This window comes from Natator depressus, chromosome 7, assembly GCF_965152275.1.
Source record: "Natator depressus isolate rNatDep1 chromosome 7, rNatDep2.hap1, whole genome shotgun sequence".
NCBI lineage: Eukaryota > Metazoa > Chordata > Testudines > Cheloniidae > Natator > Natator depressus.
The window spans coordinates 22,739,424-22,855,335 of NC_134240.1; the positions used below are offsets into that span (position 1 = coordinate 22,739,424).

The window sequence follows — 115,912 nt, forward strand, 5'->3', positions numbered from 1 at the left end:
TGCTGCACCAATTTAGACTCTGTCTAGACTTCCTTAGGCCTTCTAGACCAGGGGTGGGCAAAATACGGTCCGGGGGCCACATTCGGCCCTTCAGACGTTTTAATCCAGCCCTTGAGCTCCTGCTGGGGAGCAGGTTCTGGGGCTTGCCCCGCTCCATGTGTGCTGTAGCTCCACACAGCTCCCGGAAGCAGAGGCTCCTACGCGTTCCGGCTCCTGTGTGTAGGGGCAACCAGGGGGCTCTGCACATTGCCCCCGCCCCAAGTGCCGCACCTGCAGCTTCTATTGGCCAGGAACCATGGCCAGTGGGAACTGCAGGGGCAGCACATGTGGACAGAGCCACCTGGCCATGCCTCCACATAGGAGCCAGAGGGGGGACATGCCGCTGCTTCCAGGAGCTGCTTGAGGTAAGCACCGCCCGCAGCCTGCACCCCTGACCTCCTCCCATGCCCCAACCCCCAGCCCTGATCCCCCTCCAACCCTCTGAACCCCTCAGTCCCAGCCCAGAGCACCCTCCTGCACCACCAGCCCCTCATCCCCTGCCCCACCCCATAGCCCGCACCCCCAGCTGGAGTCCCTACCCTCCCCACACACCCAACCCGCTACCCCAGCCCGAACCCCCCTCCTGCACCCTGAACTCCTCATTTTTGGCCCCACCCCAGAGCCCGCACCCCCAGCTGGAGCCCTCACCCCCTCCTGCACCCCAACGCCCAATTTCGTGAGCATTCATGTCCCACCATACAATTTCCATACCCAGATGTGGCTCTCGGGCCAAAAAGTTTGCCCACTCCTGTTTGAGACTCATGTTCACTAACATGGAACCTACAGGTAGTCCACCCCAACCCACAGATCTGGAGCTCCAAGGAACTCCTGTGTAGAGTTTTCTGTGGGATTTGTAGAGTGGAGTGGACAGGCTAGGGAGCCATTCACAGTGGTGGAGTGAAGCCTAGGGCCTTATAATTTTAGACTAGAACTTTGTGAACCAGTTTAATGAACCACCTGTGTGAAATTACGAACTTGTCAGCTCAGCACAAGCCAGAACAAAACCACTGAGCAATGACAGGATTGGTAATGAGTGAAGAGAAGGTTAAAATAGCATGTAGGTCTGAATGTTTGAATGGTGGCAGTAAAAGAAAGTGATCAGATGGTCATGACGCTGGATTGGAAAGGAAATTAAACCATGCTGTATTTTCTGAAGCGGGTATAAAAAGTAACCAAAAAACCTCTACAAAAACCAATTAAAAGTCACAGTTGCTTGTGTATCTATCTGTTGCTAACCATGACACAGAGAAAAGCTATATCTATGGAAGACTTGCATATATAGTAAATAAGCTACACACAAAATAGGCTTTTAATCATGGATGAACTGTAACTATATTGTATCCAATCCTGCTCTCTTTACTCAGAAAAATGTACTCCCTGGAAGTCAATGTGTGTTTTTCTTAAAAAAGGAGGGCAGGATCTGGTCCATACAGCTTGGTATTCACTAATGAGCAATGATCAGAAAGAAAATCCTCTGTTCATGCCAGTTACATGGAAGTTAGTATGTACTGCATGGACAGTGTCATGGAAAACTCCACACCAAAACCCCAAACCCAACCGGGGTTTCCATTCCTTTATAATATTTACCTGTACATCTGCCTTTCTATGTATATATCAGTCTTTGTCACAAACAATACACTAACCTCTGCACCTCCCTGTGACGGCCTTTATATTTTAAAAATGTTAAAAGAATCACTTATTTGTCCTATTATCACAAGTGTTTTTTCCTTTTCCTATTACTAATTTGCTGAAGTTAAGTAAAAACGTTAGTCCTCACCCACTCCTCCAGTCAGTCATATTATACTTATAATCACCATGACAACAGATAATGATCTCATAAAGGAAGGATTATGACTCAATTGCATGAAGAAGAGGAAGTCAGGGTTGGTTTACACTGAAGAAGAGCTTTAATTTCAGCAGAAACATCTTGGGCCTGATTCACCACTGTGTTACTCCAGTTTTACACAGGTAAAACATCACTGATTTCAGAGGAGTTACACTGGCATAGAACTAGAGTATTATAGTGATGAGTCAGGCCCCTTGATTAATTTCAATTAATTGCAACAGAAATATTCAGAATTACATTAATGACAAAAATAAATTTGTTTTAAAAGCCTCAGTTAGTGTTTTTATGAAACAAGCTCATTATCCAAATTAGCTCAAGAAATACACCCAGAAGTGAAACATGATTATTATTATGTCAGCAATATTATTTCAAAGAAATACAATTTATTACATAAGCAGTCTGTGTTAACCACCAAGATACTATAAATTGTTCCATTTAATAGGGGAACAAGGCAATTTGGGGGAATATCGTTCACTTTTATCACAGCTGTGGCATTTCATCCCCAGTCTAATGTTCCTTCTTGCTTCTAAAAAAATATGGTGTCAGACTGGATATTTTTATTTCTAAGATAAAGCTGAAGTTTTAACAAGAACAATCTAGTAATTTATACAACCATATATCCATGCAATTTGTTCAACAGAAGAGAGGAGCAGGCATAAAATTTTACCAGCTTAATTTTTTTTTTAGTTCAACTGGAAAATTCTATGGCAATTTTTTGTATATGTATTTTTTTTCAAAAGAATTACATACCTTGGGACAATCATCTTAAAAGCAAACAAAATCAGCGTTAGCAGCTGAGTGCACCTGAGTGTTCTTCCTGGTGCTTTTGAAAAACCTGTGATGATAAACCACTGAATGCAAGTAGCGGAATAAAAAATCTTGATAAGGAAACATATTTCAGTTTCAATTTTCGAAGCTATTACAATTAATCAACAGTGTGTTTAAAAAATAAAAAAGAGAGGAAAAACGATTTTCAGTACCATGAGACCAGCTTTAATAGCCCTTTCAAGTAAAACTGTAGGCATAAAATTAATCCATTGTGTTACCTTAATTCTAAGATATATCTTTTCTGTCCTTCAGCTTCTCCTCTAATTTACACTGTTTTACATTGGTGGAACTATATTGGCTCATATCCTCAGCTCAGTAAATCAGTGTACTGTAGCTTCATTGACCTGGCCTCTTGACATCAGGGGATTTACTCCTGATTCACACCAATGTGAGAGGAGAATCAAACCCTCACATCTTCATATCTAAATCTCTAACCTAAAATGCCCTTCCCTTTTTTTTCTGCTCAGAGCTGAGAGTTAAGGTCTCAAAGTTCAACTTTGTTCAGGAAACCCCCCTAAAACCTTTAGTTTTAAAAATTAATGCTTCCCTTTTAAAAGGCCCCAATGTCCCTTACTGAGCTACCTCAGCTTTAAGTGACCTGGTAAGAGCAGAAGAGAGGGACAATGGCAGGTGGAGGGAGGAAAAGCGCCTCTTGGATGCTGCAAAGCCAGTGTCCCTGATTCTGAGCTGTGTTCAGGCAGAATGCAATGCATCTTAGGGAGTGGTTGTGGACCAAATGATGGTGTTCACCATCTTTGTGGCTCCCCGAATTCTGGGGCAGATGGAAACCAGTTTGATCCCTGGCCTAAGTTAGAGCTACCTAAAGGGCCATTACAGAAGCCAAGAATAACTGGAACAGAGAGATGTTTTAGCCCAATGCCCATGCTAAGCCCTCTATGTCAGGGATTGTGAGTGGGTGATATAGAACTATAATGTGGTCTCTGTGCCTTCCAGGGATTTTCCTGAACTGGGGAATATCCAAGGTAGTTGGAGTGGCACAGAGCAGGAGGAATGGAGTTGTGGGGGCAGAGTCAGTGCCAATAGGCCTGAAGGAGTCCATACCTCTGTAATATAGGAACTGCAAATGGCACCGTGGAAATAAGAGAATATTCTGTACTGATAACACACTAAGGGCCAGGTCCTGCCATCCATACTCAACGGGAGTTGTGCACATATATCTGAAGAAAAAGTTTGGCTCTTAGAATTATGGATGGAACTCTACCCTTTAATCCGTCACTATGATAACTCAAACCCTAGTCTAAATGTGCTTGGCACAATGGCATCCCATACCCTCGGGTTTGGGACAGAATCCTACCCTACCCAGAATCTTACCCAGAGCAAGAGTAGAACCATTTTCTACTGAAGCCCCAGTCCACGTTTCCTTTTATGTGGGAGTGGAGAAAGGCTGATGGATCCATTTAGGACAAATCTATAAACTTAACTTCTGCCAGTGAGAAGGTGCAGTGGCAGCTGTCTGGTCACACAAGGATCCCAATGTTTTCTTAATGGCTATATGTGGCTGATGACAAATCAGTTAGTAGAAGGAAGAGGGGTAGTGAGGAGATGCCAGTGCCAGTCCAAGGACTTTCATTTAGTCCTAATGTACTCTGCATGTGACATTAATACGGCTCCCTCTCACAGCCAGGAATCCAGCCAGGCCTAATAATAGCCCCTGGCTCCCTCTCTGTCCACATGAGGCTCTCAGATAAGCAGCAGCCATATGAGGTATCTCTTTCACTCCCGTTTGCCCCCCCCCCCCCCCATCTCTCTCTCACGCAGTCTCCCAGACATATGCAGATCCAGAGGCGTCGGGGACAATAGGGAGAAAGGTAGATATATCCACTCCCATCTCTCGGCACAAGAGAGAAGGGGATTTGCTGCTGAGGCTCAAAAGCAGTGAGCAAGTGCCACTGTGGATTGTTGGGTGGGTGTTATTGTCATGGGCAGGGTTGGAGAGGCCCTGAAGATCTTAGGGGGCCACTTAGGGATGTCAAAACTGGGGCCCATTGGCAGTTACATGAGGCAGATAAATTGGAGCCCTTTGCACCTGTTGGGCACCCCCTGGAGATGCTGAAACAAAGGCCCTCTCACTTCCATATAGGGCTCTCTGTAGATTTCAAAATGGGGATATGGGACTCATTCCCAGGGATCTCAACATGGGAACCCCTGAGAACATCAGACTGGGGGTCTGGTACTTATATGGATTTGCAGTAGATGTGAAAACAGAGACTCTCTGCGGATGTAGAAATTTGGGGGTCCCAGTGCTGCACACACCAATATAGGGGACCTTTGCACTCTCCACAAATCTGAAAATTACGTGCACTTTCAGCAAGGGCTCTTGGAGAACCAGTTGCTCTGCTGTTTTAGGATTTTCATGTGCCTAGGTCTGGCCTGGACCGTGGAGTTCTGAATTTGTAGTGTAGGTGTGTCATTGTGAATTGTGGGGTTGTTATGAATTGAACCTGTATTGTGGGGTTGTTCTAGATTTACTGCTATGTTGTTGCCAGGGGTTGCAGGGTAGTTGGTGCGGGCGGGGAGGGGGGAAGAGCCTTACAATGATATATTCCTGCTGCTGACTGAAACTGAAACTAAGGGAAGTTATAGGAAAGGATAGATTCACATAAATTGCACAGTAACTAGTGAAATGCTGATGTCAAGGGGTCAGGGTTCTACAACCAGCAAGCTATTTGAATCTCACTGTTGATCGACAGGAGATGTTAACTCTTAGAACACTAGCATTTGCTAACCAGGTGATTTGCTCTGGTAAGTGAAAGTTTCAAATAATTATTGTCAATTATATTTCATAAGTTTTGCCAATTTCAGAAATGAAAGTGGAAATTGGTTTATACAAATTATTAAATTACACGTATTGTAGTTGCAAAATAGTCCAAACAATTTATAAAAGCAAAAACATGAATAATATTTCAAGCTTTCCAGTATTTTCTGGTATATCAAACATGTTCTAGGCAAACAAAAAGAGAAACTTGAGAGCTTTGGAAGATGGATTTAGTTAACAGAGCAAATTTTAGAAAAATGGCCTCGTTTTCTGAACACATAATTTTGGGTGTGTAAAATACTTGTGCATGCACTTTTTGTTCACTATCACTTCTCTGTGCAAATAATATTTTTATATACGCAAAAACCATCTGCAAACTGCAAACTGAACAAAAATGTATAACTTATATCACTTTCATGTGCCACTGATTAGTGCACAAAAACTGCTCATACAGGAATTTGCTTGTGCTAATTTTTATGTGCACAAAGTGCCTGATCTAATGCCCACTACAGTCAATGGGAGTCTCTTCATTGATTTCCCAGGGTTTTGGAGCATTCTCGAATTAAAGTCAGGCTAAGGCATCATAGAAAAGGTAGCCCACTTGGTCATTTTATTCCTAGCTCTTTGATATTTATGAATCTATAAGATTTTAAAGAAAAAAACATTCCTGGTATTTGCTGAGATTGAATCAGTATTAATCTAACTCCACTTCAGGGCTCTGGGCTGGCAATAAATGCAGCTCTCAATGTCAGAACTTTCCAGGATCACACACGACACAACCCCTTTGAAAAGCAACCAAAGCATCTTCAAGTATCCACTGATCAAAGACACAGCCAACAGTTTTTGTAGCATTGTAAAATGCTGAAGACCCCATTGTTAAGTGTTGTGTTGTTTCTCCACACACAAAGAGCAAAACATTATGTTCAGTCCGAATTATTTTTACTTTAGTTTAAGAGAGCAACAAAACCAGGAAGAAGAAGTGTCCATGAGGGAGCAGTGTGTGCGTGTGTGTGTCCTCTGTAACAACCTGACCTGAACGTAACACAAAATGGCTGCCAGTCTCTGCTGACAGCAGTTAGCATTTTAAAAGTACAGTACACACAAACAGGGTCATAACAGTTACATAGCTATATACAATACATCACAGTAGGGAACACAAGGTCATGTATGCTGCTTGTCACTCATGATCCTGGTTTTTTTTTAAATGAAAGTTCTCATGCACACCATTTGCACATTGGAGATCACTGGGGAGCCTATCAAGAGCATGTCTAGCAACAAGCTTTCTAGCAGAAGCCAGCCCATGTGTGGGGTGCATAAAACCTCACATTTCCTAGGACTGCGTGAAAATAAATATATACTAAAGGGTTTTGAAAGAAGAAATGAGCAAAATACACACACACTGTATGTTATATGGACCAATCTCATCCCAAGGACAGAATTCTACTTGCAATGTCTACAACCTCAGAAAAGTGTAAAGACTCATCACCCCCATCCCTTCCAGCTCAAAGCAACTCAGTGCACATCACCTAGAACAATGAAGAGACATTAGTTATAGGTCTGATCCAGCTCCCATTTAAATCAATGGGAGCCATTCCTTTGACTTCACTGGGACTTGGATCAGGCCCGATGGGCAAAATTTTCAAAAATGTCTGTGTGACTTAGGAGCCTGTGTCACAGTGAAAGCCGAAATCACTTTTGAAAATGGGACTTGGGCTTCCAAGTCATTTAGGTGGAGGTTTTATAGAAAGTAAAGCCCATTACTAACAACATCTAAAGGCCGTACAGTAATATAATACTGGGATTCTAAACACACGGTTTATAATGTTATCACCCTGATATTGATTTACCTCTCCAGTGGCTGCTAGCCAAGGCATAAAAGTATATTTAATCAACATATTTTCTTCATAGCTCATCAGAGCATAGAAACATAAAGAATATGTAGTCAGAGGCCCCAGTTTTTGGCTTTGACTGAGCAGTGCTTGGTACAGAACCCAAAGGAAGATGGGACAAAGAAGGCTTTGTACCACCTTTGTATCCTCCAGATTCTAGGACTGGCCTGAAGGCTGCTCTATCTTACATTTGACTGCCATCTTCCACAGGGGCTTATTCTGGTGGCTGGGAATTGTTGGAGCACAAAGGTAATCCAGCCACACCCCTTTCCCTCAGCCAGGCCACCTGTGTAGGGACTAAGAAGGAATGACAGACTCACAGTGCTGACTCTACCCCAACTGAGAAATCTCTCTATACAAGGGAAATCTGTGGTGGTGGTGGTGGGGGGGGGGTAGCTCTACCTGGTTTACAGTCCCTTTGCATTGGAGCAGCACAAAGGGGCTGTAGTGGAACTGAGAATCGAGGACAGAGTACGCTTACAGTATGATAGCTTCATAAAAGCCGAAATTCATGATTCTGAGATAACAACTGTGTTTTTATTTATATTTTTAACTGTTCCTGCAGCACCCTAGAGCCTCGGAGAGGGTAAGCTTTAGTTTCTGCATAACATTATGTATTATTATTATTAATAAGGTTCACTTCACAAAGAAGAATATTAAATTAAACTAACAAAACAGGTAAAATAAAAATAAAGGTAGCAGACCAGAACAGGAGGTAAATCAACAATGTTGCTCTGAAATAAAGTAACATTTGCAATTGAAGATTTGCAGTTGGATCCATTTTTCATAGCCAAAAAATATGAAATCAGCAAACAAGGCTATAAATATATTTTGGGCGCCTGGTGACCTTACAAAGCATTCAAGCATTGTACTGGAGGTTTTATAATGACATCCAAGCCCTTTGCTTGATATAAATACAGTATCTGGCTGCAATTTACATTTGTGTCCCATTTATCCTCTCCTTGATATAAATGTTCCATCTTTTCCCTTTATAAACCAGAGCAGAAAGCAGAGCAGTCCCGTTTTATTATTATCCTTTTAATAACCTTTCTAATAGTGTAAGTGAGAGTAGTAATGTCCTTCCAGTTACCTCACCTAAATGAAATGTTCACTGAAAGTCAGGAAGAGAATGGTGGTTTTGTAGCCGAAGCATAGGAGTGAAATTCTGGACCCACTGAAATCAATGAAAGGATTTTTTCACCCCTGGGTTTTATTCCTGGTTCATCTTCAATCTTCCTCAGTAACCTTTCAGTTCTTTGTGCCAAAGTTTCCTCATCTGTAGAATGGGGAAAAATCCCTACCTCACAAGGGGGGTTGTAAGATTTCATTCAGTAATGTTTGTGGAAGCACTTTGAGATCTTTGATTGGAGGAGGCTAAAGAAATGCACAGTTCTTATGAGGAGAGGTAAATATTATAACTTCAGATCTGAAAAGTGTTAACTCAGCAGTTAAAGTTGAAGTAATTTTCATCCTTCTTCATAACAAAGTATAAAAAAAAGACAACTCCTACTTAAAAAAATCAAGGCCCAATTAATTAAGGCCCAATTAATCCTACAAGCCCTCCATATCCAGAACTCCCAGTGAAGTCAGTTACCAGATCAATAATGTAATGGGTTCTCAAATATTCAGTTTCAATGTAGACAGCAAAAAACAGCTGTACTGTCATCTTTCACCAGCACAGGGCCCAATCCTGAGATCCGTTTTCTTTCTCCCCTAAGTTTTTATTCCAGCAAAACTCTCATTTCCTTTCACTGAGTACAAACGGAGTCATAAGCTCAGAATTTGGCCCTCAGAGAGACTACGAAGTTATGGTTTATTTTCCAGATACATTTTTAAAATGTGGTAATAATCCTGATCCATTGCTCAAATTTGTTGTGTTGACCTCAAGACTTGGAAAACGGAAAGAAGTGACAAAGTCAATTGATGTGTCTGGCTTTTACTATAGGTTCAGTGTAAGAAATCCACAACTTGCTAAAACAGCATGATGACTAGTTATGCAAACATCTTAACAACTGAAAACACAGTCCTGGGGCTGGTACTGTAGCTGCACAGCCCTTCCTCACTTGGGAGATAATTATGATTTCTAAACTTTGACACTACAGAGAGATGTGGACTCTGCCGTGAGGAGCCCCTTAGTGGATTTTTTTGATAATTTCATACACTTATGTTTTTCATAGTGATGTGGTTTTTTTTTAACAAAAATAAGCCTACAACCTAGAGTCTTCTTGTTAAAGCTTCAGGAAGCTGCTCACCACTGCTGCAGTCTGAGATCCTGCTCCTGCTTGTGTATAATGTTTCTTATTTGAATAGTCCTATTTAGTGTTTGCAGGATTTGGAAACAGGTTTATGATAGTATTTATAACAGCTTTCAAACATGGCTATACCATGGCTTTACAGCCTGTCTACAAATCACTTACCCTGTGACATGATTCCTTAACACAGCTCTGTAACAGTACTGTCTCATTATCACCCTACAAACAAAAAGTGTGTTAAAACACCGATTCCTCTAGACATGACAGATACATGTGCATTGGCACAGATTTACAAGGCCTCATTCTCCCCTCACACCGATTTTATATCAGTGCATCTCCAAGTCCATAGCTTGTTAAACTGAATTGGGGAGGTTGTGGGGCACAAAGAAAAAGATTACAAAACCACTGTGTCCTTCACATTTTTTCCCTATGGATAAACATAAAGATACAGTATATAAATAATTAAAATTCAATTAAAATACCATCTGGGGCCACTATAGATGGCATCAAACCTTGTTAAACTATGTCACTGAATTACATAAAGGCCTTTGGAAAGGCTGTAGCACACAGTTTAGAAACATAGGCCGGATTCTCCCCTCAGATACCCTGGTGCAAATCAGTAGTAAACGGAGTTACACTGGTGTAAGACAATGCAGACTCAGGCACATTGTTTAGTCCCAGACCCCTCCCAACAACACTACCAGATCATATTATTTTAAGTTATTATCCATGCTGGGAGGAATGGCCATGTTTTAACAGGGTTCTCCAACATGGTAAATATCATAGTGCAGGCAGACAGGACTGTATTTTTAAACACGCGGGAAGAGTGGAGGCCCTCAGATGTGATGGTGATGGGTAGGTAGGTAGATAGAACCTAACTCTCTCCCTCCATACCTCTTTCTTCTGCTTTCCCTCCACTGGTTCCAATGTTCGTCTTCTCCTCCGCCCCCAGCACGCTGTCCTCAGATCTAAGAACAATCCCCAACCCTATGTATCCCCGTGGGTCTCTCCCCACTTCCTGCAGCCTTTCCCCTGCTCACCTGGGGTCATCCTCCCCTCCCTTGCCATGCGAGCACCAGGTTCAGGGTTGCCTTTCCTCAGTGATATCTTCTCTGCCTGCCCTATTGTTCTCCTCAAACCCACAGAGAAGGCTGCCAGCAGGGGGAGAAGCAGGGTGGTATCTGTTACTGCACCGAGTACGAGGCTGCCTCATGGCTGTCCCTGCTAGTGGGAGGACAGAAGTGCAGGGATTTTCTCTCAATAGCCTTCTGCATGCTGGGAGCTGAGCCGGGAGATGCAGTGGGGACAAATGGGTAGGTGGTGCCACCCAATGTCTGCCCATTGCCCATTACGTCTTTGACTTAAGCAGAATTATAACAGAATGACTCCAGTTTGAGCAGAGAACCAGGTCTGTTGTGTAAACAGTCCCTTTCTATGGTCTCAGTGGGCTTGAATCTCTACTTCCTTGCGTTATATACATTTACTCTGGTGTAAAATGGTAGTGAATCTGAATTCTTCACTGACTTGCATTGGTGGTCATATTTTACGCCTGCTTCACAGAAGTGTAAATGACTATACAAGGTGTGACGTAATGAAGAATCAAGCCCACAATTGTTGTTAACCTTTTGGGCACATTTCCTGCAGTCCTTACCCAGACAAAACTCCTGCTGAAGTCTTTAAGGATCAGTGAGCACTGAAGTGTGCCACTGATGGACTAGATGATTTCAAAATAATCAAGCGGTCTGAGCTAAATGAGGTGAACTATAAGGGGACATTCAGCATCTGCGTGGTGGACTGTTTTTCTTTATGGGTGTGTATGTGTGAACTGAAGCTTGAAGGCCTGATCCATGGACTTTTACAGTCATTGAGAATCTTTCCATTTGCTTTAATAGACTTTGGATCAGGCCTTAAGAGAGGTGACAGCAGGGAGCCACAAAAGAGAACGCTGAAAGGGAGGTTTGGGGTTTCTTTGACAAGAAAACTGAGGGGAGAAAAGGGAAAAATTACTGAACCCCAAAGATCATTTGAGGTGGCCTTTGTCTTTGGAGAACACGGACTCACAAAATGTTATTCCAGTTATTTGCCAATGTAAATGTCCTGAAATCAGGCCCTTTGTATTTAATTTTTATATCTGTGACTTGTCAGGAAAAAGGGAGAAAAACTGAGAGCCAAATGACAGAGATAAAATTATAGTAGTTGAAAGTATATTTTTTCCCTTGGAGTTTTATCACATCTAAAACTAGTCAAGGCAGGCAAAAGACTTTAATTAGGGATCAATCCTGCATTAATTGCACTCCCAGAACTCCCACTGGGTTGCAGAGTTTGCAAGGCAAATACTGGAACATTGTGCTAGCCTATGACAGCCTGAAAGTGATTCTAAATGGACTATAAACAGAAGTAAAAAGAAAAAAGAAAAGGAGTACTTGTGGCACCTTAGAGACTAACCAGTTTATTTGAGCATGAGCTTTCGTGAGCTACAGCTCACTTCATCGGATGCATAGCATATCGTGGAAACTGCAGAAGACATTATATACACACAGAGACCATGAAACAAAACTTCCTCCCACCCCACTGTCCTGCTGTTAGCAGCAGGACAGTGGGGTGGGAGGAAGTTTTGTTTCATGGTCTCTGTGTGTATATAATGTCTTCTGCAGTTTCCACGATATGCTATGCATCCGATGAAGTGAGCTGTAGCTCACGAAAGCTCATGCTCAAATAAACTGGTTAGTCTCTAAGGTGCCACAAGTACTCCTTTTCTTTTTTCTTTTTACGAATACAGACTAACACGGCTGTTACTCTGAAACCTATAAACAGAAGTGAAACTGACCAGTTGATTCTCAGAATCCAGGCTGAGATAAATGTAAAAGGTAATGGTGACAAGTAAATTTTAAATTTCTTTCAATTTTAATAATCTGAGGTGTGAAAGCTATTTGTCACATAGGTAAGCTCAATAAAATATATGACTTTTAACCTGACAGCGTACGTCAAAATAGGCTCAATTGATGAGTATCAATACCAATAACTGATTTTTAGGCTAAGCAGCAACACAGGGCCTGATTTTCAGTTAGCAGGTAGGTGGATGTCTACATATGATATCAGTAAGAGTTTTGATTGACTGAGGCCTGGAGGACTTGTCCTTGCAATTTTAGTTCCAATTGGGACGTAATATTTAATTGCTTGGATCTCTCTAAACAATACCATAAATATTTGGTAGCATGCATTACATCATTAGAACATTACTGTAATACAATATTTTTTTCTATTAAATGCCAGTGACCTGTCAGAATGTTAAAATATGTATCAGTTTTAAATGCAGAATGAAAAGTATATTTCATTTGTTCAGGCATCAAAAATGAGAGGGAAAATAATATAGTCCTCATCTTGGAATCAAGCTCAGTTTGAAAATGAAACTGTTACACATGCTCAGGTATGTATTAATGTTTTATAACCTGTCCTTTAGAAATGCTTACTATCGTTAGGATTTAACAGCAAAATTCAACTGTCAGAGGATTTATTCTTATAAGAAAATTATATGCTTTCCTCCCCCCAGAAATATTTTATGATGAAGGCATATCACTTCGAGAGCAATCAGACATGCAAGTAGCCCTTCTAAAAATCAAGCAAGTTCTTGAAGAGATTTAAAAATAGAAAATTTTGAGTTTTATCATGGATCACAAGACTGAAGGGAAAAGGAAGCAGCGACATAGCTTGACTTTACTGGATCAATTAAACAGTATGAAAGAATTAACACAAATGATTGATGTGGTCCTTGTAGCAGAAGGTGAGAAGTTCCCCTGCCATAAACTGATATTGGCTGCATTCAGTCCCTATTTCAAAGCTATGTTTACCTGTGGCTTGCTTGAGTGCACCCAAAGAGAAGTGGTGCTCTATGACATCTCGTCAGAGAGTGTGTCCATAATACTCAACTACATGTACAGTGCAGATTTGCACCTCACTAATTTCAATGTCCAAAGTGTTGCTGTTGCTGCATTTTTTATGCAGATGGAAGATGTTTTCAATGTGTGTCAGAAATACATGATGGACCATATGGATGCTTCCAACTGTGTGGGGATCTACTATTTTGCAAAGCACATTGGGGCAGAGGAATTGTCCGATCAAACCAGGCAATATTTGTATCAGCACTTTGCTGAGGTGAGCTTGCATGAAGAAATATTAGAGATTGAAGCACAGCAATTGCTGAGTCTCATAAGATCAGATGATCTGAATGTATCCCGGGAAGAGAGCATTTTGGACTTGGTCCTCAGATGGGTGAACCATAGCAGAAAATCACGTGTCGAGTACCTGATTGAACTCCTGAAGCAAGTGAGACTGGAACTTGTAAGTCCTTCTTTCCTAGTGGAAGCTCGGAAAAGGAACACGGTGCTTCTCTCTAACTCAGAATGTCATGATATGATTGATGGAGCGTTAGAAACTATAAAGAAATCCACCCACCCCTCTCTCAGTCTTCGCTATGGCATGGAGACCACCAGTCTTCTACTTTGCATCGGCAATAATTCTCTGGGGATTCGATCAAGACATGGTAGCTATGCAGATGCCAGTTTTTGTTACGCTCCTGCAACACAAAAGACTTACTTCATTTCCTCCCCAAAGTATGGTGAGGGTTTAGGATGTGTGTGTACCGGTGTTGTCACTGAGAACAATGATATTATTGTGGCAGGGGAGGCCAGTGCTGCCAAAATGTCTAGACAAAAAACCAAGAACATTGAAATTTATAGGTGTGTATCCTCAAACGGGAGGAAAAAATTAATCATTGTTTTAAAGTTAAACAATAAATAATGTTCCTGGAGCAGGAAAAGGCCACTAGAGAAAGCATTCTTCTCCCCATATGTTTGTATGCGGATTTCAGGTACCCAAAGCAATTTGTTACAAAGGGCAATCTGTCCCTCTCCATGAAACACTGAGGCATCTCCTTCTATATTAAGGGCCAAATCCTGACCCTTTTACTCATGAGAAGGCCCATTGACTTAGATGGAATCCTTGTATAAGTAAAGTGAACTGGATTTCATCCTAAGTCTCTTTCTGTAGACCTCATATTCCCCTAACCGAAAGGTCATCAGTTTGTTAGTATTTTCTTTCCTGGATCATTCCTCCAGGTCATTTATTTAATAGTGATGCTGATGTCTGAGATGTGGAAATTAATGAATGAGTTTGGTCATTCGTGAATCTACACCCAGCTTTAACTATACCATGCTGATGATGCATGGGAGCTAAAATGTAATAACCATAATCATAATATTAAATAAATAATTATTAATAATTAATAATATTGAAACCTTCACTCTGTTTTTACTCATTCCTCACTCAGATAAACCCACATTAAGGAACATAGGATCTTTGCCAGAATCAAGACTGATTACAAACTGAAGCCAACATCAGCAAATGTGGGGCCTAAATTGAGGCGCATAAATCCACAATTAGACACTTAAATAAATGTGGCCTTTGTTTCAGAGGTGCTACTGCAGGTTTCACTGAGTGCAGTGGGAGTTATGAGTGCTCAGCTCATGCAAAATAAGGACACTTTAATTGTGGTCAATATTTTCAAACTTGGGTGCCTAGAATTAGGTTCCTAAGTCCCTACTAAAGCCCTGATAGTGCAAACACTTATGCATGTGAGTAATTTAATGCACATGACTAATCCCACTAAGTTCAAGGCTAGAAATGTTTCTCTCTGTTGACAAGAGAAAGAACTTCTGTTGTCACTGTAACATCATCTGAAACTGGAGAAGGGAGATTTAAATACAAAATTGATATGATTTTATCAGAACCACAGTTTCTAATTTTGGATTTTCCTACAGGTACCACAATAGAGGAAACCGGTTTTGGCAAAGTTTGTGCACTACTCAGTTTCGTGAACTCTATGCCTTGGGCACTGTTCATAATGACCTGTATGTCATAGGAGGGCAAATGAAACTGAAAAATCAATATCTGGTCACAAACTGTGTTGAGAAGTATTCCATGGAGCAAGATAGCTGGAGAAACGTGGCACCTCTTCCAGTGCAACTGGCCTGCCATGCTGTGGTAACAGTAAATAATAAACTCTATGTGATGGGAGGCTGGACACCACAGGTAAAGAAGTGTACTAATTATTTTATTCTATAAAAGCTAGCTAACCTGGCTTATGTGCTGCCTAACTTTGTGGCTCTTCTTGCATAGTTTAAATACCTCAGTTATAAGCAAAAAATAAATTGCACTCATTCCTCTCACATCTTTAATGGGAAAATCAAGCAGGCCAAGGAGAAATAATGTCCATGTCATATAATCTTCAATTTATATGCTACCTGTAATAAAGGCAGTTGTTTCAAAGGGAGTTTCTCAGTGAGAAAAAAATTAAAAATGCATCCTGTCTAAACACAGTTTCACTCATGTTCCATTTTTAAATAGTCATGGGGTAAATCCTGAAGTCCTTACTCAGTTTTTAATCCAGCGAAACGTTAATTAAAAAGAAATCATGGTGATGATTATACTTGGCTCTTCCCTGGCACTTTCACATCCCACTAGTTAATAATTGTCCTCTATAACTTTTCTATCAGCAGCAAATAGTTGTGTTTAAATAAGAGACAGAACAAATCCTGCATCTTGGCAGGGTGTTAGACTAGATCAATGGTTCTCAAACTTCATTGCACCGCCACCCCCTTCTGACAACAAAAATTACTACATGACCTCAGGAGGCAGTGTCGAAGCCTCAGCCCACCTGATCACCGCCACCCCAGGTGCCGGGGCCAAAGCTCAAGCCTCACCACCCCATGCGGGAAGTGGGGCAAAGCCGAAGCCCAGGGCTTCAGCCCCAGGCAGGCGGCCTGTAACCTGAGCCACACTGCCACCCAGGGGCTTTGGCCCCAAGTGGTGGGGCTCAGACTTCAGCCTCAAGCCCCAGCAAGTCTAACACCAGCCCTGGTGACCCCATTAAAACAGGGTCGTGACCCACTTTGGGTCCTGACCCATAGTTTGAGAACCCCTGGACTAGATGACCCTTGCGGTCCCTTCTAACTCTATATTCTATGATTCTAAGACATGGACCCATACTGGAATCCAAAATCCAACCCCTATAAACTTTGGTAAATTTCAGGTCCAAATCCATATACAAGCTTCACAGCTCAGCTCCATTACTTGGGGAATCTCTTCCGTTTTTAGGTGTTTGGGTTTTTTTTTTTTTTTTATAAAAAGTTAAAACTTTCAGTGGAAAAGCAAAAAGAAAAGGAGTACTTGTGGCACCTTAGAGACTAACCAAGCTTTTCATCAAAAAATTAGTTTGGTCACAAATGCAATTTTCCACCAAAAAAATTTGTTAGACTTTATTTGGGACATTTATAATATATGTTGTTGTCTGTAGGATATTAAAAATGTGATCACGTCTCATTGGTTTGGGACCACTTTTTAGAATCAAATCTTTAAAAATTTAAGACTAAAACATGTTCAGAAAACACAATTTCCATCTGTTAAGATATTCTGAGTTTGGAAATCCCTAAGGAGGAAAGAGAATGTTAAGAGAGTAGGTCTGACACTGAAACTGAGCAAAGATACTTTCTCTTTTTTAAATAATTAAAATACAAGGACGTACTTAACATGGAAATAATATGGCTGTAAAAAGCTCAAGCTGGGTGGTGTGTAATATAACAAAGATAGATGTTAAGGTAGACGCCCAGCTTTTGTCTAGCTTGATAGCTCTCTAAAACGAAGGAGAAAATGCCTGAGAAGCTATTGTCCTGAATATTGAGCCAAGACTGGTAAAAATACACGCACCTGGGAACTGATACCTGCCAACTAGCACTTTCTGTGACAATTCAGGAGGACGTATCTATGCATAGAGTTGTTTGGGATGAGCAGTTTAGCATTAACTGATAAGGAGTTACATAAGAATCTATCTGCACAGGTCAGAATGCATTAGCCACAGTGGTGAAATAAAGATTTTAAGACCAATGACCCAGTGGTAGGTGTGTTGCTTCAGTATTAGTATTCCCCTCTCAGGCACTAAGGGTGTATATTGGGGTGGGAAAACTACGGCCCGTGGGCAACATCCGGCCTGCCAGCCAATTTAATCCAGCCCTTGAGCTCCTGCTGAGGAGCGGAGTCTGGGGCTTGACCTGCTCCCGCACTCCAGCCGGAGCGTGGGGTCGGGGGCCGCTCGGCATGTGCATGCCACCACTCCACAAGACTCCCACAAGCAGCAGCATGTCCCCGCTCCGGCTCCTCCATTTAGGGGCAGCCAGGGGGCTCTACGTGCTGCCCCCGCCCCAAGCGCCACCCCCGCAGCTCCCACTGGCTGGGAATTGTGGCCAATGGGAGCTGCAGGGGTGGCGCCTACAGACGGGGCAGCGCACAGAAGCACCTGGCTGCACCTCTGCTTAGGAGCCGGAGGGGGCACATGCCACTGTTTCTGGGAGCTGCTTGAGGTAAGCGCTGCCCAGAGCTTGCACCCCTGAACCCCTCCCGTGCCCCAACCCCCTGCCCCAGCCCTGATCCCCCTCCCATCCTCTGAACCCCTCGATCCCAGCCTGGAGCACCTTCTTGAACCCCAAACCCCTCATCCCCAGCCCCACCCCAGAGCCTGCACCCCCAGCCCAGAACCCCTCCCGCACCCTGAACTCCTCATTTCTGGCCCCACCCCAGAGCCCATACCCCCAGCCAGAGCCCTCACCCCCCTCCTGCACCCCAACCCCAATTTTGTGAGCATTCATGGCCCACCATACTATTTCCATACCCAGATGTGGCCCTCGGGCCAAAAGGTTTGCCCACCCCTGGTGTATATGTATGATATTGTCAAATGAGCAGTATGAAAGCATATTAAAGTTTCTCAGGTTAGGGGTTATCTTTATATTTGCGCAACCCTGAGCACTCACTCCATCAGCCTTGACAAAGATTAATAATATAACATTGCTATAGTGCCATAAGTGTACATATCAGTTCACAGAACATAGTCAAAGATATGCTCTCCCCCCTGAGACCTTATAATTGAAATAAGACAAGGCAAACTCAAGACAGGACATATAACAACAGCTCAGGAGAGGGAGGGCCTGACTCACCACAGCATTACTCCAGTTCTGCACTGGTGTAACTGCACTGACGTCAATGTAAAATTGGAGTAGTGCAGTGAGTATCAATCAGGCCTATGGAACTGGGAGTTGTTAATAATGAGAAGGAAAGAAGGATTTTATGAAGGGGTTCTGTCAGAGGGTAGCTGGCCCTCTGAGGGGGTCCGGAGCTCAGCCTACCTATGAAGGCTCAACGAGGGGTACATGAGACAGCCCAGGTTCACCTGGGACTAATTACGTCATTGAATAACTGAGAGGCCATTAATTAGGCAGGGAAGCACCTCGGCATCATAAAAGGAAGCTACTCTCCGTGGGGGTGGGCCAGAGAACAGAGGTTCCTGGGGAAGGGAACTGTCCCTACAAGGAGAAAGTTCTCAAGGGGAGCCTGGTGAGGGGACTCACCAGAAAAGGAAACCAATAAAGAATGTTCCTAGGTGGGAGAGGCTCCGAAGGGGAGGAGCTATGAATGCCAAGGCTTAGTGGCCCCTGTGGAAGGACTTCATCAGGTAGCAACAGAAGCCCCTGATCAGAGGAATTCTAGGCTATTCTGAGGATGGGTGGTCATGGTTTGATCTCTGTGAGGATCTTGACCCAGAATGAGAGACCCTTCCCCAGCCAATGACAAAAGGCCCTGGCTCCAGAAGATGATTCTGGGACAAGAGGGCCTTGCTGGTAAGGAACCTGGACATAAGTGGGGTTGATGGACTAAGGTTAATTCAGCCCCCCTCCCTCTTCGGCTAGAGATGCAGAGGGGGAGGCCTGTTTGTATACTGTTCCACCTTTGGGTTACATAAACTAGACCCCTGCAGGGGCCCAGTTCAATACACATGTGTCTTGTTGCCCTTAGTGAAAGCCCACTGTGGAAACTGAGGCAGGGATGTAATTGTGATGCTATACTGAAAGGCTGCTCGAGGAGTGAGGACCGCCATCACAGGTAGGTTTGGGAGGAGGCTGATGAGGGCAGTGAGATGGTTGTGGACTCTGGGAGCAGAATGGAAGAAAAGTGTGAAGTTGAGTGTTCTGTACACAAAAAGCAAAGCGTGCACGTTCAGTGTAAATTACTTTCATTATCTAGCCTTTGATTCCTTGCCCATTGCCATGATGTCACAGTGTCTTTATACTAAGGAAAACAACAAGCAAAAAAGAACAAATATAACAACCCCATCAGTAAGCAGAGTATGCGTGTGTGTGCTCTCTCTCTCATTGAAATACTTCAGAGCCGTCCCCCACAGCAGACTACTTACATTTAAAGGGGCCATCACATAATTATAGCTGAAAAACATAATTATAGCTGCTTATGTAACACCAAAAGAGGGAGAAAATGGGGAGGAAGACTGGAATGAACAGGGGGGGCAGGAGTGGGTATGGGAGGGGTATAATGGGAACAAAGCTGTAGTTGGAAGCCAGGGGGTTATTATTAAAACTATTAAATGGAAAGATTTAGCAATTGTTCAGTTTTAATTATTTGTTGATTAAATAAATAGACATTAATTCAGAACAAATATTGTATATAAAGAGGTTCTTCGAACAGCCTTTAAAGTACCCCATCAAAACTCAGCATCAGTAACCAAGTAAACAGAAATTCAGTCTTCAGGAGAAAGGTTTTGACTTATTCTTAGAGCTTCACAGCGGCCTTGTAAAAGAGCTATGTTCTGTCAGAACTGCATCCATAGATGTTTTGTTATTACCCAAATCCTCCGCTTTTTTGCCATAGAATATAAATGCATTGTTATTCATCTGTCTTCTACAATGTACTTCTAGCCACAAGTCATGGGTGCTGGTAAATCGTAGTGAGTATTAATCACTTCACAGCTATAATTGATGTGTTTATGTTATTTATCTGCTCAGCTGTCTGCTGTGATTAATTGCACGCAGGCATGTCCAGAGGGCTCCAAATGTTGTATTATTATATGACTGTCATATTTCATACAGATGGATCTCCCTGACGATGAGCTGGATCGATTAAGTAACAGAATGTTGCAGTATGACCCAGGCCGAGACAAATGGACAGAGTGCACACCAATGAAGTACTCCAAATACCGTTTCAGCACAGCTGTAGTCAACAGTGAGATTTATGTCTTGGGTAAGAGGAAACAGATTTTTAACAGATAGCACAACCACTTTTTATTTTTTCCAGCAATTTGCCTTCGTGAAATGAAAGACTGCCCCTTTTGTTTTCAACAGTAGGGCAAAGTATATTGGACTCAATGGATTGAGTTTTTCATTTTTTTCATAATTTCTTGCATTCTTAAATTCAGTTAGGTGAAGCTGAAATGAAACTTTATTGCTCTGGCTTAATAGCATTTCTTTAACCCCTTCCATCTGAGGATCTCAATGTTAATGAATCCAGACTCACAACACAGCCCTTTTGGGTAGGGAAGTATCATTACTACCATTTTACAGCTGAAGAAACTGAAGTACAGAAAGGTGAAGTAACTTGCCCAAGAGATCTGGCAGGGAGAGACTAGACCCCAGCTATCCCAATCTCGTGCCTTAACCTCAAGACCAGTCTTTTTTATTTTGGGGTCCAGTGCAACTTCCATTAAAGTCAATGGGAAGATTCCCATCCACTTTGCTACTGTCAAACATCGTGGAGAATAAAGATAAACCAGAACGAAGAGAAGGTGATGGTTTAATGCAGAAAAAGAATGAAGGCGTTTCAGGCATAGGGGGAAAAACAGGAAAAATACATAGCTTGGAAGGAGAGTAGATAACAGGAAGGGGAGTGGGAGGAAATGAGAGCAGAATTATAGGCAAGGGCTTGACTGTGCAAGGCCTTGAAAAGATGAGGGTTAGAAACTTGAATGTGACATGGAATAAAAGAGGCAGTCAGTAGAGGGTTTCCAAGAGGGGAGTGATATGAGGGGAGTATCATTGGGTAGCAGAGGAGGAAGATGACTTCCACCCTGCCCTTATCTTGGTTTAGAGAGACCCTTGTCTTCAGCGGAACCGAGTGTCCCCATAGGCATAGCCAGGAATAAGCATCAAAAAGTGGAAAATGGTTAGTGCCAAAGGTCACTGGCAGGTGAACTTCAGCATGTTGTCAGATAAAGGTAGTGTTGCCTATGTAGGTTCAAAGGTGCTTTGAGATGACCAAATATAGATGAAGTCCAGTCCTCTGTGGTAGGTACAATAAGGAAAGCTTGAAACAGGCCATGTAGTGCGTAAGTAGAGGCAGCAGCAATGGCAAGGAAGAAAGAGGCTCTATTCAAGTATTTCAGGAACAAGTGTCCTGAGATCAAGACCAAGAATTCTGTGATGATACAAAAAAGGCAGGGAGAGAAAAATGAAGCAGTCTTGGGATGCATTTGATTAAATAGATTGGCAGTCTTCTGTACAGTAAATGTGATACTGTAACACAGAGAAGCTTTCTGAAGAGCTGTGGTTAGTAAAGAAAAACTACATTCAGTGTCCTCAGTCTAAAATGTCACATGGCAAGAAACATGTATCGCAATGAATAAAAGAATGAAATATATATAGTTTTGCTGAAAGTGCCATTTTAGTCTGAAAAGTGGCTGCAAGAATGGCAATGTGGAGTTCCATGTTTATGGTCTCTTCCTTAACTCAAGATTTGCTTCGTTCACAAGTGAAAAGCTGTATTCTGCTATTTAAAACTGTCAGTGCCACAAACTGAGCAGGGTTCTGAACGTCAAGTTGTGTTCTCTCTTGCTTGCCAGTCAATACCAATAACAAAGATTCTGTATGTGGAACTTTGCTAACAATTCTGTTGATGATGTGTGAGCCAGACGAGAAGCCTGCTCCCTCTCCCATCACTGTGTCAATTCTTCAGGTCTAACAGGAGCAAAAGGAGGTTAAAACACTGGGGCTGACCTTGCATACCTTTACATGCATAGTCCTTCCATTATAGCAGCTCCACTGAAATCAAGGGGATTATTCATGTGAGTAAGGATTTGCAGGATTGGGCCCTGTCATAGACTTGCTGGTCCTTCAAGAGGATTTGGACTTAGGTTCACCTGTGACAGATCAGCTACCCTCCCCACCCAGCTGATCGTGATCAGCTGGGGATCAGGTGGCTCAATTCACTTATCAGACCCAGATGGTGAGGAGTTGGGTGAGAGAGCTTATTTGTGGAAGAGAGCTACAGGAGGGTGATTGTCTCCTGTGATAGGCCCTGAAGGGAAGAGGTCCTATTGGGACCCGGGAAGTGGGCGGGCAAAGCCCGTCCACTGCTAAAGGATCCCCCTCCAGCCTAAGAGGGGGATCCACAGGACCGGGACACCAAATAAATCCGGGGGACAATTAATGAAATAACAGAGACAGGAGTGTGGTCAAAGGGTCAAATGAAGGGAACCAGACGGGGACACTGAAGGGAAGAGGTGGTAGGGAAGAAGGAGTCTCCTGCGGCAGGCCTAGGAAAAAGCCAACTCCCAAGCAGATGGGCTGGAGATAGGTTGGGATTAAGGATGCAGCCTGGGGAGAATCAGACTGGGGGAAGGAATCCAGGGAACAAGCCTAGAGGGTCAGCAGCTTGGTAGGAGCAGAGCCTCTTCAGGAGAAAGTCTGGAGGCTCAGCATCCTACAAGAGTGGAGAGTAGCCTATGAGGGGCAGAAGGCCCTTTTGTTTTATATTTTCTTTGGACTGGAGACTGCTACTTGACAGAGCCTGTGGCAGGACAGTGGTTGGGACTAGGAGGGGAACAGATAGTGTCACTGCTGCAGTATGTCACAGCGGGTCACAAAGGGGTATCAGGATGCTGTGCTGCCACAGACCTTTAGTTTTGTTACTAAAAATAAGCAAATGGGATTAAAGGCACAGAGGCCAGAATCTGATCTCTCATAAAACAGTGTAAATTGGAAGTAACTCCACTGAAGCGAGTAGAGTTACTTGGAATTTACATTGGCATTAACTGAGATCAAAATCTGCTCCAGGGAGCAGTTCTCTTGAGAAAGACAATGCTATGTTTCCAGTCACACTGCTGACCATATTTGCACTTCTGTTAAAATTGGCATTTTGTAGGCTGGTGCTGGCAGTGACCACCTTGCTTACAAGACAGTTTCTTCTGGTAAAATAATAATAATAAAAAAAAATCCTACAGAAAGAAAACAAAAGACAGATTTCTGGACACATTGTGCCTTTAAATACACTGCAGAAACTCTGTTATGTCACCAGAATTACTGCAGATTTACACCAACGCAACTGAGGGCACAATTGCACTTAAAATTCCTAACAGTAACCATCTGAGAGTCCTGTGTAAAAGATTGCAAACCATTTTTCCTCTCCAAGCTGCAAAAGAATTCTAATATTAAAACAGGTTGGTAACAGCCTGGTAGTCACTGGTATGGGTGTTTCATTCTGCTAGTGTCACAAATGGTCTCATCTCTGGCACTAGGCTTCCACATGCCAACTAGAATTAAAACCTTGCACAAAAAATACACGCCATGGTTTATTCACAGTGACAAGTGTGTGTTACCTTGTGAATTCTCAGATTGTTGGGCTACAAAAATGGATACACTTCTCCTTATAAAGACAATTGTGATGGTGTCCTCGCTAGGCAGACAGACAACTCGTGACAGTAGAAAGAACAAGTTGAAAGCTTTCTTAATCTGGTTGCCGAAGCTCTTGGTCATGCAGATGACATCCATGAGAGAATGAGAGTGGAAACAACCAGGGCTGATGTGGACAGGCCAAAGAATAATAACTGTCATGGGGAATGGTTAAAATCCATGGCCAGCTGCTCAAAGGCATGGATCCTCAGGACATTACATTGTTTCACAGGGAATGTCAAGCACTGTGGGAGGCTAAAAAAAGACTGACAATGCCAATTTGTTCCAAAAGCCAGATTCTGAAGACTTTCTGAGGGACTCCCTGTATACTGTGTCCCCCCGCGATACTATGCATTATGGCTGCCATTCCAGAGAAGCTATGCAGACTTGTTAAATCTGCAGCCAATTTGCAGATTATGGTGTAATTTCAGTAGAGCTGGCAAAGGGAAGTGTAACTTTACCTCCCTGTGTTGCTAAGTTACTGTGACCTGGGGAGAGAGTTACTCTAGTGGAGGTGAGGTAGTGTTCTTCCCTCTACCCTCGGTGAGGATTCCAGATGATGGGTATGGCTTTAATTCCCACCAGGGCTCTATACAAGCTCTGCTTTTGGGAGCATCTGAGGAGGCACTGAACAAACCTACTGTGCAGAGACTCTGAACATGCTTCTCTCCCTCCCAGTGCTACCCTCTTCTCAGGCTGCACTTATGGTATCTGATGTAAATGTAGTTGTGGCCTTTGTGTGGAAGAACATTGTCTCCGTGGGTTCCCTGAGAGCTGCATGCATCTTAGAGGGTCCACTGGTTTGTGGAACAAACCTCACCTCTCCCTCCCCCCCGCTTCCATAAGGGGAAAACCCTGTCTTCTTAATAGAATGATGAGAAGGAAACTCCATGAAAGAAAGCTCATGGAGATCCCTGCTGCCTGTGTGATTTAAATAAATAAATGGGAGAGAATATAGCCTCTCCTTGAATAAATGCTCAGCTCATAAGAATGGTATTGCAGAAAAGCTAGACTTAACTCCTTTCAAACAAAATTTAACACCTGCATCCAAACTAAATAAGATTTTGGGTTTTTTTGAAGCAGGGTCCGTGTTTTCCTGTATGTTTGAACAGCAACCAGCACCATGAGGCCCCAAGCAGGACTAGGGCCTCTGGGTGCTACTGGAATTCAAATAAATAACTAAAGAAATTAGCTAAGACCAATATGAAGCAAAAGGCATGCATGCCATATTTGCTTTGAGTAAATTGCCATAACATAATTTTTTATATTCGGATCCAGATTCTGCTCTCAGTTCCATGGTGTAACTCTGTAGTAACTCTGTTGACTTCAGTGGCGATACTCCAGACTTACACCATTCTAACTGAGATCAGTATCTGGCTTTAAGTCTTTCATGTGTTACTGTAGGCACAGAACATAGAATACACAGGCACTGCCCAAGAATATTCTCAGTCCAAATGAGAACTGAACATGCTGACCCTGGAGACTAACTACTCCAGATCCTTTGGTGTGAGAGAACCTGTGACAGAATATGGACAGTGCTTTATTTAAATTCCAAACTAGAAATACACGTGGATAACTACATAAGGCCTGATTCTGGTCACACACCAACTTTACACCTATGTAATTCTCCTTACTTAAATTAAGTTATTCCTGTGTTACACTGATGTAAGGGATATGAAAAACACTCATACTGTTTGAGTGATTGTATTGTTCACAGAACCTATACTATGTGTTTTTTATCAGCTGTTCTACTTAGAATTGGTTGTTGCAACAGATAATGTTCCTGGAGACTCTTATGCTATTTAAAGGGCATACATAATCCTTCCAAGTAAATGAACAGCCTTTCCTGAGGCTCAGAATCCTTTCTCCTATTCACCACATTCGACTGATCTTAGCTCTTTCTCTCCATATTTTCCCAGGAACATAACTATATTCGTTAGAAAGCTCAAGAAAGAGTGGTATTGTGTTCTTAATGACAGAGCCAATTGAGATACTTCTGGAAGAAAACCAGATGGGAAGGCTCTATTTAAGGTCATGCATTTTAATCTCTTGCTTAAAAATAAAAAAAGAAATCCTTTGCATCTGAGACTGTGAAAACTCATTACGACTGATGAGTAAATTAGAAAAAGACCTGCCAAATGCACCAGCTCATGCTAAAACACTTTCAAAAGAACTGCAGTCTTTGAAATATAGGTCAGTGGTAAGTGATATTGCATCAGCATAAAGGCATTAGTTCTGCATTGTTTTTATGTTATGTAATCCCTGTTTTTATAAATAAGAAAATATAGAAGGAATTAAATGAAAAATCCTGTTAGTAAGGACTTGGGAATCAAAGAATCTTTGTTTATCCTCCTTACTCTGGAATACCACCTCATTAAAACAGAGTTTTCCCTGAGCTCTTGCTGAGAGCTTCTCTTTAAAGTTTTAAGCAGTTAAATGAGGTTCAATTAAATTCTGAATGTCTCCCTCATAAAATACTTATTTGAATGTGGTACTCAGGGGTCTCTCTGGGAAGGAAGGTTTGTGTAGGAGGAAGTAGAAGGAGAAATTTTAACTTTCATGCTTCAGTATTAACTGTGCCTTTGAATAAATTATGGTGCTTCTAAAGTAAACATGTCTATTCATAAATACATTCTGGATTTCCTCTGAGTAGCAGATAATGGGCCCAATTCTGCCCTTGGTTACCCCTGTTCACGTCTGACTGTGGTAAGTGAGCTTGCATGGCAGTTGAACCAAGAGCAGAATTTGGCCTGATTCTGGCTATCAGAAGCTCCCCCATGTCATTGAGAGGCTACCAGCAGGTTGTAGGAGAAGCTGGAACTGAAATTGTGGCTTGTTGGCAACCGTTTGCTTTTCTCATGCCTGCTTCCAGTCAAGCTTTTCCTTCATGTTTTGCTACAAGACACGTTACGTCATCTGTTTTTTCTGCAATAGTAAAGAATGGCAGGTGGTTTTCAATTCCATCTCCGTAAGAGTCTGTCAGAGCTAGCATTATGGCTCCCTTATTTCTCCCTGAAACCAATTATGCAGCACTGGTTTACAGGGAATGAGAGAGCAATGCAAGTCCTAATACTCAGCTTGAGTGCTGTTAAAGAGTAATGATGGGAAATGTTACGTAAGGGTTTAGAGCTATTAAATCCATTGTGGATTCCAGAGATCAATTTAATAGTGAATTATTTTACAGAAAGAGAGGTAGCAAAGGAGCTTAGATTTAACTTGCTTATTGGTGAACCTGCTCTGTTTTTTCATCTTCATTTCTCTTTGATAAAAATTCAAACAAGGACTGAGAATACTTTACACTGCCTGTGTATTGTGATCAAAGGGCGTGAGAAGGTGGGGAAGTATTACAGTCCCCATTTGACAGAGCTTAGATGATCTGTAATTTCACCTGCATACATTTTTTTTGCACAACCAACTTGGGACCCCTCGGTGGCAAATACCCACCACACTCATGGAAGTTTGTGGGCTTTGTGGGTGCTCAGTTCTACCGAAAATCAAGACCCATGTGTCTCAAGTTGAGTATCAGTGAACTAAGGCACCCAAAATTAGTGGCCATTTTCGGAAATTTAGGCTTCAGTAGCATGGCTGAGGTAATATAACCCATGTCTCTTGATGCCGAGGTCGGTATCAGACCCAACCCCCACTCCCGCACAAAAGGGATATATTTATGGGTATTTTAAGGCTCTAATCACCATTCCAATTAAGCCCTAGCACAGGGGAGTACTACTAGTTACTTCCATCCCTCCCCCACCATCTCAACAGAGATACCCACCCAAAATCCTGAATACTGAATTTTACCATGAGTTTAAGTTTACCCATCTTTTCATACCACTGTTCCCTTTACCATTTCCTGTTTAGTTATTGTGATGGATGTGACTCAAATCCCATTTAGTCTCACTGTGTAAGAATAAGGGAGGGGGAGGGGAAGAGAGTTGTCCTAAAGTGAAACAATATTCTTTGCCTTCAGCCAATCAACAACGTGTGGGTATATGTAAGGCACAGCACTGTATCTCATTGAAATTCTGAGGATGTACCGATCACATCACCTACCCTGCATCGTCTTCTTTCATCAAAAGCCTTGTCTTGTAATCCTGATTTCTTAATAAAGACTAGGTATTGTATTTATATATTTATTTTACTAATGGAGCCTCAGGTTAAATTTAAAGTCCATTAGAACTGCTGCTTGCAGAGTGCCCTTGAAAGTGTGTTTGATTGCAGAACCATCCAAGCATGATAGGGAAAGCTCTGAAGCATTAACGGCTTTGGGAACACAAAGGTGGCTTTGCCGACTTATTTTAGTCCCACAGTGGCATCTGAACTGTCTCCTGGGGAAAGAAAATAACATAAAGAGTCTATATGTTGAAATGGTGTGTTTGCAAGGGACAGTGCTCTGGAATTAAATCCTCTTTTGTGACAGATGTGAAAATGACAGGCAGAGAAGTGTTCAAAACTCCCAGAGTGAAATCCACCTCTCCCTGCACAAAGGTCAAGTAATCGGGCTTTGCGCAGAGAACAAAGCTGGGTGGTGGTGGAAAGAGATTGAATTCACCCACTCTGTTAATGGCAAAAGTCCACAGGGAGGTGGGGCAGGGGAAGGGGAAAACAATGCAGACCTTCTAGCTGCCGTTCCAGACTATAGGCTGAAACAACAGTTGCTGCTCCTTCACACACCATATACAGGAGTTTTGGGTCAGTGGAGCCATTTATTTTTCATGGCACCTCTCCACAGCTCTAGGTAGTTTAAGATCTGCACAATTAAAAGGGTAAAAGTCCAGAATAGAGAGGCATGCCCCCATCATCTCCATTGTCCTGCCAGAACATTTGGCAGGACAGCTGCCTCCCCCAATCAGCTACCACATCAATCTCTTCTGTTTTTTCTGGATGCTTCCCGAGGCTTTTCACACTATTCCCATCTTGTGTGGATTAAGCTTCAGACAGTTCTCCCTCATCCACTTCCCAGTCTCAGCCAAACACCAAGTCAGTTACTTAACTGCTGCAGCCAGGTCAAATGAGGTAGAAATGCAGCCTGAAGGTACCACAGCAGTCCACATGTTCTGACTAACCCTCTTGACGACTTCGTAAACTCATTGTACAGGAAGGGCAATAAGGTAGAACCCTCTGGACTGGAGTGTGAGCAGTTGCAATATACAGTAGATTCTGACAAAGAAAAGTTTCTTCATTTCCAACTATCTCCAACCAGGCCTCCACTCAAGGGCCAATTTGAGTTTCCTTCACTGTAAGGAATTTCTGCATTGTGGATAAAAGTTGAAAGGACGGGCTTTAATTGTCAGCCTCTGCGGAACAGAATCTGTGTCTTCTTTCTTGGAGTATAGGCAAGTCATGCCTACTGAGATCCTGGAGACAGTGCAGGAGCTTTGAGTTGCTACCTGCAAGTGTATGGCTAAGCAACTCTAGCAGTATCTGGAGTTTGCAGATTCCTTTGCATTATCTGCTAGCTTATTTCAGTGTTAGCATTATCTTAAAAGAGAAGCATAAAGCCATTCTCCTCTGGGTCTGATTCCTCATTGCTTAGAATACCCTTTTAGAAGCTTGAAAATTATATTTTATTCCCATCTGATTTTTTTTCTCATTTTCTGTTTGCCAAGCATTGATTTTTGTCTGTCTTGAATGAAGCTGAAATTGGATTTCTCTGTAATGGCTTGGTAAGGTACACATAAAAACTTAGACATTTCATATCTAGAGGACTTTTCCCATCTGATTATAACTACTTTTAGACAGGTCAAATTTAAGGCCTAAACTGGTTGATGGCAGTTTATTTAATTTTTTTAATATACTAGTGTTTAGTTTAGGCTTTGAAAGTGACTGGTGATAGACCATTAAAGTTTATTTCTTTAATAATTATACAAGGAAAATGTTTCAGTCTTCTCTCCCAGGGTTGCCACCATGAGTTCCTGTATTTGGTGAAGTTTTGGATTTTCTACTAAAGCAGATCACTGGCATGTTACACACATGGTGCTGATTGAATTCTATTCTGGTTCAGTGTAAATTGTCCTTTTCATTCCTTCCAAAATTGCAGTGCCCATGATTATTGCATTTTTTATTGTAGTTACAGAATTCACAAGATGATTAAAAGAACGGTAATAATGTTCCTTAGAAAGTTCCAGAGGTGGCTCTCCCCGTGAGGCACTTGGGACAATACCATGTTCACAAAAGCTAGGCAACTAATCAGAGTCAAATAAACTTACTGCCATCCCCACCCACTGCTATTCACAGCTTTAATTTAAACAACAAAGATCTTCCATCCTTCAGATGAAGGATCCACGTAGGAGCAGATACTTCTGCACCCTACACTGTTACTCGCATTCCACCAGCGGATACCGTAGAAGCAGTGCTTTTGGGAGGCCACTGGATTAAACAGCCTGGCTGTCATATTAAAGGACCAAGGGGTACTTTAAAGGTACCCTTGAGAAACAAAAACATGGTCAGCTAAGGAAGATACAGTGTCCCACCTTTATAGGTTAAGACCAGCATCTTAAATCCTGCTAGGAACCATTAAAGAGTCAGGGCCGAGTACTGTGCACCAGTTTGGTATGCTCTTGGTATGAAGCACCATTTAATAAGAGTGCAGAATTCAGCTGTCCAAACTTTCATTGCCAAATAGTCTTAAGGCATAGCTCCATTGAAATGGGATTATAACGAAGGCATGGATAACTGTAGAAGGTGTGAATTGAAGGAGCAGGTTGCTTTTTTCTCACCAGGAACAGATAGAAAAGAGCAGTTTTGATCACAGCTGCCACCTGTGCCTCTTGGAATAGCTTAGGATCTAATATGACCTCCAACTGCAAACCTGTGCAAGAGGCAGCATGTGCTCTTCCTTGGTCGATCAATAGGATTGATGGAACCACTGCCATTTTTTCTGGATACTTATCCATCCTGTCCACAGTATCTCCACTGTGTGTAGGTTGAGTTTTGGTCAGCTCACCCTCATCCAACCCGCCACTTGCAGCCGAACACTGAGTAAATTACAGACCCTCCACAGCTGCCGGTCCAGTCTGTTGGCTGAAATAGCAGTTACTGCCCCTCCACACACCCTGTGCCGGAGTTGTGGGCCACTGGAACCACATCACGTATATTTTCTAGCACCTTTACACAGCTCTAGGCAGTTTGATATGCACAATCAAAAGGGTAAAAGACCAGAATAAAGAGATCTTGCCCCATTATATCAATGCTCTCCTGCCAGATTGCTCTGCAGAACAACAGCCTCCCCCAAACAGCTACCACTTCCCATCTCTGCCACTTTTTCTGGATGCCTCACCAACCTATCCACATTATCTCCATCTTGTGTGTGGATCAGCTTCAGACATCTTGCCCTCAATCAACCCCCAGGCCCAGCCAAACTCTGAATCAATTGCACAACTGCCCCAACCAGGTCAGGTAAAGTAGAAATGAGCATCCTCAGCTACCTGAAAGCACCGCAGCTCCCAGATTTGTGGCCAGTTAGAATGAACCCACTGACCCTTGATGATGGGAGGGAGATTTCTCATTGGCTTTACTGGGCTTTGGATCAGGCCCTAGGCTCCCAAACTCCTGTATCAGTTCACTGCTGTGAACTCAAGGTAAAAGTGGGGATGGGTGGTCTCCTCTTTGGTTGCTCTAAAATACTGATCAGGAATAGCGAGATGTGCCTAGGGCATTATAGCCCCCGCCTTTACAGAGCCCCTCACAAATGCCTTTGGAGATGGTACAAAAGGTTAAAAATAGGGCTGGCAAACTATTGAAAAAATTAATCACAATTAACGATGCGATTAATCGCACTGTTAAACACTAATAGAATACCATTTATTTAAATATTTTTGGGTGTTTTCTACATTTTCAAATATATTGATTTCAATTACAACACAAAATACAAAGTGTACAGTGCTCACTTTATATTTATTTTTATTACAAATATTTGCACTGTAAAAAACAAAAAAAATAGTATTTTTCAATTCACCTAATACAAGTACTGTAGTACAATCTCTTTATCATGAAAGTTGAACTTGCAAATGTAGAATTATGTACAAAAAAAATAACTGCATTCAAAAATAAAACAATGTTAAACTTTAGAGCCTACAAGTCCACTCAGTCCTACTTCAGCCAATTGCTCAGACAAACAAGTTTGTTTACATTTGCGGAGATAATGCTGCCTGCTTCTTGTTTACAATGTCACCTGAAAGTGAAAACAGACGTTCGCATGGCACTGTTGTAACCGGCGTCGCAAGATATTTACGTGCCAGATGTGCTAAAGATTCATATGTCCCTTCATGCTTCAGCCACCATTCCAGAGGACATGCGTCCATGCTGATGACGGGTTCTGCTCGATAATGATCCAAAGCGGAGCAGACTGATGCATGTTCATTTTCATCATCTGAGTCAGATGCCACCAGCAGAAGATTAATTTTCTTTTTTGCTGGTTTGGGTTCTGTAGTGTCTGCATCTGAGTGTTGCTCTTTTAAGACTTCTGAAAGCATGCTCCACACCTTGTCCCTCTCAGATTTTGGAAGGCACTTCAGATTCTTAAACCTTGGGTCGAGTGCTGTAGCTATTTTTAGAAATCTCACATTGGTACTTTCTTCGCATTTTGTCAAATCTGCAGTGACAGTGTTTGTAAATCAAACATGTGCTGGTCATCATCCGAGACTGCTATACTATGAAATATACGGCAGAATGCAGGTAAAACAAAGCAGGGGACATACAATTCTCCCCCAAGGAGTTCAGTCACAAATTTAATTAACACACTATTTTTGTAACGAACATCATCAGCATGGAAGCATGTCCTCCGGAATGGTAGCTGAAGCATACGAATGTTAAGCATATCTGGCACGTAAATACCTTGCAATGCCGGCTGCAAAAGTGCCATGTGAACGTCTGTTCTCACTTTCAGGTGACATTGTAAATAAGGGTATGTCTATACTACCCGCCGGATCAGCGGGCAGCGATCGATCCAGCGGGGGTTGATTTATCGCGTCTAGTCTAGACGCGATAAATTGACCCCCGAGTGCTCTCCCGTCAACTCTTATACTTCACTGGCATGAGAGGCGCAGGTGGAGTCGACGGGAGGAGTGGCAGCAGTTGACTCACCGCAGTGAAGACACCGCGGTGAGTAGATCTAAGTATATTGACTTCAGCTATGTTATTCACGTAGCTGAAGTTGCGTAACTTAGATCGATTTCCCCCCACCCCCCCCAGGGTAGACCAGGCCTCAGAAGCAGGCAGCAGTATCTCCCATAAATGTAAACAAACTTGTTTGTCTTAGCGATTGGCTGAACAAGAAGTAGGACTGAATGGACTTGTAGGCTCTAAAGTTTTACATTGTTTTGTTTTTGAGTGCAATTATATAACAAAAAAAAATCTACATTTGTAAATTACACTTTCACAATAAAGAGATTGCACTACAGTACTTGTATGAGGTAAATTGAAAAATACTATTTTTTATAATTTATTATAATATTTATAATAAAAATTAATAATATAAAGTGAGCACTGTACACTTTGTATTCTGTGTTTGTAATAGAAATCAATATATTTGAAAATGTAGAAAAACATCCACAAATATTTAATACATTTCAATTGGTATTCTATTGTTTAACAGTGCAATTAATCGCAGTTAATTTTTTTGAGTTAATGGCATGAGTTAACTGTGATTAATCAACAGCCCGAGTTAAAAACAATCCCAATGAAGAGGCAGATAAAAAAACATTGCCTACTGTAGGCTCCTTTCACTGACTGGCCATTTTAAATGACACCATTTTAGGGGCAAAGTTTCAAAAGGCCCCTCCCAAAAACTGCGCTAGCAATATTTGCAGCCATACCCTTTAAAATGTAAGCGAGTAATTAAGTGCAGAAGCATCCATTTTGGTCTCATAAACTTGTGGGGTCCTGAATGGGCATGTGTATTTGGAGGCCCGTTGGAAATCTGGCCATTAATTTGGAAATTGCATGAATATTGCTGTCATTTTATATTTAAAAGTGGGCACATGCACACATGCACACACAAAAGAGCTGCTTTAGCATGGAGATGCCATCAATGCTCATTATAGGGTATTGTATCGAGTGGCACAGATGCAGAACCTGCTGGAGTACATCAGCATATTAATCCTTGAGATCTAAAGGCTGTGAATTCAAAACCCAGAGCTGCTCACTGGAAAATATTTAGAGACACAGTGCCTGCCGTACAATTTCAGTGTGCAAACATTGCACACTGAAGATGGAGTGAGGATGGGGAGATACTGGTGCTGAATGTTGCAATATGTTCCAAGAAATGAAAACCAGGAGCAGTTTTTTGAAGGCCCAGCTATTCTAAAAACAGAATCCAGACATCCTAATTAAGTCTCAACTAGTAGGGCTTGTTTTAATTCACAAGAAAAACAAGAATTAAAATTCAACTGCTGCTACTGCCCTCACAATGCATTATGTGTTTCCATTTGGAATGTGGTCTGAGAACAGAATTTGAAAGGAATATAAAACCCTACATATTTACCCATTTGAACCATTATGGGACTAGTTTCAGAGTAGTAGCCGTGTTAGTCTGTATCAGCAAAAACAAGGAGGAGTCCTTGTGGCACTTTAGTGACTAACAAATTTATTTGGGCATAAGCTTTCGTGGGCTAGAACCCACTTCATCAGATGCATGGAGTGGAAAATACAGGAGCAGGTATAAATGCATGAAAAGATGTGAGTTGCCTTACCACTGTGAGGTCAGTCTAATGAGACAAATCAATTAACAGCAGGATACCGAGGGAGGAAAAATAACTTTTGAAGTGGTAATGAGAGTGGCCCATTTCAGACAGTTGACAAGAAGGTGTGAGTAACAGTAGGGGGAAATTAGTACTGGGGAAATTAGGTTTAGGTTTTTTAATGACCCAACCACTCCCAGTCTTTATTCAGGCCTAATCTGATGGTGTCCAGTTTGCAAATTAATCCCAGTTCTGCAGTTTCACGTTGGAGTCTGTTTTTGAAGTTTTTTTGTTGAAGAATTGCCACTTTTAGGTCTGTTATTGAGTGACCAGGGAGATTGAAGTGTTCTCCTACTGGTTTTTGAATGTTATGAGATTAGTCTTTCTTGAGTCTCTACACAGACTGAGACTAAAGAAAACTGGGTTCTAATCTTGAATCTGACACTGACTGGTTATATGACCTTGGCCAAATCACTTAATTGATGTCTGTTTCCTCATCTATAAAATTGATTTTGTAACACCTGCCTCTCAGAGGTGTTCTGAAGTTTAATCAGTTAGCATATGTAAATTATTTACAGCAATTTGAGATCCTCTGGTAGAAGGTGCAAATAACAAAATTTATATGAAATATCTCTATTTTTAAGTATCTATCTGAAAACTTGCATTGATGTATCTGATACTTACTATGCATTTCACTGAAATACAGTGGTATCCCGTAAGGATCAGTTTGGTCAGGTTTTGTTTTGACTTACAACTGAATGATCACTATATCCAGAGCCATAAAGCAGTGAATTTTCAAGATCAGATGCATACAGACATTCAAAGTCACTATCTCATATGTATACAGCACGTTTTACCAGGCATCTTAAGACCCGGGTGATAGGTCAGACAGATATTAACTGTCTTTAACTGACATTCCTGCAAACTGGACAGCTATTTTATCTGCAGCCAGTTTGCCCTTACAAAGGGATGATACTCTTTCCTACCTTTTGCAAAATCCAAATGATTCTTGATTAGTGAGAGTGAAGGGCAAACCCACTGACACCAAATTACTTTTGGAAAGCAATTTTTGATCCTTATAACTGAGTGATCATGTGATCTGGCTACTACCAACAAACAACAAGTAACTACAGTCAAATTCTTCTGTGTAATTAAAAAAAAAAAAGGGAGGTCGAGTACCTTGGCATTTTGCAAAAGTGCCTCTTGCCCTTCCTGCCATATCTAGGTGAGAATGGAGCTCCTTTGGGGCAGCCGTGAACTCTGTAGTAAAGGGGCGTGGCTTTTAATTTGAAAGCCTCTTATTACCAAGCTTCTGGAGATGAAGAGAGAAAATCTATGAGGAGAAAAACTGAGAGCATGTAAATAAAAAATAACCCCATAAGGACAAGAAAGCAGCCAGTTTCAGTGGCACTCTGGGACTGCCGTATTTCTGTCTTGGTGTCCTGTGTATTTGATATATATCTTTCTCTGCAGGAGGAATTGGCTGCTTGGGTCGAGACAGGGGACAGGCACGGCAATGTCTTGATGCAGTGGAGATTTATAACCCTGATGGGGATTTTTGGAGAGATGGGCCTCCGATGCCTTCTCCTCTCCTCAGCTTACGAACCAACTCCACTAGTGCAGGCTCGGTGGAAGGGAAGCTATATCTCTGCGGAGGATTTCATGGAGCAGGTATTGAATACATCTGAAAGGAGTTTGATGTTTCTTCCACAATTTAAGCTTTACCATTCCATCACACATACAGTCACTGAAGGGATGACTGAGTAGCCTAATCATCAGGTTTAAAATACCGAAGTTCCCCAGCCCCATAGAGTTGCACCTAGCAGAGTTGATTCAGCCATTTGTATTTCTGATTCCTAATGTCAATATAAATTGAGTACCATGCTGTTTACTTGCTTTCAGACTTTTGGCTGAAACACATAAGGTGTTTCAGATTCCAAGATTCTGATCTCTGCTACACCTGTGAAAATCAAACTCCACTAACTTCAGTAGGGTGATTCCAGATTTACATCAGTGTACCTGAGATCAGAGTCTGCCCCTAAGTTTCTATGTTAGGCACACTAAAAAGTTTTGGATATTTTTCTAAGAGTAAGGCTTTGTCCTGAGTCAAAATTTCTATTCAGCATAGCTACCTGGCCTTCATTACCACAGTATTTGAGCACCTCATTTCCTGCCCCCCTTTCCATCCTATGGCTGGAGAGATATTAATGGGCTACTTCACCTTGAATGGTACTTTGAAATATGTGTTAACTACTTATGCTAAACAATCTGCTCCACCTTGTATTTAGCTGTGACACTCCGGGAGCTTGTCCACACGTACAGCGCTGCAGCTGTGCAGCTGCGCCGCTGTAGCGCTTTGGTGAAGATGCTACTACACTGATTGGGAGAGCTTCTCCCGCGGTGTAGTAATCCACCTCCACGAGAGGCAGTAGTTATGTCGACGGGAGAAGCTCATATGTTTCCCAGACCTGAAGAAGAGCTCTGTGGAGCTCAAAAGCTTGTTTTCTAAGAAGGCCTTTGCACAGCACCCCTGTGAGGTAGGAAAGTACTGCTATTCCCCTTTTACAAGCAGAGAAATGGGCTTGTCCAATATCATAGAATCATAGAACTGGAAGGGACCTCGAGAGGTCATCTAGTCCAGTCCCCTGCACTCAAGGCAGGACTAGGTATTATCTAGACCATCCCTGACAGGTGTTTGTCCAACCTGCTCTTAAAAATCCACAATGATGGAGATTCCACAACCTCCCTAGGCAATTTATTCCAGTGCTTAACCACTCTGACAGTTAGGAAGTTTCTCCTAATGTCCAACCTAAACCGCCCTTGCTGCAATTTAAGCCCATTGCTTCTTGTCCTGTCCTCAGAGGTTAAGAAGAACAATTTTTCTCCCTCCTCCTTGTAACAACCTTTTATGTACTTGAAAACTGTTATCATGTCCCCTCAGTCTTCTCTTCTCCAGACTAAAAAAACCAAATTTTTTCAATCTTCCCTCATAGGTCATGTTTTGTAGACCTTTAATCATTTTTGTTGCTCTTCTCTGGACTTTCTCCAGTTTGTCCACATCTTTCCTGAAATGTGGCGCCCAGAACTGGACACAATACTCCAGTTGAGGCGTAATCAACGCGGAGTAGAGCGGAAGAATTACTTCTCGTGTCTTGCTTACAATACTCCTGCTAATACATCCCAGAATGATGTTTGCTTTTTTTGCAACAGCGTTACACTGTTGACTCATATTTAGCTTGAGATCCACTATGACCCCCAGATCCCTTTCCACAGTACTCCTTCCTAGGCAGTCATTTCCCATTTTGTATGTGCATAACTGATCGTTCCTTCCTAAGTGGAGTACTTTGCATTTGTCCTTATTGAATTTCATCCTGTTTACTTCAGACCATTTCTCCAGTTTGTCCTGATCATTTTGAATTTTAATCCTGTCCTCCAAAGCACTTGCAACACCTCCCAGCTTGGTATCCTCCACAAACTTTATAAGTGTACTCTCTACTTTCCCACTCACAATATCACGTAGTGAGTCTGGGACAGAGCAGGAAACTGAACTCAGGTCTGCTGTATTCCAAGCTAGCATCGTAACGTTTTGGACCATCCTTTCCCGCTAAGGTTTACGTCTTTGCACTCAGTGTGCTGGCATCTGCCCTCCATATCATAGGTTACTGCACTGTATACAGAATCTTTGTAAAACACTTTGGGATGAAAATCACGTATATAAAACTACACTTTTATTATCTGCATGCATGCACATAAAATATGCACACACAAAACCTCCTGAGATAGCACCAGCTGCCCCATATCTTTTTTTAGGAGAAAGTGGATAGGCAAACATATTCTCCCGCACTGAGCGTCATGTCAGGCTAACTGTCTTCACATGGTATCACTATGAGACATGTATCCTTCACATGGCAATGACTCCTGTTGCTTTGAATTTCATATACATTTTACTTGTGCAGTAAACTCTCCTTTAAAGCTGCCTGTCTAGTTGAATGATAATGCTGTTTTGTCACATAGGTTTCTAACTCACCTTCTTTCCCATTACCACTGTGAGGGGAAAAAAGGTTATGTATTGTGACAGGGTCAGGCCAGATAGCTACAGGATAGTGATTAATAATAAGTAGGTCCCTTTTCCCTGGGTAAGTTAACAGGGAAGGTCTTTTTTTTTTTTTTTTTTATTGAAACAGAAAAAAATTTTATTGTGACAATTACAAGAATTATCAAAAACCAAATCAAAGTATGCAACAAAACAACGCAAACAGAAGGTATAACACAGCAGCTTTCAGGAGGGAGAAGTGTTCAGGCTAGCCTGGGCCCAGAGCGGGGGGCTTGGTCTTCCACCCTCCTGAGTTACCTGGTGGCCTAGATAACAGGGAAGGTCCCAGAACAATCAGGAACTTGCTGGAAACAATTAAAGCAGACAGGCTGACTAGAACACCTGCAGCCAATCAAGAAGCTGCCACAATCAGTTAAGACAGGCAGGCAAATCAGGGCACCTGGGTTTAAAAAGGAGCTCACTTCAGTTTGTGGTGTGTGTGCGAGGAGCTGGGAGCAAGAAGCTGAGAGTGAGAAGGCGTACTACTAGAAGACTGAGAAATACAAGCATTATCAGAGATCAGGAGGAAGGTCCTGTGGTGAGAATAAAGAAGGCGTTGGGAGGAGGCCATGGGGAAGTAGCCCAGGGAGTTGTAGCTGTCACGCAGCTGTTACAGGAGCCTCTGTGGACAGCTGCACTCCACAGGGCCCTGGGCAGGAACCTGGAGTAGAGGACGGGCCCGTGTTCCCTCCATCACCCCCAACTCCCTACTTGATACCGGAGGAGTTGACCTGGACTGTGGGTTCCACCAGAGGGGAAGGTCTCTGGCCTGTTCCCTGATCCACTAGGTGGATCAGCAGAGACTGTGGGGATTGTTCTTCCTTTTCCCCATGCTGGCCAGTGATGAGGCTAACTGAGTGAACGGCAGATTTGAGCCACGAAAGTGGCCAAACTGAGGGCTGCTGTGAACCTCTGAGGCGAGCAAATCCGCCAATAAGTGCAGGACCCACCAAGACAGAGGAGGAACTTTGTCACAGTATGAATATTAACAGGCATATTTTGTGTCATCTTTGAGCCAAGAATTTTGTGACCTCAAAGCACTAGTGGTTATGACACATCATTGTGTTTCCATGGCAAACATTGTGCTATCATGTTTTACTAGTTTCTCACAGCAACATTCGGATTCAAAAACAAAAAGCCTAAACCAACTAAGTGCAAATTTCAAAAGACTGATCAGATGCAACAGTAAATGAAGCAATTACATTCATCATGACTAACTGTTTAGTATGAAACTTTCTGAATAAGGGCACTATGGTAGCTTCAAAGACATCAAAAACACCCAGTCTGAACACCATCACACTTTGGCACTGAGTCATATGTAAAGGGTGCTGGTACTGGGATTAGAAAAGGGAGAGAAGGAGGAGTCAGAGTGTGTGTCTGAAAGTCCCCAGGTGGATTTCAAGATGGTGAAAATCTTAGAATCATAGGGTTAGAAGGGACCACAAGGGTCATGTGGTCTAACCCCCTCCCAAGTTGCAGGATTTCTTGTGCACAGTCGCTAAACCATCCAAGAGAGAGATGGCTATCCAGCCTCCTTTTGAAAACCTCCAGTGAAGGAGCTTCCACTACCTCCCTAGATAGTCTGTTCCACTGTCCTACTGTTAGGAAGTTTTTCCTGAAATTTAATCTCAAGTGAAGTTTTGTGGGTGCATTAGATGGGAAGTCAGACTAGATGATCATAATTATCCCTTCAGGGTATGGATCTATGGACTATCAGAAGTTAGGTTTGAGTGGACGCTTTTTGATTTGCCCCTCTTGCAATCTTTCTGTTATGTGTTTGTACAATGCCAGCATAATGGGTCCCCACTAGTGCAAAATAAATAATGACATAACGTTCTTTTAATGTAGTTGGGGTTTTTTATTTAGATTGCAAATCCAGCACTTGGAAGTTAGTAAATGTCAGTTTTACAGTTGCCAGTACAACTTCCGTTCTGCCCTGAATGCACTAATGAGGCAGGGTCCCTGCAGGAAGAATAGGATGCAATCATGTCACTGAAAACTGCATCCCTAATGCCTGTGCATAAGGGGGCCAAAATACAGCTGCACCGACAACCGTCAATCCGGCGGTTTGGTTTTCTTACTTTCAAACACTTGACTTTGCAAATTAAATGATGTTCCTTTACATAGTGGTTTTTTTTTTGGGTGCAATTTCTGAGGTTTTCATTAAAGGAGAAAGGTAAAGCCAGATTTTATTATGCACAACTCTAGCAACCACCAATCACACATCATCAAGAGGGTTTGAACTCTAGGTCATCAGCATGATAGCACAGACATTGACCCCTCATACTGCAGGACTAACTGGCAGCAAAAGGCTATTATTCCAGAGGCAAAAATGGGCAGATGGGACCATGTGCTGGGCCCAGAGGTGTGGTTGGGGTAAGCCTGGTTCTCTCTCTTCTCTGCCATGTCCCCTGGACATTGTGGGAGCTCCTGCCCCATGTGGTGCCACTGAGGCAGGAGGAGGAATGAGCCCTGGTGCTATGTGTTGGGTTCGGGCTGGGGTGAGGACTGGGGTTGATGGAGGAAGCCTGGCTGGGCTCCCCTCACCCTCACGTAGCTGCTCCAGCAGCTCCCAAGCATTTCCAAAATAGTGTGTGCTGTTTCTGCTGCTTTGGAGCAGCCTGGGCGCAGCTCTCTAGAATATTCCTGTTTGGCTGCTATTTTGGCATTCTGGCAACGTTTTCCTCAGGCACACAATGGAGCAGGGCTGCCCAGAGGATTCAGGGGGCCTGGGGTCTTTGGCGGTGGGGGTCCTTCCGCTCCGGGTCTTCGGGGCACTTCGCTGAAAACTCTCCTGGGGGCCCCTGAAAACTCTCCTGGGGGCCCCTGCAGGGCCTGGGGCAAATTGCCCCACTTGCCCCCCCTCTGGGCGGCCCTGCAACGGAGAGAAAGGGGTCTGGTAATTTTCAGATGTTTATCACTCAGCCAAACCTAAACGGTATTTCACAGGACAAGCTCATGGCACATCTGTAACCTCAGCCGAATTTCAAAGGGCTGCTCGCTGCTGTGAACTCTTGAGGTGTCAGAGCTTCTCAAAAAAGGCCAAAAGCAATTTTTATAATGGAAGTTGTTAGGCAACCTAAATATCAAGGTTGCTACCAGCTCTCCCTATAATAATAAATCAGTCCAACCCCCACAGCCCTGATTCATCTTTGCTTGTACTTAAACCTAATCTGGATCCAGCCCAGGGCTCAGATTGCACCTCCTTAGTGAACTGGTATGGTTTGTTTTTGTTTTGTGTGTTTGGCTGGCTGCCATTTTGATTTTGCTCCTGTGCCCTTCACACTGCCTAGCTGACACTCAACAGCCATCTTGAGTTGTTATCGGCACCTCTGGAGAATCAGAGGCCAGAGGCACCACATGCAAACACACACCTGGGCTCAAAAGCACCAGCTGTCAACTACCTGAAGGCCCCAGACTTGAATGAGGAGAAAGTCAATACCGCACACTGGCTACTGCTCCTGCCACCAAGTCCCTGGGCTGCCACTGCTTTAAACTCCCGTGGTTGGGGGCTCCACTCATTGCCACTTCTCAAGCCTCTCAGCCTGCCTGAGAGAGTACAGCCAGAGTAGCAGTAACAGCCACCTCAGCAGCACGGGAGGAGCAACTGTACAGGCAACAATCCAAAGCCCCACGAAGGGGGAGTCAGTGGGCCTATTGAGCCCTGCTGAGAGTGAGCTGAACCCAGAAGAGCATGCCAAACAGTGCAGAGTGTGCAAGGGTGAGCTGAGCCCAAGATGTCTCCAAGACTCACCAAGGGTAAGCTGAGCCCTGGTAGGCCTCTGAACCCCAGGGATGGCATAATAGCATTTTATTTGGATGTTTCCTGTAGGGCAGGGTTTCATTTGTGGGTGGAGCTTTGGAAAGTACCACTTTTTTTCAGTTTGATCCTTGATCCAGATCTGGACCCTGGCTCATCTGTGTTGTCCTGCTGAGAGGCGCCATCTTCCCGTAATATTACTTCTGACAATGGCCATTCTAGGTATGTGAAAAACCATTTCTGTTCTGCTGAAATTCCAGTTTCAAATCTGCTTTAACTTGACTTGGGAAGCTTAATTCTGTAGCCATTAAAACAATGGTGTCCACATTAACTGGCTTGGTTCTCCTAAGAAGTGAACTAATATTAAGTCAGGAGGAATTATTAATCTATTTGTCTCTGACGCTCTGCTCCCCCAGGCATTCCAATGTCACAAATGCTATCTGTCAGCAATATTGCAGCCCCCAGCAAGATGCACAGAAATATGGTGTTTTAATTAATTAAAATCTTGTTGACAATTAATCTATAGTTTTGCAGACAATGACGATAAGTGCTGCTCTTAAAGTGAACATTCAGAATAATGCAATGGGCAATAGCCATCTCGTGTTCTACTAGATGTTTTGCTGAGCTACTGCCATAGCTGCGGATTTTAAACCAGCTTTTGTAGCTTCCTGCATAATGGTCTTGTTGATACATTTTATATTTCCTTTGCCTTTTTACATAAAATGAAACCCTAGCCCCTGCACAGGGTTGACAGCTATTAGTGTTTCGAGCTGTGTGTATGGCATAAGCAGTCACATTAGCATGCTTCACTGAAGGATGTGGCAAGCTCAAGTTAAGTTATTCAGCATTACATATTTATAAAATGCCTGCCAGTTGGGTTTCCTATTTCTTTCACTGATTCTGAAGATAAAAATGTTCATGGGTTAAAATCGTGGAGGGGGGTGTGTGTGGGGGTGTGTGTGTGTGCGTGCTTGTTAGAAGTGGGTTATTTGCTTTCACTCTAGGTTTGCCAAGGTGCAAATTTGTTGACCTTCACATGTTGTCAAGCTTATGTGCTTTCCTAGGCTTGGGGGAGGGATTGAATCGATCTGAGGAATTGGTAGAAGCTGTACTTTTGCTAGGGGTTTTTGTTTGCAGATATTGACCCAATTGTATAATTAATAGAGTTGTAGGAATAAATTCTGGGCATACATGCAGATATAATTTTTAAATTATTTTTAAAAATTAAATACTATTGTTTGCTAAGAGCACATGCCTAGGCTGTCACTCAAAACTACCCACCCTCATATGTCCTTGGCTGTTTTGCAAAACAAAAGGAAAACTACCTGAATTCAGCTATTAAAGGCCCTACCTCAAACACAGGGTCTGCTGCTATTGGTCCATCACATATAAAAGTCCCTCCGAACCTCATCAATTAACTCCACTTGATACTGAGCTAGGTGTATTTGAAGTGGCAGTTAACCCCTTCTCTACCTCAAATACAGTTCAGAGCAGTAATATATGTTTATACCAATGTTGTTACAATGAATTAAAGACGTAGCTAGTATGTTTGTGCACCACTGCCTTCTCCTGGATGAAATCAGAGATGCTTAACTGTGTGTCATAGGACCCATCCTGTTAATAACAACTGGAGATTCTCCTTTGGCTTAAGTGGTAGGGGAGTCTCTGATTTTGGAGCAGGAGGGCCTGAGTTACATCCTTGTAGTTATTATGAAGTTCCAAGTAGCCACGGCGTGCAGCATAGGGACACTCATGAACTCCTAGACAACCATGGAATTGTTACATTTATATACTGTGACAAAGTTCCTCTTCTACTTGGGTGGGTCTTGCACTTATTGGCAGATTTGCTCGCCTTGGAGCTTCACGGCAGCCCTCAGTTCGGCCGTTTTCATGAATCCACAGTCTAGGTCAACTCCTCCTGTGTCTGACCAGGAGTTGGGAGGTTTGGGGGGAACCTGGGCCCGCCCTCTACTCCGGGTTCCAGCCCAGGACCCTGTGGAATGCAGCTGTCTAGAGTGCCTCCTGGAACAGCTGTGCGACAGCTACAACTCCTTGGGCTACTTCCCAATGACCTCCTCCCAACACCTTCTTTATCCTCACCATAGGACCTTCCTCCTGGTGTCTGATAATGCTTGTACTCCTCAGTCCTCCAACAGTTGGCATTCTCACTCTCAGCTCCTAGCGCCTCTTGCTCCCAGCTCCTTACACGTACACCACAAACTGAAGTGAGCTCCTTTTTAAAACCCAGGTGCCCTGATTAGCCTGCCTTAATTGATTGTGGCAGCTTCTTGATTGGCTGCAGGTGTTCTAATCAGCCCGTCTGTCTTAATTGTCTCCAGAAGGTTCCTGATTGTTCTGGAACCTTCCCTGTTAGGAGACGGAATCGTTTCTTTGCTCGCTTCTGAGCTATCTGCTTTCCTTTCTTTCCTGAAGCCCCCTGGCCCAGATTCTTCACACTTTTCCTTTCGCTTAGTTTCCCCCCCCGCGTTTGGGCCGGACGCTTTGTTTTTTTGGTTTCGTTTTTTTCCGCTTTTCTGAGCTGCGTCAGTGTGCTGGCCGGTCGCCAGCACCCCCCCCAGACGCCTGCTTTTGGACTTTGCTTTTTGCTTAATTGAAACCCCCAGAGGAGGGGGGGAGGACTGCCGACCCGCTGTCCAGAGAGGGGAGTGGACGCCCCCAGACCCAGCCGTTTTGTTTTTTTGCCTGGACTTTTTTCTTATCACTACAACATTCCTAGCTGCCGAGAGCCTTGGGACAGAGCCAACAGCTGCAACAGATGCCAGAGGCCGGAGAACTCGCCCGAGCAGTTATAAATCATCGTGGAGAGAAGCCGTAAGACTGAGGGATTTCCTTTGAATTATACCCTCGGGGGGGGGGAGTTGACTGCGTTCCAGCTGCGTCTGTGGCGGCACAGGGGTGTAGCAGGGAGCTACCCCCAGATCCACCGGTGCCCCAACCCCCCCACCACTACTACGACTATCACGGCCCCCGCTGCCTCGTCCCTGCTGGCGATCTGCCATCTGCCTTCGGATCCAGCTGTTTGCTTTGGACTTTGCCTTTCGGACCGGACATAACAACCAACCAAACGAGACTCTTTGGACAATTGTGGTGGGTCGTCCTCCCTCCAACCCCCACCCCCCGGATTGTTTATCCCATAGTTTACCCCTACTACCGGACCCCGATTTTTGCCCCCCCCCCCTTCTTCCGGTGTCTCCCTGTCTCTCCCTGCTTACAATGGCAGAGATGGAGAGACGCAAGGCCCCTCCAACGAAATTGGTTGTCCCTTCCCCATCTACCCCCCTGCCCACCCCTCAAGATTTTCCCACCGCCTCCATTGTTAGAACCCCTGCCCCCGCCCCCGCTGGGGCCTCGGCAGTGGGAGGCACCGGGGCAATTACTACTGCTGCTTTGGTTTTTGCCCCATTAGATTCTAGGAACCCCCCCCCAGTTCGACGGAAGGGTCGGGGCGGGCCGAAAGGAAAGGGCCCCGCTAAAGCCGCTGGGCCCTCCATGGCAGAGGCCGCCCCCACCACTGTGGCCTCATCATCGATCGTGGCACCCCTCCCAGCTGTTCCCTCCACCAGCTCTGCGACCGTCCCTCCCCCGGCCCCCAGGACGTATGCCCGGGCGGCGGCAGGCTCCCCCTCGCCTGCCGCCTCCTCATCTCGCCCACCCACTACCTCCGCTACCATCACTAGCGCCCGGGGCCCTCTTCCCGCCCTGACCAGGAAGCACGGTGTCCGTTGCCTCCTGGTGCCCGCCTCGCCCCACGTGGAAGCATACGTGCAGGCGTTGGCGAAGGTGGTAGGACCCATGGCCATTGTGGCGGCCTCCAAGATGTATGGGAAGGTCGTTTTCTTTCTGGCTTCGGAGACTGCCGCCCAGGAGGCGGTGGAGAAGGGCCTAGTGGTAGGAGGGGTGTTTATCCCCCTAGAACCGCTAGAAGATCTGGGCGTTCGCCTCGTCCTCACCTCCGTTCCTCCCTTTTTACCTAATGTTGCCCTGTTACCCGCTCTTTCTGCCCTGGGAAAACTTGTTTCTGCTATTAGCCCTCTCCCGTTAGGCTGCAAGGACCCCGCCCTCCGTCACGTCCTCTCGTTCCGCCGGCAAGTGCAGATTTCACTGCCGGCGGGGGTGCGTGACGGAGAGGCGCTTGAGGGGTCCTTCCTAGTTCCCTACCAGGGAGCCCGCTATAGGGTCTTTTATTCCACCGGAGAGGCCCGGTGCTACCTCTGCCGCTCGGCGGGGCATGTCCGTAGGGACTGCCCTTTGGCCCGGGGGAGAGGGGCACCTGAGACCCCCGAGACCCGGCAGGATATCGGCCCTGTCGTTGCCGACACCCCTGGCCACCCGGCACCTGAAACCACCCCTCCTCCCACCCGATCCAACGCTGCCCCCGTCCGGGCCCAAGAGGTATCTTTCCAACAACGCCCGGGCGACCACGGGAGTCCCGCTCTTGCTGTAACCACCTCGGCAGAGCCTCTGGAGGAGAGTGTGGCACAGTTATTACCAGGTGCAGGAAAGGGCTCGCCCCAGGGAGAACCCCCCGCCCCTCCTGCTCCCTCACCGCTATCCCCCCAAACCCCTGAACCTTTGCCTCCGCGCCCCGCTCTGCCCCCTGCTATTCAATCCCCAGATGACGCTATGGAGGGCTGGACTGTAGTCCAGGGGAAGCGAGGCAAGCGGAGGGCTCGAGCCCCGCTGCATCCATCTGACGCGGAAGCCCCCCGGAAGACCAGGAAGGGAGGTACTGATCTTGAGCCTCCCGCTTCGGCCACGAGTGAGATCCATTCGCTGGTGTCGGGAGGTGAAGATAGACTGGCATTGGAGGGAGGACTCCCCCCTCCGCGGGGGACCCTCCCCTCCGAAGCCCCGGAGGAAGCCCCTTCTAATCGGATACCACCTGAACTCCCTACGAACCCCGACGTGACCGTTGAGGCGGGCCCTAGCGGAGAGGCCCCCAGGGTAGTAGGAGTCGGCCTCTCCTCTGTGTATGCAGAGATTGAGGCCCTAGATTTGACCCCGGTCACCCAGGGAGGGGATGATTTACTGCCGGCCAGCCTCGTTTTAGGTAATCTTACCCCAGGCCCCCTTTCCCCATGTTCTCTCCCCCTGACTGCCTTTCCGGGTGAGCACCCCACGGAAAGTGGTTTACCACCTGATGCCATGGCTGCCACGACCACCCCGAAGCCAGCATCTAGCATTGCTCGGAGCCCCCTCCCTTGCCCCTTAACCCCCGACCCTGCTCAGGAGGCATCTTCTTTTTGCTGCTCGCCTCCTGAAGCCCAGGGCCTTACCTCTGCCCCTGTCCCCACCCCTGTCCCGGTTCAATTTCCCTCCTCCTGCAAGGCTACTGCCGCCCCTGGGGTTATTTCTTTTCCGCCTTTTGCAGACCCCCCCCAGGGAGCAGTCTTTACGTTTTCTAGTTGCGACTCATTAGGAGTTGCGCTTTTCCCCCTGCCATCCCCTTCCACTCCAAGGCACGAGATGGATTTACTAACCCCAGCCTGTCAGACGCCCCGTCGGCGGTCCGCACCCTGCCTACCCGCCTTAGCGGACCTCGAGGCTGTATTAAGAACCCCATCGGGGAGTACCCCGGAAACCGTAACCCCATCCCCCCATGAGCTGCGGCATGCACTACGGCAGTTCTTAGAGCACACCCGTGGTGCCCGCAATAGGGCACAGCTGGCTCTCCAGCGATGGGGGGACTTCGATCAACTTGTTCAGGCCGCAAGGGCCCTTATGAAGGAGGGCAGAGGGCAAGGGAGGCACGGTGCTGCGGCCTACGAGCGGGCCCGCGGCTTCCGGAAAGAGCTACTTACTTATGGGATGGGACACGGGTTGCTACGCGACCCGCCGGGGGCCATGAGCACCCCCACCAATGAGAACTCCCCACCCCCCCGGCCCTCCGCATGACACCTCTCATTATTGTAACCCTGAATACCAGGGGCTGTAGGATGGCTCTCCGCAGGTCCCAGGTGCTCTCCTACCTTCGGGAGGGGGGGTACTCTGTGGTTTTCCTGCAGGAGACCCACACGGACCCAACCGCCGAGGATAGGTGGCGGCTGGAGTGGGGGGACGGGGTGTACTTCAGCCATTGCACGACCTGGCAAGCTGGAGTGGCGACCCTGTTCTCCCCCGCCCTGCGGCCCGAGGTGCTAGGGGTCACTGAGGTCGTACCGGGCCACTTGTTGCACCTCCGAGTTCGTCTGGAGGGGCTCGTGGTCAATCTTGTTAATATCTATGCCCCGCAAGTGAGTTCACAGCGGCCACAATTCTACCAGCAGGTGTCCGATTTTCTCGGCACCCTAGACTCGCACGAGTGCCTGATCCTGGGAGGGGACTTTAACACTACCCTCGAGGAGCGGGACCGCTCGGGGGCCGAGCCGAGCCCGGCCGCCGCGACCATTCTCCGAGACATAGTCGATTATCACTCCCTAGTGGACGTCTGGCGTGACCATCACCCAGATGACACTTCCACGTTTACCTTTGTCCGGGTGGAGGCCCATCGGTCACACCGCTCTCGGTTAGACCGTATTTACCTATCCCGTTTCCATCTTTCACAGGCCCACTCCTCCACCGTGCGGCCGGCCCCTTTTTCCGACCATCATTTAGTTACCGTCACGGTCTCCCTCCGTGCGGAGGGACCGGGGCCGGCCTACTGGCACTTTAATAACAGCCTGCTGGAGGACGAGAGCTTTGTGATGTCCTTCCGGGAGTTTTGGCTGGCCTGGCGGGAGCAGTGGCGTGCCTTTCCCTCGGTGCGGCGCTGGTGGGATCTAGGGAAGGTGCGCGCCAAGCTCTTCTGCCGCAACTACACTCGGGGCGCCAGCCGACGGAGAAATGCGGCGATAGAGCAGTTGGAACGGGAGGTCTTAGAGCTGGAGAGGCGCCTGGCCGCCAGCCCCGGCGACCCGTCCCTCTGCGGAGCGTGCCGGGAGAAGCGGGAGGAACTTCGAGCCCTCGAGGACCACCGGGCCCGAGGTGCCTTTGTCCGGTCCCGCATCCGCCTCCTTCAGGAGATGGATCGCGGCTCCCGCTTCTTCTATGCCTTGGAGAAAACGAGGGGGGCCAAAAAACACGTCACCTGCCTTCTAGCGGAAGACGGCACCCCCCTCACGGATCCGGAGGAGATGTGTGGGAGGGCCCGTGACTTCTACGCAAGCCTTTTCTCCCCGGATCCGACCGATCCTGGCGCTCGCGGGGTGCTCTGGGAGGAACTCCCCACGGTCAGCGTGGGCGACCGAGACCGGCTAGAGCTGCCTCTCACCCTGGCCGAGTTCTCGGAAGCCCTCCGCCGCATGCCCACCAATAAATCTCCGGGCATGGACGGGCTGACCGTGGAGTTTTACCGCGCGTTCTGGGACATCCTCGGCCCAGACCTAGTCACTGTCTGGGCTGAGTCTTTGCAGGGCGGGGTCCTCCCTCTGTCGTGCAGGCGAGCGGTGCTTGCCTTGCTGCCGAAGAAGGGGGACCTCCGCGACTTACGAAATTGGCGTCCCCTCTCGCTCCTTAGCACGGATTACAAAATCGTAGCGAAAGCAATTTCGCTGCGGCTAGGGGCCGTGATGGCGGACGTGATCCACCCAGACCAGACCTATACTGTCCCAGGTCGCAGCATTTTTGACAACCTCTTTCTAGTCCGAGACCTTTTGGAACTCGGGCGGAGAGACGGTCTGTCGTTCGCCCTCCTGTCTCTCGATCAGGAGAAGGCGTTCGATAGAGTGGATCATGGGTACCTCCTGAGCACCCTGCGGGCGTTTGGATTCGGACCTCAGTTTGTGAGTTTTCTCCGGGTGCTGTACGCCTCCGCGGAGTGTTTGGTTAGGCTCAACTGGACCCTGACCGAACCGGTCAGCTTCGGGCGAGGGGTGCGGCAGGGGTGCCCCCTCTCAGGCCAGCTGTACGCTCTGGCGATCGAGCCTTTCCTCTGTCTCCTCCGCAGGAGGTTGACGGGGTTGGTGCTGCGGGAGCCGGAGCTGCGGCTGGTCCTGTCGGCGTACGCCGATGACGTCCTCCTCGTGGTCCAGGACCCGGGCGACTTGGCGCGAGTGGAGGCATGCCAAGCCATTTATTCAGCAGCCTCCTCCGCCCGAGTCAACTGGGTCAAGAGCTCTGGCTTGGCGGTGGGGGGCTGGCGGCAGGTAAGCTCCCTCCCACCCGCGCTTCAGACCATCCGGTGGAGTGCCGGCCCTCTGCTCTATCTCGGCGTTTACCTTTCTGCCACGCACCCTTCTCCGCCGGAGAACTGGCAAAATTTGGAAGGCGGCGTGATTGAGCGGATCAGGAAATGGACGAGGCTACTCCGATGTCTCTCCCTTCGGGGGAGAGCACTGGTGCTTAACCAACTAGTCCTGTCCACGCTCTGGTACCGGCTCAACACCCTAGCCCCGGCCCCGGGTTTCCTGTCCCACCTCCGGAGATTGATTCTGGAGTTCTTTTGGTCAGGATTGCACTGGGCCCCTGTTGGAGTTCTTCATTTGCCCCTGAAGGAAGGAGGGCAGGGCCTGAAGTGTCTGTACACTCAGGTCCGCGTTTTCCGCCTTCAGGCCCTGCAGAGGCTCCTTTATGGTGCAGGTAGTTCGACGTGGAGCATATTGGCGCACGCCTTCCTACGCCGCTTCCATGGGCTCCGATATGACCGGCAGCTCTTTTATCTTTCTCCGAGAGGTTTTCCGCGAGACCTCTCCGGGCTGCCGGATTTCTACCAGGACCTCCTCCGGACCTGGAAACTGTTTTCAACCACCAGGTCTGTGGCGGCCATCGTGGGGGCAGATCTCCTCACGGAGCCCCTGCTACACAACCCCCAACTTCGTGTGCAGGCGGCGGAGTTCCGCACGGTGCGCCAGAGGTTGGTCCTGGCGGGAGTTACGAGGGTCGGGGACCTCCTGGACTACGACCGGGGGGACTGGCTGGATCCCCTGACGCTCGCTCGACGCATGGGGCTCTCCAGCCTTCGCACCCCCCGGCGCGTGCTTCAGGAGGTGGAGGCCGCTTTGACCCCCGCTGCTCGGGCTTATGTCAGCCGAGCCTTGCGCGAGGGCGCACCCCGCCCATCCTTTACCCCAGGCCCACCGGACCTTTCCATCGGGCCCCTACCTTGCCGATCCCAACACACCCCTCATCCTTTCACTGCAAGCCGGCTGCATGAATTGCAACCGGTCGGTTTTCAAGTTGCATCACGGCAATATTTATATACACTCACGCTCCATACCCTTCACGCCCGCACCCTGGTGTCCCGCCCCGACACAAAGTGGCGAGACCTCCTACCACCCTTGGAGGGGGAGCAACCTCGGTGGGCCAGCCTGTACTCCACCTTGGTCCCGAGGCCCGTCGGGGACATCAGTTGGCGGCTCCTTCACGGGGCCGTGAGCACGGGCGTGTTTTTGACACGTTTTACCTCCGTTCCAGAGACTTGCCCCTTCTGTAATGTGAGGGAAACCCTGGCGCACGTCTATTTAGAGTGTGCCAGATTGCAGCCTCTTTTTCGGCTCCTCACAAACATTCTTTTGCGCTTTTGGCTTCATTTTTCCCCTCACCTCTTTATCTATACACTCCCCATCCGTGGCCCCACCAAGTCGCGGGATCTCCTGGTTAGCCTCCTCCTAGCCTTGGCTAAGACAGCCATTTATAAGACCAGAGAGCGGAGGTTGGCTCATGAGGCGTCCTGCGATTGTAGGGCCGTTTTCCGATCCTCAGTACATTCACGCATCCGGGCGGAGTTCCTCTGGGCGGCGTCCACCGACTCCCTTGACACCTTCGAGGAGCGGTGGGCGCTGTCCGGGGTTCTCTGCTCGGTGACCCCGTCCGGTTCCCTCCGTCTGACCCTCTGATTGAGGGACAGAGCGAGAGACGCCAGCCACAGCCGTTAGCTGCTGTGAATACCATCATTATTGTTATTTAGGAGGGGTCTTATAATACATGGATGTGCCCCCCTCCCTCCCAGCCACCCACCCCGCAGCCGTGCCCATCTTGTCGGGCACTCTCAGGAGAGGGAGGGTCGGTGACCCTGGGCGCGGCACTAGGTAACTCGAGGGGGTGGAAGACCACGAGTGTCGAGGAAGCCCCCCCGCTCTAGGCCACCAGGTAACTCAGGAGGGTGGAAGACCATGAGTGTCGAGGAAGCCCCCCCGCTCTGGGCCTGGGCTAGCCTGAACACCTCTCCCTCCTGAAAGCTGTTGTGTTATACCTTCTGATTGCGTTGTTTTGTTGCTAAGTTTTTCTTTATCTTTTTGTAATTTCTGTAACTGTTACAAATAAATTTCTTTTCTGTTTCAAAAAACCTTCCCTGTTAGGAGACGGAATCGTTTTTTCGCTCGCTCCTGAGCTATCTGCTTTCCTTTCTTTCCTGAAGCCCCCTGGCCCAGATTTTTCACACTTTTCCTTTTGCTTAGTTTCCCCCCCGCGTTTGGGCCGGACGCTTTGTTTTTTTTGGTTTTGTTTTCTCCCGCTTTTCTGAGCTACGTCAGTGTGCTGGCCGGTTGCCAGCACCCCCCCCCAGACGCCTGCTTTTGGACTTTGCTTTTTGCTTAATTGAAACCCCCAGAAGAGGGGGGGAGGACTGCCGACCCGCTGTCCAGAGAGGGGAGTGGACGCCCCCAGACCCAGCCGTTTTGTTTTTTGCCTGGACTTTTTTCTTATCACTACAACATTCCTAGCTGCCGAGAGCCTTGGGACAGAGCCAACAGCTGCAACAGATGCCAGAGGCCGGAGAACTCGCCCGAGCAGCCGTGAATCATCGTGGAGAGAAGCCGTAAGACTGAGGGATTTCCTTTGAATTATACCCTCGGGGGGGGGGAGTTGACTGCGTTCCAGCTGCGTCTGTGGCGGCACAGGGGTGTAGCAGGGAGCTACCCCCAGATCCACCGGTGCCCCCAACCCCCCCACCACTACTACGACTATCACGGCCCCCGCTGCCTCGTCCCTGCTGGCGATCTGCCATCTGCCTTCGGATCCAGCTGTTTGCTTTGGACTTTGCCTTTCGGACCGGACATAACAACCAACCAAACGAGACTCTTTGGACAATTGTGGTGGGTCGTCCTCCCTCCAACCCCCACCCCCCGGATTGTTTATCCCATAGTTTACCCCTACTACCGGACCCCGATTTTTGCCCCCCCCCCTTCTTTCGGTGTCTCCCTGTCTCTCCCTGCTTACAATGGCAGAGATGGAGAGACGCAAGGCCCCTTCAACGAAATTGGTTGCCCCTTCCCCATCTACCCCCCTGCCCACCCCTCAAGATTTTCCCACCGCCTCCATTGTTAGAACCCCTGCCCCCGCCCCCGCTGGGGCCTCGGCAGTGGGAGGCACCGGGGCAATTACTACTGCTGCTTTGGTTTTTGCCCCATTAGATTCTAGGAACCCCCCCCCAGTTCGACGGAAGGGTCGGGGCGGGCCGAAAGGAAAGGGCCCCGCTAAAGCCGCTGGGCCCTCCATGGCAGAGGCCGCCCCCACCACTGTGGCCTCATCATCGATCGTGGCACCCCTCCCAGCTGTTCCCTCCACCAGCTCTGCGACCGTCCCTCCCCCGGCCCCCAGGACGTATGCCCGGGCGGCGGCAGGCTCCCCCTCGCCTGCCGCCTCCTCATCTCGCCCACCCACTACCTCCGCTACCATCACTAGCGCCCGGGGCCCTCTTCCCGCCCTGACCAGGAAGCACGGTGTCCGTTGCCTCCTGGTGCCCGCCTCGCCCCACGTGGAAGCATACGTGCAGGCGTTGGCGAAGGTGGTAGGACCCATGGCCATTGTGGCGGCCTCCAAGATGTATGGGAAGGTCGTTTTCTTTCTGGCTTCGGAGACTGCCGCCCAGGAGGCGGTGGAGAAGGGCCTAGTGGTAGGAGGGGTGTTTATCCCCCTAGAACCGCTAGAAGATCTGGGCGTTCGCCTCGTCCTCACCTCCGTTCCTCCCTTTTTACCTAATGTTGCCCTGTTACCCGCTCTTTCTGCCCTGGGAAAACTTGTTTCTGCTATTAGCCCTCTCCCGTTAGGCTGCAAGGACCCCGCCCTCCGTCACGTCCTCTCGTTCCGCCGGCAAGTGCAGATTTCACTGCCGGCGGGGGTGCGTGACGGAGAGGCGCTTGAGGGGTCCTTCCTAGTTCCCTACCAGGGAGCCCGCTATAGGGTCTTTTATTCCACCGGAGAGGCCCGGTGCTACCTCTGCCGCTCGGCGGGGCATGTCCGTAGGGACTGCCCTTTGGCCCGGGGGAGAGAGGCACCTGAGACCCCCGAGACCCGGCAGGATATCGGCCCTGTCGTTGCCGACACCCCTGGCCACCCGGCACCTGAAACCACCCCTCCTCCCACCCGATCCAACGCTGCCCCCGTCCGGGCCCAAGAGGTATCTTTCCAACAACGCCCGGGCGACCACGGGAGTCCCGCTCTTGCTGTAACCACCTCGGCAGAGCCTCCGGAGGAGAGTGTGGCACAGCTATTACCAGGTGCAGGAGAGGGCTCGCCCCAAGGAGAACCCCCCGCCCCTCCTGCTGCCTCACCGCTATCCCCCCGAACCCCTGAACCTTTGCCTCCGCGCCCCGCTCCGCCCCCTGCTACTCAACCCCCAGATGATGCTATGGAGGGCTGGACTGTAGTCCAGGGGAAGCGAGGCAAGCGGAGGGCTCGAGCCCCGCTGCATCCATCTGACGCGGAAGCCCCCCGGAAGACCAGGAAGGGAGGTACTGACCTTGAGCCTCCCGCCTCGGCCACGAGTGAGATCCATTCGTTGGTGTTGGGAGGTGAAGATAGATTGGCATTGGAGGGAGGAATCCCCCCTCCGCGAGGGACCCTCCCCTCCGAAGCCCCGGAGGAAGCCCCTTCTAACCGGACACCACCTGAACTCCCTACGAACCCCGACGTGACCGTTGAGGCGGGCCCTAGCGGAGAGGCCCCCAGGGTAGTAGGAGTCGGCCTCTCCTCTGTGTATGCAGAAATTGAGGCCCTAGATTTGACCCCGGTCACCCAGGGAGGGGATGATTTACTGCCGGCCAGCCTCGTTTTAGGCAATCTCACCCCAGGCCCCCTTTCCCCATGTTCTCTCCCCCTGACTGCCTTTCCGGGTGAGCACCCCACGGAAAGTGGTTTATCACCTGATGCCATGGCTGCCACGACCACCCCGAAGCCAGCATCTAGCATTGCTCGGAGCCCCCTCCCTTGCCCCTTAACCCCCGACCCTGCTCAGGAGGCATCTTCTTTTTGCTGCTCGCCTCCTGAAGCCCAGGGCCTTACCTCTGCCCCTGTCCCCACCCCTGTCCCGGTTCAATTTCCCTCCTCCTGCAAGGCTACTGCCGCCCCTGGGGTTATTTCTTTTCCGCCTTTTGCAGACCCCCCCCAGGGAGCAGTCTTTACGTTTTCTAGTTGCGACTCATTAGGAGTTGCGCTTTTCCCCCTGCCATCCCCTTCCACTCCAAGGCACGAGATGGATTTAATAACCCCAGCCTGTCAGACGCCCCGTCGGCGGTCCGCACCCTGCCTACCCGCCTTAGCGGACCTCGAGGCTGTATTAAGAACCCCATCCGGAAGTACCCCGGAAACCGTAACCCCATCCCCCCATGAGCTGCGGCATGCACTACGGCAGTTCTTAGAGCACACCCGTGGTGCCCGCAATAGGGCACAGCTGGCTCTCCAACGATGGGGGGACTTCGATCGACTTGTTCAGGCCGCAAGGGCCCTTATGAAGGAGGGCAGAGGGCAAGGGAGGCGCGGTGCTGCGGCCTACGAGCGGGCCCGCGGCTTCCGGAAAGAGCTACTTACTTATGGGATGGGACACGGGTTGCTACGCGACCCGCCGGGGGCCATGAGCACCCCCACCAATGAGAACTCCCCACCCCCCCGGCCCTCCGCATGACACCTCTCATTATTGTAACCCTGAATACCAGGGGCTGTAGGATGGCTCTCCGCAGGTCCCAGGTGCTCTCCTACCTTCGGGAGGGGGGGTACTCTGTGGTTTTCCTGCAGGAGACCCACACGGACCCAACCGCCGAGGATAGGTGGCGGCTGGAGTGGGGGGACGGGGTATACTTCAGCCATTGCACGACCTGGCAAGCTGGAGTGGCGACCCTGTTCTCCCCCGCCCTGCGGCCCGAGGTGCTAGGGGTCACTGAGGTCGTACCGGGCCACTTGTTGCACCTCCGAGTTCGTCTGGAGGGGCTCGTGGTCAATCTTGTTAATATCTATGCCCCGCAAGTGAGTTCACAGCGGCCACAATTCTACCAGCAGGTGTCCGATTTTCTCGGCACCCTAGACTCGCACGAGTGCCTGATCCTGGGAGGGGACTTTAACACTACCCTCGAGGAGCGGGACCGCTCGGGGGCCGAGCCGAGCCCGGCCGCCGCGACCATTCTCCGAGACATAGTCGATTATCACTCCCTAGTGGACGTCTGGCGTGACCATCACCCAGATGACACTTCCACGTTTACCTTTGTCCGGGTGGAGGCCCATCGGTCACACCGCTCTCGGTTAGACCGTATTTACCTATCCCGTTTCCATCTTTCACAGGCCCACTCCTCCACCGTGCGGCCGGCCCCTTTTTCCGACCATCATTTAGTTACCGTCACGGTCTCCCTCCGTGCGGAGGGACCGGGGCCGGCCTACTGGCACTTTAATAACAGCCTGCTGGAGGACGAGAGCTTTGTGATGTCCTTCCGGGAGTTTTGGCTGGCCTGGCGGGAGCAGTGGCGTGCCTTTCCCTCGGTGCGGCGCTGGTGGGATCTAGGGAAGGTGCGCGCCAAGCTCTTCTGCCGCAACTACACTCGGGGCGCCAGCCGACGGAGAAATGCAACGATAGAGCAGTTGGAACGGGAGGTCTTAGAGCTGGAGAGGCGCCTGGCCGCCAGCCCCGGGGACCCGTCCCTCTGCGGAGCGTGCCGGGAGAAGCGGGAGGAACTTCGAGCCCTCGAGGACCACCGGGCCCGAGGTGCCTTTGTCCGGTCCCGCATCCGCCTCCTTCGGGAGATGGATCGCGGCTCCCGCCTTTTCTATGCCTTGGAGAAAACGAGGGGGGCCAAAAAACATGTCACCTGCCTTCTAGCGGAAGACGGCACCCCCCTCACGGATCCGGAGGAGATGTGTGGGAGGGCCCGTGACTTCTACGCAAGCCTTTTCTCCCCGGATCCGACCGATCCTGGCGCTCGCGGGGTGCTCTGGGAGGAACTCCCCACGGTCAGCGTGGGCGACCGAGACCGGCTAGAGCTGCCTCTCACCCTGGCCGAGTTCTCGGAAGCCCTCCGCCGCATGCCCACCAATAAATCTCCGGGCATGGACGGGCTGACCGTGGAGTTTTACCGCGCGTTCTGGGACATCCTCGGCCCAGACCTAGTCACTGTCTGGGCTGAGTCTTTGCAGGGCGGGGTCCTCCCTCTGTCGTGCAGGCGAGCGGTGCTTGCCTTGCTGCCGAAGAAGGGGGACCTCCGCGACTTACGAAACTGGCGTCCCCTCTCACTCCTTAGCACGGATTACAAAATCGTAGCGAAAGCAATTTCGCTGCGGCTAGGGTCCGTGATGGCGGACGTGATCCACCCAGACCAGACCTATACTGTCCCGGGTCGCAGCATTTTTGACAACCTCTTTCTAGTCCGAGACCTTTTGGAACTCGGGCGGAGAGACGGTCTGTCGTTCGCCCTCCTGTCTCTCGATCAGGAGAAGGCGTTCGATAGAGTGGATCATGGGTACCTCCTGAGCACCCTGCGGGCGTTTGGATTCGGACCTCAGTTTGTGAGTTTTCTCCGGGTGCTGTACGCCTCCGCGGAGTGTTTGGTTAGGCTCAACTGGACCCTGACCGAACCGGTCAGCTTCGGGCGAGGGGTGCGGCAGGGGTGCCCCCTCTCAGGCCAGCTGTACGCTCTGGCGATCGAGCCTTTCCTCTGTCTCCTCCGCAGGAGGTTGACGGGGTTGGTGCTGCGGGAGCCGGAGCTGCGGCTGGTCCTGTCGGCGTACGCCGATGACGTCCTCCTCGTGGTCCAGGACCCGGGCGACTTGGCGCGAGTGGAGGCATGCCAAGCCATTTATTCAGCAGCCTCCTCCGCCCGAGTCAACTGGGTCAAGAGCTCTGGCTTGGCGGTGGGGGGCTGGCGGCAGGTAAGCTCCCTCCCACCCGCGCTTCAGACCATCCGGTGGAGTGCCGGCCCTCTGCTCTATCTCGGCGTTTACCTTTCTGCCACGCACCCTTCTCCGCCGGAGAACTGGCAAAATTTGGAAGGCGGCGTGATTGAGCGGATCAGGAAATGGACGAGGCTACTCCGATGTCTCTCCCTTCGGGGGAGAGCACTGGTGCTTAACCAACTAGTCCTGTCCACGCTCTGGTACCGGCTCAACACCCTAGCCCCGGCCCCGGGTTTCCTGTCCCACCTCCGGAGATTGATTCTGGAGTTCTTTTGGTCAGGATTGCACTGGGCCCCTGTTGGAGTTCTTCATTTGCCCCTGAAGGAAGGAGGGCAGGGCCTGAAGTGTCTGTACACTCAGGTCCGCGTTTTCCGCCTCCAGGCCCTGCAGAGGCTCCTTTATGGTGCAGGTAGTTCGACGTGGAGCATATTGGCGCACGCCTTCCTACGCCGCTTCCATGGGCTCCGATATGACCGGCAGCTCTTTTATCTTTGTCCGAGAGGTTTTCCGCGAGACCTCTCCGGGCTGCCGGATTTCTACCAGGACCTCCTCCGGACCTGGAAACTGTTTTCAACCACCAGGTCTGTGGCGGCCATCGTGGGGGCAGATCTCCTCACGGAGCCCCTGCTACACAACCCCCAACTTCGTGTGCAGGCGGCGGAGTCCCGCACGGTGCGCCAGAGGTTGGTCCTGGCGGGAGTTACGAGGGTCGGGGACCTCCTGGACTACGACCGGGGGGACTGGCTGGATCCCCTGACGCTCGCTCGACGCATGGGGCTCTCCAGCCTTCGCACCCCCCGGCGCGTGCTTCAGGAGGTGGAGGCCGCTTTGACCCCCGCTGCTCGGGCTTATGTCAGCCGAGCCTTGCGCGATGGCGCACCCCGCCCATCCTTTACCCCAGGCCCACCGGACCTTTCCATCGGGCCCCTACCCTGCCGATCCCAACACACCCCTCATCCTTTCACTGCAAGCCGGCTGCATGAATTGCAACCGGTCGGTTTTCAAGTTGCATCACGGCAATATTTATATACACTCACGCTCCATACCCTTCACGCCCGCACCCTGGTGTCCCGCCCCGACACAAAGTGGCGAGACCTCCTACCACCCTTGGAGGGGGAGCAACCTCGGTGGGCCAGCCTGTACTCCACCTTGGTCCCGAGGCCCGTCGGGGACATCAGTTGGCGGCTCCTTCACGGGGCCGTGAGCACGGGCGTGTTTTTGACACGTTTTACCTCCGTTCCAGAGACTTGCCCCTTCTGTAATGTGAGGGAAACCCTGGCGCACGTCTATTTAGAGTGTGCCAGATTGCAGCCTCTTTTTCGGCTCCTCACAAACATTCTTTTGCGCTTTTGGCTTCATTTTTCCCCTCACCTCTTTATCTATACACTCCCCATCCGTGGCCCCACCAAGTCGCGGGATCTCCTGGTTAGCCTCCTCCTAGCCTTGGCTAAGACAGCCATTTATAAGACCAGAGAGCGGAGGTTGGCTCATGAGGCGTCCTGCGATTGTAGGGCCGTTTTCCGATCCTCAGTACATTCACGCATCCGGGCGGAGTTCCTCTGGGCGGCGTCCACCGACTCCCTTGACACCTTCGAGGAACGGTGGGCGCTGTCCGGGGTTCTCTGCTCGGTGACCCCGTCCGGTTCCCTCCGTCTGACCCTCTGATTGAGGGACAGAGCGAGAGACGCCAGCCACAGCCGTTAGCTGCTGTGAATACCATCATTATTGTTATTTAGGAGGGGTCTTATAATACATGGATGTGCCCCCCTCCCTCCCAGCCACCCACCCCGCAGCCGTGCCCATCTTGTCGGGCACTCTCAGGAGAGGGAGGGTCGGTGACCCTGGGCGCGGCACTAGGTAACTCGAGGGGGTGGAAGACCACGAGTGTCGAGGAAGCCCCCCCGCTCTAGGCCACCAGGTAACTCAGGAGGGTGGAAGACCACGAGTGTCGAGGAAGCCCCCCCGCTCTGGGCCTGGGCTAGCCTGACCACCTCTCCCTCCTGAAAGCTGTTGTGTTATACCTTCTGATTGCGTTGTTTTGTTGCTAAGTTTTTCTTTATCTTTTTGTAATCTCTGTAATTGTTACAAATAAATTTCTTTTCTGTTTCAAAAAAAAAAAAAAAAAAAAAAAAAAAAAAAAAAAAAAAAAAAAAACCTTCCCTGTTACCTTACCCAGGGAAAAGGGACCTACTTAAGCTGGGGCTAATAGATCTGCCTTCTATTACCTTCCTGTAGCTATCCGGCCCGACCCTGTCACAATACAGATATTTAAATAGCTAACCCAAATGTATTTAACTGCCTCCTCCTCATCATTTACATGAATTGCTCTTGAAAACAAATATATAAATTGGAATAGTGTTTAGTTTCTAGCAGGGCAGTGCCATGTTGTAATTACTGTATTCCAGCTGAGCTAATGAGTTTGGATCTCAGCACCATCCTTTCCTGAGAGTGGACTAGCTTAACGGTTTTTTATTTTGACTAATCTACCATAACGTCTGCTCCCTTCAGTCTCATCTGTTATATGATTTAGATGGAGAATAATTGTGGTGCTTGTTTTGGATTATAGTGGTTATAGTACATTACTTGAAGCAAATTAAATTTAGACATATTAAGGAGCCTGGCACAGTAAATACTGTACTTGTGAAGTTTGGGGGATGTGGGATTGGAACAAAACTGTTTCTCAAGCACCCTGCTATGTTCCCAGTTAAATAAAGCAGGAGGGCAAGTTCTTGGCTGATTGCTGCCTGTTTGTTTGCAACGCTGCTTGTTTCCCTGATCAGTTAGAATTTACTAGGTAACACTGAACATTTAAAGTTCTCCTGTCCACAGTTATTATGTTTTGAATACATTTTCCTATTAATAAATGGGATGCAGAATCCCTGTTTTGTTTTGCCCAGAACTAGCTCATCATAAGCTGTCAAGCTGCAGGCTCTCAACCATCTATCAAGCCTGCATGTGGAATCCACACTAAGAAGCTGCCGAATGACCTTTCACCTAATTTTCACACTAACCAGAGTAATATGTAATTCAGCTCTTGGGAGAGAGAGAGAGAGAGAGCTCTAGCAAGCTCTGTTCCTAGAGATGGCTGCCCACTTATCCAGCATTCATCAACCTAAAACACACAACAGTAACTAAGGCTGATATAGGTCACAGAAGCAATGACGATCTGCACCTGCTTGCTACAGGTTCTGAATTTGACCCCGTGTTTGATGGGAAGATATTAGTAATCCAGTCACACTTCAGATCAAGTTTCCATTTATATCTAGTTTGGAAAGTGTTAATAAATGTTCAATAAATGTTCAACAATTGTTATAGAGTCCAATAGGTTGCTTATAAACATGGCTTATAGCCATATATAACATCTGCTGATGTACTTATAACTGTCTATAACATATTGTTACCCCCTGGGGCCAAAATGTGGGGTCTAGTAGGTTGTTCCAGCTAGCAGCAGAAACTGGTGATAGTCGGGATTTCTCTGATGCAGTTTTGTTCACTTATAAAGAATGTACAAAGTCCTGTGTCTCTGAATGCAGAAGGAACCAAGAACAAAAGGAGCACTTTCTTAGCTTACAGCCCAAGCCTAGGGTTGCCAGTTTTGGCTGGCCGTATTCCTGGAGGTTTCATCACATAACATAATCTTTAATTAAATATTAATCTTTAATTCCTGGAGACTCCAGGACAATCCTGAAGGGTTGGCAATCCTACCCAAGCCACTTTAGACCCAAAAGCTGTCTCTGTAGCTTTATCCAGGGACACCCTGTGCTGAGAGGCTACTGCTAAGCTTTCTTGTGGTTTTTTGCCTCTGCTTTTGTTCTGTTCACCATTTCAGTGTGTGTGCTCTCCACCCACACACCAGCCCACCTGGTCACAATGCCTAGTCAAACCCTCCGCTCACCTGCAGCTAGTTTCTGAGCAGACTCTGTTAGGGTTTGTATTAGATGTGACCCTTAAGTGTCTCTTACAACTGTCTTAAATGTGGGACTTGGTCACACATCAGTTTGAATGAAGTTTTAATTCAACCCCTAACAATGTTTCACACACCTCATAACAATATACTGCTTGTGTCTACAACATGCTTATAACATTTATTAATCCTTTCTAAACCATTTATCAACGGGATCTTAGCACAGAGTGGGATCAGTAATTCTGTTTCTGTAAGGGCCTGGTCCTGCAGCCCTTACTCATGTGCTACTGAAGTCAATGCACCTAATCTTGTGACCATTGAAGTTAATGTGAGTTTTGCCATTAACTTCAGTGGGAACAAAATCAGGCCTGAGGAGAGTATGCATGAGCGTAAGGGATGCAAGATAAAAGGATAAATAATTAGAAAGGTTCTGGATATTGAAACCCAAACAAAGACAGTTGAAATAGCAGTGGAAATGGGAGGTCCTCCCTCTAAGCCACCACATCCACCTTTTAAAAACAGCGTATAGGTCGTGAGTGCACTGACCGCTCATGAAGTTGAGACTAGGGGGCTAGAAGCATTAGACGCTAGGTAGGCAGATCGATAGAGGCCTTGTCTGAATTGGGTTCATTCTCTGTACAGATGCACCGAACTGTAAGATACATCGCACCACTGTACACCCAAGTCACCATGTGCCTCCCAGTTCTCCCCGAGCTCTGGTGGGTCCGTACCCTGCACCAATTCTATGCCTGGCACAATGTGCACTGGCCAGTGTGCTGAGGGGTGAAGCCCAGGCTTTCCCTGTTCCCTGCACACATGCACAGGTAAGGAGATGTAGTGACTCTGCAAAGGGTGTGCTCTGTGATGTGGGTAGCCAGCTCAGAGGAGTTAGGGAGCACCGTATACCCCCGTGCTCCCCTGCATGGGCACACAGGATGGTTCACAATCTGGCTCTTAGTGATGGACAGAAATGGGATTGAGTACGACAGACCTGGAGAAAACATTTTCCTCTTTTGTCCAATTGCAAGTCAGGATTTCATGTCTCCCATGATGACAGGCTAACAAACCATTTAACCCATTGCAGCAAAAGCATGTGCATTCCCCTGCCCCCAAGCTTGTAACATTGTAACAGGTAATTAGGAAGGCAACTATGAATGGCCATGAATAATGTGGCGGGAGGTGTTGTAGTCATGCTATATGGAGAGAACATTATGTGTTTTCTGGTACAGAGAATCACAGAAATCAGAGACGTGTACATTGTAAAGGACCTTAAAAAGACAGGTGAAAACCCCACTTGGTAAACAAACCAATGCTGGAATCAAAGCATTTCAACAGTGACAAGTCAGATTTAGAATAGCTGTTAAACGCCAATGGCTGGAGGTGTTGGAGAATAAAGACCAGAATGAGGATCTGCCAGACATTTTGGGGATCTGGTGGGTCTGTAATGCCTGAATGAATCCTTCAAGGAAAGCTAAGAGCAGCCAGTTAACAATTTAGCAGCTAGAGTTTTAGTGGCTGTTTTGAAGCTGATCCAGGACAAAGAGTTAGGGTGCAGTATGGAGATGTGTGTGTCAGACATAGAAAAGTGGTATGACGATGTGGGGGGAAAAGCCAGGACTGAGATCAGCAGGTGTGCAGAAAGGAGCTTGGGAGAGGAATTTCACAGACCACAGAAGCCTACTGATGAGAAGCAGACACATGAATGCTAATTCCAGCTGTGACAGTGACATACGTGTGGCCTTTGTTGAGCCTCTTAATCACTTCATGCATCAGTTTCCTCATCTGTAAAATGGAGGCAATAATATTTACACCAATGGGCTATTAAGGATTGATTAGATACTGGACCAAATTTGTGCCTGGTGTAACTCCACTGAAGTAAAATTAGTAAGGATTAGTTTGTTCCCTTGTCTCTAAAGTGCTGTTCAAATATTTTCCTCATATGTTCTTATGGTTAAAGCACTGGACTGGAATTCCAGAGTTCCAGTTGCCAGCTCTGCTACAGAATTCCTGTGTGACCTTGGGCAAGTCACTTCATTTTCCTGTGCCTCAGTTTCCCTTTTGTAAAACATTAATAATAATACTGATAAAATAAGGGTGTTGTTGGGGTAGATTCATTAATGACTGTGCAGCTCAGATAATACAGTGATGGGGCCATGCAAATACTTGGCTAGATTTGCAAGTGGTGCTTACACTTCAAGATGGAAAATAAATATCAAAGAGATCAGAAGTAATACATAACCTATATCCACAAGGCAAAGTTGTTACCCCCAAACCACATATGGAATGCAATTTGTCAGAACAGAAAAACAAATAAAATATTTATAGCATTGCCTGAAGCAATATTGTAGGTCTTAACATGCAGTGGTCCATCTTGATTCAAGTGGCATGAGAAATCATACAATGAAAAATCAGTCCAGTAATGCTGGATAGTGAAATGCATTAAAAAATATAGCTTTTAATAGAATTGGATGTTTCTGAGCATATGGATGGAGGCGGCCATCTTATTGAAAAGTAACATTCTCTCTGTCAGTTTCATCCTGCTTTAAACACATGGAGAGAAGAACATTGTTATGTAAAAAATGATACCATTTTGTTTACAAACAAAACATTATGGGCCAAAGTGTTAAGCAGGATTTTGAAGATTATGCCTGCAAATTCTGCATGCAGAATACTATAGTTTGCATATGTGAAATGTTATTTTTTATTGGCAAATTAAAGCCTCAATTACAAAACAAGGTCTTTATTGCCTGGAAAAGGTGGTTTTATAGGTGCAGTATTAGGCCTGGTCTGTACACAGATTTTGCACCAGTATAACTATGCCAGTTAGGGGTGTGATTTTTACCAATATAGTTGAATCGACACAATCTCTAGTCTGACAAAGTTATACTGGTATAAAGATGCCTTATACTGTTATAGCCTATTCCCCTTCTTATATAAGAATAAGCTATACTGTTATAAATACTTTTATAGTGATATAACTGCATTCTCACTGGGGAGAGGGGGTATTGCACCTCTTTAACTCTACCAGAATGTTAAAGTGGTACAACTTCTGTCTGTAGACAAGCCCATAGGCAGAGTTAACCGGAGCTAGCCTACCATGGGTGAAGCATCCCCTCTGCAAAGTCCTACCCAATCTAGACCCATGGAACTGCATCCCCACTGGTGCTTTACTAGTCTGTGTGCTTGGCTGGATTTCTAGCAGGATATCCCATTGTTCTTCGTGGAATATTAAACTGGACTACTCTCTGAATCCATTCACAGTGTATTGTAGGAGAAAGTGTCTGTGCTATGTAGGCTCCTGTGAGGAAATCTTATGGACCTTACTCAAAAAAATACCTCTCAGGATTACTTCTGATGGTTCAATCAGTATCTCTAGCAGAATGAAATCTCAGTTTGTGTAACAGTGAAATCTATTAAGTGACCATTTGAGTCACTAAAAAGAAATAATTTGCTTAATGTAGGTGGTTGTCTAATAAAAGTGGAGCAGAACTGTGCTAAATTTGTTTGGGGATACTGTGGGGTGGTTTCTTAAGAGAAGTTGCCCAATAAGGGTGATCTCTTGAGTGAGTGTAGGTTCTACTGTGCACTCATAAAATCACTTTTCAGCAAAATAAGCTACTATAAGAGATTAAAGCTTAGAAATACAAATTATAATTAAAATAACGGAGAAACTGATGAGACAGTGCTTAGAGCATCACTTGAGTTACCTCTAAGCTAAGGTTTGGGATTCGCGTTAAAGCCTGAATCCAGACTAGAGACTGGAACCAATGGCCCCAAACTCACACAAGATATTCTTGCAAAATTTTGGCCCAAAATAATATTAGACAATAGTGGCAATAAATAATACTTAGCTCTTACATAGCAGTGGAAGTCTTATGAGATCATCTCTTTTTGTGAGATTTCTACCCTGTTCGGCTGAAACCTTGCAGGAATGCATTGGCTGTGCACAAACTGGATCTGCAGCATTGGTCCTTTCTGTTTTTAGACCTAAAATCTGGAACCAGAATCACAGAACCACATTTGAATTCAGTGATTTGAATTTGATTCCCACCAAAATTCAAAGGGCTTCAGAGATGAAGAACCAATTTTAGCCCATTTCTTGTTAACATATTTTTTCTTTGTCTCACATAATTCTCTTTATGTGAACTTTCTGAACCAAATGGGTGTAGTTTCCTTTTCAGTTAAGCGAGATAAGACTAGAGAAATTATTGCATCCTTTATTCCAACAACATAGACTCTCTTTTTTTCTCTCAGGAGTTGAGCGTTAACTAACACCCCATGTGCTGGAAAACAGAATTCGTAGAGAGAGGAACAAAACTGGTTACAACAGCCTACAAAAAAGGGAAACAAAAGACACTAAAGGTTATGAGTCATGAGGGTCAGGAAAAGACACAGCAAGACTTGTGGGGAGGATTTCTGAATCTTCCTTTGATGTTTTAATTAGGTTTTTTTTTTTCAAGTGTTGCAATCCTCCACAGAATGTTTTAGACAGCTCCACTGTTTGATTTTCTCACTCGATTGTCTCATTTTGTCGTGATCCACGCCAAAGAAATTCCTGGCATAATAATTTATGGCATAAAGGAGTTGATCTAATAATAAATAACAGGACTGGAGCCTCCAGTGTCACATACTGGGGCTGCTTGTGTCTTCCTGTTTGCTTTGAAAAAAACCCTTCTCACTCCTGCTGGGTCATATAGAAACAAGAGCTCTTTGCTGGTGCTTGTAGATGTCATTTGTTTACAGTCTCTGTCAATCAAACCTTTCTTCTCCATATTTTAACTGGGTGTTTTAGCAGCTTGTTCTCTTCTTTCATGGATGGATGGTGCTTTCCTACTTATTATTCTTCCTCTTTCCTTGCTGAACTGCATGAGTTTGATAAGCAAAACATCACGACTGGTTAGCTCCCCCCGGGCTGTATGAAGAAATGGAACAAGGGCTATTTAGATAGGGACAAATCCTAATGAGGTCTTACTCAGGTTATATTCAGGCTTTACTCAAGAAAACTCCTGAAGGGGAATTAAAACTAAAGTAAGAGCTCAGGATTTAGTTCAGTGAAAAATGCAGCCTACGTCTTGTTCAAACTTGTTTTCCCCTCTTCCACAATTAATTGTGGGCAAAACTGAGAAAAAATTATGATTTGGGGTTCTGAACTGAGACAGAAGCATCTCTTTGTGTTACCATATGAGAAACGATGTGATCGGAGTTGGTGAATAGTTTCTTTAGGAATGAACACATGGCAGAAGGCACAGGTAATTGGAAACAGGGTTGGCTTTGGGTGCTCACCACACCAGTTGATGTGGGGGAGCTACACTAATGTAGATTTACCCCCAGTTATCAGGGTGGGGAAACTTATCCTGAAATTCTTTTTTCCACATGACTGTCCCCCACGTCCTGAAAGCCAACCTTCCAGGACAGTTGAAGAGCCCTGGATGTATGTTAGGTCTCGTGATATTGAGCCATCGTGACAATTGTTTTCACCTGTTGCTCCTAAATCATAAGAAGACATGGATGTTGTGGATAAGACTGGGGAACTGCTAAGACTGTTCTCATGGGAGAGAATGAATGGCCTGTGCTCCCCAGGTTACAAGCTTTGCAGCTCTCTGGAACGTCAACATTTTCTTTCCTCTTCTTTCCTTTGCTGGTTGATCCACAAAGCAAAATTGCTGTCAGCCTCAAAGAAGGGAAAGGTACAAATGCTCTCACATACACTCACTAGAGATAAAGGCATAGGTTTTGAGGGCATGTAAAAAAGGATCAAGAGCAGCCTCCAAGGAAGAGATGAATGGGAGTGCCAGTCTGGACACACTGCACAATGAAACCTGTCACCAGATTATTAGGTCTCAGAGAAAATATGTTGGGTATTTAATGTTTCTTATTGTGATAGTTCTTCTCCTGGTGGTTGTGAAATGCCTGTGCTTGCGAATCTTTGAGACTCAGCTTTTAGTAAAGCCATCTAGAGAGTCATCTGATGTGGAGGAAGGAGACTAGTAGCAAAACACATTGACATCCTCTTCTCAAAGTAAGCAAAGTTTAGATTAAGGTCACTTGCTGTGAGAACCTAACTTTGAAATGAAAAGAAAAAGTGAGTAAAATGAAAGCCCTTTTCATTTATAGAAAAGAACTTGGCTTTGAGTAGCAAAACTGCTGGAAAGTTCAGGTCCTGTGTCAGCAAAGAAAAGGTTTTTCCTTTTTCCAGGAAGTGTAATGCAGCACTGCATCTAAAGAAGCAAAATTCTCCCTTCTCTGGTGGCTCTTTTGTTAAGTTAAGATTTGTCAGCCTCAATAAAAAGCATTTTGTTGTAAGAATGGCTGTGATTTAATGTGGTTGCTCTACCCTGATTGTTTATGACAAGTTCCTCACAAAGAGGAAGGATTAATTCATTAATTTTGCAAACTTCTTTGACCCTGTTGACTTTGCCTTTGATATTTTGTTGTTGCTACTATTTTTCAGCTCGCCATGAAATTATCACCAAAGAGATCCTAGAGCTGGATACGTGGGAAAACCAGTGGAATGTGGTGGCCATCAACGTCCTCATGCATGACAGCTACGATGTCTGCCTTGTAGCTAGACTGAACCCCCGAGATCTTATCCCCCCACCCTCTGACCTAGTGGATCAATAGAAATGCAGTTGTTCCTTGTGCTTCCAGATTCTGCTGTAGCTGAAGAGCTCAGAATAGAGAGAGATGTGCAGCTCGACCTCGGAAGTGGCCTGAGGTGAAAATTGGGTTCTACAGAGATGAGTCTGTGACATGCTCAAGCAAGCAGTGCCTTAGACCTGTGATCTCAGCCACTGCTATGTACTCAGTATTGGTACTTCAAGCTTTTGTGATTGGTACAATGGGCTTCCCATCCCAATAAGCCTCTGGAGTTGGCCCAGGCACCCTACCACAGCACTTCATCGTTTAGCCGTGTAAGCTCTAATGTACTATGCAGGTTGGGCTGCTGTGGGCCTTAGCCTCACCATCATAGTTGCAGCTCAAGGCCCATTGCAGGGTAAAGCAGCACAACTGAATGAGAGCCCTAGCAGGTGCAGATAAAGTTTCAAGGGAAGATTCTGCCTTCACGTACATGCTGTGCACCCCATTGATTTCAGCAGGGTTAACGTGGGTGTTAAGAGCTTGCAGAACTTGGTCTGAAATTGGTACAGTTGCCCAAAGGGGTAGATTGAAGCTGGCCCAGTGCATGAGCAGTGGTAGTGAGAGAGAAGAGGCAAGGAGCCTTCCTTTCTTTTGCACTCCTGCAGAGGGGCCAAGCATAGTCCCAGTGGGGAGCACGGACTAGAGCAAACAGTAATACTAACTACCTTAAAGAGGTTGGGATGAATGTAGGCTGTGGCCCTGCCTCCATCCCCTCTGGAGGTGAACCAGTTTTGGGGGAGAGCATCCTGCATCTTCTCTCAGTATTCTGAAGCTCCTGCACCAGTGTCAGGAGGAAATCCAATGCTCAGGGGCTTGTGCTGCTGTGTGACCAGGTGTAGCCAGTACCTTGAAGGTACAGTTTGGCTCAGTTTTGAAGCCCTTATTAGTTACAACTTTGAATACAATATTTGAAAAGGGGGGGAGAGAAATGAAACACAAAAATAAAAAATAAACCAACTTTATCATCAGCAAATGAGATTTGCTGCCATGCATCCACACAAAGAGAACAAAGATTGCGACGGCAGCTCCTCAGCAGTCTAGCAGTCATTGTTTATATCAGGGTATTGTTTAAATAGAAGTAGCTTTCATGTAGCATTGGGATAAACTCTGCACCAAAAGAGGGATTTTGCTGTTTCCAGAGGGACTTAAGAGTAGTTCAGACAGAATGATCACACTGAGCTTCTTGAAACAGCATTAGGTTCACAGGATTAGATGACAGTAGACTAGAAATGTGCTAAAGTCTCGCAAGGTAGCTGATATCCAGTTTGAATTAGTAATATCCTTTCATGTGTACTCTGATGCCTGCCTCATAGTGTATCTGAGTGTCAATTCCTAGGCAGTACAGGCAAGGGGATTGGGAATCTGAGCAGTTCTGTTGGGCTGAAACTACAATTGAGAGGATGCTGCTTTACTCATAAAATGAGACCATCTTTGGAGAACATAGCACTATGTTATAAAGTGCTGAAATGCTCAAGAATTCATTTGCAGCAAAACGTTGCTGCTTTGGGTCACAAGACCAACAACAAAAAGGGCAAGAAGTGATCAGGAAAGACAGCCTGAGTCCCCTCCGAGAGTTTGAGGACAGTCACTTGCAGAGCAGGATTCACATACTGGAATGGTGCTCCACACTCTTCTTGAATCCTATATTTGGTTCCAAAAGTTCCAGCAGTTTATCATTCTCCCTGCTGTGACTAGTAGCAGGAGGGATGGAGAAGATGACCCGAATGGCCTTTCCCAGCTCTAATTTCTGTGATTCACTAACTATTCCCTTGACTATCCAGTGGGACTATCAATCTGTTTTATAAAAACACTCAACTGGAAGTTCACCAAAGGTTGCTCGATACATACAGAACTGCACTGAGGGTCAGTTGGGCAGTGGGTATTTTGGTTTTTAGAAGGAAAGAAGAAATGAGGCTATGAGCCTTATGAGTCAGCCTATATCTCCCTGCATGTTCCCTAGGCAGGATATGTTTGACAGTCTAAACGTTCACATTTGTGTCTCTTGCCTTTGTAACGTTAAATCATTCTTGTTCCTTTCCTATGTTGACATATGACCTAGTGTAACTTTAGGGCCAAGATTGCCAAGATTGCCTCAGTGCTACAAGCTAAGGTGGCCAGTTCTTAGGATCTCTTCTGAAAACCTGGGTTTTTACATGCTCTTGGCTGTCAGCACCCAGGTGACATTAAAGTTGCCCGTTAACGTGTTGTAAAAAACACTAGAGAGTTTGCACAATTTCTTAAATCATAACAAAGGACATTTTCCTTAACCCTTGCTTTCACTGCAGAAAAATTATATCTGCTGTGTTGAGTCATTACAGTTCAGCTACACAGCTTTCTAGCTGACAAGGAGTGATACTCTTGAATGACAACTCACTTAGGTGGAAAGTTCTTAAAGACATAGTATCTATCCTCAAGGTTACTTTGAACACTACATCAACATCGATCAGTTTTGTTTCTTTCCTTTATTATTTTTCATTTACAGCTTAGTGGGGAAAAATGTGTTGTTTTTGTTTGTTTTTATGACTACTCCTGCTCTGGCTTCTAACTTTCCTAAGGTTTAAAACTTAAATAGATCTACAAGGGATGTGAAATACACTCCATTATAGAGAGCTGCCCCTGAAGATCCTAGGGGGACTTAAGTGAGGACATTCCGGTTTGTGGTGGACACAGCTAAAGCCCCTCCATCAAGCTTGCATGCCTGGGATGAAGTGACCTTTCCTCCCCACTCCATATCTATTGTTTTTTGTATAGTTATTGAAATAACTGAGTGAAAACTGTGTAGTCCATCAAGGTCTGTCTTGCTAGCAGAAGGCAGTACCGATTGATATATTGTATACCCTGTGTTTGGATCCCGCTGTCAGAGCTGGGGTAGGTTCTGGGGGCTGTTGTCATTTAGTGTGGCCTCCTCTCATTAGAGATACCTCATGAAGTGAAGGAGCTCAGTCAGCGTTGGCATGCCCGGAGCACTGCTCAGCATTCTAATCAAAGCTAGCAAAACTTTCGTCCCTTGTCCTGAACTCATTTTCTTTTCTTCTTGTGGGGCGAGGATTGTTTTGCTTTGGAGTTGTTTTTTCTGCTCTTTCGGGGTGGTGGGGAGAGGATGGGGGTTTTAGATTTTGCTGAAGCCACCCAAGTGTCTCATGGTGGAAAGTCCAATACAGTTGCTCAAGGTGGAATTCTGGAAATGCTTACAGTTCTGGAAATTCTGTGGTCAGTCTAAAAGATCTGGAAAGCCCAGGTTCTCTAAACTTTCTAAACCAATAATTAGTACTGTAATAAAAGCTTGACAGGGACAGGAGCAAGAAAGCTTATTGGTAGATACAGTTTTGAGCCAAAGTCTTTCTCACATCTCTTGATTCTTGCAATCCCACTGCCACCTTCATGATTTCAGAGTTAATTTCACACTCATGGGAAAGTTCGCACATACCCACAATAATTATTTGTTTCATCCATGGCCCATCTCTGGTTAACTGAGGTGGCCAGTTCTTAGGACCTCTCCTCAACACTCAGGTTTTTAAATGCTCTTTACTGACAGAATCAAAACGACAGTAAAGTTGCCCTTTAACATGTTAACTCAGATTTTTCCCAAGGCTGTGCTGACATCCGTAATGCTAGTATGCAAACAAAGAAGTATTGGCAAGATGTGGCACTGTATAAATGGAGGCTGTTAAGCAAAAGCAGACATATTAATTTCAGTTTTACTTGAAAGTCTGAAATACATCACCGTTTGCCAAATTGGAAGGGACAATTGAGAGGTAATTTAGAGTATTGCAAACAAAGGAGAGGAGGAAAAAATGAAAACTCTATGAAAAGTTACTTGGCACTGTGTCCATTCTGTCTTGGGTTTTTTTTAGTGGTGTCCATGTACAACTGAATGCACAAATATCCATGTTCATCATTTGCACATCTAATCATTGTGTTTCCACATGCACTCATGGTAACTGTGCATGCAGACAATCAACTAGTAGATATCTAATTGTCCGTGTGCACAAACAGTGATTGTGATTGCTTGGGGGACCATAGTTTGCATGTGCAGTGATTATATACACACACACATTAGTGTGTGTGTGTGTGTGTGTGTGTGTGTGCAGTTCTGAAAGTCTGGTGGGCCAGATTCTGCCCCTTTGTGTCTCTCAATTAGCTCAAAAGAACTGGATTCTGGCCTTAATTTGCCAGCAAATAATTCCCCTGGTGGGTATAAAGCCGTCAGAACTAGCTCCCGCACCAGCACCCCCCACATACACGCCAGCATAGGGGGCAGATTGAAGGCATAGTGGAGCTCTACTATGCAAATCCTCCACTGGCATAGGATCCATGAAAGGTCTACAGCAGTGATGTAATTTAGGGCACCTTCTATGATGCTCTAATACACACTGGAGCCAAGATGGGGTAGAATGGCACCCCCCCACACCCCACTTTCCACATACCTGAGCTCAGAGGCGTGGGAGGATTGATCCCTGCACCTCACATTTATGCCCAATTCATCCAAACAATTTAAAATGTATAATGAGTCCCTTCAATCAGTTTAGGTGCAATAAAAACATGCTAAAAATTATTTCTTTGAAAAAGGAATGCAAAAAGTGTTTGAACATGTTCATGAAGGTCTATATTTTGTTGGCTTCCTACAAATCTGTAAAACTAGGGTACTCTTTTTAACATCTGTTTTTCCCACTGGTTGAATTTTTAGTTTTGAGGGTCCTCTCTTTCTCTGTTATGGCATATGAAGCCCTTCTGGCAATTTGATTCATGAACCATCATGCTTTGAATCCGTAGGTCAGAATACCAGCTACACTTGCGCCTCTCCCTAAAGGTTTTGAAGCAGACATAACAGATCATGTACCAGCAGTTTCCAAAAGAAGGCATTTCACCCCCAGTTGTGCTCAGCTGGAACTAGAACGTTAGCAGTTTACTACCATCTGATACTTGGAGGTTGAAAGTAAAGGATTTATTAAAAATTGGCTGAAATATACACGGGATGTGGTCATAAGTGCACCACCCTTATTTTCCTTGGCAAACATCTCATCTCCGTGTATGTTGTACCATCCCCTCTGAGTGTCTGATGGAATGATTTAATAACCCACCCTCTGATTTCAGCCACAGTGTAGTCTGCAATATGGGTCGTGAATTTATGCTGCACAGTGCAAAGAGCAGCAGAGTGTTAGAGGGCCGTGACGCCATATAGGCAGACCTGCCTCGCTATAGGAAGTGTTATTAAATTATATAGCACATAATAATGCATTCTGTAATAGATATGCTGTGTATCTTAATTCTAGATTTTTTTTATAAGTTCTTTACTGCAGGAGATGTGGTCGTTTCCACCAAGCCACATGGCAATTCTGCCCAAGTCCCAACTCAGCAAAGTATAAACATGTGCTTGCCTTTAAGCATGTGAATATTCTCATTGGATTCAAAGGGACTATTCACATGTTTAATGTCTGACACGTGCTGAAGTATCTTATTGAACAGGGACCAATAACTGGACTGGAAAATCCTCTGTGTTTCTAACATCCTCTGCTTTAAATCAATTGAATTGAAAAGATACCTTTTTTCCCTCAGGCCCCAGGCAACTTACTAGGGCTAGATGCTTTGACCATGTCTTCCTGCTTCTCCAGTCCCTTCAGTGCCTGCCACTCTCCTTTCAGATGAAGTTCAAAGCTTCCCATCCTCATTTTCAAAGACTTGCACAACTCTGGCCATCCCTGTATCTTTCCTCTCATGTCTGCCTACATCTCATCCCATGCTCTATGCTCTAGTTTCTCTCTTGATCATTCCATTTGTCTCCTTGGCAAGCTTCCAGCTTCTCTCCTACTTCCACGCCATCCCTTAGACTTAGAACAATGTCTCCATTTATGTTTACCCTACCCAGCTTCCTCCTCCTCCTCCTCCAAAAACCTCTTTAAGATCCCTCTGTTCCATGAACCATTCTAGCTTTAGAGGGTATGTCTACACTGCATTTAAAAACCCACAGCTGGCCCATATGTCAGCTGACTGGGGTTGCAGGGCTGTTTAATTGTGGTGTAGATATTCAGGTTGGGCTGCAGCCCGAGCTAAAATGTCTACACCACAATTAAACACTCCCATAGCTCAAGCACTGTGAGCCAGAGTCAGCTGGCACAGGCCAGCTTTGGGTTTTTAATTGCAATGTAGACATACCCAAAGAGTACAGAGGATCCCATACTGAATCCCTGGATTAAAGCACCCCAACACTGGGGGAAGTTCAGATTCCAACCAAAATTTTGCGGCTCAGTCTCATGGCTAATAAAGATCACCTCTTTCTCTATGTTTGCTGGGCTTTGCAATGCCCTTGGCCTTATGGCTACAACACAGACCTCAGAGCTAGGAGACCTGAGTTGTAGTCACAGTTCTGCCACAGTCTCATTGTGTGACCTTGGGCAAGTCACTTTACCAGTCTGCTTTAGTTCCGCTATCTGTTAAATGGACGTAACGATACTGACACATCTCAGAATGGGGTGGGAGGATTAATTTGTGTTTGTAATGGTTCTGAGATTTTTGGAAGAAAAGGACTAGGTAAGAGAACAGAACCAAGTGCCTAGTACATTCATGCCACACCAATAATAGTAACCTGTGCAAAGTATTACTGTTGTCTCTGATCTTTGAACTTCAGTTGCCGCACAAAGAGTCTGAAGCATAGATGATGCTACCTTCCCTTTTGCAGAGTGGGTTATTACCTCAGACCAGATTCTCTCCTGTGACTACAAAGGGCCCACATCTCACCAGAGAACCCAGTCTCTAATGTGTAAAGTCTTAATATAGATACTTCTTCTGAATTTCGCCTTTTCCCAGTCACCCTTTGTAAAATTGCATGATTTTGCCAGCTTTTCTACGGAGAACATGCCCTGTTCTGGCCTGCTGGTGCTTCTGGTTCTTCACTACCAGAAGTAAAGTGCTGGTGCTAAAATGTTATTCAGCTCCACAATTTCATTGTCTCATTCCTTGGCTTCAGAGTGGGGAAAACTTACCTCACTAGGCACACAGTAATGAAAGAGAACCCATTTCTCGCATGGACCCTACACCTGACCCCTTCCTTCAAAAATGCTGCTGAGATCACTGCAGTATTTTAAAATTAAAAACAGTGATTCCCAGTTAGAGTCAGGCAAATAAATGTGAACTTTCTAATACAGAAGCAAGTGCAGAGAGAGTTGTCTAGAGGTAAGAGCACAGGTGTGGGAATTAGAACTCCTGATTTATATTTCCAGCTCTGTAACTTGGGCAAATCACGAAACTTTGTTGTGTTTTGGTTTAGCCATGAATAAAGCACATATAAAAACACATCTACCTTTATGCTCTTTGCTGTTAGGAGGTGTAATTAATTAATGTCTGTAAATCACTTTGAGATCCACAGATCAAAAGCACGATAGAAAGGCAAAGTTTTATCATTACTCTATAATTGCCATCCCTCTGGTTTTGTCAACACCATTCTTCAAAGCTCTCAGAAACCTATTCTTCTTGTGTTAGGAGATATTGGGTATTTGCAGATAACAAGGAGTGTTTTGTGCACTCCTTAACAGGAAAGGCAATAAAGGATATCAATTCATGTATAAGGAACACTGTACATTATCTAGGGAAGGGAGGAACGAGGTGTATATGTGTACTCCTTGGCTGCTAGTAGTGTTTCTAGAGATGCAGCACTAATCACAGAAATGAAAGAGGTCACTCTTTGGAGCTAAATTTGAGCTGTAATCTTTAAAAATAAATAAATTGTGCTTCTTATGAAAGTGTTTCTGATTTAGTAAATGATGTAATTTGACAAAGTGCACAGACAGCCATCAACAATTGGTAATAGGCAGAAAATAGAAGGTGGTTTATAGGGGCGCAGTAGACTCACTGGGTAACTGATACCTGAGCTGAATTTAGACCATACACCTCACTAGCTTTGATTAGGCAAGCAGCTGTTGGAAGTCTCCTGGGATTCCTATAAGGAATATACATCTGCCATTCACCTAACTGGCCGCTTCAAGGCACAATTGTGCCAAAGAAATCACCTGAAAAAAAAGATTTATTAGAGGGAGCATCAGGACTTTGTTAAATGTAAACATAGCGCGATCTATTTGTTGAAAGTACTGGAGTTACAACATAGATTAATGAGACCTTATCCATCCTTCTGCATATGTAGCTAATTTTAGCTGACCCAACAAATAATGTATAAGGCTTAAGCTCTGGGTCCCAAAAGTTCCGTTCTTCCAGGGATGGGCAAATTGTGCAGAGATCACCTTTATTTTTTAATCAGTGGTGAGGTATGTTGACTGCTGTGGTTTGCAGTGATAAAATACACAGTGAAGTTTATGCTGCAGGACAAGATTGATTTTAATTAGGAAGCTGGTTTAGTTGCTTTGTTTCACTTGACCTTTTAAATTGAAAGCCTGTGTTAGAGTTAATTGATAACTTCTTAAAGAAGAAAACAAGCAAGCAAATAGTGAGTAAACACCAATATAAAAAGAGAAGGGGGCCTGACTTTTACTCCCTTGCACTGGTGTAAAATAGGTGTGACTCTTTTGAAGTCAATGGAGTTGCATTGGTGTAATAAAAGTGTAAGTGAGAGGAGAATCAGGCCTAATATTTTCCCCAAATTCAAACTCATCTCAGGAAGAGGCTCACAGTGTTGGATTCTTCCTCTCTCGAGTGAACCAGAAAAGGAAAGAGGAATACATGGCTTGGGGGATTGCTAATAGAATAGTGCACCTTTCCTTCTCGATCACTGGTTCAAATCTAGTGCTGGTCAGCAGGGTTTGAAAGTCATTCCCAGCTGATGGCTGCACATTGTCCCATGTGAAGTGAGTTGGTGGGTCTCAGTTTAGCTCCTAGTTGATAGATATCCAAATTACTAAAAAAGTATCATCATGGTTGGTTTCCTTGTTGGCACTCTGAGAAGAAAGGTCAAGGTCTAAATGGACCATGGAGATTTGCATTCCGCTCTGATCCTCAGACATCATTCCTCCAGGTCAGGGTTGAGGAACATTGACATAACAGTCTGGAGGAAGCTTGCACGGCTTTTTCTTGTAGTTGTACCTCTTCTATGGATGGGAAGGGGTCAACACCCAGGACTGACAGTCTGGCATCTCTCATGGGTACTAAACTCCTCCTTTTCAGACTTAAGAAGATAAATAGAAAGGGGGTAGGGTGGGGGAAGAAGAACCCTCTGTCATACCTAGCCTTGTCTTTAAACTCACCTTAGCTGTTGTCTGGCTCCACTCACAATAGAAAAGAACATGTTAAGAACAGTATAACCAGTTATCGAGCTAAGGTCATCTTAACACCTGTGGAGAGGAGAAAGGCAATATTTTGTCTCAGTCCCAAATGTCACAGCAGACACTTCAGCCGTGTTAAGTTTTGGTATGCTTATTACTGTGCCTGGATAAAAACTCTCAGAATAATGGGCAAGGTTGTCAGTCTGGTGTGTCCTAAGATGTCTTTGAGCTGAGGGTGAAATTCTGCTGTCTGTTATACTGAGAATACCACTGAAATCAATATGTTTATGCTGGTATAACTGAGTCGCTAACCAAATCTCTAAGAACAGGTACCTTGGGCTTTTCCTGGTGATTAAAAAAATATCCCATGATAAACCAATGGAAGGAGTTGATCCTGCCAAGTATTTTATATGGAGATTGATTTCGTATGTGGCTGCCATAGGACCTTTGACTATTATAATGTATGTCAGTGATAGAATCCATTGCCCCTGTTACATAATAGCCAAGATGAAAATGTCAGTAGAAAGTGGTGTGCTCCCTGAATGGAATGTGGGGTTACTGGTTTGTCCTCTGGCTTCCTTGCTAGCTGCTGGGAAGGGCCATAGCAAACAAGTTTGAAGAGCTCTTTTCTAAGATGCTCATGCTAAACAGGACATCATGCACACAACATGCATTCCTAGATTGCAAGGTGTTTGCAAATTTCACCTGTAATTCAGAAGATACAATAACTTGAGCATTCTTAATACACTAATTCTTTTAAGGTGCCTTGAGTAGTGAGGCCAGGGGGCCAAACTGTGATCCCATTGAAGTCAATGGCAAATTTCCCATTGACTTCAGTGTGACCAAGATTTGAGCCGTAGTCATTGTGTGAAACGTTTACATCAGAATACCCTTCAGACAGCAGGACAAATTCAGGGGTGAATCTAGAGGAGTCTAAGTTGATGTAATCACATGTTACACCAATTTAAACACCTCCTACAGTCCCATACACATACTTTGATTCCTTTAAACATCCTGATTTGCGGGATGCACTCCCACTTTCCAAACTGTAAAGTACACCTTTCTGTCCTCACCCATCACCTCTGAATTGTGCCTGCTGCAGGTAGCTGAGTGTAAAAGAGTCTCAAACGGTTTCACTCACATGCTGAAAGGGAAGAATGTAGCAAGAAAAGCAACTAACCGGAGGATGTGACTTATACCTTCCAGTTCCTCAGTTACACTGACTTAAATTCCCTTACAGTCATGTATGTGTTGGTGAGGGAGTGTAAGGCAGACTGACACATAGCAGCATGCACCTCACTCTGAATTTGGACCTGTAAGTCTCATTCTCTGGAATGCCTTATGGAGGCAAATAGGCAAAGGCAACACATGCACAAGAGCCTGGGTTCTTCAGTGATTTGCACGTTAATAGCTTAAGTATTTTGCCATTTGTTGGCCTGCCCATGTTCTCATACCAGGATACCAAGGAGAACAGGCACAAGGCCATGGTGTTGAAAGCTCCTTCCCACTATTCATATCTGATATATGATATAACCTTCTGTGTTAAAATACTTATTTAAAAATTGAATGAGTGTCCTCCCATGTGAAGTAATAGAGCTTGGAACAGTCATCTAGTGCACTAAATAATACTTATTGTGCCAAGAAACTTGATATTTTCCCTGAACAGCTGAATCCCTTAACTGATGGGGGGCAAAAAAGTTCAAAAAAGCCACAGTACTAAAAACGTACCATGAAAATCTCTCCGCCACTTGATAATGTCTGTAAAACTCAGAGTGTTAACTTTTCTGGGGACATAGCAGACTTGTCTCCTGAACGTTTCAATTGGCCAGTGTCCTAGCTCTTTTGAGTTCAAGGAGGATTTTTAACATTCTTGTGCTCCTGTGAAATTGTATAGATCAACGTCTAGATTCTGATTTATTTGCTTAGCTGATCTCTTGCAGCAACAGGAAAATAAATCTTTCCAAATATGACTCCAAAGTAAATGTTGATTAGACCACCTTTAAATGATATTTCTGGTTAGGCATCAGAGGGGCATAATCCATTCTATATCACAAGTGGGAAGGATACCACTCTGGGGACTTGATCCAGCTCCAGCTGAAATCGGTAGGATTTTTGCCATTGACTGCAGTGGGAGCATGGTCAGACCTATGTTGTAAGTCCATTCGCACTCAGAGGAGCCCACTCTGAGATATGGAAATAAGCAGGCATTAAAAGGTGACTTAAAAAATGGACCAGACTTGGTGAGAAATTTATACTTAATCTGCATCCACAATATGAATTTTAAGTAGGAAAGCAAGTGTTAAGATATCTCGTGGGATATCCATCTGGAATACATGTCTGTGATTAACCTAACTAGTTGCAGGAAGTCACTGTTTCACCAAAAATTACCAGAAGAATCATTTCTAAGGCAGAGGGACCCAACTTCTTAAGGAATCAGTATAAAAATTCTAATCGCCTAAGTCTACTAAGCGACTACGAACACCATCTGCTCTACTTAAATTATAGCAAATTTTGGGGGGATATCAATTAAACACCTTACCATTAATTTGATGTTAACAAAACCATTCAAAGCAAAACTGAAGTCAGGGAATAATGGAAATATCAATAGCATCTCAGGGCTTGCCCACGAGTCAGAATGCAAAAGAACTGTTTATGGGTTAGTAATACAACCTATCCCCTATTTTAATAAGGGAAAGGAAAACCCATTAGAAAAACCCTACAGAGACATCTAGCTCCATTACTAAACATCTGCAGTCACCTTCCGCATATTGGTGTATTATGGAGATAAGATTTCATGGTCAAAAAATTATCAAATAACTTTTAAGAGTCAGACAGAGATTGGAAATTCAATACAATTTTTATTTATGAAGGTTTTTGCTCACAAGGGTCCCTGGGAGATGTAAAAGTTCAAATGAAATATGATAAAAATCAAATCACATCAAAGCTCATTCATTCTGTACCAAATAAAACAGGTCCGGTTTCAGCTTTGGTTTTAAAACCAGAGAGGGAATTTGCTTGATGAATTTCTACTGCTACGCAGAATTCCAAATCAAAAGAGCACGGTTGCTAAAAGAATGATTTCCAGACAGTTTTGATTTAAATGTTGATATTGTCATGAGACAAGAAGTGCAAGATTGAAGGAACTACTTTGTAAGCTGCAAAGATCCGTAGGATAAACAGGACACTGAATTGGTGGCTTACTTTAAGGATCAACAATGTAATTTTACATATAGAGCCTGCTTTTCAAGTACTGTATGCACACAAAAGTATACATGCAATTGCATGCTTAATTTGCATGCAAAATTATTACAACTGCAAGCATAGTTGGACACACAAGTGGCTGTGTGCACAGATACCCGGTTTATGTGCACAACAGCAGTAACTTCATGTACAAATTAAGCATGTAATTATGCACATGGAATTGAATGCCTGGGTTTTTGAGATTCATGCCCGAACACAGGTTTGATAGACAAAAGGTTAAGGGGCTGTAGGCCCTGGTCCAAGTTCTAGTTTTATATTCAGTCCTGGACCAATGTCAAAATAAACATGCTAGACTGAAGAGATCAGTTACAATTTCATGTCCAATATCTTGAAAACCATCTGCCCTTGAAGTCACATCATTCCTATTACCTTCTTGCTTTGCCCTCTCCCAATTTCAATTCCAAACGTGTGTGTTTTAAGCACAAAATGGGTTTTAGCTGATATCTCAAGAAATATCAGAGGTAAAGATTAATGCTTTATACCATTAACTGGATTCCAGGCTCTGAAAAAGCATGAAGCAATGATTTCTGGTGCTTGATGATTTCAAGACAGCAGTTACTAAAATCACTTTAGGAATTAAGTGTATTTGGAGAACAAGATAATCAGAATGACGTGAATCTTGTGACCTGCCAGGGCTACAAACACTTAGGGAAGACCGGTACAAATGTTTTCAAGACCAGTACATTTTTTACAAGGACTGGTCCTGGGCCATCGCTCTGAAAATAAAAATATAAATGAATTTCAATCCCTGGGAGTGTTGTACTGAAAGTGCCTGATGTGGATTTGAACTTGAGGCCTATCATCCTTTACAAAATCCACTCAGAAAGGCCACAATAAAATGAGTCAAGTAAGCCAATGAAAAAGGACATTTCTCTAAAGGAAAGAAAGTTTTCTTGTATTTCTTTATGCACACAAAGTTGTTATGGTGACTGTAAGAAGCAAATGTTTTTTTGAAATCAAAGAGAACATACGTAAAGCTGTAGCCAAATCAAGAATTTGGGTGTTTTAAAATAACTCAGACCTGCTTTGGTCAGAAGTAGAGCAAAACACATCCCTCCCTGCAGTTATTGGTACCATTCTTTGGGCTTTATAATCTTGTTGAAATATTAGCCCACTGGTTCACGACTGACATTTTTTGTCATAGCCCAGGGGTGGGCAAACTTTTTGGCCCGAGTATCACATCTCGGTGGGGAAATTGCATGCAGGGCCATGAATGTAGGGCTGGGGCAGGGGGTTGAGGTGTGGGAGGGGATGCAGTGTGTGGGAGGGGGTACAGTGTGCAGGAAGGGGCTCAGGGCAAGGGGCTGGGGCGCAGGAGGGGTGTAGGTATACGAGGGAGCTCAGGGCAGGGGGTTAGGGTGCAGGAGGGGTGTGAGGTGTGGCAGGGGGCTCAGGGCAGGGGGTTGGGGTGTAGAAGGAGTGCACCAGGGGGTTGGGGTGCAGGAGGGGTACGGGGTGCGGCAGGGGGCTCGGCAGGGGGTTGGGGTACAGGAGAGGTGTGGTGGGAGGGGTGTGGGGTGTAGGAGGGTTGCGGGGTGCAGGAGGAGTGCAGCAGGGGGCTCAGGGCAAGGGATTGAGGTGCAGGAGAGGTGCAGCAGGGGGTTTGGGATTGCAGGAAGGGTGCGGCAGGGGGCTCAGGGCAGAGGGTTGGGGTGCAGGAGGGGTGTGGGGTGCAGGAGGGGTGCGGCAGGGGGTTGGGGTACAGGAGGGGTGCGGGGTGCGGGAGGGGTTCAGGGCAGGGGGTTGGGGTACAGGAGGGGGTGCAGGGTGCAGGAGGGGTTCAGGGTGCGGGCTCTGGCCCGGCGCCACTTACCTGGAGCGGCTCCAGGATGGTAGCAGCGTGCGCCAGGGCAGGAACGCTGACTCCCTGCCCTGGCCCTGCACATGCTGCTCCCGGAAGTGGCCAGCACCACGTCCCTGCGGCCCCGGGGGGCGGGGAGACAGAGCGCTCCGTGTGGTGCCCTAGTCTGCTAGGGAGGTACCCACAGGCGAGGGCAGCGCGTGGAGCCCTCTGTCCCCCATCCCCCAGGGGCCGCAGGGACGTGGTGCTGGCCGCTTCTGGGAGCAGCGCAGGGCCTGTGATGCCATGGGGGGTGGCAATCCCGCGGGCCAGATCCAAAGCCCTGATGGGCCGGATCCGGCCCACGGGCCGTAGTCTGCCCACCCCGTCATAGCCTGTTGGTTCACGATGACTGATATGTTAGGTGCTGTGATGGAATCCTGTTGCTGACAGTGGGAGGAACCAGACGCTTCAGAGAAAGATGCAAACCTCCCTCATCTCCGCCCCATCCCTGCACCATAATGCACCTAACTGAGTTTTTATTTGACGGGGGGGAATTTCTGCATGGCCTCAGGTGATCAGCATAATTTGGTTATAACGTATCCTCCGTGAGTGCATTTTAGCAAATAAATGTGAGGTTTATTACAGAGATTTCTTTTGTTAAAAATCGTTCTAGAATTGTTACCCCAATGAGTGTGTGCATATAATCTGGAGGCCATATTTGAAGATTCCGGACAAAATCTTGGCCCTGTTGAAGTCAATGGGAATTTTGTCACTGACCTCAATGGGATCAGGATTTTGCCTTTGGTCTTATATGTGAACAAGGCATATATTATTAAAAGGGATGTATTGTAATGAGAGCCAGGTAATTGACCACCTTATAAAAGAGTAGAGTTGTAATATTGCCAGATAAGAACATAGCTGAACAAAAATACAGTATTATAAAGTATCATTCATACATTATTATGTGAGTTGCAGCATAAGTACCTGCAGAGCTTAAGTTATAATGAAAGCGGGGCCGGGGTGCAAGCAATTTTTTTTACATTCATAACTGATGCAGCAAGTCCAGAGGTGCTGGGGCTCAGCCCTGGCACAAATTAAGCACTGAGTACATGCAGGATAGTGAAGTGCCGGGAGCCTGGGTGATAAAATTGGAGAAATAGAGGTCTGAGTCGTAAATGTAGTCCAGAATTCAAGACATCTGATGCACAGTTACACAGGGTCATGGGGCTAAGCTCTCATGTCCTGGTGATGATATTGGAAATTCCTGTGCTCACTAAAATATCAGACTCAGGCCTGAAGGGAAAACAAAACCAATTATTTTTAAAATCTGTAGGGCCACTACACCTAAATTTGGATTTAGGTGCCACAGTTTACACACCCAAGTTTGAAAATTTTGGCACCCACCCCCAGATTGATATCTCCCAGGAACTTTGCGCTGTTTGAAATCTGCATCCAAATTTTGCATCTCAGGTTTATTTCTGTTTAGGGCAGGAAGTAAAGATAACACCATATCCCATAGCAATTGAAAGTATCATCATTTAGCATGTAGTCGCTTCAATTGGCAATCAGATGGGCTATAGGGAAATTAAATTTAAAAATTACCTCCTTCATTAAGCACCCAGATGACTTAGTCCCTGAAAATGTTTTAGTTTGTGTGTATCTTGGGGGAGAGAAAGACTAGTACTCCATTTTACGTGATGTGTCTCCGTTGACTATATTTACCATGTAATTACTCTGTAAATGAATCTCCCACTGCAGGTTTATTAAGAAGCTGTCACGGTTTACCTTTTTTTTTTGCATCTATGAACATATTTGTCAACACACCTTCAAGATTCATATGTAGGCTGGGGAAGAGCATCTCCTGACAAAAGACTCCAGGTGAAATTCTGGCCCCATTGAAGTCATTGGGATTTTTGCCATTGACTTCAATGGGGTCAGGATTTCATCCTCCATTTGATTCAGGGGTCGGCAACCTATGGCACATGTGTCAAAGACGGCAAGCGAGCCGATTTTTAATGGCACGCTGCTGCCTGACGGGTCCCGGCCGCCGGCCCCGCTCAGCCCAATGCTGAACCCAGGCCGGAGCAGGCTGAGTGGGGCCGGCGGCCAGGACCCTGGCAGGCAGCAGTGTGCCATTAAAAATCCTGCCCACCCCGGCAAGCTCTTCTCTGCGCCTCTGCGCCTCCCTCCCCCCCGACCCCCCCACTGAGGGGGCAGGGTGAAGAAGTTTGGTCTGCAGCTACTGCTGCAGGGCAGGCAAGGTCCCCCCCCCCGCCTGTTCCCCCAACGTACTGGGTTCCTGCCCCTCCTCCTCTCCCTCCCTGTCGCCGATCCGCTGATGGCCCTTGCAAGGAGAGGGAGAAGTGGAGCCGCAGCGCCCTCGCTGCTCAGGGGAGGAGGCGGAGAAGAGGTGGGGATGGGGCCTTGGGGAAGAGAGGTGGACTCAGGGCATATCTCCTCCAGGCCCCTGCTGTGAGCCGCTCTGGGCAGGGGGCTGGGAGCACCCCCAGGACCCCAGCCCACACCCCCAGCCCTCTGCCCTGACCCCTACGCCCCACACACACACCCAGCCCTCTGCCCTGACCCCTGCACCCCCCCACGACCCCTGCCCTGACCCCTTCATCCCCCACACACACCCCGCCCCACTGCCCTGACCCCTTCACCCCCCCACACACCCCCAGCCCTCTGCTCTGATACCTGCATCCCCTTTGCACCCCCCCAGCCCTCTGCCCTGACTCCTGCATCCCCCACACCCCCAGCCCTCTGCCCTGACCCCTGCACCCCCTCACACACCTCCAGCCCTCTGCCCTGACACCTGCATCCCCTTTGCACCCCCCCAGCCTCTGCCCTGACCCCTGCACCCCCCACACATCCCACCCCCCTGCCCTGACCCCTTCACCCCCCTCACACACCCCCAGCCCCCAGACCTCTGCCCTGACCCCTACCCCCTCACACACCCAGCCCTCTGCCCTAACCCCTGAACCCCCCCACACTCCCAGCCCTCTGCCCTGACTCCTGCACCCCCCACACCCCCAGTCCTCTGCCCTGACCCCTGCACCCCCTCACACACCTCCAGCCCTCTGCCCTGACACCTGCATCCCCTTTGCACCCCCCCAGCCCTCTGCCCTGACCCCTGCACCCCCCCACACACCTCCAGCCCTCTGCCCTGACCCCTGCACCCCCCACACATCCCAGCCTCCTGCCCTGACCCTTGCACCGCCCCATGACCCCAGCCCTGACTCCAGCACCCCCACACATGCCCCCAGCCCTCTGCCCTGACTCCTGCACCCTTCTCACACACCCCCAGCCCCCCCCACTCCATGCCCTGACTCTTGCACCCTCCACATTCCCACCCTCACCCTGAGCACCAAATGGCAGCTCCTGCACGCGCCCCCCACAACATTCCACTTGCACCCCTCGCACCATATGGGAGCTGCCTTGGTAAGCACTCCACACCCAAACCTCCTGCCCCAACCCTGAGCCCCCTCCCTCATTCTAGCTCCTGGTCAGACCCTACACCCCAACCCCCAGCCTGCTCCTTCACCCCCAGCCCTGTGCTCAGTGCACTCCCACCCTCAGCTCAGTGCAGAGAGAGAAGAAGAGAATGGGCTAGAACCAGGGAGAAGGTAGGTACCCACTCTATGTGGGCAGGGCTGGGATCCCAGACTGGCAGTGGGCTGAGCAGGGCCGGCAGCTCAGACCCTGGCTGGCAGGAGCCGGCGGACGGAACCCCTGAGCGGCAGTGGGCTGAGTGGCAGCGGGTTGAGCTGCTCAGCCCGCTGCCGGTCTGGGGTCCTGGCCACCGGCCCCGCTCAGCCCGCTGCCAGTCTGGGGTTCTGGCTGCCAGTCCCTTGCCAGCTGGGGTCCTGGCCACAGGCCCCGCTCAGCCCGCTGCCGGCCTCGGTGAACGGAACCCCAGGCTGGCAGCGGGCTGAGCAGGCCGGCGGCGTAAGATCAGCATTTTAATTTAATTTTAAATTAAGCTTCTTAAACATTTTGAAAACCTTGTTTACTTTACATAAGACAATAGTTTAGTTATATAATATATAGACTTACAGAGAGAGACCTTCTAAAAATGTTTAAATATATTACTGGCACGCGAAACCTTAAATTAAAGTGAATAAATGAAGACTCGGCACACCACTTCTGAAAGGTTGCCGACCCCTGATTTGATTAAAGGGGCACCAATTTGCTTAGATTCACAAGTGAAGATAGGATTTTATTTTATGTTTTATGCTTGCACAAAACCCGATAAGCACAGAAATGTTTTCCTAAGTCTTTAAAATTCTTAGATTCTATTAAAATAACTCTTTAGATTGCAAGCGCTTTGTGTGTTTTTTTGTTTTTTTTTCCATTTCTGAATTTGAGATTTTTATTTATTCTACTAAGGAACAGCAGAGCAGTTTCTCAAACTCACTTTATCTTGGAAATGTCTTCAGTGCGACTTGTAAACCCACAGGAGTAGTATTTTTACCACTGGATTTGATCAATCTTGTATATTAGCCAATTGATTAATTAGAGAGTCTGTATCTAAGGTCCCAGTCCTGCAAGGAGCTCCATGCAGACAGATCCCTATGGGAAGCCTGGTTGAAGTCAATGGGGCTCTGTGTGGCACAGGGATCCATGTGCATGGAGCTACTTGCAGGATGATGGACTAGGTTTGTACAGCATTTAGCACCAGGGGGTTCTGGTCCTGAATGGAACTCTGGGTGCCACTGTAACAGAACTATTAAATAATAACAATAATGATATGTGCCTAATGTGCATGCATATTTCATGCAAGTTAACCAAGATGGCATCATAAGTAAAGCAGTTCTTCCACCTTGTGGTTAAACAGAATATTAGTCCGTGAGCTTTTTGCATTAAATATCAGATAAGAGCAAGTGGAAAAGTAACATTAAATGGACACATTGTGCAAAACCCCACTGCTACTGTGAAACCCTGCCCCACACACTTACACTAGACAAATAAACTTCAGTCATATACATAATATGAATGCTAAGTATATAAAGAGTACGCAGACACGTAAGTTAGTGAATGTGATTAAGTTGCCCTCTTGTGATCGGAGCCCTGTCTAAGATGATGTAAGACCTAGCATCATAACAGCTAACAAAAAGGCTGCTTTAGCTCTAGTGGAAGAGGCTGGTGTTTATTGCAACCTACAAACCTTGTCCTGCTGGTTAAAGTATTGCAGTGGAAAGTGAATGAGAATGTGGTCTTGACAAAAGGAAAAAAATTAGCCCATTCCGCTCAGCTTCCATGAATGACACAGGTGAGCAGGTCAGTGCACATAAAGGGGATGAGTAATTCCCAGGCCTTCCTCCCTATTCTCACCCCCAGCCATTCTTCCCATTTCCCATGTGGCTATTTAAGCAATCTTGCTATTCTTTGTGGGTTCCATTAGGAGATAATTCAATACAAGATGGGTCCACCATCCCAAATCAGCCATGCCAGAATGCAGCCCAATTCCAAAAGCAGTAATTAAATGTCAATTCTGCACTAATGTAATCGATGTATAATGAGATATATAATTTTGCAGTAAATGCTTAAAATTTTCACTGTGTGAAACAGTGGAACACATTGGCTAACAGACTTTGCAGCCAGTAAGTGAATATTAATGTTTTTAATGGTCCTAAATTGCACTTCAATTCTGATGCAGGATTATCATGGTTATATAAGAGAGACTGATTTGGTTCAAGGAAGAATGGCAAGGCATGAAAAAAACAAACTGTTTAAAACTTATGCCTGATTCTCTTCAGATATTGCTTGCTTTTGAACAGTGACTTATTATTATATCATTAATTATATTATTAGTATTATTGACTATTTCTGTTACAATAGCATCTAGCGGCACCAATCAGGATCTGGATATTGTTGTATAGGTACAAACAAAGAGTAAAAAAAACAAAATCGTCATCTGTGACATTTTCTTTTAATGACTCAGTTTATAACCCTGGTCCATGTGCCAAATTTATTCCTGGTTTAAATCCACTGAAGTCATTTGGGTTACACCAGGCAGGCATTTGGCCCATTGTCTCTTCTTGACTGAATATAATCATCCATCTATAACTATATCCCCAGTCTGTTTTGCTCTTCAACAGAACCATTGGGTTCAGATCTGGAGATGAACCCAGACTTCCACCAAGTTCTGGGAAGGAGTTAGCAGGCTTCAGTTCCACTGATCTGGCTCAGGTCTGTATCTAGTGATAAGTTTATTTTTCCTACTGTAATAAACAAATCAAAATGCTTCATTGTCTGAAGTTATTTTCCAAAACCAATAACAAATCAAGAAATTTGACAGATGGGCAGTGTCAAGAATAGCACAATCTGTTTCTTTAGCTATTCTTATCTCACAAATAAAGGCTACCAATATAAACAATCGGGGAGGAGGAGAGGGACCGCATACCTCCAAGAAGCCAATTTTAAGAGTGGATTTAATGCTGGTGAAAAGAATTGGATTGGGATCTCTGAACACTTAAGTTATTTATTTATTCACAGAGCAAGTGCAGCAGAGGCAGCTGCATGACAAGCTTTTCCACTCTTTCCCCACTACCCTGTCAATGTGCCACAGCATGATCCAGAGGTACCATCTCTGGGGAGAGGATGGATTTTAGTATCCACATGATGCTGTTTTGACACAATGCCACCATGTGCCAGATCTGATAACATTCTGGCTTACTGTGATAAGGATAAAAAGATTTTGCTTTTCTATTGCACATTTCATCCAAGGATTTCCAATCTCTTTACAAAAGTGAGTAAAGATCATTACCCACACTAGTGATGGGGAAACTGAGGAGCACAATGTATCTGAATTGACCAAATTCACAAAATGAGTCAGGGGAATAGTCTGGCGTAGAACCCAGAATTACAACACTATGCTTAATATACCAAACCAGAGCTCTCTACTTTTTTTACATAAGGTCATAATCCCATCTCTTGGTGTGAAGGTGTTCTGAAGCAATGTGACACTTTTTGGACATAACATCATATTGTGTCACAGCATGATGGCATTTTGATGCAGTGTTATTCTGTTGCTCCAAAATGTCATCAAGCTGTATCGTGGTACAATGATGACACGGCACAAAAGACATTTTCCACAGGTATCACAGGTAAGGACATCCTGATACAACATAACGACATTTTCACACATACTATTTAATGTCATTTTAATGTTTTGTCACAGTATTTGAATATTTTGCTTCAATGCAAAGTCAAATCCCCTACTCTGTCCACATTTAAGTCCTCTGAAAGACCCACTTCTCCCAGGATGCCTACAGTGAATCTAGTTGACTTGTATTAAAACCCCTATTTGTTGTTTCCCTTTTCCTAACCTCTACTTGTCTGTCCGTCCTGAGTCTTCAGGGCAGGGATTGTCCCTTCATGAATCTAAGGGAAAAAAGGAGTTCAGGAGAGCTGGCAGTTTCTCAGAAAGAATATTAAAGCAAACTATCCTCATGCGAAGATAGGAAGACTAGTAAGAGGCCAATATGGCTCCATCAGGAGCTCTTTGATTACCTGAAAATCTGAAAGGAATCCTACAAAAAGTACAAACAAATAAATTGTTAAGGATGAGAATAGCAAAAGAGTATAGGGACAAAATCAGAAAGGCAAAGGTACAAAATGAGTTACATCTAGCAAGGGACTTAAAAGGCTAAAGAAGAGTTTCTATAAATACATTAGGAGCAAGAGAAAGACAAGGGAAATTGCAGGTCCTCTATTTAGTGGAGAAGGAGAGCTAATAACCAATGACATCAAGAAGACTGAGGTGTTTAAGGCCTATTTTGCTGCAGTCTTCACTAAAAAGATAAATTGTGACCAGGTACTTAACACAATTAATATTAACAACAATGAGGAATGAATGCAAACCAAAATAGGGAAAGAACGGGCTAAAGACTATTTAGATAAGTTAGTTGAATTCAAGTCAGCAGGGCCTGATGAAGTTGAAACAATTATCAGTTGTTATCTTTGAGAACTCATGGAAGACAGGTGAGGTCCCAGAGGACTGGAGAAGGGCAAACATAGTACCTTATTTTAAAAAAAAAGTTTTTAAAAAGGGAAACAAAGAGAACCTGGGGAATTGTAGACCAGTCTGCCTAACTTACATACCTGGAAAGAAATTGGAACAAATTATTAAACAATCCTAGAGGCTAATAGGATTATAAGGAATATCGAAGATGTAGTTGTCAAGAACAAATCATGACAAACCAACTTAATTTCCTTCTTTGACAGGGTTACTGGCTTACTGGATAAGGGGGAAGTGTGTAGACATGACATATCTTGATTTTAGTGTTTGGCGCAGTCTCACATGACAGTTTTTTAAGCAAACTAGGAAAATGTGTGCTAGATGAAATTACTATAAGGTGAGTGCTCAACTGGTTGAAAGACAGTACACAAAGTAGTTATCAACAGTTCGCTGTCAAAGTGGGAGGTCATATCTAGCGAGGTCTTGCAGGGGTCAGTTCTGGGTCCAGTATTATTCAATATTTTAACTACTGACTTGATTAATGAAATGGAGAGCATGCTAATAAAATTTTTCAGATGTCACCAAGCTGAGCGAGGAGGGGTTGCAAGTACTTTGGAAGACAGGATTAGAATTTCAAATGGACCTTGAAATTGACAAATTGGTCTGAAATCAGCAAGAGTCAATTCAGTAAAGACAAGTGCAAAGTACTACATTTAGGGAGAAAAAATCAAATGCAAAACTACAAAATGCGGGATGACTGGCTAGTCCATAGTACTGCTGAACAGGAGTGGGGATTATTTTGGATCACAAATTAAATATGAGTCTATAATGTGATACAGTTGCTGAAAAGGCTAATATCATTCTGGGGTGTATTAACAGGCGTACCATATGTAAGACACAGGAAGTACTTATCCCACTCTACTTGGCACTGGTGAGGCCTCAGCTGGAGCATTGTGTCCAGTTCTGGATGCCATGTTTTAGGAAAGATGTGTATAAATTTGAGAGGGTCTAGAGGAGAGCAACAAAAATGATAAAAAGTTTAGAACACCTGACCTATGAGGAAAGGTTAAAAAAAAAACTAGGCATGTTTCATTTTGAGAAAAGAAGACAGATGGGGGACCTCACAACAATCTTCAAATAAGATAAGGGCTATTATACAGAGGACTATTATTAATTGGTCTCCCTGTCCCATTGAAGGTAGTACAAGTAATTGGGTTAATCTGAAGTAAGGAGGATTTAGGTTAATATTAGAAAAATCTTACTAACTATAAGGATAATTAAGCACTGGAACAGGCTTTCAGGGGAGGCTGTGTGAAATCTCTATCACTGGAGGTTTGAAACACCTGTCAGTAATAGTCTGGGTTTACTTAGTCCTGCCTCAGCACACTATGCTGGATTTGATGACCTCTCAAAGTCCTGTCTAGCCCTACATTTCTGTGATTCTATGAATGTCTGGAAAGTGCCTAGCACATCATAAACAAATACAATAATAATAAATAATAATTAGGATGCCATCATATTTATGACATTCTGATGTAACAGTATAATGTGTTGATCTGACACCACAGTGTCAATGACTTTCACAGCTTCATCCTGAGTCTTGCAATAAGTGGTGTTTTCGTAAAACCCCAGCTCTTGGAGTCCGGTGAGTGCATGAGAACAGTGGCTTTCATTTCTGAAAAAAAAGTAAGTATGTAGTCTTCACGGATGCAAAGAAAAACTTGAAATGGGAGCTACTAAGGCTTAAAAACAGGCTTTGGGCAAAAAAACAAAAAAGACCAATCAACAGAACCATACTAGGGTTGCCAGGTGTCCGGTTTTTGACTGGAACATGCAGTCGAAAGGGGACCCTGGCAGCTCCGCACCTCAGCCCTGAGCCCCCTCTCTCACCCAAACACCCTCCAAGAGACCACACCCTGCACCCCCTCCTGCACCCCAACCCCCCACCCCAGCCCTGAACCCCCTCTCACACCCAAACTCCCTCCTGGAGCCTGCACCCACACCCTGCCCCCCACCCCTGCCCCAGCCCAGAGCCCCCTCCCGCACCCTGAACCTGTAATTTCTGGCCCACCCGGGAGCCTGCACCCCCAGCCGGAGCCCACACCCTAACCCCCTGCCCCAGCCAGGTGAAAATGAGTGTGAGAGGCTGGGGGAGACTGAGGCACAGAGGGAGGGGGATGGAATGAATGGGGATGGGGCAGCAGAGAAGGGGCGTGGCAGGGGCAGGCCCAGGGGGATGGGATAGGCCTGTTCAGTTTTGTGCGGTTAGAAAGTTGGCAACCCTAAGCCATATGTGTATTTATTTTTTAAAATCTCATCTCAACCTCATGATTTTTCACAGCTAACCCTTCCCCTCCCCCTCCAAAACTTCCAGGTTGGCCCTTCCTGTAAGAAAACTAATGTGCCTAGACCCACAGCTTTAAGATGGAGACTAAACACGCGAAGACTACAAGTCCCAGCAGGCCATGGGTCACCTTGGGGGATCGTTTAGACCCAAGGAGGCGCATGGAATGCTGGGATTTATAGTCCCCTGGGTCCAATAGGTACAAGGGAATGCGCCGTGCGTCTTGCCGTAGTGCATGCTGGATGTTGTGGTGTCTGGTGGGCGCAGTGCATGATGGGAATGATAGCGCCTGTGGCCAGGGCGGGACTCGGCGTCGGTGCCTGCCAGGGAATTGTAGTTCTTGGGGGTGCCGGAAGTCTGCAGCGCCTGCGCGGAGGCACTCGGCCGGCGACCCCGTGCGTGGCAGGAAGCGGAAGGGGGCCGGTGGGGCTCGAGCACTGACGTGTCGCTCGGAGTGAGCAGGAGCCTTCGGCCGGCCTCTGCTCCCTCTTTGGACAGCAACAGCGGCCGAGATGGGGAGTGAGTGTCGGCGCGCAGCCGGGGCCGGGGAGCGATGTAGGGGTGCCCGAGCTGTGCCCCGGGTTGGCGGCGCCCCGCTGCCCTCCCCCGCCCCCCCCCAGCTGTGCCCCGGGTTGGCGGCGCCCCGCTGCCCTCCCCCGCCCCCCCCCGCCCCCCAGCTGTGCCCCGGGTTGGCGGCGGCCCGCTGCCCTCCCCCGCCCCCCCCCGCCCCCCAGCTGTGCCCCGGGTTGGCGGCGGCCCGCTGCCCTCCCCCGCCCCCCCCCCGCCCCCCCAGCTGTGCCCCGGGTTGGCGGCGGCCCGCTGCCCTCCCCCGCCCCCCCCCGCCCCCCAGCTGTGCCCCGGGTTGGCGGCGGCCCGCTGCCCTCCCCCGCCCCCCAGCTGTGCCCCGGGTTGGCGGCGGCCCGCTGCCCTCCCCCGCCTCCCCCCCCCGCCCCCCAGCTGTGCCCCGGGTTGGCGGCGGCCCGCTGCCCTCCCCCGCCCCCCAGCTGTGCCCCGGGTTGGCGGCGGCCCGCTGCCCTCCCCCGCCCCCCCCCGCCCCCCAGCTGTGCCCCGGGTTGGCGGCGGCCCGCTGCCCTCCCCCGCCCCCCCCCGCCCTCCAGCTGTGCCCCGGGTTGGCGGCGCCCCGCCGCCGCCCCCCCCCGCCCTCCAGCTGTGCCCCGGGTTGGCGGCGCCCCGCCGCCGCCCCCCCCCGCCCTCCAGCTGTGCCCCGGGTTGGCGGCGCCCCGCCGCCGCCGCCCCCCCCCGCCCTCCAGCTGTGCCCCGGGTTGGCGGCGCCCCGCCGCCGCCCCCCCCGCCCTCCAGCTGTGCCCCGGGTTGGCAGTGTACTCTTTGTGCAGGGGCTGGGAGGTGCTATTGCTTCCTGAAATCTGCTGCTATCCCAGGGTCCCTCCAGGACCCTTTTCTTCCCCACTAGCCTGTGTTTGGCTCTAGGCCCTATGGGGGATATTGGAGCGGTTACATTTCTGAGAGCCATATTGGGCTCATAATGCTGTTTTTGACACATTATAGGTCTTATTTTTTTTATCAAACTGTTAAAACAGGATTATCTTCTTGTAATATGAATGTGCACGCTGAGCAGTCAAACACAGTTTTCCTCGTTTCCTTTCCTGTTTCTGCTGCCTTGTAAATTTCCTCGTATTAGGATCAGGGTTAGCTTTCTCATGTTGGCATCCCTTCTACTCTTGCTTAGGCTTTTCTTATTAGCTGGGTGTTCTAATTTTGATGACATCAGGAAAGAAATTTTCAGCAGCATGCAAAGTAGCAAATACAAATTTTCTTATGGTAGGGAAGGCTCTGTATGATGCCAGGAGGTCAGGGTAGAGTACTTGACAGGTACTCTTGGCTTCACTTGCCTGTGGATCATCTAATGTTTAGTAGGAGTGCCATAGTAAAAGAAACTGCAAGCTGAGTGGATCATAGTCTGTAGCCCTAAACTAAAAATCAGTCATTCTTCCTGAATAACAGAAACCCACAGCAATGAAAGATGTTCATGTCCCTAGTTAATAGAAGTTTCAAGATAGTCTGTTTGAGGAGGAGGAATTGGTTAGGTTCTGGAAAAGAATTTTGGTTTCATTGTTGTAAAAGTAAAAGGTAGATGTGGTATTTGCAGAAAGTGAAAAACCACAATCCAAGAAATTTCTGTTGGAAATTAATAGCTTAATATCTAGTAAACTGTTTCTGGTCTAGACTTAAACAGGGTACATTTAGTATCAATTTCATATTTCCACAGAGCTACTGAAAGCGTTCAAGTTTCAGTGCTCTTGTGCTGTCTTTCATGAAATGGATATAAAGGAAATAAATCCTACCACATAATTTCTGCAATCTGAGATTCGACTGTTGTCCTGAGAGAGTCAGCCTGCCTCCCTTTGAATTTCCTTGGACCTTATGTTCCTGTCTTGGAAAAACAGTTTATTTTATAACTGTTAAATCTGAAAGAAGAGTTCATAGTTCAGGCCTGTATTATAGATACCTCCCATTTCCTTAAATCTTAAGGCTCAGGTAACTTTCAGACCTCACTGGCTTTCTAAGGATAAATCTCCTCATGCTGGTGAGCAGTTTCACACACAAATCTTGTGGGATTGTTTGAGTAACTATTTAACTAGTGCCCTTAAGGGGTTCATTCATTCATCCCCAAAGTAATTTCACCCTTCCACATAAATTCAGTTATTCACCCTATGCCTCAAATAACCACCATCAAATAGAAGTTGGAAGGATGTGGAAGAGTATATCTCTAGAAAACAAAATAAGTTAATGAAACTAACATTCTCTTCCTCATCCTTCTCAAGAAAGAGTTACAAAACACCCAAATCAGCCATGTGTAATAAGTTTGCTATTTGTTATCACACTCGTTCAAAGGTGCAACTGCCTTGTTAGCGCAGTTAGCCAGATGTACCTAGGACAGATAAGGGTGAGGTGACCACCTAGTCCCTAGCCCTTGCAAATTTAGAAATTTCCATTTTTTTAAGATGTCAGTAACTAATCATCAGGATTGCCATAAATTCCATATCTGTGTGTTCACTTTACCATCTAACTTTTTATTTTGTTTTACAGTTAAATTTCTTGAAGTGATCAAGCCCTTCTGTGTTATCTTGCCTGAAATTCAAAAGCCAGAAAGGAAGGTATGTTATTGAGATGTCCTTCAGAACTCTATTTGTAAGAGAGAAGGTTTCTAAGCCTAAGGTGTGTAACTGTCAGCAGTGCAGTTACTTTTAACTGAAATAGTTACACCATTACAGCCCTAGTGTGAACAGTTGTACCCAATATAAATCATCTTTACACTGGCATGAGTGCATCCATGGTAGGTGTTGTACTGCTGTAATTATACCAGTACAATTGAAGCAGTACAACTTTTGTGTGTCGGCAAGGCCTGAGGTATATGGTGATATATATATGAGAGAGAATTAATTTCAGAGTAGCTAAAAATGGTATCTTAAAATTCAAAATACTCTTCTTCTTTTTCCCCCATCTCCCTTAAAAACAACTGATTTGAACAAATAATCTTAGATTGGAATTTTTGCCGAGAGCTTTTTTTTTTTTTTGGTAGGCCGTTAAACTAAGAATCCATTTCAGTGGTTCAGTACTGGAATTACCTTATACTGCTTGCATAAGATTGTTTGCTTGGATGAAAGTTTCATTAAAGATTTACCATCTTTCCTTCTAGACTTCATATAGTGTAGATGGGATGAAAAGGGACTTGATAATTTGCTTTTTTCTAGTATTTTACTCTAAGTATGCAGTTACATGATAGAGTTTAGTTGACTTGCTTAATAGACGAGTTGTTGTGACCAGTGACAACCCATTCAGTTTAACTCCTGTCTTTTTCTCTTTTTCTTCAGATTCAATTTAAGGAAAAAGTGCTATGGACAGCTATTACACTTTTCATCTTCTTAGTATGCTGCCAGGTATGTTTGTAATGTTCTTTCATTTTCCTTTCAAATAAAAAGAACAAAGTCAGCGCTTTAATTTAACCCCACTTCACTTTCATTGCTTGGAAATTCAGATTCCCCTGTTTGGTATCATGTCATCAGACTCGGCAGATCCTTTCTACTGGATGAGAGTGATTCTGGCTTCAAATAGAGGTAAGATCCTGCTTCAGGTAGCTTAATTGCCAGCGTAGGGTTTCTTCCACTGGCTGTGTAACTTGGCTTGTTTGAACAGTTGGGATTTTAGTCTTAGTTTATAGATTTTTTTTTTCTAATGAAGTGAACATCTGGATTGGAGCAATAAACATGGCATAATAGAAAAAATGATAAATCTGGGGATTGGAATTTGGCACAAATGCATTAAAATTATATATGAATAGACACATTATCAATTGCATATAGCCAAGTGGAGGAAAAATAGCCTTTGGAGAGAAAGTGGGAACAAGACAGCTCATAAATACCCATATATAATAGAAATTATAAAACTCCTGCAGTACATTCCATGTATTCTGATGCACATTCCCAGCTATAAGATCTTTGTACTTTTTTTTCTTACGGACACCTTTGGTCAGTCACACAGAGTAAAACCTATGCTGGCTGCTCAGTTGTCCAGTTGCTCACTGAAGCTTTTTTGTGTTGATATAAATCAGATACAGTATCAATCACTTTGGTGCACCATTTGATACTAGTTCAGGTATGTGTATATGTATCTGGTCAAATCAATTGATTATAGCAAAATGGGAAGTGCAGAGATGTGCATGTAACTGAGAAACATGATTATACCAAAAAATATTAGAATGTCATCCTTCAAAGGAGGAGATTGAAGCTTTACCATTTCTACACCATCTTATATCTGGCGTAGGTACGTCAGAAAGCAATAGCTTTAATGCAGGGCACATGATACTAAGGCGTGATTCATTGTCTAGCAAATTAATTTTCATCAAACTTCAGTTACCTTCTAAAACTTTTCTTTTTAAACTGACTCAGAGAAGGAGGTGCCACGTGTCTCTTATTGTTCTGTCTGTACCATGAGGAGGTGGGAGGAATGAAAAGTCAAACTTTGCACTTCGTGGGGGTCTGGAAATGGTGAACTGCAACAATTGGCTTTCTGCATCTGACAGGAACATTGATGGAGCTGGGTATTTCACCCATTGTCACTTCCGGGCTCATCATGCAGCTCTTGGCTGGTGCCAAGATAATTGAGGTTGGGGACACTCCAAAAGACAGAGCTCTCTTCAATGGGGCGCAAAAATGTAAGTAGCAGCTGATATCAAGGAGGCTTTTCTAGAATGAGACCTGACATTAACAATGGATGTCGTGAACTTGATCGCCTGAAAAATCTTGAAATCGCACGTGTAGGCCTCTCCAGATGTTAGTTTTCTTGATTCTGAATTTGTTAGTACTTCAATACTCTGATTTATTGTCTGCTGTTTCTTGGCCCATCTGAAATTTTCTGGTGGGTTTCAGTTGAGTTCTTAGTGGTGGTCACGTGATGGTGTCCCTGCTGCAGTTTCAGCAGAGAGACCAAATATTAAATGGACCATGGAGATACCAATACCGCCCAGACCTCTAAATGTAATTGAGGCATATTTGATGTGGTAGAATGGTGAGGCAATTCTGTGCTGCTGCTGTCCTTCTTGTGTGAACTTTAAAAGGACTTGAGACTCAAGTCCTTTTAAAGTTGGCTCTTTTCAGTAGTAAATGTTGCTATGCTATCTCTGTAACATACAGATTTCAGTTAATTTTAGTCAGATCTTCTCTACAACTTGTTTCTGTACAAGGAACACTTAAGTTCCAAAATCTGTTTACTGAAGAAAAACTCACCTAAATTGCTTATGTATCAGCTTAATGTTTTACTTTGTATTTAAAAAAATATTTCCTGCAAACAAGAGTGTTTAACACTGAGAATGTTGCTTCATCTGTTTTAGGTTTAGATTAGTTTTCTCTCATTGCTGCTGTGCAGTGTTTTTGTTGATCCTAGAGTTTCCAGTGACCGATTTCAGTGCTCAAACTTCATTTTGACATTGCATTTAGATGTCTATTTCATTAGTTTTTTGTATACTCCTTCCCCCTGCTACCCTTTTTTCACTAGTCTGCAAATGTCTTAAACTGACAGTATTTTTTGTCGTCTTTTACAGTGTTCGGCATGATTATTACAATTGGTCAGTCTATCGTCTATGTAATGACAGGGATGTACGGAGACCCATCTGAGATGGGTGCTGGTATCTGTTTGCTTATCACAATTCAGGTAACTTTTATACCACACCCTCTACATCACTCCTCAAAACCATACTTCCCTTTTATCCTAAAGGAGTCTAGAGGGTGCAGTTATGCAACCTCATGGAGTGATGGGAAAGGAGCGAGGAGAATTGAAAGCACACATGTCTGCCAAGCAAAGAGGATATCTGATCTTCTCCTTGTTATCGTTGATACAAATGTTTTGTTCCATTAAGTCAGCATTATTACAAAAAATAAAAAGGGATGAAGTCTCCAGTAAATAATGCTATTTCTTTTCTTGCAGCTTTTTGTAGCTGGGTTGATAGTTCTACTATTGGATGAGCTTCTACAGAAAGGATATGGTCTTGGTTCTGGCATCTCTCTCTTCATTGCTACCAACATCTGTGAGACTATTGTATGGAAGGCATTCAGCCCCACCACTGTGAACACAGGCCGAGGTAACTCTTTTTGCTTGTGTTAAGATTTAAGTATTCTGTAATATGAAAGATGACTAGATTATCTGAGTAGCTTCATGTTCACTTTTCCCACATTCTAAAGCTCCACTCATACATAGCAATTTCTACAGTAACCTTCCAGAGCACAGAGAATTTCAGCAACAGAAAAGTTGTGTTTCTATGCACAAAAGAAAAAAAAATTAAGGAAATTAAGTTAAATAGTAAATATTGCTCTTGACCTCTCAACTCCTGTAATTTTTTCAAGTGGAATCCTAATTATAATAGAGATGTTTGTATGCAAGGTAGAAATGCATGTGTAATGCAAATACTGTGAGAGAAGACTCCAGAGGTTTAAGATGAATGGTATATAAGCAGCATATTACCTTGCTTGAGGGAGGGAGTGCGTCCTGCCACTCAGCAGCTACCCCTATTGTTGATTTGAGTGACACTTTTTCCAAAGGCTAATCAAATCATCCTCAGTTGCAAGGATAGGGAATGAGGTTCCATAGGGGACATGAGGAACTGAAGAGAGAGGAGATGGAAGTATTGGGTGCTCACAGGAAGGCAGCTAATTTCATTTGTGCAAATAAGCTGTAACTCTATAATATAGGATGATCAGGTGTTCAGTCCACAGCTTTCTCCATTTACTTTACATTGTTTATTGTAAGTCTGCAGAATACCTCCACCAGATCTTTACTGTCTCCTTAAATGTATGCTTTAATCAGAATCTGGAATGAAGAATGGTCATACTAGCTCAGTTTCCTGTCTTCTGACATTGCTCAATGCCAGATGCTTCAGAGGGAATGAACAGAACAGGGCAGTTATTGATGATCCTGTCGTCCAGTCTCAGCTTCTGGCAGTCAGAGGCTTAAGGGCAGTCAGAGCATGGGGTTGTGTCCCCGACCATCTTGGCTAATAGAGATTGATGGACCTATCCTCCATGAACTTACCTAATTCTTTTTTGAACCCAGTTACACTTTTGGCCTGCACAACATGTCTGGCAACAAGTTCCACAGGTTGACTGCATTGTGTGAAGAAGTACTTCCTTACGTTTGTTTTGGTCTGCTGCCTTTTTAATTTCACTGGGTGACCCCTGGTTCTTGTGTTCTGTGAAGGGGTAAATAACACTTCCTTATTTGCCTTCTCCGCACCAGTCACGATTGTTTTAGACGTCTCGCATATCCCTCCTCAGTCATCTCTTTTCCAGGCTAAACAGTCCCAGTCTTTTTAATGCATCCTCAGATGGAAGTGTTCCATACCCCAGTCATTTTTATGACCGTTCTGTGTACTTTTTTCAATTCTAATATATCTTTTTTGGGGATTGGGCAACCAAAACTGTGTGCAGTATTCAAGGTGTGGACATCCCATGAATTTATGTAGTGGCATTATCGATCCCTTTCTTAATGGTTCCCAATCTTCAGAATTGGTTGCTGGGAGGCATATGAGTCTGTCATTTCAAAATGTCACTTTTATTTAAAGGGCAGTGGTTTTGTCCCACAGAATTCATAGTTATAGCAGAATCCAAGCTGTTGCTTATTAAGAATCTTGGGTCCATAAATTTTGAACGCTCTTCTTTCTGTGTGATTTTTCAGCAGGACAGGAGAGTCAAAATCGCTTGCTTTGTGATAGCGAGTTCTCAAAGCACAGAACTTCAAAGTAGGAAAACAGAGCAATGCATTTCTTTGAAATGTAACTGTCATAAAAAGTGATTACAACTCTGTTTCCCTTTTAATCCCATAATGCTGTGTTTTGCTCTGTGTTGCTGATAAGTATTCTGGAAAACCTAAATTTCTAACAAGAAATTTGTTCTCAGGTGCAAATTGCTCAAACTTTTTTGGATAATTCAGTGCTTCAGGATGCTCTGAATTCTGTGGGTCTAAAGTGTACTGTTTACATCTCTCTTGTTCCCTGTGTTTTATAGAATCATTGTTTTGTCTTCTAGTATGTTCTTTGGCACTGTCTAAAATAGTCAAATGGTGTGGAATCCATACCTGTATGAAATTAGTAGATGTAGTTTACACTATGAAGACAATTGCATTCTTCCCTGTATTAACATATTTCTTATAGAAGGAATTGCCTTTAGGGTGTGATTTTTCAAAAGTGCTCAGCATTGGCCTAACTGATCCTATAGAAATCAATGGTAAAACCCTTACTGACTTTAGTGGGAGCAGAGTTAGGCCAACAGCAAGTGCTTCTGATAATCCCACCCTAAATAATGTATTTCAGAAGCCTAGTTAATGTCTTAGTTCAGGTATTAAGATAACTGAACTCATTGTCCTTCCCCTCTCCCTTTCTCATTCAAGGAATGGAGTTTGAAGGAGCCATTATTGCTCTGTTCCATCTGCTGGCTACTCGTACGGACAAAGTCAGAGCTCTCCGAGAGGCCTTCTACCGCCAGAACCTCCCTAACCTCATGAACCTGATTGCCACCATTTTTGTCTTTGCTGTTGTCATTTACTTCCAGGTCAGTCAGAATCTAAAATAATGTTTAAAACCCCTGCTGGTAGATGTAGTAAAGTCACCTATTTCACAAATGCAGTCTGATAAATTTTGAGTACAGATCCTGACAGCACTTCCATAGAAAAGCTGAAAATTGTGAAGATAAATACGAATTTAAGACGTTCAAAATCTTTGGCTCTTTTGTGGCTTTAAATCAGAATTGACATGGCTGAGTATTTAAAAATTGATTTTTTTTCTGCAGCTTGAAGAGTTAAACTTCAGCTTTTTAGTGCATGCAGAAGACTCCTAATGACTTCTGGGTGTGCATGCAACAGCCAGGGCTTCAATTACTTGATCTAAAAAGGCTGGAACTCCACCCTTGGCTTTCTGTGGCCCCTGAAAGGCTTGAGAACTATTGTAGACTGAGAGAGATGATGGATGTGTACTAACAGACCTTGCTAAAAATGCCTCAACGTTTTGCTGAAAATACCATGAGCCCATAAAAACCTGAGTTCATTTTGGAATTTATTGCAGCAAAATGGCCAATAAGTAGCAAATAAGGTTTTTTTTTGTGTGTACCTTTGAAATTTCCACTTGTGGGCACTATGCTGAGTTCTTCCTGTAATTTCAGACTCACCTTTTGAATATCTTGGCATTTCATAAATTCACATATTTAAGCTGCCCTGTGCAACGATCTAAATGGGTCTGAGGTCTTGGCAGAAGGGTTTAAATAAAGGGCTGAGCTAGCAGAGTGTTTGACACTCACATGGTTCATGGCAAGATTTTTGTTGAGACCTTGCATGTGCTGCAGTTGTGTGGTTTACTTCAGAGTTACAGTGGGGTTTTCACTTGGCATTTTTCAGGGCTTCCGAGTGGACCTCCCCATCAAATCTGCCCGCTACCGTGGCCAGTACAACACTTATCCTATCAAGCTGTTCTATACTTCCAATATTCCGATCATTCTTCAGTCTGCCTTGGTATCTAATCTGTATGTGATCTCCCAGATGTTGTCTGCTCGCTTCAGTGGCAACTTGTTGGTTAGCCTGCTGGGCACCTGGTCTGTAAGTATCCACCTGTTTTCTGTAGCCTGTTTTACACCATGCAGGGGCCCCACTAGAATGCCCAGCTTCGGACATGATCTCTGTAAACATAGTGACACTTTCCCTGGCAAAATTATGCACATTGAGACTAACAGCCCAACATGTGATGTTTTCCCTTCATTATTGACTGTGGAATATATTTACCGTGTGTGTTTAATCTGTGGCTTGCTATTACTTTTTCCTCCCTTGCAAACCCGGTATCTTTTATTTTTTCATTTGTCCCTTGTGTTCCCATCTTTAGAAACTGCTCATAATCTGAAACTTGAATTCCCTTGTGCAGCCCATGTGCGCACACAAACTCTACCTATTAAAAAAGGGATGATGCATTTAACCAGGGTTAGTCTAACTGCTAATAAATAGGGACACAAAACTAAACAGTACAAACCTTTTTTGTTTCTTTTCAGGATACTTCATCTGGAGGCCCTGCTCGCTCTTATCCAGTCGGTGGACTTTGCTACTATCTCTCACCCCCTGAGTCCTTTGGTTCGGTGTTAGAAGACCCTGTTCATGCAGTTGTTTATATAGTGTTTATGTTGGGCTCCTGTGCTTTCTTCTCCAAGACATGGATTGAAGTTTCTGGCTCCTCTGCCAAAGATGTAAGTTAAAGAAATTGTTTTACAGGATAAAACCAGGAGAATTATCCTGCAGTAATTACTACCTCAGCAGTAATATTGTGAAATGGACAATATAGCCTGGTGCCAGCCTTGCCTGTTAGTAATACCACTACTTACGTGGAGTGCCTTTTTGTCTGTGGATTGCAAAGCACTTAAAGCTGGGCAAGTATTTCTGTCCCCATTTTACAGAGGGGAAAACACGCACACAGGTAGAACCCTGATCTCCTGATTCCCATTTGGGGCCCTATTCACTGGATCACACCAAAAAACCCTAGGTGGGTGGTGTAGGAATAGAGATGTATCTGAGATGCTTGAATATCACTTGAGTAGCATAGAAAGAAACAGAACAATATGAAAGAGAAACTTCATAAGGAGCATAGTGCGTAGCCTGGAGCACTACATATGGAGCATAGTGGTCAGATGACAGCTGCACTGTGTGAGGGTAATTATCTCATTAAATACGTACACACAGTATTTTAATACTTCTGTGCCTAGAAAAAAAAAAAGCTCTCATGGGATCTTTGTAGGGACTGATAACTGGAAGTAGCTGTGTTTCAAACTTGCTTAATTGACGGTATGTTAAAAATAGTTCAGCACATCTACATACCAGTAGCTGGCCTATCTAAGCTTCAATCATTCAGATGTGTAACACTCAAGAACAAAATATTTCATTCTTAAATTGAATTGCTTGTTGCTATTGGAAATGGTAAAGTGGCTGACAGTATGGCAGGTTTTAGTTAGGAAGAAATAGGTTTTGCACAATGAATATTTTCATTTGGGATGGATCTGGCTGCTTGCTGCCAAATGTGGCCGAGGTCCTGCTTGGAACTCTGTACAGATCTTGGCTGGGTTTTGCTTGTGTGTCACTCTATTAATCATGGCTTAGAATACTGGAACAAGGCATTTTACACTTTAAACATAATTGGGAAAAGCTCCACTTTGGTTTTTATTCTGTTTCTTGGAAGATGGCTGACATGTAACCACAGAAATGTCATGCTTTCAATTCCAGATACCTAGGTGGTTCTGTGAAATTAACCTAAAAAAATGAAACTAAATTTCTTTACTAAATTTCTTGGCTCAATACAGGTTGCCAAACAACTAAAAGAGCAACAGATGGTAATGAGGGGCCATAGAGAAACCTCCATGGTCCATGAACTAAACAGGTGAGCTACAAATATGTCCGTGGCTATATGTACCAAATGTTCATGTAATATCAGTGCTACAGTAGGCACTGTCTTCAGAAGATTAGAACTTGGTTGTCCTTTCAAGCTCAGTTCTAGGGTGATATGCTAGCCTACTGCATAAGGTCATGTCTCCTGCTGGAGGCTGGGCCTATAAACACTGTAATCTACTGCTACCTCACAGCTGAAGGATTTAGCTCAAGTAGTAGACCTGTGTCTGGTGCTGAAGGTCCTGGGTTCAGTCCTTGCTGACAGCCATGGTGTGAGCATGCAAACATATGGGTCCTCGCACTAATATAAAAGCTCTCACACAAACAGGCTAGCAATCAGCTGGCCAAGGTACCTCCAAAAGCCCTTCATTGCAGGGTGATGGGTATGGAATCACCTAACTTTGTAAGCCGTTATTCTTCTTCGAGTGATTGCTCGTGTGTATTCCACTATAGGTGCAGGTGCTCGCCACGTGCACCGGTGTCAGAAGTTTTTCCCCTAGCAGTATCCATAGGGGAGCGCCCTTAGCGACCCCTGGAGTGGCTCCTCCATGGCGCGGTATAAGGAGTGCTGCGCGCTCTCCCCACCCTCAGTTCCTTCTTGACGTCAGTGAAGGTGCTTCGGAACTGCTCGGCTCCAGCTTTGCTGCAGCTCGTCCCCAGAACTCTTGTTCGTTCAGTGTATGGTACCTGTAGTTAGGTTTGGTTTAGTTAGTGTGCCCAGGTTGGGGCATGCCCCGCGCCCTGGGTTTTAAGTCGTGTGACACTTGTAGGTGGCCGATGCCTGTGAGTGAGCCGCATGCGGACTGTTTCTGCAGTTAGGGTGAAACCCATCTTGGCGATAGTTGCAAGATTTGCAAGTCATTCATGCCTCGGACCGAGAGAGAGAGAGACACGTTAGGCTCTGGGCCATCCTGATGGCGTCGGCATTGATCCTGACTCCGGCGCACTGCTCCAAGTTGGCACCGGGTACCGTGGTGTCGGTGCGTGAAGACCCCCCGGCGCCATCTACCAGTTGGCACCGCTCCCTGTCCGTGGGGCATGCCAAGAAGGCTAAGAAGAGGCCTTCGCCGCCGCTGCGCCGGAGTAAGACTGGGGGGAGAGGCTAGGTCCATGTTGGGTAGGCCTCCGACTCAGGTTGAGCAGAGTAGCCTGGCCCATTCGGAGCAGGCTTCCCCAGATGTCCTGATGCCCTCCACCCCAGAGGCCCTGCAAGCGGCCCGGGATGTTATGTCTATGCCAGTACCAGGAGCACCGCCAATGTTGGCCCCACGGTCCAGAGGCAAGCTGCTGCTGGGATCTCCGCAGTTGCCTTCGACTGTGTACCAGGGAATGTTCCCGACGCCGTTCGCCGCTCAGTGACCATCCCGGGTGTAGTCCACGTAGGTTGCTGTCAACCCCCCCACCAGGCTGTCTGGCTGGGTTCCATCTGACAGACTCCAGGCACCGCTCCACCTCGAGGAGTGGACACCGATGAGACCGAGGCAGACGACACTGAAGGGCCTCATCTCAGAGGGGTATAGTAGCCAGTCGTGACATGAACATCGACGCCATTCCCTTTCATCGTCACGCTCGAGGACCCCGCCATGACACTGCTCCCACAGCCCCGGGCGTCAATTGCTGGCTCGGATCCACCTGCCGGAGCCGATCTCAGAGCAGCTGCTACCAGCAGTACTGTTCCTTCACGTCGGGGTCACGGTCTTGTGGTCGGCGCTCCTCCCAGTCCAGGGACAGCGGCAGGTCATATGTCAGCCCCAGCCTTTCTTCATAGTCGTCCATCAATGGGCCAGGCCAGCTAGGCCCACAGCCAGTTCCGTCGGTGCCACAGCAGGTGCAGTGGCACTGGGCCCTGTGGCCGGTGAAGTGGTACTAGTGGGCACCGTGGTCCCCGATGCATCTCCTGGTGGGGGCTCACTCGGTGGCAGGAGCCTCAGAACAGCCATCGGCCACCCTCTCCTGGCCTCCGAGGAAGGAATTGGCAGGATGCACATCTTTGGCGCTGTGCCCAGAGAGCGACCAGGTGGTGGATCCTCCGGTGCTGGTGGACACGCAAAGTACTGCGCCTGTCTCCTCGCCCTCCCCTGAATAGGCGATTATGGTCCCTCCTCCCTCCGTCCCACAGGAGGACTCTAAAGTCCACCAGGAGCTATTGAAAAGAGTGGCATCAAACCTCAACCTTCAGGCAGAGGAGGTGGAGGAGCCCTTGGACTCCCTTTTTAACATCCTGTCGGCCTCGGTACCGGGCAGGGTGGCCTTGCCACTCCACGAAGGGGTGGTGAAAATTTCAAATGCCTTGTGGAAAACCCCAGCCTCACTGGTCCCCATCTCGAAGAGAGCGGAATGCAATATTTTGTGCCCACCAAAGGACATGAATACCTATACACCCACCCTGCTCCTAACTCCCTGGTGGTCGAGTTGGTCAACCACAGGGAACAGCAGGGCCAACCAGCCCCTACTCTGAAAAATAAGGATTCAAGGAGGCTGGACTCATTTGGCGGAAAAATTTATTCGTCCTCGAGCTTCCAGTTACAGGTGGCAAACCATCAGGCTCTTCTGGGCCGTTATGAGTTCAGTCTGTGGAGCTCTCTGCCCAATTTCGAGGACTCCCTTCAGGAGCATGACAGGAAGGAGTTCAAAGCTCTGGTGGAGGAGGGTACAGCTGCTGCCAGGGCAACTCTGCAGGCAGCATCAGATGTGGCGGACACAGCTGCGTAGTCCATAGACTCCGCGGTGTCCATGAGAAGGGTATCATGGCTCCTGCTGTCTGGGCTGTCCATTGAGGCACCTGCTGCGGCACCGACATAAAACTGCATGGCCTGAAAGACTTCTGCACTATGCTTAAGACTCTTAAGATAGGCCACCCACTCTAAATACGAGCTCCCTTATAAAAAGTCGCAGGACTGTAAAAAAACACCCACAGAGGCTGGGTCCTCCAAGGGCAAACAGGCAGGGAAACGGCAGTTTTGATGGTACGCCTGGGGGCGACTTAACAGTTCACATCAGGGATCCATCCTCAAAGCTTCCCTTCTCCAACCGGTTGTGTGCGTTTCTCCCAGAATGGTCGCAGCTGACCTTGGACCGATGGGTCCTCAGCACCATCTCTCGGAGCTACACCCTCCAGTTTACCTCTACCCCACCCAACCACTCTCCCACCCTGTACCCCTAGGGGGAGCCCTCTCACGAGGCTCTGCTCGAGCAGGAGGTGGGGTGGCTCCTTGGCCTAGGAGCGGTGGAGGTGGTTCTAGCAGAGTTCAAGCGCAAGGGGTACTACTCTCGCTACTTCCTTATCCCGAAGAACAAAGGGGGGCTCAGGCCCATCCTGGACCTGCGAGGCTTGAACCAGTTGTGACAGGGTCAGGCCAGATGGCGACAGGAGAGTGATAGAAGGCAGATATATTAGCCCCAGGTTAAGTAGGTCCCTTTCCCCTGGGTAAGGTAATAGGGAAGGTTCCAGAACAATCGGGAACTTTCTGGAAACAGTTAAGACAGACAGGCTGATTAGAACACCTGCAGCCAATCAAGAAGCTGCTAGAATCAATTAAGGCAGGCTAATCAGGGCACCTGGGTTTAAAAAGGAGCTCACTTCAGTTTGTGGCGTGTGTGCGAGGAGCTGGGAGCAAGAGGCGCAAGAAGCTGAGAGCGAGAGGGCATACTACTGGAAGACTGAGAAGTACCAGCATTATCGGAGATCAGGAGGAAGGTCCTGTGGTGAGAATAAAGAAGGCGTTGGGAGGAGGCCATGGAGAAGTAGCCCAGGGAGTTGTAGCTGTCATGCAGCTGTTACAGGAGCCACTGTAGACAGCTGCAATCCACAGGGTCCTGGGCTAGAACCCGGAGTAGAGGCTGGGCCCGGGTTCCCTCAATCCCCCCCAACTCCCTACTTGATACCAGAGGAGTTGAATTGGACTGTGGGTTCCACCAGAGGGGAAGGTCTCTGGCCTGTTCCCTGATCCACTGGGTGGATCAGCAGAGACTGCGGGGATTGTTCTTCCTTTTCCCCATGCTGGCCAGTGATGAGGCTAACTGAGTGAACGGCAGGTTTGAGCCATGAAAGTGGCCAAACTGAGGGCTGCCATGAACCTCTGAGGTGAGAAAATCCACCAATAAGCACAGGACCCACAAGGCAGAGGAGGAACTTTGTCAAACAGTATATGGTGAAACTCAAGTTCCGCATGGTCTCCCTGACCTCCATCATTCCCTCCCTGGATCCCGGGGACTGGTACACCGCCCTCAATCTGCAGGCTGCATACTTCCACATCCATATATTCGAGGGGCACAGACGCTTCCTACATTTCACGGTGGGATGGGAACACTACCAGTTTACAGTCCTCCCGTTTGGACTGTCCACTGCCCCCAGGGTATTTGCAAAGTGTATATCTGTGGTGATGGCCTACCTCAGGCGCCGTGGGGTCCAGATCTTCCCTTATCTGGATAACTGGCTGGTCAAGGGCAGCACCCAGTCGCAGGTATGGGACCACGTGGCGCTCCATATGTTCACATGCACCACTCTGGGCCTGTTAGTGAATGACACCAAGTCCACATTAGTCCCAGTACAATCGGGGCGGTCCTGAGCCTCCCTCCCACCGGACAGTTTTGAGACCCTGAAAGGGCTCATCAACACAGTCACAATGACAACAGTCAGAGCGTGTCTCCCGCTCTTGGATCACGTGTTGGCGTGCACATATGTGGTTTGTGCCGCCAGGCTCAGTATGAGGCCCCTCCAGCTCTGGTTGGCCTCTGCATTCTCCTGGGCCAGAGACAGGATGGACCAGGTCCTCACTGTGCCCAAACTGGTGATCGCCGCCCTTCAGTGGTGGTCCTCCCCAGGGAACATGGTCTGTGGGGGACTCGTTCAAAGGCAAGCCCTTGTTGCTGGAACTGGTGTCCGACGCATCGGACCTGGGGTGGGGAACCCATGTGGGAGATGTTCAGACCCAAGGTCTGTGTTCTGCACAGAACCTGGCCCTCCACGTAAATGTCAAGGAGCTGTGTGTGGTCCGCCTGGCATGCATGGCCTTCCGTTTGCACCTGGAGGGCAGGGTGGTCAGGGTTCTCACGGGCAACATGGCCTCGATGTTTTACATCAACAGGCAAGGCAGGGCCTGATCCTCTGCCTGGAAGCCTTCAAGTTGTGGGACTTCTGTATAGCCCACGACATTTGCCTACAGGCCTACCACCTACCGGGCACCCAGAACTCATGGACTGATCACTTGAGCAGGGACTTCTCTTCTCAGCACGAGTGGTCTCTTCACCCAGAGGTGGAGCACAGACTTTTCCAAGAGTGGGAACTCCCCAGGTGGACCTGGTCACGACTTGACAGAAGAGTCGCTGTCTCCGGTTCTGCTCCTGGAGGGGCTGGGGCAGGGTGCTATCTCTGATGCCTTCCTCCTGTCCTGGTCAGGCCAGTTTCTCTATGCCTTTTTCCCCATTCCCACTGATCAGCAAGGTCCTGGAAAAGATAAAGACGGACAGGGCCCAGGTCCTCCTGAATGCCCCAGCATGACCCAGGCAGCATTGGTATGGGACCCTCATGAGCCTCGCTGTCGCCCCACCATGGCTGCTACTGTTCCGCCCAGACCTGCTCTCCCAGCACTAGGGCTGCCTCCCCCACCCCAACCTGGTGGCACTTCACCATACCATGTGGCTGCTCAATGGTTAGGCCGGGAGGAAAGGATGTGCTCGGAAAGGATTCACTGTGTCCTCTTGGAAAGCAGGCAACCCTCCACGTGCCGAGCCTACTTGGCAAATTAGTCTACGTTCTCCGAATGGGCAGCTGAGCAGGGCGCTTCCCGCGTGACTGCCCCGATCCAGCTCATTTTGGACTACCTCCTTCACCTTAGAACCCAGAGCTTGGCGCCCTCGTCCGTCAAGAGGCATTTGGCTGCCATATCAGCCTTCCACCCACTGGTGCAGGGGCACATGGTGTTCTCCCATGCTATGACTGGCCGATTCCTTAAGGGATTGGATCATCTCTTTCCGTACGTTAGGCCCCCTGTCCCGCAGTGGGACCTGAACTTGGTGCTGGCCCGGCTGACGGGCCCCCGGTTTGAGCCACTAGCTATGTGCTCTTGGTTGCACTTTTCGTGGAAGGTAGCCTTCCTCATTGTGATCACGTTGGCACCGCGGGTCTTGGAACTTGGGGCCCTGACCTCGAAGCCCCCGTACACGGTGTTCCATAAGGATACGGTACAGCTCCGCCCACATCCTTCGTTAGTCCCAAAGGTGTTCTCCGCCTACCACATAGGTCAGGACATTTTCCTGCTGGTCCTCTGCCCCTAGCCCCATGTGTCCAGTAAGGAGCGCCGCCTCCACACGCTGGATGTGAGATGGGCTCTGGCCTTTTACCTGGAGCGTTCAGGAAGTCTTCGCAGCTGTTCATCGCCTTGGCCGAACGCGTGAGAGGTCAGCCGATCTCCACTCAATGATCTCCAACTGGATCACCTCGTGTATTCGCGCCTGTTATGACCTGACTGGAATTCCGCCGCCATCGATTGTGCGGGCGCGCTCGACTAGGGTGCAGGCCTCGTCTGCTGCCTTTTTAGCCCATGTCCCCATTCAGGACATTTGCAGGGCTGCCACATGGTTTTCAGTTCACACGTTCACCTCGCATTATGCGATCATCTCCCAGACAAGGGAGGACGCCGAGTTCGGCAAGGCTGTGCTCCGTGCTGGGAATTTGTGAACTCCTACCCACCTCCAACAGATACAGCTTGGAATCACCTATTGTGAAATACACATGAGCAATCACTCGAAGAAGAATTAATCATAGTCACAGATGTCTCAGTTACATACCTCTATGGGTAAGAGTTACGGTGTTCTAAATGATATTGTTTTAAATCCCAAATAAGTATTTAATAAACTACTTGGTGCAGAGGTGGGGGACAAAGTGACCCTTTTAGTTCTGCAGCGCTTCCCACTGCAGTTCTCACCTCTAATATGGAGGTGTAATATGTGGAGAGACTACAGGTCCCAGCCTGCTTTGCTCCATCTCAATGCTAGCTGTAAGTCACTTGAAATGAGATGGTGCATTTTCTAGGATCTAATTGCCATTGGCTGCCCCTGTGTTTACAGATGTGGCTGGTTGTAGTCTATTCCATTCCATTCCCAGGCAGCTTGGTGGTGATTGTCCTCAGCTGGGCCATGCTTGGGGCTCCTTACCTAGTATGCCGAGCCTAGTGCACGTTCCTCCTCTTGGATTGCTGGACCAGGGAGGAAGAGGGTGTTTTGCTACTGAGGGCCTTTGTTTTTATTTGTAATAGTTACCTTAAGCTGCAGGGGAGCTGCTGAAAAGGTATTTAAGATGCCTAGTTGTATGAGGTCTAGCTTCCTGTTCTTTTAAAGGGATTGATTTTTTTCCCTCATAGAAAACACTCACCTCGTTGATTCAGACTGTTCTCCCAGATAGGTATAACCTACAGCGGAGGTCCCCAAAGTGTGGGGTGCAGCACCCTAGGGGGGCATGGAGGAACCTTTGGGTCGGCATGGTGTGGCCTGGGCCAGCCCCCATGGGGGTGGGGAGGGAGCGCCACCCAGGCCCTCCCCGTCCTCAGCCCTGTCCCCAATCTTGGCTTGGCTCGGCTCCATTCCCGGCGCCGCACCAGTACCGGCCACTGGCCATGGCTCCATTCCCAGTCTGGGGCTGAGGCCGGGAGCAGAGCCGCACCTGGCCATGGGCCCAGCTGCCAGCCCCCATTGCAGGCTAGCTGCAACTCCACTCCTGCCCCCAGCCTTGGCCCCCTTACCACTGGCCACTTCTCGGGCTGTGGGGGAGCATGGACAGGGGTACAGTGCGGGGGGGGGGGATGACCCTCAAGTTTGGGGACTACTGTCCTACAGGAATACCAATCCCTGGTGCGAAAGGTAGCATGATGTCTGACTGTGCTTTTCCTTTTACCATTGTATTTTACAGGTACATTCCCACAGCTGCTGCGTTTGGTGGTCTCTGCATTGGTGCTCTCTCTGTCCTGGCAGACTTCCTTGGGGCAATTGGGTCTGGAACTGGAATCTTGCTAGCTGTTACTATCATTTACCAGTACTTTGAAATTTTTGTAAAGGAACAGAGTGAAGTTGGGAGCATGGGAGCTCTTCTTTTCTAAACCCAGCTTCTGATGGACCTAGGAAAGGGGGAGGCGTATTCTTGAATTATCCAGTCAGGTGAAAAGAAATAAAACAAACTCGGGCACATCATGCTATAGGAACATGTATTTTAATAATGTTTCCAAAGTGCATTTCCTTTTGTTCACTTTTTAGCATATTGTTTGTGTTTTATAAATTGTTGGAAAATGTGCAAAAACACTTTTAAAGAAAATTGTTTATTTTTAATTACTTATTAGGAAAACCAACTTCCTGAATTGGATTTAGTTTGACAGCTCTTTAATTTTTCATCCCCTTGCAGGAATGATAGATGAATGAATGAATCAAGCCTTTGTAGGCTTAGATAAATAGACATGGGGGGAGGGCTATGTATTGGAAGGGATGTTTTTTCTATATATATTGTGTTTGCAACTCCTCTGCAGTGGATTAGCTGAGGGAAATCTCTCCCTCTGATGCTGGAGTTCATTAATTATGGTTGTAAGCACAAACAATGTTTAATATGTTCAGTTTTGTATATTTTTTGGAATATGGCATATTTGGTGACGCATTTTCAGTGTATTTTTACAAAGGTGTCTCTACTTCCAAATGTCTTGTAAACTAAGCTAGGTTTTGTCAAATGCTGAATATTGGCTTGAGACTGTTGCCTAGCTTCTGTAGAGGTTAGAAGTGCTTTCCCTTCCGTAAGCTGAAAACTCAGGTCAGTCTAGGTTTCTCAAGGGGGAAGCAATTACTGTGCCTAGGAGTTGTAACCTTAAAACTTGGTAATATGGGGAAGCCTTGTAAATGTTCTAACTACCATTGACCACAGTCATTTCTAGCTCTGGCACTGAAACTGAAACTAGTTGGGGATTGCATGTCACAACTTTTTAGAGGTAAATCTTATTTTGTCTTTTGATAAACCAAGACTTCTCTCATTAAAAATAAGTAATAGTCTAGCAGCAATGAGGATATCCTCATCTGACTGCTTGTTTCTAGTGAATTGTATGAGATTCGTTGCTACAGAATGCCACAAGTGTAATTGACATATCTGTCCCAAAGTACCTAATTTATGGTCCTGGACAGGAGATTAGTCTGATAACTTTGTCACTGCCCATGTAAAAAGCATCCCTTTGCCATCTCTGAAGTATGTTTAAAATATACCCGTGCTGACTTGAATAGTGTGGAATGAAAACACTTGCCTGGACACCTGTGGCCTCCTGTTTTGTTTTGAGGGCCGCTCCTATCAAAATGGAGAAGTCATCTTAAAAGGCTTAAAGGAAACTGGGGAAAAAATCCTCAACTTCTAATTTTAAGTTAGATTGATCCTTGGCACCTTAAATGTTGACAAATGCAAACATTTTGTGTACAAAGGAATCCTGCAAGTAAAGTTTCTTCCTCAAACAGTATTGGTCAACCTGGGAACCAGAATGGGAAGGGGTAGTGTTGAAGTGTTTCTCTGTACTGCACCAATATGACTGTATATTCTACTGTTACTCTGAAAACGTAAAAGATGGTTTGTGCTTTGAGTGTCAGAATCTTTTCTATTATGTTCCTGAGAAAAGCAGAGCCAGAGCCAGAAACTCTTGCTGTATTTGCCACCAAGCTCTAACAAATGTGTGAGAATTCTGCAGGCTCTGTATGCTATGTACCTATCAGTAGAAACTTAAACGCTTAAAATGGGACAAGGACCTGAATTGGAAAAAGGGCAAAAGTAATGGAATAAAGTAGCCATGAATAAAGAAAATGTCATAAAAGTCCACTTGTTAACTTCACACTACATTCGTCTGTTTTTTATCGAGGGTCTGTTTTGAAATAGCAGCATGTGACAACAGAGTTTTTGATGCAAAATCTGAGATAGTTCAGAGGTGACTTTTGATGTGGGGGAAAGGGGATGTCTTTCAGAAAGACCAGTCAAGGACCTCACTTCTGGGCACACAGTTCTGGCTGGGCTGGAACTGTATTTGCGTTTTCAGTTAGAACTTCTCTTTGAACTGGCTGCAGT

The 115,912-nt window shown here is 46.3% G+C and overlaps 2 protein-coding genes across 4 annotated transcripts; both read left to right on the forward strand.

Moving 5' to 3' along the window:
* Window positions 1-4,493: 4,493 nt before the first annotated feature.
* On the forward strand, window positions 4,494-72,427 carry KBTBD12 (kelch repeat and BTB domain containing 12). Of its 3 annotated transcripts, XM_074957651.1 has the most exons (8): window positions 4,514-4,542; window positions 7,944-7,964; window positions 12,974-13,057; window positions 13,181-14,366; window positions 15,447-15,717; window positions 20,613-20,763; window positions 36,335-36,532; window positions 69,159-72,427. In XM_074957651.1, exons 4-8 carry the CDS (start codon window positions 13,297-13,299, stop codon window positions 69,326-69,328), a joined length of 1,860 nt encoding a protein of 619 aa, XP_074813752.1. In that variant the 5' UTR covers window positions 4,514-4,542; window positions 7,944-7,964; window positions 12,974-13,057; window positions 13,181-13,296; the 3' UTR covers window positions 69,329-72,427. The 3 variants fall into 3 exon arrangements, with proteins under 3 accessions (XP_074813751.1, XP_074813753.1, XP_074813752.1); XM_074957650.1 differs by lacking the exon at window positions 7,944-7,964 and having other exon boundaries at window positions 4,494-4,542; XM_074957652.1 differs by lacking the exons at window positions 7,944-7,964; window positions 12,974-13,057 and having other exon boundaries at window positions 4,511-4,542.
* Window positions 72,428-94,266: 21,839 nt separating this feature from the next.
* SEC61A1 (SEC61 translocon subunit alpha 1) lies at window positions 94,267-115,667 on the forward strand. The gene is made up of 12 exons (XM_074957653.1): window positions 94,267-94,422; window positions 96,973-97,040; window positions 97,758-97,823; window positions 97,922-98,000; window positions 98,966-99,097; window positions 99,983-100,092; window positions 100,366-100,519; window positions 102,820-102,980; window positions 103,819-104,016; window positions 104,460-104,651; window positions 105,756-105,832; window positions 113,747-115,667. The coding sequence occupies exons 1-12, from the start codon at window positions 94,416-94,418 to the stop codon at window positions 113,931-113,933; spliced, it is 1,431 nt and encodes a 476-aa protein (XP_074813754.1). The 5' UTR covers window positions 94,267-94,415; the 3' UTR covers window positions 113,934-115,667.
* The last annotated feature ends 245 nt before the right edge of the window (window positions 115,668-115,912 follow it).

What these genes read in the sequence shown, in the direction of transcription:
- KBTBD12 (XM_074957650.1), top strand. Translation starts at nt 13,297, where the DNA reads ATGGATCACAAGACTGAAGGGAAAAGGAAGCAGCGACATAGCTTGACT. An exon ending in TGGGAGGCTGGACACCACAG is followed by an intron (nt 15,718 to 20,612) that starts GTAAAGAAGTGT and finishes TATTTCATACAG; the next exon opens with ATGGATCTCCCTGACGATGA. An exon ending in CGGAGGATTTCATGGAGCAG is followed by an intron (nt 36,533 to 69,158) that starts GTATTGAATACA and finishes ACTATTTTTCAG; the next exon opens with CTCGCCATGAAATTATCACC.
- SEC61A1 (XM_074957653.1), top strand. An exon ending in GTTTGCTTATCACAATTCAG is followed by an intron (nt 100,093 to 100,365) that starts GTAACTTTTATA and finishes CTTTTCTTGCAG; the next exon opens with CTTTTTGTAGCTGGGTTGAT. An exon ending in CTGGCTCCTCTGCCAAAGAT is followed by an intron (nt 104,652 to 105,755) that starts GTAAGTTAAAGA and finishes GGCTCAATACAG; the next exon opens with GTTGCCAAACAACTAAAAGA.